Genomic DNA, 137,288 nt, shown 5'->3' with positions numbered 1-137,288 from the left:
CAACACGAACATTACGCACAAATCCAGTACTCAACATACATCACATCTGCCTCTTGGTATACCAAGGTATTGCATTTCACCATATCTTATGATTTTTTCCCGTTTATTTTTACAACTTCACTGTGTTTTCAGCTTGCCCCCGTGTCAGTCTAGCATCACGAAACGCCTAGTCTTAAAAATAGTTTAAGTGCTCCCCCTTCAGTTGCACTCTGGGATGACGACGTTTTACACAACAAACAGGCTCTGCATTTAACATGCTGAATTTAGTAGATGTCGAGAAAATTTTTAGATATATATGCATAAGTAGAATTTTAAGATATATATGCATACGTAGAAATGAAACAGAATTGAGGAAATATATGCAAAACAAAAAAAAAAAGTGAAAAGACCCTCTACTGTTTGGATGCCTATAAGTATTTTAACATAGACTCCACTGAAATTAAACTAGGCAAAACTTACATGGTAAGTACAAGAACTCTTTGATCTAAGTGAGCCCATGTTCAGCTTGACAGCTGTGGACCAGATGCAAAAAAACCCAAGCAGTGCATACCACTGCAAGGTATGTTTTTAAGTAGAGATGAGACAGAAGCCAGCAAGATGGAGCAACGTGAGTCATGTGCAGAAAGTTCAGCCTAATTTTTATATAGTTACATGAGAAATATCCAGCTTAATACTTCTGAAGCCAAGATGGACCCTGCTTCTTTTCTAAAAGGATTAGATTTTTGGTAGCTGGGGAAGAAAAACAGAATTATAGAACAGTTTGGGTTGGAAGGGAGCCTCAAAACTCATCTCGTTCAAAGCCCCTGCAATGAGCAGGGACATCTTCAACTAGATTAGGTTGCCCAGAACCACATCCAGCCTGGCCTTGAACATCTCCAGGGACAGCATAAACACCACCAATCTGGGAAACCTGTGCTGGTATTTTATCACAATCATTGTGAAAGAATTCTTCCTCACATCCAGCCTAATTCTCCCTCTTTTAGTTTAAAACCATTACCCCTCGTCTTGCTGCAACAAGCCCTGCAAAAAAATCTCCACCTTATAGGCCCCTTTTTATGAACTGGAAGGCTGCTCTAGGTTTGCCCCAGAGCCTTCTTTTTCTCAGTCTGAACAACCCCAACTCTCTCAGTCTTTCCTCATAGGAGAGGTTCTCGATATCTATCTAAATTCAACATGTTCAGGAAGGCATGAATATAAAGACAGAAGACACAGCACTGAGAGACTGTCTGCCCCTGGCACCCGGTGCCACTGCCCTTCCTGCCCAAGCAGCCGGTACACTGAACACCCGTGGGCAAACCACATACCGGCAGGCAACACGGGGGGGCGCTCATCTGCTACCACCCCTTCTATGTCTGCCTTTTACCGATGAAACGGAAACCCGCTCTAAAGGAAAACTATGGCCCCTCGGAGGTAAAGCAAACGCCGCCCCACCGCAGCCCTCGCCTCACGGCGGCCGCCCGTGCGCCGGCACAGAGAACGGAGGCGGAGAGAAGGCAGGCCCATAGCATTGACCAGTCGAGTCATGGGCCTCCTCTCCAGATCCCCGAGGAACCCAGCAGCACCAGGCAACGAGCACCCAACGCCAAACAACTCATGCCCCGTCCACGCCTGGTCTCCCGGCCCCCTCCGGTCCCTCTCTTGGCGGAAACGTTCTTTAACGCAACCCCCATACATTTGGCCCATTGAAGATGCCGTAGCCTCGCTTCCACTGTGCGGCGGTCCGGGCGGAAATGACGATCCTGGTAGCCGCGGGATTCAAACTCCCGGAAACGGAGCCAGGCAGGAGCGGCCGTCGCCGGGTGGAAGCCCCGTTCCCCGCCGGGACCCAGCTCGCCCACAGGCCCGTGTGTGCTTATAATCCGTGCCGGGTGTCACGTCCCGTCTACAGAAAGGGCTGCCATCCCGTAACGTTTGGTTTTTTTTATAGGTGCTCAAAGATGAACTCCAAGACCGCCAAGGATATAATAGTTGGGAAGTGGGGCTTGAAGTCGGGTAGCTCCAGAGGTGAGGGTGAGCTCGAGAAGTGCAAGCAGGAGAACGCTGTCCTAAGGAAATCGATGGAGGAAATCGTTAAAGGGAAAAGCAGAATAACTGATCCGGAAAGAAGCGTGCTCCTGGAGGTGAGGTGATGTTTGACTTGAAGTGGCTTTTGTGATGGTCTAATTGTGTATGGCTCACATCAGTCCGTGTGTCCCACTTTAAGCAAGATGCCGATCTTTCATCTAAAGTTTAGTTTACTTTGTTGTCAATGCTGGTTTAGCTTGATATTTTTCAATGATGACTGAACTAATAAAATTACAGTCATCTGACAAGTCTGTCAAATATGAAGGTTTGAGGCCAGAGTTCCATTAAGGCCTTTCCTTACCTGTCCAGCTGTTCAGAACAGCTGGTCTCAGAGAACCATTTTGAGCACTACCTACAAAGAGCATTATGTTTGCAAACAGTTGCCTAGGACACATGCCAAAAGGTGCAAAGTATTTGCTTGAACTATGTTCTTTGTCAGCTATAGGCAGATAAAACTGCAGTCAGTTCACCACATTCTTCTATTACAACTTAAAGGGCTGAAACTAAGACACAGAAGCTTAAATAGTGCCCCAAGGCATCTCAAATGCAGTGCTAATGCTGTGTAATAATTACCTGTGCTGGAGGTCAACAGAAAAGAGAGTGCCTGTTGAAAATGTCTTCTAAAGCACATTTTGAAACTGAAAGGCCAGATAACTTGGAAAACAGAATCCTTCTGCTGAATGCTTCAACTTCAAATGCTGAACACTTTTGTAACTTCACTTGCTGTCATGTAGTTTGCAAGAAGGTCTGCTGCTTCTCAAAGCTAATAATAAGCCAAGCAGTGCTAAGAAACATCACCAACCACTTAATTGGATGTGTTTTACAGGTCTTGTACTGCTTGTTTTTCCAGGTTCATATACTTTAGTGATCTGTGTTCATATGCAAAACTCGGTACCTAACAAGCCTGTGGAATTTGGTTCTTTGCATTCTTTCCTTGTTTCATCTACCTCAGACTGCTTTTCCTGTCACTTGAAATATTTCAGATGACCACTGTAGTGTCATCTGTTTTGAGTAAGAAGTAATATTCTCAGCTAATTAAAGGTTAGGAGAGAACCTTTCAAAGTGAGTATCTTCTCAAACTGTTGTAAACTTGCTAATGCATTTGTTGCATAGACTAACACTCATTTGTGTCACTTAATTCTGTTTCATTAGAAAATACTTTCCCTTGAAAAAGAAAAAGAAAAACACAACCATCTTCTTGGAGAGAAGGACAAAGAAATCCAAAACCTGAAAGACAGGCTTAAGTCCAGAAACAAGAATAGTGAAGTCTCCTTATTACAAAGTCAACTAGAGGAAAAAACAAAGGAAGCAGAAAGGCAAGATCAGTTAATTTGTTCTCTATCAGAAGAAATGAAGCGGTTAACATGTAATTTAGCCACTGCTACTGCAAAATGTTCTGATCTTGAAAACGGAACTGGTACTTCTCAAGCATCTCAGGTAAGCATTGAAGAAACATTGGAATTTGTGCCCACTAAGCTCCAATATAAGATTTTGGTTATAAAATTTTGGACGGCTTTTTAATCGAGCTGTGTTGCATGCTGAAATATTCTTGACGATAGCTGCTATCCAGACTGAATGATAAATGAAGGTCAGGGAGCATGACTTCAGACAGTGCAGCTGGAGAGGGAATTCTCTAATGCTGTACTGTAGTGTCCCTTTTCAAGCTCACATGCAAATGGTATGACTGGTGGTACCACATGTAATGATCTGCTGTTGCTTAAGCAGGTATTGTGCTCAGACTTGTATGCTCAGTAATTAAACACACTGAGAAGGCAGCAGTAACAGGAACATGGGGCATTAACAAGAACAAACTGATTTCCTCACCTATTCAGCTTCAGTCATGAGAATATCTTTTTCTTTGTTCTTATGAATCCTCATTTGCTCCTTAGTTGTTAAAACTAGTTGTCTGTACCCTACATGACATCATACATAGTAAATCAATGTGACAGAAGATGACTAATGAGTTGCTTCTCTCATTTAAAGTGGTTAATAAGCATGGTGCCAGGCACTTGGCAGCTTTTACAAGTGCTTTTACTTTTCTACAGCTGTCTTTTCCACTCCTACTTGTCCTAATGTTCCAGAGAAAAAGTACTGGTATCTCATCAAGGGGCACAGGGAACTCAGTACCTAAAAACAGGTGCATGTAAGTCTTTTCCAGCAGATGGTGCTGGTTCTCTGTGCTTTGCATGGAAATCAGGTAATTTCTAGAAAATCAGCATTAGCCAAATATATAGCAAAATATCTTAAACTACTAATTTTCAATGATAATACCTATCTGCGTCACTTCTAATAATAAAGTATCTCAGAAAATACCACTTTAATGCAGTGTGGTTATTTTCAATATCAAAAGTTGAGCTTTGGTAGAGGATTTAAAATGTATGTTAATTTTCAAGAGATTTCCACGATAGTTTTGTCAATGAACTACCAGAGTATCTTTTAGTTTAAAGCCAGAATTTTCGTTTAACTTTTTTAATTGATTTATCAACAGAGGACAGCAAAATGTTACTGATGTTTTGACTGGATGACTTGGAATACTGGAAAGTCTAGCAATGACGCTTGAAACTGCTAGGTGGCACCTGAGCAGCAGGGATACTTGGAAATGACAGTTGCATGACACAATTTTGAGAGTTTTCACTGAGGCAGAATTTTACTTTTCATGGAAATAGGAAGCTAAATAATTGTAGTGTCTCTCAATCCTATTTTGATTAGGAAGTGCTGACATTTAATGGGTGCATTCAAACTTCTGTATTTTTTTCAGTTAGAAACCTTGTAAATTATATTAAAAGAAATCACAGGAGAATTTTGAGAAAATGTAGCTTGGATTAGGGAAGTAATCTACTTCTTTTTTTTTTTTTTCTCTCCTTAAAGTCACCTTATTTCTACACAATTTCAGAAAAGCTTTCTAGCATGCAGTGAATAAAACATGTCAGACTATGAAAGCAGTATAACTGTTTAACTGCTCTCTAGCTTTAGATGGGTCTAAAGAACTCCACCTCGTACGTTAATCACTCTGCTATGGATCAGTCTCAGAAAATCAGTCAGTATGTCCTTGTGGTTTCAGACAGGCTTGCTTGCTTTCCCAGAGCTTTATAATCTTACTGTTATCCCAATGAAGTTGTCCCAGTCTCCAGGTTTCCCCAACAATCCTATGGGTCTGGCTTATTGTCAAACTGGTAACCGGTATGAGGATATGAAAAATAACAAATGCCTTTTATGTGTATTTAAATAATACCCTAAATATCTTCATTTTTCAGCTATCCTGCACGCTTTGGGTCTTCCAAGATACCAGTTCAGAAAAAACACACATGACAGGCTTCTTAGTTTTATTGTAACTATGAGTTGCAGAGTTATGGAATAAATTAAATGTAAATGTTTATATCCTGTACCTAGCAGGAAACTTTATTTTAAATATATGAAATTATTTTCTTCATAACTTAGATCCTCTTTAGAAAAAAAACCCACAAAAAACGACTATGAAGATCCTTAAATTTCTCCTATTTGTGTGAGATTAATAGTTATTGACCTCATAGCAGCCTTCCAGTATCTGAAGGGGGCCTACAAGGATGCTGGAGAGGGACTTCATTAGGTACTGTAGCAACAGAACAAGGGGTAAAGGGTTAAAACTTGAACAGGGGAAGTTTAGATTGGATGTAAGAAAGAAGTTCTTTACTGTGAGGGTGGTGAGGCACTGGAACAGGTTGCCCAAAGAAGTGGTAAATGTTCTATCCCTGGCAGTGCTCAAGGCAAGGCTAGACACAGTCTTGGGTGACATGGTCTAGTGTGAGGTGTCCCTGCCCATGGCAGGGGGTTGGAACTAGATGATCTTAAGGTCCAGGACTAGCTTTACTGTTTCAGCCATCCATTTTAAAGAACACTAATGGGTTGCTCTTTGACTGCAGGAAGCTGTAACAAACAGCACTGGATCACCAACTAATCTTCATGAAGTTGAAAAACAACTGAAAGATGTAAGTTTCCTGTACAACACTGCAAGAACAAATCTGCATCAAGATGCATAAGAATGCCATATATGGTTTTAGGTAGTATGGGAACTCAGAGTAGTCCCTTCCAAATGGAACAAATCTGTGATTTAATCAGATGTAAAATTTGTGTCCTTGTTATTACAAACTTATGGTTGCAATGATACTCTTTTATTTTATTCCACTTTCAAGATATGTTATTTTGTATGTATTTTATATTTGAGGAACCAATCCTTCATAATCTGGGCATAACTCATGAAATCTTCATTTTTAAGTCATTTCCCCCTTCCAAGTAAGCCAGTCATTATTTAATATTGCTGCAATTTTAACTTATGCTCAGAAACCTGACTTATCTTTCCAAATGAAGATGAGCTGTAATTGTTGCACAGAGATTACTACATTTTGCAGCAGAATTAACTAGCTTATCTTTTTTAACTGTATAATATGTAACTTTAATATTAAGAAATAAGACTAATACTTTTGAAATCTGATAAATTACCAGAGGCTTTCTCATTGTTCTTCTGTTCCTTTTCATGAAGGCACTTGAGAAAAACCAACAGTGGCTACTGTATGACCAACAGCGTGAAGCATATGTCAGGGGCCTGCTTGGAAGGATCTTTGAACTTGAACAGAAGTCAGAAGTGGGTAGCCAACAACAATCTAAAGAATTCAGTTCTGAAGGTATTGACTTTACTTTTTTTCCCAGAAGTGACCCAAACCATAGTTACCTATAGAGTAAGTTTTCTGAAAACAAATTATAACACAATAAAACAAAATCAAGACTTTATTCTCAACATTTTTGTTTAATGGTAAAAGTTGGCTAAGTAACATTTCTTTGCTTCCTGTTATCTAGCTCTGTTACTTGATCAACAGTATTTCATGCTCTTATCTACTTCAGAGATGGTTTTTAACAGCCTTGACACTCTATTAGCAACCTTTCTGTTTGTGGAAAGTGTCGAGGCAAATATGTATGTGTCTCCCATCCTTCAAAGTACACTTTCAACCTACATAATGGATGCATTAAGGATTTATTAGCTAGGTGTGGATCAGGTTTTTTTAAATTTACTTGTTTCAAGATAAATATTATAAAAATGACTCAAGACTGCTGCGTTCTTCACTCATCCGAACAGTTGTTACAGAGCATGAAAACCTGTCATAGGTTTTGGCAGCTATCCAGAGGAGTGTTTTGCAATATAAATCTGGCCATCTCCACTTCCATGCTATGCAGCTCCTCAATAACGAGCACCCTCTCAGTACCACACATTCAGATTGACTTTGTGCTTGATCAGCATGTGGAATAATATTAAAATCTGGTTGAACAAAAGAACCAGAAGGATTTGGCTTGCTTTTCTTATTACCTAATTCTTAATTTTGTATGTGCTGCAACTGACCTGCAAGGTAAATTCACTAGAATTAGCATCATCTGGAGCAAGAATATGCCCACAGGTACTTGCCACTTAGTAATTCAAGTGCAGTGGCTTGCTTTCTGTATTACTACTTGAATCTTTATGGAAAGCAGTAAAATACCATAATCTTTTTTTGGTGCTGTTTAGAAATCCATGAACAGTATTTTAGAGGGAGGCAGACTGCAGTAGCTCAGAATTATTGCAGTCAGTTTTGTCATCAGAACAGCCAGGAGACTAGGAGTAAAGAAAGTTCCTCTCTTCAATCAGCTAGACAGTAGCAAAAATCCAGGTTCCTAAGAACTTAACTGTACAAATTGAAAGTAGATATGGCAAATTTTTCCTTGGAAAAAACTCCATGTGTACCTGAAAATCTTGCCACTCTATAAAGCACTATTGCTAATAAGAAGGTAAGGCCTAGTTTGCAGTCAAGGGGAGGAAGAATAGTCAAGCAAGGAACTCTTCCTTGTAAATTACACTTTGAAGAATGAGGTGAAGCCTTCAATAGGAAAATTAACAAAGTCAAGAAATTTGCAGTGCCAAAAATCAGCAAAGCCTGTGAAATTCTGTATTCCCTGTTCTGCTTCTAGGTATATTTTGTATTACCACTGAATTTCTACAGATTGCCTCTTTCTTTGCTTTTTTTTTTTTTTTTCCCCCCTATTTGCTAAACTTCTTTTGGGCCAATAGGCAGAATTTTTTTCAAACTCTGGTTGAAGTAACGGGCACTAGCCATGAAGCTGGCTTTTTAAAATAAAAGAATCCTAGTCCTTTCTATTTGCAATTTAGAAGTAAATAATGGCATACAATTTGAAGAAGATAGTCTGCAAAAGGTAATGGATTGTCTGGCTTTGGTCAACAGTGGTGAAATACAGCTCCCAGGGGTATCTGGGGAGGGAGTAATGCCAGAACCTTGGTTAAGGAGATTTAGGTCTGGAAGTGAGAATCTGATGTCTTTGCGCTTTGATTCCCATGCATCTGTGTTACACATGAGGCCGTATAAGAACTATGTGTAGTACATGGAACCTGTATAGTCACGGCAAAGGCTGTATTGTTGCTATAAGGGTTAGTGAAGGAAGCTGTAGCACAGAATACTATACACAAGCCAAGTTGCAGTTTACAAGTAACTATATTGGGAAGGAGGCTTTACTGAAAGTTGTTTTAGCTAATGTTTGGTACTAATCTGAGCTGTGTAATAGTCTAGAATGTCAATTTCTATCATTATGTCTTAAAAATACTGTCAAAGATTTGGTGTTCTGATATTTAAGGTGTGTTTTATTTTGGGTTTCCCCCCCCCCCCACATTACTATCTCAATTATTTTTGACTCTTTAAGGTCATCTACAAGAGGAAAAGCAAAAACATTATAACCAGCTGCTACTAACTGCTGAGACTGATCTCGAGACTGAAAGATGCACTGTAACCCAGCTCAGATCTGAACTTAACAAATTCAAGAAGAAGTATGAAGAAACACAACGAGAAATAATGAGTTTAAATGCCTTATTGCAGTCACAACAGGCTGCTGCAACCAAGACTCTAGAAAATGAAAATAAAATGAAAGAAGAGAAAGTGCAGAGATTAAAAGAAGAAAATGAAGCTATTAAATGGCAGCTCAGAGAAGAAAAGAAAAAGTCTGAAGATCTTTTATGTCAGGTAGGTGGATGCATTTGCAAAGAATCAAGACAGCTGAAAAGTCATACTGAATCAGAATGGACCATTCCCACCCTATCGACTGTTCTTTATGTATTGCTAGACTTAGGTCCTTCTCTTAAAACTGAATTCTGTAATATATTGGTTTGCATCAAAATCAAACTCTTGTTTGTTGTTTAAACAAGGAAACTTCACTTACTTGTTCACTTATTTCCCTGGTCTTGTGGGACACAAGAGGGAGAAGCAAGAGAATAATTTGTTCTAATCTAGTTCACCTTCAGGGTAAAGAAAAAGGAAAGGTAAAAATTCAAGTCCGTGCAGGCTACTTTATCATGCAGTCCTAACTGTGGAATATCACTGACATGTGCTGTCTCCTAGCTGCTGCAATGCACATGTGGCCTTGTAGTTTTACTTCCTGGATGAGCAGCTATGCCCCTGGATAGTGCCTCCAGCCAACGACCATGGCTGTGCAGCTGGGGGCTTTGGTTTGTTTGTGTTTCCATTCAGATGAGTTCCTGCATTTTATTCTCTATATAATGCCATGCATAATAACTATGCAGGCAAACCTGAGTACTAGAAAGCAAGGGCCAGATAAGCAAAGGAAGTGATGGACCGTAAGTTGTTTCTGTCTTGAAAACAGCTATGGTAGAAACCACTGAGCAGAGTTCTTTAGTTATAAATCTAAGGAGTGCCCCTCAGGCTGCTCAATACCTGCGGTTTATGCTGTTGCCAGATTTATTCTGCGGCTTTTGCATCAGATTCTAATTGTTCCGGAGACTATTGTGATGACTTCTGTTAAAACAAAATTCTTCTTGATTCTTCCTTCGTTCCTTCTCTTTTTGAGCTCAATGAATTTGACATCTCTGGCTGATAAGAAGTGGGAGAAGACATATATGACAGTATCACAGTATGTTAGAGATTGGAAGGGACCTCAAAAGATCATCTAGTCCAATCCCCCTGCCGGAGCAGGAACACCTAGATAAGGTTACACAGGAACGTGTCCAGGCGGGTTTTGAATGTCTCCAGAGAAGGAGACTCCACAACCTCCCTGGGCAGCCTGTTCCAGTGTTCCGTCACCCTCACTGAGAAGAAGTTTCTTCTCAAGTTTAAGTGGAACCTCTTGTGTTCCAGTTTGTACCCATTGCCCCTTGTCCTATCATTGTTTGCCACTGAGAAGAGCCTGGCTCCATCCTCGTGACACTCCCCCTTTATATATTTATATACACTAATAAGGTCACCCCTCAGTCTCCTTTTCTCCAAACTATAGAGACCCAGCTCCCTCAGTCTTTCCTCATAAGGGAGATGCTCCACTCCCTTAATCATCTTAGTTGCCCTGCGCTGGACTCTCTCCAGCAGGTCCCTGTCCTTCTTAAACTGAGGGGCCCAGAACTGGACACAATATTCCAGATGAGGTCTCACCAGGGCTGAGTAGAGGGGAAGGAGGACCTCTCTCGACCTACTAACCACCCCCCTTCTAATACACCCCAGGATGCCACTGGCCTTCTTGGCCACAAGGGCACAGTGTCGGCTCACGGTCACCCTGTCGTCCACCAGGACCCCCAGGTCCCTCTCCCCTACACTGCTCTCTAACAGGTCGTTCCCCAACCTATACTGGAACCTGGGGTTGTTCCTGCCCAGATGCAGGACTCTACACTTTCCCTTGTTATATTTCATCAAGTTATTCCCCGCCCAACTCTCCAGCCTGTCCAGGTCTCTCTGGATGGCAGCACAGCCTTCTGGCGTGTCGGCCACCCCTCCCAGCTTAGTGTCATCAGCAAACTTGCTGATAGTACACTCAATTCCCTCATCTAAATCATTGATGAATATATTAAATAATACTGGTCCCAGTACCGACCCTTGAGGCACTCCACTAGATACAGGCCTCCAACTAGACTCCGCCCCATAGACTACAACTCTCTGGCTTCTCTCCTTCAGCCAGTTCACAGTCCACCTCACTACCTGATCATCCAGACCACACTTCCTCAATTTAGCTGCAAGGATGCTGTGGGAGACTGTGTCAAACGCTTTGCTGAAGTCAAGGTAGACCACATCCACCGCTCTGCCATCATCCATCCACCGTGTTATTTCCTCATAAAAGGCTACGAGATTGGTCAAGCATGACTTCCCTTTGGTGAAGCCATGTTGACTGCTCCTCATAACCCTCTTATCCTTGATATGCCTTAAGATGGAACCAAGGATAAGGTGTTCCATTACTTTCCCAGGAATGGAGGTGAGGCTGACCGGTCTATAGTTACCCGGGTCCTCCTTCTTGCCCTTTTTGAAGACAGGAGTGACATTTGCTTTCCTCCAGTTCTCAGACACCTCTCCCGTTTCCCAAGACTTGGTAAAGATGATGGAGAGCGGTCTAGCAATGACCTCCGCCAGTTCCCTCAGTACCCTGAGGTACTGAGGTATATATACATATATGTATATATACATATATGTGCTGTATATTTGTATTTAAAAATATTCAGTACTTCCCTTCTTTTGTTTGGAATATGAGGACTTTGCTGCTTCCCCTGCATGGAGAGTTACAGTGTTACAGTGGTGTCTGCTGTGGTACAGTGGTACAGTGGTGTCCGAATATTCCTGTAAGCATGGTGTTACTAACAAAAAATCAAAACAAAATAAATCTGTTGTTTCTTCTTTCAAACACAAAATCATGACCACACATCTGCTGAAGAGAAACTGGAAAGTCCTCCTTGAAGGACTGTCCTCAGGGCATCCAAATAAGATAGACTTGCTGCTTGGAGAACTTTTGGGGTCAGTAACAAAGCAGTACAGAGCTGAGAATAAATATAAGAATGAAATTCTCATAGCCTACTTTGGTGCCTGGAGCAACAGTTTAGCTCTCAAAACGCAGGCTGCTTCTCTCTGGTTAATAATTATTAAAAGGGGGCTGTTTTGGGGGTTTGGTGGTTTTTGTTGGCTTGTGCTTTTTGTTGTTCTTTTTTTAGCTGAACCACAGCATTCGCTATAAAAGTTGCTACCTGCTGTTAATGGAGAATATTTTATTGTATACATTGACATAATCCATTATAGTATAGCACTTCCTGAGTCTTGAAATTGTTCTATGAAAAAAAAAAAGAAAAAAGCATTGCTTGTTTTTTATTAAGATCATGGCATGTTAGCACAAATACAGTTCTGTGTGCACATTTTTGTCTGTGTTAGGCAATTGCCTAAGAAAGTTAAGATTTTTGTTTCCTCAATGCAATAACTGTTTCCCTGGGAAAAACCCCAGGGAAGTACAGACATTTGAATTTGGTTTGTCTGTTGCATACCAGGCATACATTTTCTGTTGGTGTTGGAATGTAAAAATTTACTTCCACACCATTTTAGAGTCATTATTTGTTAAGCTTATTAACTGTTGTATATGGAATTTTGTTAAAAATGTTTCTCTTCCTTGTAGGTGGAACTTCTTCGTAAATTATTGCTCAAACAGCAGGAGGAGCACAGTAGGATAGCTTTGTTGGAACAACAGGTACCCCATTACATGCTGAGATGCTGATACTTAATTTGTATTATACACAAGGGCTTTCTAGACTAATTTCAAATTTAAGAGTGATTAATATATTAAATAAAGTAATACAGTTGAATATTCATGCCTAGTAATCTCTTGATGCTTCCAAAAATTGACATGTATCAAGACGAAGATCTATAACCTTTTACAGGACGAAGAGTTGGGTGACATGGTTTAGTATGAGGTGTCCCTGCCCATGGCAGGGGGTTGGAACTAGATGATACTAAGCTCTTTTCCAACCCCAATTATTCTATGAATCTGTTTTCTCCACAATCACTTGTCAACTGTACAGCCTCAGATTAGGTATGGGAAGCATGCTAAAACCAATCATCTCATTGAATTTTTGTAATATACAAATAATTGCATTGCTGTATTTTTCATATTGTCTATTTTTTTCCAAGTACATTCTTACCTCTAACTGATGTTATTTGGGGGGGGTGGGAGGAGTTTCATTTATTTTCTAGGCTTGGGTGTACAGTATTACCCATAGTTCCTGTCCAAATTACCTTGATACAAGAAAGATCCTGGAGTAGAAACTGTCATTTTTAATGAGAACTTACACATATGATTTTCTGTACAATGCTCAGCTTAAAATTGCAAGATAGCTTGAAGTGCGTTCCAACCAAAATAACTTCAAATTCCACCTCTGCTAGGGGAGATTTTCGTAAGTGGGCATGTATGAATTTCACTGTAGTGAAAGCAACAAGGGACTTATTTACTTTTTTTTTCTAGAATTACATTATAAGATATGATTGCAGAATAAAACTTAAGTATATAGAAGGGGACACCCCCTCCCCCAGTTCTTAATAATTGTGACCTTAATTCTTTACTTTTCACTCTGGGGGGGGTTGCCTGATCCAGATATGCACCACAGACTTTGAGAATAAACATCTTGATCAGCAGAACTTGCAGCATCAGTTAAACGAAGTCCTTAAGGAACTGCGCGAGGCTAGGGAGCAAATAGCCCGTCTGGAATCTCTGGTATGTATTGAATAACTTGCAGGTGAATTTAGTCCGGGATTTTGCACAAATATGCATCTTTTCACATCTTATTTAAAGTGTAGTGAGTCTTCTGTTCATGTCATCAAATATGCCCTGTAGGTCCTTACATCCTTTAGGTGTGTGTCCACAAGATGCAGAGCCCTAAGTCAGCTAGCTAGGCATCATGTTTCTTTACAGCATGTGTGCAGACCTAGTACAGCAGATCCAGAACAGTTAGGTTTCGGAGCAGGAAAAGTAACTGTGTTTTGTATCACAGTGTGTTATCTAGTTTTGCCTGTTGTACAATGGCAAAGCTCCATTATGCTTCTGTTCAGTCTTGCTGCTGGTGAATAGGATGGAATCCAGAAACATAGAAGTTGAATTCCTCCCCTCCCCCCCACCATCTGATGCAGGATGGGTAGGCCATTAACACCTGGGGCTTTTGTGTCCAAAAAGACAAGCTCCCTACTACAATGAATAAAGGTATTTGTATTGTGAGGACTCTGGTTTGTTTGCTTCTTATTATATAAGCCTAAGAAAGCGACCTAGACTTGAACCCTAAACTTAATTGAGAAATTTATAGGGAAAGATTAAGTATTAAGCAAGCCATCGATCTGTTTTGCTCTGCTGTATCCAGGATTGCGTAACCTTGTAAGATTAGGTGACAGTTGAATAAGATTGTCAAAACTTCAGTTCTAGATTTAAATGAGCTTCAAAATGGAACCCGTGACCCTCATTAGATCAGGTCTGGGGCCACTGTGATTTTTACAAAGAAGATAAAGGCAAAAGTTCCTAACATGTTGCATATGAGGATTTTTTCTGCAACACTGCCAGACTGCTTTCCCTTTTAGTTGTAGGCAACTTAGAAGTATTTTCTCAAAAGAGGAAGGGAATTGAATGAATCCAGAGATTCTGATGTTCTTCACTCACTTCACAACACTTCAACATGTGTTAGCCCTGGGAGAGCCCCACTTACTAAGATGGCATTCGCTGCTGCAGCTGCCTGGGGAGACCACTGGAAAACTTGTCTGTTGGGAGCAGAGCAAAAGTTTGGGCAGAGCAGGGAAGTTACATCTTTGAGTTTGTCTGTGCTAAGAAGGTGGAGGAGCAGCTGTGAAATGGATAATTAGGTGCCTTTTGCAGTTAGGGACAGAGTTCATGACAAGAACTTCACACATGAGATCAGAAGGAGAACTGAAATTATAGTAGAGTTTTGGGGAAGGTAATTAGGCAGTATCCTACATAGAAGTGATCAAGGCATCATTTTATTAAGGGAACGGTATGTGAGCAGGTAGGAAGATGGCTGGGGAAGGATTCCCAGTCAGACATTGTGGGCAAACCTGTTTTAAATAGTCTGCAGAAAAGCTAGCTGCAATCTAATCTACGTATGTTAGAATTGTACAACAGGCCCTCTGTTTTTAGCACGAGTAGTGTCACTGCATTTAGCCATCTTTAAAATTCTACCCGTAGTGCTGTAATACGCACAAGGCTTATGTGCCATCAAGCCTTAATATCTGATCAGTGCATGCATGCCCCAACCTTACACTAAATCTTCTTTTCCAGAAACTCCAGGAATCTGGACATACGCAACTGCAAGAAGACTTGCAAGTTGCATTTGAAGAGAAGCTGACCGTGTATGACGGAAGTCCTTCTCCAAAACATTCCAGCCTCCTTGATGAAAGTTTTCTCGAGTGTCCCAGGTGTAAAATGCAATATCCAACAAGTCAGCATAGAGAATTACTAGCACATATTGACTTTTGTACAGCTTGAGCTCCAAATGGACTTACTATATTTGCTTTATACCCAGTCAATGTGCTGTTCCACAAAGGCAAAAGATCTTTTTAAAGCTTTTTTTTGTTTTTGTTTTTGTTTTTTTTGCCTAAGGTTATATAAAGGGCTACTAGTTTTATAACACGGTTCCACAAAAACATCATAGTAATTTATTTAGCCTCGTATGACTGTTTCTGCAAAAAAAATAGCTACTGCATACTTGGTTGCCAATGGAAATATTTTTAGAATGAGGAATATCTTCAAATAGCAAACTCTACTTACTTATGGTTTTTGCACTATTAAAAATGGGAGCAGTAAAAGCACACCTATTGTGTCAGACTTTATTTTATAATGTTTGGCATATCCAGTTCTTGGCTGGGGATTCCTGATGACTGTGCTTGTACCTTAACTGACAGTAATAGCTGCAGAAGATTTTTGGCCCTCATGGTGAAATATATATATATATTTATGTATATAAATATATATATTTATTTATATGTATATTTACGTATACAGGGGGTATATGCATGTGTGTATTGTATGTATTATGTATAATTATATATGTATCACACATGTGTAATGTATCACTATCTTGATACGTTAAAACTCAAGAGGGTCATGTTAGATCTTTGCTGCTTAAGATTCATGCTGAAAACATCAATCATAAGTTTATTTTCCTGAGCTACAGTCAAGGGTGACAGAGCTCATATAAAAATGCTGACCAAGGTGTAAGTTCTTCTCAAAAAATAAAATGCCATTGGGAAAACCAAATTCCTAGCAAATAAAACTTTCTTGGTACTGGAAAAAGTTTGTATTTCAAACAATGTCAGACACCACTCTTGAAGTTTAGGTGTAGAATTATACTGAAGTGAACTTGCTTGCACTTCTGCATTTTACAGGGTAAAGTTGGGAAATGTCAGTTATTCCATCTGTTACATTTCACAAATATCCTAGTTCAAAAGGGCAGTTTTTAATAGATTGCTCTGGTGGACTTGAACTGTCACTGTATTTTGTTATTAATACAGAAAACAAGTCAGCAATAAATTCTTGCAACAAATTAGGAACGGGCAAAAAAAAATCTTTTGTAGATTTGCAATCACAGTGTTATCTTCCTTTAGCACTTACTGTAAACCAGGATCTGTTGCAAGCATTTTACTCCTTGCGTCCGTAGTTAAGTCCAACAAGCAGTTCCTTCCACAAAAATTAAAGTGAGAAAATTTTACAAAGATACACTAGTTAAGAGAAATTTGCTTCTTTTGCACTCTTATGGTTTGCTGAGGACTGAAATTCCCCAGGTCTATCTCTGCCACACTGTGATTGCTAGGTAATACCAGCTTTTTTCCATCACATTTTGCTGCAAAGCTGTGTGCATTTACCCCATTATGTTCACCCTAATCTCTGATGGTTAAACATTATTCTTAAATGTGATGGTGTCTTCCAGGTTGTTTTCAGTAACTATTATAATATCAAGTGATGTTATTATCAATTAAATCTAGTACTGCTGAGAAAGAAAATGTTAAAAGCTATTAGTTTAATACCTGAAATGTGTTTGCTAAATCTATTGTATTAGCCACTATCTATCCACTTTTCAATTTCGCTGACCATGTCTCAGCCTAATGTTTGTGTTTGACAGTTTTGCTCAACTGTAGCTACAGCTTTTTAACCAAAAATATGACGAACTAATGAGTAAAAAATAAATTATGCTTCAGAATCTCAAGGTTTTTCTATAAAGAAAATTAGTTTAATTTCGTGTCTTTCTTTTTAAATATTTTTTAAATTCAGTATAATGACTGTGCTTTTTCTTGCAGCCTAATATTTTTAATCTCTAATTAAACTACTTCTGGAAGTTTAAGTTAGTTGTCTTTTAAGAATACACCAGTCTGCTGGCATTCTATTCCCAGTTGCATACTTGGCATAGTTTCTGCAAAAGGAAATTCTGATCTTTTATGTATTATAGATGAAATAAGTTTGCTTGCTACAGGCCAGCAGTCTTCAGTAGCTTAAACCACCTTTTCATTAGAAACAGGTACTGTAGAGTGAGAATCATGAAGTTGATAATGTGATAGCCTTTAAAAAGTTTTGTTCATTCCAGCACCTCTTCTGAACTTCAGTTCAGCCCAACCTGCTAAATATTAGACCTAAGCACAGAAAAACCTTGCTTGACATCAGGGTGGTACATGTTGAAATTACCAATATGACATTCTAGTGCATCAGAAGACCTGTTTTGCCGGCATTACCACAAATAATATTGTTGTCGCATGTAACTAAAACCAACTATAAAACTCCAGAAAGCATGCAGATTGTTTCACTGTTTTTTTTCTAGGACTGAAAATTGTTTTTTATCCTAAAAATAAATGAACAATAAAAAGGGCTAAAGGTCTGCTGCTCCTCTCTCTAGTCATATGTAGGACAGAGAGGTTTGTGCCTAATGAGCTCATCTTAATGCTAGGATTTAGCTGCAAATTTAGCTCTTTCTAAGGCAGGTGGTAATTTTTAAAATGGTGTTATTTCAAGCAGTTTGTGTTTATAATTTCAGGAGTCTTTTTCTGAGTTATGTCCATTTCAAGTAACTGAATCTCAACCTGACAGAAATTCTGTGAAATCTGCATCACTTGAAGATGTTCTGGGGAAGCTTCTGGATTAATGCACATATTCACTAGTACCAGCATATTTATAAACCCTGGCTTTCACGTACTGTGTTCTTTGTAAATAGCAAGCCAGTGTGAAATGGGTTTGATGCCACGGGTGTGTTTGTAAAGACAGTTCAACTTGCATAACAACTGACTTTTTACACAAGGAGAGCTGCTTGTGAAATAATAACTGAGTGATGGCTCTTATTTTTCTTACATCAAATGGGTCAACTTCCAATCATTTGCTTGCTTGTGCAGCTTTCTTTCTTGCTCTTGGTTTCGATAACCATTTTTCGCAGTTATTTACCATGTGCCAATAACTGTACTACAGATGTTAGGCAAACTAGACAATAAACCACTTATGTTTAACTGTGCAGATAACATGGCAGAGAGGTGTCATGCCGGTTATGCTGTAACAGAATCATGCTGAACAGCACAAATATTTAGAGACAATGGGATCTCACTGTTTATCTGGCAGAGAATGCTAATGTAAATGGTGCGGTGTCTTCAAGAAAACTAGGGGTAATATTGGTCTTGTGGGATCTCCAAAGCAGAGAGAGGGGAAGTTTACAAGCTATGAAAATGTATCAGTAGAGGAGGTCTGTCCATTTCCACTTTAATCTGGCAATCAACCTGTCCATTGTCCATACCTTAAAAATGATAAGCAATTATCTTTATCACACAAGAAAGATGCAGTATAGAGTGTAACACAAGCTGCATTATGTACAGTGGTACTATGCAACTCAGAATACTACTTACAGCATCTCTAAATCTTTTCCCTTCTATAAAATGCGACAGAATTATGCTCCCTGCAGTAAGGGAAGGTCCTGCTTAAAGTCTCTCTGGGTGTTAAAAAGATGGCCATGTTGTCAGTATGGGGGTGTGTTTGAGTTTTTTGTCAAGGCAGCCAGCTGCAGCAAGGCAGTTGCATATCTGCCAGGGAAGGAGAGTGCAAGATTGTGTTGGCACAGTGAGCAATTGTGTTGGAGAATTCTTCAGCATAGGTGGGATTTTGAAAGGTAGGTAAGGAAATAAAAGTTTTACAACATGATGAATAAACAGGCTCTTATATGTTTTACACGTAAACTTTCATTTTCTTTTCAATCCAGATGAGACAGCTGGAATACTGTATCCAATTTTGACTATTATATTTCAAGAGCAACTCAAACTAATGTGAATGTAGTAGAAGCCTTTCAGGTTTCTGGAAAATTCATGAAAGAATCAGGATTATGCAGTCTAGAAAAGACCATGAAGAAAAATGAGAAAATTTCATATAGGGGGAAGAAGTAGTCTTCCTGTGCTCACTGAAAAGAGTAACAGGCTCAAAATCACACCAGCAGAAATTCTGACATAAGGAAAATCTTTCTGGTAATTGGAGTAGAGCAGTGAAGCACATCACTTACAGAGGCTGCAAAATCTCTACCACTGGAGATTTACAGGGCACTTGTATAACTACCTAAACCATTTCTGGCAGGTGAGGTTGCTTCAGGTCAGGGACATCAGCCAGATGAGTACTCACAGTCTCCTGAAGCCCTATTTTTAATGACACATACAGACCCACAAAAAGCACACCAGATTTAAATCATAAAACAAAAAGCAGTTAACAGTGCTTACTCTGCACTGACTCTTCATGCTATTTCACTTCCATGCAAAATTAGTAGCTACTGCACCAGAAGTCAATATAAAAGTTTTACTGCACCTTGTTTCTCAACCAGAATATTGCTGGCATTTCTATGTATAAACTTCTAGTTTGAGCAGACAAAGCCATTTTAAATCAATGTTTTCACTCAAGCATCGCAACCCTGATGGAAAACAAGAGATATGACACAAGTGCAACATGATGTCACTTAATTCCCTAATATTGGGAAGTGCCTTGTTCCCACACTGTCTTAATGGACAGTGCCATGCTGTCCAGTTCTTTGGCATCTGGGGAGTTTTGGCTCCCCTCCATAGGATGCTCCAGGATCAGGTTATTGCGTAGGAGCTAGCCAAGCCAGCCAGTGAGAAACATGGCTCCTCAAGAAAGGCTAGGTGCACAAAAGGAGGTGCTGTTGAGGATTCACAGATGCAATTTCTCTTCTAGCATTGCCTGCTTACAGCAAACCAGTCCCTTCTTGCAAAAAAGGCGGACTCCAAAGAGGACACACATTCATGAAGTGAGACCCTTTACACGTAGTCCCCTTTCAGATGTGAAACAGAGCTCCCCACCAGCAGTCAGGGATTCATTGTGCTGTCTCCCTGACCAATCAAAAGTAAGTATTTCATGCTGAATTAATAGTTCCAAAAAGAGAGAGCAAGGTAAAGTGCCTCAGAATATCCTATAAGAAACAAGCCTGGGACCTTATCAGAGTGATATCCATCTGGCTTCTTGACAGAAGTGCAATCAGGTTTAATTTCCCTGATCAGCTAAAAACTGGTGAATGAGCATACTGCCTCAGCAAAAGCACAGGTTTTATCAATGTAAGAACAGTGATCGTGTCAGTGTTATCTCAACTAGACACAAAACTATACAGCCTAAGTTCGGCATCCACGCTTTCTGGACATGGTTTATGAGAAGCTCTAAGTCATTTCTCATCAATCATCTCAAACAGCCACTAATAATGACAAACATGAACAGTGTGGGAAATCACATCATTTAGCATATTACACTTGCTAGGTCAGGAGGGTTTACAGCAGTATTTAAAGCGCTATCTGTACTTTCTCTCACTGGTGTTACAAGAATAATCTGTTTCTCCAGCCCTTGGTTACTGCTAGCTACATACAAGCCTTGCCTTCCAGGATACACAGATTCTCTTGCAGCAGACAGGCACAATCTAGACCTTTTTTCAGAAATGCCCGACTTTTAAAAGTAAAGCTTTTATCCCAATTCTGACCTGAAGAACCCCTGTTGCTCCCAGCAAGTTACCCTTCTAAAAGGAAACAAGGGAAAGCAAGCAAGACGATTCTCCTTCAGCCTCATGAATAAGAGCATTCTCTAATCACGTGGTTCTTGAATATGAGGGAAAATGATGACATCTGTAATCCCTGCACTGAGCACAACCCAGCAGACCAATGGGTTCAGGGAATGTATGAGTACATCTTATGAGCAAGAGAGGCTGGTGACAAGTTTTGTTTGTAAATTCTTGAGGCACACCACAGAATTTGCTCTGATGGCTCTGCATCAAAGTTCAACAGCAGGAATCCATATGACTTTTTGCACATCTGGAAGTTAGTAAAGGTCCAATGGTACTTAAATATCAGACTATAATTCACCATGTAAATCTCACTCAGGGTCTCAGTTCCTTGGTGAGAGTGTTCTACCAGATCCTGTGCTGTCCAAATGAACCATTCTGATACCCTATATGCACTGATAAACTCCCTAAATCCATGGGCTAAATGTGTAAGTGTACTGCAGTATCTAAAACCGTTCAGGAACAACCCCACCTAGTTAGAACAATATAGCTGGAGCTGAGTCACCCTGGTGAGGCTTGGTTAGCGCGCAGCATAATGGAGATCATGCCCTTCCACAGGAATTCTCTGTTAGATGGATTATGTGCTTACATTTGCACTTGGTTCAGAAAGAAATCCCTCCCTTATTGCAAGTCATGAGGAAATTGCTCAGTGTTGCTGCTGGCAAAACCTCTGGTGGTCTTGACAATAAAAACCTGATCCAGCTATTATAAGGATCATCAACTGAGAGTATTATCAGCAGCTGTTTCTGACTGAGGCATTGGTCAGTAATGCTGCTGCTACAGCTTGAAACTACAGCACCCTGGCACATAAACCAGGAAGCATGCCAGCTTCTGATGGATACTGACCACAGGAAAATAAAACTCCTCAGAGGAAACAGAGATTAGTTCTCGATGTAATCACACAGATCCATAGAAGCATCTGGTATTTTCAGTGAACACTGGAGAGGGTGAGCTTGCCACTATATGAAGACAAACAGATGCATTTATATTTGTACTTCAAGTTTAAAATTGTCCCTCAGGCATTGGTGTACATGCTTCAGCTCACTGATATGAAAGTATACGGAGTGTGAGCAGTTAGAAAACTTCATAAAAAAGCAAAATAAAACAGATTTGCATTTGAACCAAACCTTAAAATAGCATAACTTATAAGCACAGAATTAACAGTGTCCAGAAGCAGAAGAGCTTCAATATGGTATGCAAAAACAAAAGTGAAAAGAGAAAGCTAACCCTGGTTGCCACTTATGCTAAAACCCTTATATAGACACAGCTTGAGTCACCTACAAGATTGGAACATCTTTTGTGAAGACAAAAAGTCAACATTTCTAATGCAATGAATTTAAATCACTTAGCAAACATTAAATATGCAATACATCTGTAACAGACTTCAGTACTATTTAATCATTGTGATACGGGTGCATGGAAATAGACCCAAAGACTTCAACACCAATCTACATGCAAGAGGATGCATAAATAAGGTAGAAACTTTCTTAGGTCATGTCCAAATGGAACCAGAATCCCCATCTCCCAGGATCACCTAGCCCAAGAGGCCCCTCTCTCTGAGAATATTTCTTATGCTCAAGAAATAAGTAAGCTGAACCATCCCCATCTGTCATGCCAGTTGATGTTTGTCAGGACACAGTCTGAAAAAGAGCTTGACTTACAGTACCTGGTAACACAGCTCTTACCTGCTGCAGAGAAGGCAAAGACTCAGGCTTTCAGTCAGGATGAAAACAAAAAATGAAACAGGATTTTTGCCTGCTAGACTAGATAATCAACTCCACAGAGGTACCTGCAACTTCCATTTAACCTGGAACAATGAAACTTGAGTTGACTCCGTGTTTTGACATTTCTGAGTGCAAAAGAGCACATAGTTTGAAAAAAATATATAGGTTAAGTAATCATAACTGGTTTCCAAGCATTCTGTTAATCACTTCCTTGTCTTAAGCACACATGGAGTATATACCACACACAGCATGTGCCTATTACAGTAATGCCAGTGTAGCTCTGTTGAAGTTACGGTTCCTCCCTTCCTCAGATTTCATGTTGTGATGGTTGCTATGATTGTAGTTACCCAACAGCAAATACAGATTTTGTACTTCACGGGAGGGAAAACAAAACTATTTTTTTATATAATGGATCCATTAGACCCACGAGTAATCAGACAGGTTTTCTTCCTGCAAGGAGCTCCCATTAATTTCATAAACCCCCTTGGAAACATGCATGTTTCTTCACACTTCTGCTGTCCCCAGGCACAGGATTTTGCACACAGGTCAACACGAAGCTTACTCAGCAATAGAAGACTAAAAGCAGTGTTTTGCTTTGGTTCTCCTCAGCAAACAATGGGCTTATGCTAAGTGAGATTCTCATCCACACCTAAGGACCAAAGCTAAAGGTGATCCTTTCTAAAGAAGATCAAGGGTCTATGCAGATACTTCCAGACATTGTCTCCTTTTTAAACATACTCCTCTATGGCACCTTCTTCCCTGATTGAAAATATCCTCATTGCTTCAATATTCTGCTTTGGTTGTTTCTCTCCCTGTTTTCCTTCCCCTGTTCTGTTCTAATTTCATTTTCCACTAATGCCAAAGGCTACAGAGGTTTCATTCACAGCAAAGCTTGCATTTATCTCTGGTACCATTTCCAACAGCCATCCACCCTGGCCCATCCTGTTAATGCCTTCCAAGTTTTCACACAGGTACAACTAGACTTCTGATGTGGCTCTTTCCCAGCCTCTGTTCAGAGCTGACCACATCACCACCACTGCCAGCTGTCTAGGACTTCAGGGATAGTTTGTCAGCTTGCATGAAGTCCCAGACACTTGAGGTTGTGACAATTGGAAGGTATTTGCTGTATTTCAAGATGCACTAATCATTTCACAGAATCAGTCCATAGCAAAGCCAACATAAATTGTGACTAGGTATGTCAAGCTTTGATCATAAGTATGGATAATCACCCTCAGTAGTTCTATTAAATTTCCTGAAACTTTTGCAATATGGGTGCAGATTTTTTTCTCCCAGCAAATGATGTAGAATAAAATCTGTGTTTTGAGACACTTGCCAGTCACTTGTGTTGCTGGCTGCCAAAAAAATCATCTTTGCAAGTTTTCATATTGTCTTCATTTAAGTTCATAGTTCATAGCAGCCACCCACTTAACAGCAGATCTGCCCACAATTCATATGGTCATCAATCAGCAAGAATTAGTAGGAGCATCTCATCCACCTGTTCATGCTGCCCTCCAAACTCCCTGTTTGATGAGACAGCACAGACAGTTAGAACCACTTATAGCTCGAGAGAAAACATGCTAATTAAAATCAGTTCTGCTCTGGCAAGGACATGGGAAGCAGTCCAGCAAAGATCTCACTCTTGTCATTCCTCATTAGGAGATTGTTCCGTAGAAGGACCGAGTTTCTGGAATCTCCCTAATCTGGAATCCCCACTAATGCCATTGCGTAAGTGGGTGATGGCAGGGTCACACCCAGAGTACATGGAAGCACCCCCTGGTCACCTGGTCCCATTGGCACACAGGTCTGGCATAACTCTCACCTAATCAAAAGGTGTAGCTCCATGTGGCCAAGCCTGTAACTGTATCTTTAAGCACCTGCTCTGGCACCAAGACAAATGAATACATCCAGAGCTGCCTGCAGTTGCACAGCTGTTTACATACTTCACGAAAACATGAGACATTATCTGCCAGTCTGTGACGATTTATGTGCTTTACTTCCAGACCATTTCCAAATCATGTGGAGTGAAGAGTGCAATCAGAAAGGCCTACTTTCATTCACAATTCGAGCAACTGCTTTCAGGAATTGCCCAGAGGCAAGATGGTTATTTTATAGGTATGTCTTCATTTACCAGGCTTCTTCAGCAAGAACCCATAACAACAGGCAGCTAACACTCTACATCAGCTTAGTAAACAGGCCCCCAAAATCAAGACAGTGGCACTTTTGACGCTTCCCCTCCACAGGACTGCTGTTTCAAAAGGCCACTGTCAAGACATGAGGCGATGGGTAAGTTCCTTTGTTTTTTACCTCAGAGCAGTGCTGGTTATCCCAGGCTCCCAAGAAGAGCTCTTGAAGCGGTCTGACAGCCATCCCTCTGTTTTAAGCCATGTAGAGACCCCAGCACAGGGAGCAGGCTGGCTGGGCCTGAGTCACTGGTGCCCCAGGGACGTGCCTGTACAGCAGAGCAGGGCTGGCTCTGGAGGAGGTGACCAGACCTGTGCCCCTCAGCATGGAGGTGCCAGAGACCCGCTCACCCCTTCCTGCCTCCCCACACACCGCGGCCTCGCCTTTGTGTGAGCCGCACCGTGTTTGCCCTCCCACTTCCTTGTTCCACACTGGCGCAAGGGCCATAAACCACCTGGCTGGGACAGCCGAGTCCTCAGCTGCACAGGCAGAAGGAAGAGGAGGGAGGGGGATGGCAGCCAGCCCCCTGCTCTTTGTTGGGAGGACACCTCGGGTGCCACCGTGGTGGCTGGGAGCTCAGCCCGTTCCCTAGGGCTGGCACCGCTGCCTGTGGTGGGTCCCTCATGCCTGCTGCACCCTCATGCTGGGGTCCAGGAGTGCACCAGGGGGGAACAGGTCCTACTTCCCCTTCTTCTCAGACTTCAGGGGCTACAATGTGACAGCCCTGCGAATTGGCGAGTCATCTGCCCTGGCCTTCATCTTCCTGCTGGCCTTGGCGGGAAACATCTGGGGCATTTACCTGCTGGTGCGACGGCAGCACCGGCTCTCTGCTGCCAACTGCCTCGTCCTCAACCTCTTCTGCGCCGACCTGCTCTTCATCACCGCCATCCCCTTCATCGCCGTCGTGCGCTGGACCGAGTCCTGGGTGCTGGGCGACGCCATCTGCCACATGCTTTTCTATGTGATGAGCCTCAGCGGCACCGTCGTCATCCTCTCGCTATCGGCCGTCAGCCTGGAGCGCGTCGTGAGCATCGCCCGGCTACGGCACGCCGCGCTCCGCCGCCGCAAGGCGCTGGCCGCAGCCCTCCTCCTCATCTGGGCCTTCGCCGCCTTCGCCACACTCCCGCTCTGCTGCTTCTTCTCTGTGGTGCGGCTGCCCGCCGCCGGCGAGGTGAGGGCTAGCGCAGGGCAGGGCCCACAGCAGCGGGGCGATGGGCGGCCGGGCCGGAGGAGAGTGGGCGACGGGAGGCGTCAGGAGTCGGGGCAGGGAGGGGGGCGCGTCCGCTCCTGTCACCGACGGGAAATGGTCTGAGGAGCGGGCAGCGCTCCGTGCTCCGGAAAGGAGACGAGGCCGTGCCCCCACCCGCCTCTGCCGCCCCCTTCTGTCCCGTCCAGCGGACCCTCCTGTTAGGTGGGAGTTGGGCATCGCCTGGGATGGTTTTGCATCCCCCAGTACGCAGGGAATCAGAGATGCTCTTTTCAGCACGTTTCCCCCTTACCGAGGACTCAGCACCCACGGAGAGCTGCCCAGAACATGCGGCAGCCCTGGAAAAAACTGCCATGCACAGATTTTTCTGCTACTGTTTTGAAATACATACAGATGTACACCCAACGCAACGCTCAAATACATGACCAAGTTTAAGGTGTAGAAGTTTCAATGTTAAAGTTGCTGTTAGCATTTGGTGTGAAATTTGTGGCAATATTTAGATGGTAGACAACATATCTATTTGGAATTGTATGGGCTTTAAAAGCCATGAAGTAATACATTAATTGCTTTAAGTAGAATCTTTTCACTAACTCGATCTGCAGCCCTTTTCTCTGTAGACACAGAGGGAGATAAGGAAAACTTTGTAGTAAAAATAATGAGTGGTACAATGTTAATTTTCTTCTCTACTCTTTGCAAACAGGACATTCAGATTTGCACCTTGGTTTGGCCCAGCAATGCAGGAGAAATAGTTTGGGATGTGACCTTTGCCACTGTTTTCTTTCTGGTACCAGGCTTGGTCATTGTCACCAGTTACTCCAAAATCCTACAGGTATGTTTTTCCTTTAAATTTTGTTGCAGAACAAAGGGAAGTACACTCACCAGGCATCATTATATGGTCACTGAATACATATACACCCAAAGATAATAGACATTTGCTTAGTGAATGGTAAGTACTGATACAAAATAAGGCACTTCAATCAGTAAGTAGCAGCCTATACCCTTCAACTAAGCAAATGCTTGAACAGCACATTACCAGAAGCCCAACACGAAGTTTGTGTTAATTTACATATAGTATTTAATACACTTCTCCATTTATGTGCTGTTCATATTTAGACTGTCAATCTGCTGAAAGCTAAAAGAGTCAGGCATTTGAAGTAATGAAAAACAAGCTTTTGCTTTCCTTGAGCCTGAACTCCAGAGTTACAAGGGATTTGTAAGAAAGCAAAAAAGAGGCAGGACTAGGAAAAAAAGCATCCCCTTTTATGTCTGCTGATCTTCTGCATGTATTTTTAGTACAGTCCTCATTAGAATACACTTATTCCTCCACAACTTCAAACTTTGCAAACAAAAAAACATAAACAATCTGCTTCCACTTTGTTTGTGTGCGGATGTTGTTTAACTGCTGAAATGTAGACGAAGACACCAAGCACCACAGAATTTTAATCTAACTAATAATAATTTTAATCTCATCTAGCAAGCATGATGTTAGTTATCTGAATTCCTTTTAAAACATCTGATTTCTTCTTCCTCTTCCAAAACCAGAGTGGGAAAGAGCTAGAAAACTTCAAACTAGGAGCTGCAATGCCTAATATTTAGCAATTATTTCCAAAAGATTCTTGATTCCTATATTAGACAATTAAACTTCACATACTATCTCTAAGGAAAATTACAGGTTTTGGAAAGGAACCACAAAATACACTGATTATTGAGCAGGGAATTAACTGATGAAATCCTGAGCACCAAGGGGCAGTGGGTACATGCACCAGAGCCGCAGTCCATGTTTCCATGAACATAGGACCGAGAATCTGGGCTCTGCATGTACTTGCCTGTTGATCAGGCTTTCACTTGTAGTCAAAATCATCAGCTTTTAGTTTCTGTGCATGCTGGAAACTCATTATAAGCTTGAGGTAAATGCATTAGGTAAAGCACCTGCCTTTTGCAACCTCATTATTTGCTGTAGTGAAAGAAGATACAAAACTCACTGGGGAGTCTGAGCCCATGAAAAGCACTGCAGAAAACTGCAGGCCCAGGAATGTCACAGTCCTTGGGCACCTCTTGTCCTTGCAGATGCCAGGTTACAATAAATAAATTTAGAAAACAAAATGGCATGTAGAGAACTAGAAGCCTGAAAAAGTGTTTGGAATACTGGATTACAAAACAGCTCCATGCTGCCATGCTCACATTTCTTCTCCAGCTTGGTAATGCAGATGATGAGGTAACATTTCTCCTGAACTGAGAAAAGAATGAGCCCATAGCAGGATCCCATCTGTTAGAACTGAATCTGCTCTCTCACACACTCTCCAGGAAGCAACCAGAACTCAGCTGGAGAATGTCTTAATCCCCACGTCATTCCCAAAAGCAGATTCACTCTCACCTCATGAGAACACTCTGTGATGCCAGTGAGCACATAGTACAATTCTCAGTGTTGCTGGAAGCAGTTCAGAGCATTCATGTATTCAATTAATACAGCATCTGTGATTATGATGATTCACTACAGATGTAAGACCTCAAATTTGTTAACAAATATACTCTACAAATGTATACTTTACACTTTAATCTGAAACTATTATTTTTATGTAACACTTCTTAGAGCACTGGCAAAAGTGGTAAGATTAGAAGCCACGATTTGTAGTTATTTAGTTTTGCACTGTTCCTCCTTGTAGGCAAGACTTACATAAGAGGCTAGAACTACTAAAGACATTTGTGCTCTGGAAGTTACCTGGTTTCTAAGCTCCTCTTTCTCAGAGTGTGTTCCAGATGCCCAGGATAGGTATCTACCTTACTTTATACTATGCAGACCAAAAAGGGATCCAAAAAATTTCCCTGCCAGCCCATGCCAGCTGAGCACTTCCGTACAATGCAGTTGCATCTTATTTACTGCAATCCTGATGATTCTTGCATTTTTAATTCTGGGCTGTACAACACCAGCAGGAAAGATGGAGGATGCTTTTATGGGACAGATACTGTGGCCATTTTGAACAGTGGAGGCTGAGCAGGGCACAGAATTTGCTTTTCCCACTTTTATATTAGAAGGAGATATTAGTCCTTTGTATTTTGTGAAACCTTCATTCTTACTAAGACAGGTTAGGTGAACTCTGAGACCAACTCTTGGATTGGATTGTTTGGAGGAGTTAGCCTATTTTCTGGGTTGCAAATGGGTATAGCAGAAGATCATCAGCCTAGAATAGTTTTACATCCTGAAAACACCAGAATTCTCTGCCCATTTTGAATCAGAGAAGCAGCTACTGAGACTGTTCCATTATCAGGCTCAGCAGCTGCTGAGAAGCCCATTTTTGGATCACAGGTCTTGATTTACACACCTGCATTCTCTTGAAATTTTTGGTAGATGTCTAGGTTCTTAATGATATTTATTCTAGGCCATTGCCCTCTGTGACCAATTCAGAAAACTGCAGAAAAAATGAAAATTGCTCTCTTTCTCTCTCTCTATATAAATAGATATAACCATTTTGATCTTTACCTGAACCAAGAAGCTACTAAGCATTACTAGTATTAGTGTTATCCTTCCATTAGTTACTGCTAAGGGGAAATGTCACACATACAAGCAGTAGGAAGAATCTTACGCCTTCTGGCTTTCCTACTTACTTTCGTTACACCAAATTGATCCAGGTTTTTGAAAATACCCCTTCATTCCCTATGCAGGGGATAAAATGGCATCTCAATTATTTAACAAAAATGTTTGTATGCTGTATATTTTGATTTCTTCTTATTTGCATCAGATAAGTGAATGTAACAGACTTACTTGTGCCATGCCAGCTTCAGTGAAGATGGGGAGGTAGCGCATGAGATTCAGTTTTCTGCAAGCTGTTGGGATTCATTATTCTACCTGGTGACAGATGTTTGACCCCCATGAATACTGGATTCCCAAACTACCCATAGTCTGGTTTGTTACATTGGACTGTACTTTTACAAGAGACACAGTTTCTTAGTGACAAATGGATCTGTAAATTTCCAGGTTAGTTCACAGAGAACAATTCTGATTACTGACTGAAATTTTACACAAAGCTTGAAGTAAAATTCCTTTCACATTTAAAACATATCATTATTTTGTTGCTGTAATAAATTCATGATCTAATACCTGCCTTATAATATCAGCATGGCTGTAAGAGAACTGGATTGCGTTCCTCCTTGTGCATCAATAGGATTGTTCATTATGTTCCAGTTTGCATTTGTGAAAAAAAATCAATGGGTTTATTTAGATAGAACAAATGAGGTCATAATTTAAAGTTAATGGGATTTCATGAGTAATTAAGGTTCTGTTTTATGCTGAAAAGTATGCTTGGAAGAAAGCCATAAGGAGATCAACCAGCCTGACTAATACTGACATGAGTTCACAGCTGAAAGGAAAAAAAAGCTAGTAAACTGAGAATGTTTGAAATGGAACCACTGACAAAAAGTAAAATGGAATTATGGAAGGCCTTTTTGTGGTCACTTTTCAAAACAGAAACATTATGTGCTACGATTTACTTTTGCACTTGTAAAAACATGTTAAAAATTCTTCTAGGTTTCAGTGAAAGTTACTTTCTTTTCTTTTACTGCAGATTACAAAAGCATCAAGAAGGAGTTTAAATGCTGGCTTAGCCTACTCAGAAAATCATCAGATTCGTGTTTCCCAGCAAGACTACAAACTATTCCGAACCCTCGTTGTTTTGGTGATCTCTTTCTTCATCATGTGGAGCCCAATTATAATAATTATTCTTTTAATCTTAGTTCAGAACTACAAACAAGATTTAATTATTTTTCCATCAGTTTTTTTCTGGATAGTGTTATTCACTTTTGCCAACTCTGCTGTCAATCCAATTTTGTATAATGTTGCCCATTTCAGACGTAAATGTCAGGAAATTTTTCTCTGTTGTACAGGGATCCCTGTAAGGCATGGGGCTGGTTCAGAAACCACTGTAAGAAGAAGTAACCATGAACAACCAAATCTGTCTTTCATTACCAGATAATTATTTAAAGCTTAAGCTGTGACACAATTTTGATGTTAATGTCTATGTTAACCCAAGTTGAATAGGTCACTATGTTATAGTACTATATACCAGAGAAGGAAAAACAAAAAAGCAAACTAGAATCTGTATTTTTGATTCCTGAAAGTAAAATTCTCGACTTCACTGCTTTGCCTTAGTAAGATTTGGACAATTTAATCCAATGGTTTTAATTTGCCACTTACACTGAAATAGATATGAATTTGGCAGTTAACTTGGTGTATTTAAATAGTTGAAATAAGTACATACCAGACAAATTAATTTCTCTGAGGGTACATTTTTAGTTGGCATAAATGTCATTAACTTTAATGAAGTTACAGTGAATCTATATCAGGGGCACTTGATCTATTTTTACTCTTTTACTTTCTACTGAGTAGGAGATTAACTTTCTAGTGAATATATACATCCTCAGAAAGTATCTCTCTTTTATTCAATCCCATTTAAAACAGGCACTTGATTATACACTTAGAAAACTGACTGCCTGAACACAGGTTTGAGCAGACTAACCAATTTCATGTAGGAAACAAGATGATAAGCATCATATTGGTAGTATCACCAAGTGAATAACCAATTATATTCCACCTCAAATTAAAAATATGGACATAATGCCTTCTAATTTATAAATAAGGAATAACGAAATGTTTACTTGTTGTGTGTAAAATAGTTCTTTTTAAAAGATGCATATTTTTTATGAATTCAGTAGGCATATAATAAAGTTGATCAATGATATATAGGGTCACTGAAATTTCTTCCTCTTTTCTAAAATGCTATTGGGAACAATTTCCAGTATTTCCTTGGAAAAAAGATGACATTGTATTGAAAATAAATTAAAATACATTTATTTTGTTTCTTTTTAATGGAAACCCTTCAGTCAGAAATTGAAACTGCTAAAAAAAAAAAAAAGAAAAAATAAATTCTTAATGATTATTTGTCACCAATTCAAAACAGTGCATTAAGAAAATGGTCTACTAATAAAACCAATGTCTCCATATGTACAGATCTGCATACAAACAATTTGAATCCCCTGTAATCCAAGTTTATTAAAATGTTTCATTAGTTTATTAACAAGATAAGCTACACAGCTCAGATAAATATACTCAAAATCTAAATTAAGCCATTTAAAAGGTTTTCAGGAGAACACCCAATCAAAGTGTGAACTTTACATCCATGGTGTTGTTATGTGGTTTCTTTCCATAGTTTTGGACCTCCTTAAGAGCAAAATCCTAAAAAAAAAAAAAATAATAAAAAATGTTGGTTCTCAGACACACCAGACAAAATTAAAATATACAAACTTTCACCAATTTTAAAATGCATACATATCTACTTTCTTTAAAATGTTCTTGAGTTCAGCAGGCTGTTACTTGTAATGCTAATGCCAATACCTTGGTCCTCAGTTTGTAATTCCAAAGAATTTCCAACTTGGAACAAAACAGGAATTCTCCCAATCTATTATACCTGTCCTGAGCATTTTAATACTTTGGCAAACAAGGGACTGGATAGACCAGTGATAAAAAAGTTATTTATTTACTTTAGCAAGCTTCAAAATATTTGCCTTTTAAAAATTATTAATTTAAGAGTGTCTTTCAACAAAGTGAGACTCTCCTGACCTGCAAAATGCCTAATGACAACAGTAAATTAGCTGAGGTAATATGCCATACTTTAATTCACAGTTTTTGCTTCTAGCAAATGCTAACAGCAAATTCAGCTTACAGCTCTACTGACATTACTTTGTATTGTGTTTACATGTAGTCCCACTGTGATGTCCACACTGGTATTTGTGTAACTCAGAGCAGCCTAAGTTTTTCTTCTGAGACACTAAGTGTATCAGAGCTGGATCCATATTTCAAAAGGAGCTGCCATCAGAAATGCAATGCAAGTTACAACCAAAACACTCATCATTTCCTAAGCTTCTGCCTTAGCCACTATACAAAGAATAAGTATTTTAGATTTTTTTCTCCCAGCAGGATAAGTTCTGTACATCTGCTTGACTTTTGGGGGAACTGAAGTTCTTTGAGTACAGCATTAATTTAAAAAGGTAATGAAAAATCTTGGGGGTGGGGGGAGAAATTAGTGTCAAGTCATTGAATATGCACAGTTAGAAACAGATACAAGCCTATTCTTGCAGCATCTATGAATTTTAGTCAGAATTTTACCACAGTAACAACTGAATGCAGGTCAGTACAGACAATTGAAATTGGCTTTTTCTGCTACTAATTCTGTAACTCTTAATAGCAGAATGGAAACTAAAGTACCAGGGCTTCCTAAGGAATTCAGGGATTTTATAAGAGTTTCTGATATAAACTTTCAATACATGTTTTTTTCAGTCTGGCTCACAATCATTCTCTCATTCCCAAATGTTCTTGCTTTGCAGAAACTTTGGGTTAATGATAGTGGATAATTCAGAATCAACCAACACTATGGTAATTACAGGTTCTGATTACAGTAAGGGAAAAATGCAAATTGCTGGCTTTAACTTTCATTTAATCTTTGGTGCTGGGCTCATAAAGATAAACTCAATAAAAAGCAGACAGCATTAAGGACCTGGGCTGCTATTTTTCATTGACAAACAGTAACACCTAACATTTGAATATAAATCAGGATAGCTGACAAAGAACACAGCACTCAGTGCAACTTGGCAGATTTGATTATTTCCATAACAAATTAGAGGCATCATGACCAACTTTTAAGGTTAGCAAGTCAAAGAACATTTAGGACTGAACTTTCAAAAGACATTCTGAACTTTCATTTTTAAATTACAGTATTGGTTTTATATTCCGTGGGGAAAAAAACACACCAAACATTCAATTATATAGAAATTCTGAGACATTTGAACAAGTTATATCACAAATTATGAATAAACCAGTATAGTGAGCATTTCTTCTCAGTTTATGCTTGCAAAGATTGACAATACATTTATTGTCTTGCAAGCCTTGTATAGTGCAGAAATAATAGATAAAACAGATTCCACCATGCTGAATTAGGCCAGTACCTGAACTAGCCCAATCTCCTGATTTTACGGGGGGATATTTTTTCCTGGGTTTGGCAGAAATGCAAAGAATCACCATAGCACACACCTCTCAAAATCACAGCACAACATCTGTATATTTACACTTCACCTTATATTTAATACAAAACCATCCCTAATTATGTCATTATTTTGTTTTCTCATCCTGAGAAATTTTTATTCTCACTGTAGTTTATTTGAAATGAGCAGTGAATATGGCATTCAAAACGAGAAAGTATCAATTTATATAATAACATAGTTTCTTTTCTATCCTACCCTTTACGCAATCATAGATATCATTCACAAAAGCCAATTTCATTTGCATTTTGTGTCTCTTAGTCTTGAGTGCCTTAAATGTCATCTGTCTTTTATACTGTCTCCAGATTCTCATTCAAGACAGAAGTTTTGTTTCCATTGTTGTCAAGCACTTTTTCCAGGTCACTAATCAGTATTCTAAATACCCATCTTAGCAGATCTTTCAGGCACCCTGTTATCAGCATACCTACTTTACAACATGGCAATATATTACTCTTTGTTTATAGAGCAGATGAACAGGTAATAGAGACACAAGAGCTGACTGTGCTCATCTGTTATGACTTTCTTTACAATACACAAAAGTTCCTTCAGTCAATCCCAGTTTATTCTAACATGTCATTTAGAAAAGCCTTTAATCTTGATTTACAGATTTCAGTGATGAAGAACATACAACAGCTCTTGGTAAACTGTTCCAAAGGTTAATGACCTTTGGACTTAAACAAATGGCTATTTATTTCTGCTCTGAATGTGTCCTTTTTAAAGTTCCATCTATTTTAATTTATTATCCCTATGTTTGCAAGTTCTTTGTTATCCAATTCCCACTGCTTGTGTGGGCAAGCACAGACTTTGCTCAGGTCAGCCTTTAACCTGTTTCTGATGAGAAAAGATCAAGATCTTTGAAGCCTTCACTAGAAGAAACATTTAACAAGTTTTCTCTGCTCTTTGAAGCTTCTAACTCAACCTCAGTATCCTTTCCAGGGGAAACATATATATATCCTGTGGTATAAAACACAACACTCTCATATGAGTTCACATTCAGCTGGTTCACCAGTCAAGTCTTCTGTAGATATTGTGTCTTCCAGAATGCTAGGGGTAGAGGTAGGGGTGGGTACACAACTATTTTATTTCTTCTAAATATTATGGCCTCTCCATTCTTCACTATTTCTCATTTTAGGTGTAATCTCTATCAGTAAGTATATTAAGTTTTCTTCTGGATCATCAATTAAAGTAGCATAAATTACTATTTGGCCTTTTCTAATATTTTTGAGCAGAAGTGAGCTAATCTGTATCCTTCCCTGTGTTGCAAGCTCAGCCTGACTATGTGATTCAAGATAGGCTCATATTACCAGTATGAAGGCTGTGTCTCTCTTCCACCACCCTTCGTGAAACAGTTGGCATGAGGATATGTGAGAAAGGGTCTGCTAAAAGGTATCCTTTCCAAGACATCTGATTTTACTTATAATCCTTTTATGAAGAATTTGTCAAAGAAGTTTTTGAAAATACATTCTATTCAACAACTATTTTGTTGAGAAAGACAAAGAGATCTGGTCAAAGAGATACAACTTCTTTTTACAGCAACTATGAAGTTTATCCTTACTATGTTTACTCATACTACATTGATATAATGTTTTACAACTTCCTCTAATTATTGTTTCAGGTGATGTGATGTGCCGCATAAAAAGCTATACACCTCAGCTCTCCTCCAGATATGGGAAGAAAAGTTTGGAAATAACTTACTACAAGTTCCAGTTTTCAAAAGACAATATTACAGCCACTAACTAAAAGACTTAATGTATTTGCTATTTAATGAACAATTGACTCCTAGTGCTTTAGTCACCAAACCCTGAAACAATATTCTTCAGAAAAAAATGTTCTTACCATTATGAACAATAACTCTGTATTTTCTGTCTAAGCAAAGGTCCTTCTGCCTTTGTCTGACAATTTTCTGTGCCTCTGGAGGCAATCCCTTGGGGTCGCGGGAGAACACAAAGGAATAGCTATCAGCACAAGTGCCATCTTCATTCAGCTGGCGGCAGGAGTAATGAAGAGCATAGGTATCATAATCTGTGTCCACTACCCAGTGATCATCATCTGGAAGGAATTGTAGCAAATAGCAAAGGTGAGACACAAGCAATATCTGGTGAAACTAGAGAGATTGCTGCCATAACTCTTAAAAAAAAAAAACAATGAAAATTGCTATAAATGATAACAGATTAGCTCTTAATTTATTCCTGTCTCCAGTATTTAATTCCATGGTTTTGGGGGAGTTTTCCATTTTATAAATAAGATAAGCATATTTATCAGAGACAGTGATGGAGAAAAGAGGAAATGGTTGGCACACTGCTGCTCCTCTAACGTAGATTCAGAACAAGAGCAGCATGAAGAATTGCTAATAAATGCCTTGTAAATCCATGCCTGAACATCATTAGAAAATGTAGCAGGAAAGAAAAAAAAGGAATCATGTGTTACAGTAGCTATCATTAAGTATAAAGAAAGTTTTCTTATTTTAAAGAAGAAAGGGGAACACTCAGACAAAAAGAAAAGTTAAAAAAGTAAATAGAGAAGCTAAATGTATTCTTGGTCATGCTAGTCATGCTTCAGATTACTCAAAACCATAACTATTTTCCTATCAGGGATGTTACTTAAGCTGGATTTTTAAGGAAAAAGATTATCGTGCAGTTTCCATGTGTGTTAGAAGTGCGTTTGCTGCAAACTCTATCATAAACCCTCTTCACAAAACACAGTGACAATTTCAGGAAATTCTTAACTATTTAGCTAGGCAATCTCATAAATACCCAGTCACAGAGCCACGCTGTGCTAACAGAAGTGAACTTGAGTTTTTTCAGTAGAAAGTGTCATTTCTACACTTCCCTTTCCTGGAGCAAAAATCCTCCCTGATGCTATGTCTATGCTGGTGAAGGAATACTGTATATTCTCTTCCCCATCTCTCCTGTGGGTGGGGACCACAGTTCTTAGAAAGGTAGAATCTGGGGGCAGCCAGCAATCTGAACTATCCATGAAAACATGATTCAGCAGCATGCTGTGAAGAGATTTGGCAACAATTCAAAAGCAGTTGGCATCCAAAGCATTCTTTGTAACTGTGTCTTTGGAGAGAATGGAGCTCAAATCACTTCCAAATTCCACCTGCTTCTCTTGGAAACAATCCGTGGAAATGTCTTGAGCTGCAAGTGTCTGGATCTCTACTTGGCTCAATAAACTGATTTTGCCTAGGGTGTGACAGATGACAGAAAAATATGAATGTATATATACTAGATCATATTTGTTTCTTAAAACAGATAAATCTCTACATTTGAAAATATGAAACCAAGCAAAATAACAGTTACAAAATCTTTTCTCCTGCTCATCCAAGTCTGACATTAGGCTCTTCAGAGAGAACAGAAGCATTGATAACTGGAGTTCTGAACTAAAGACTTAAAATACTTCATCTGCCTTTCGTTTCTTTCCAGTGACCTTCAATTATATTGTTGGATAGCAAACAAAAGAAATGCAAAGATATACAAAGGCCTGGTCTTGACTTGTTTAAAGAAAGCCAACCAGCTCACCCATGTGAAAAATAGTGCTTACCTTGTTCACACAAAGGCTTTGCTGTATGATAGTTATTACATGTTTTAAGTGTGTTTAAGAAGTCTGAGCCTGTATTTCCCTTCCCCAGGATGGACATACAACGTAACTAGTTGTTCTTCATCTTCTACAGCTAAGTACTCACTTCCTTTCTGCAGAAAAGAGGCAACACCCCAGTACTTCATCTTGAACTTGGCAGGATCGTCTGTGTCAGTGAAAGAGCCAATCATGTCAGCACAGACATCCCAGTTGCTGTGGCCAGAAAGAAAAGATACATCACATGCAGCCCTAACAGCACAGATTTGGTGTGACTGCATGACTACCACAGAGACAGCAGGTAGGATTAGAGCACCAGTAAGCAAAGGAGAATTTAAGTGAAATGGACTAAGAGGAAGATTGCAAACAGCTTACTTGAAGAGTCTGACTCTGCCCTTTGCAGTGGCAGTCATTTGTCCATTCTCATCTATGGTGAAGTCAGCTACCACATTGTCCTGCAGAAACAGCCCCTCGGGATCTTTTTTTGCCATGGCATACCAGACGCCACTGTACTGTAAGGAAATAAGAAAGGTTGTGGTTAGACCTAGAAGTATGGAAAACTACATACAGACATTAAAACTGGGGGGGGGGGGGGGTAACAGAGGGGAGGACATGCAGATATTTCACTGTCCCTAGAAGTTGTACCTAGGAAACAAATCCAGCTGTTGCAACAGCATAAACCCACCAACATGTCCTAGTGCAGCCAGGGGCGGAGAAATAATTGATTCTGTTTGTCTGTTATTTATATCTGCAGTTCTCCAGCATTTAAAATGCAAAATTTGGTGGGAAGAGAATAACTGGTAGATCTTGTCAGATCTGTGTATAGATGCTTTCTCCTTGCAATGACGTCTGAAAACACGAGTATTAATTTTTCATAGAAACAACCAAATCACTACTCTCATTTTATTACAGTTTGAGACGAGCCTGCTAAAGCTCAGTTTCTGCAGTATTCCTTACCAGATGCATCAGGATCCAGCATCTGTGGAGGTGTGGGCCACATCACACACTTCTGCTGTTTTGCAGTCTGTGACTTTGAGTGAAAATGTGAACACTGATGCTACTGAATGCCAGATTTTGTAGCCTGGGAAGAGGAGTTAGGCAAGATATCAAAGATCCATGAGAGAAAGATTTACCCTGTTCTTGTCGAAGTTCTCCTTGACTTTGAAGCTGCTTACTCGGCAGTCCCGCTGTGCTGTGCTGCTGCCCAGCAAGGCCAGTGCCAGCAGGAGCAGCCAGGACAGAGCTCTTTCTGTATGGGCCATCCTGTCCCTGCAGCAACAGCAAACAGAGAATAGCATCAGAAACAGGCTCTGTGACACAACTGAGGAAGGGAGGAAGGCTGCCCTGACAGATCCCCAGGCATTATGGAGCTTTCCCTGATGCATACACAGGCAAGGCACCCGGTTGTCCCCAGCCCACCACAGCAGGATCCCTTACAGACAGTGCTGGTCCCTGTAGCCTCTTGAGAGCCCAAGTGTTGATGGCAATGGTGGGGCTCCCAGACAGGGAATGCTTATGTAGTCCTGGGTCTTTCGCAACCCCCTGAGGTACAAAGCCATCATTGGATGGGGAGCAGGGAGGTGGGTTGCATGCAGGGCCTCTTCATAGCAACGTCTTGCATAACTCCCATGGGCTCAGGTGGTCTTTGACCCTGACCTGCAGTCAAGCAGGCACTAGGAACAAATGCCTCTCTGTGGTTTTCCTAAGCCAGAGGCAGAGCTCACACCTGGGAGAAGGGGTGTGCACATGTGCAGGGAGAACAAAGGAAGAGAGGCACTCCGTCTCTGCAGGGGGGAGAGTTAGTTGTGTTCACCTCCTATGTGATTTTATGCTGCAGTCCAAAGTCCTTCTTGCCCAATGTGCTCAACCCAGTTACAAGGTGCAGACCTGTTTCCTCCGCCTCCTCCCCAAATTCTTTGCCAGTTTTCCCCTGATAAACAGTGGCAAACATCATACATGCAAGTTTCTGCTAACATTTCTGAAAGCCTCGTCATGTCAGAACTTCTTCAGGTCCTTATGACTGGTTCCCTCTTCCTTCCCAAAAGATGGCTCAGGTGCCAATCTCATGGTCTGCTCTCAGGAACAGGAACTGGGGCCCTGCAAATCTCTGAGAAGGCAAAGAGCACTTTGTGTGGTACTGCGAAGGTGGTAGGACATATGTGCAGCCTGCAAATACCTGAGTGCAGATACATGCCACATCTGGCCCTTTTCACATCAGTCTTAAATCAGAGTTTCCAGAATTTCTATTGTGTTTTTGGCAAACAGTTTTCAGTTCCATAAACCATTATTTTCTCCTGTCCAGGCAAGTTTTGCTGCCTCTCAGTCAATATTTGTTCTATAGTTTCAACATCTTTAGGAAGCATTAGAGAAAACCTGTTAATTATTTTCTAGACATGTAACCAGAGCGCGATAGGAATGATTATTACCAAGAGAACTAGTTCACCTACTTTTTTTACCTCCCAATTTTGAAAGAATAGATATGGGGCCTGTTAGTTAAAGGGCTTTGTTCATTACTTTAATGCACATTAAAGTATGGCGATACCAATGTGGTATAAAAAATACTTCTTCAACAGTAGCTGATGTAAAGAATTAAAACAATTTATTGAGCATGGTCTTTCCTAGAAATTTATTTCAGCTTTCTATTTCTTTCATATATTCATAAAAATATTAAACTTTTTACTGTTTTTGCAATCTTTTTCATATGTAATGCAGACAGTAACACAGTCTGATTTATTTTCCTTTTCTGCTTTGTGTTGGTGCATTTTTACATAGATAGTAGATTTTTGTTCACTTTCTCAAGCATCAAATGCTCAGGGCTGTTCCAAATCTTCTCTGAAGCCCTTGATTCACAGGATAACATCAGACACTGAAAATTTTATTATGTTTAATATTAAGGCTACTATTTGGAATAAAGAAGGTATTTAACATAGGTAACCAGAAAGGATAAGGTATATTAATTGTCCTGCAACTTTAAGCAGTAATCTTTCAACAAACCAACCTTTCCATTTTAAAATGAGATTTTCAAGTTTGCTAACTCCCACAAAGACTTAAGAGAAACAACAATCTATATCCCTCTGTTGGCTTTCAGAACCTTGTTCTAGCCTCTGGCAATGCTGATGCCAGTTATATTGATGTTTTTTTACAAAACTTTTACAAAGCTATCACTATTTTTAATATATGAATTTATCATACTTACAAGAGTGTAATCAACATGGATTTTCTTTGTTCAGTGTCTCACGTGATGACGGTAAGAAGACAGACTATAGTTTAATTTACAAGCTTTAAATCTGTTACTTTCTTAATACCAAAGAAAACAATTATTTTCCACCAAATCATGAAATATTATTATTTCTCCTAAATTTGTCCTCTTTGGAATTCTGTATACTGCTTTATATTCCCAGACAGGTTCTTTCAGGATCAAAACTATTCCTACAAAATTTTGTCAATAACATAATGATCCATGAAAATTCTATTACAGAAGTTTTCAAAGGAGTCTACAGTCACTCATCCAAATGAAACAAAACGATGAGATTTGACCACCTCTGAAAATCTAGATCAGCAGCCCCATTATATTTACTGCATGTTGTCCTCAGCAGTTTTACAGACAGGAGACCAAATCATGTTTCACTGAAACAAAAAATATGCTTCTGTTAGTAATTTTTAATTAAGGGCAAGAGCCATTTCAGTGTCTTAAATTATTCTGAGCTCATCAACAAAAATAAATCAGAAGCGTGTAATTTTGTGTTAGCCATGGCACAGCATTTCTTTGTGTGCCTCTGCTGATCTCTGCCATGTTTGGCAATGCATATCTGGAGAATGGGAATGGCAGAGGCTTAGTAATTATAACTCCTAATTCATTCACCTCCTTAAGTCTGGGATATCTATGAACTCTAGGTAATACCTCAGAAAACTCTTCTTTTGAACTGCTATCATTGTGGATCTGTGGGAGTGCAGCTACAGTGAAGTCACACCAGTATTTCCCAGTCACATTTCAACAACTGCAGAAGACCTGGGCAAGTCAGTACCGTATGTAGGCAACATAACAGAAGTTTGGCTCTGTTCCTCTTCTGGTTTAGCTATACCTCCAACTGTGCCCACCTGAAACACAGTTTACATTAATGAAGTATTTTCACAGTCACAGCTAAAACACTTTGGCTCAATGAGACAAGCTTTTTAGGCAAAAAAGGCTCCTTGTTGTCAGTTACGTCTCGGTTAGGAGTGTACTGGGGCAGGGATGGAAGGTTGCTGGCAGACTACCATTTTTATGGCAATTCAAGGGTGAATTTTTTCTCAGTCCTAACAGATGTAGCTATGCCAGCACAACTATGTAAACTCATAAACAGGGTAAACTTTGCCTCAGTTAATCATCATTTGGATTGACTAGGGCTATGGGTTAGGTTGACAAATGATGCCAGCAAGTGATCCTCATCCAGATCTTTGGAACCTGGATACACCCCTTGGAAGTTTGTACTTCTCATGCAAACAGAACAGAATTTGGGCCAGGATTTCAACTGATTCTCAGAGCAATGTGCATAGATCAAGTCAATCACATTAAAAGATTGTTGGGTTCTGGGAAATCTCAGACAATTAAAATATTGATAATGCATAAACATGCAAATAACCTGTAATGTAAAGCATTCGTTTACAAAACTTATTGTATCGCCACAATTGATAAATTATCAAATTCCATTTGAATTTGGCAGCATATTTTTAATATTATAGAAAGTTTTTTAAAAGTGAGTATGGGTTTTTTTGGAACCGTAATTAATTGAAGGGTAGAAAAGTCTTCTACCTCTGAATTGTGGCAAAAGGCAAAAAAAAAAAAGGCCTTTCTGGCAACGTTTCTGTGATTGAAGTATTTTTTACATTAATAGCCTGTAAATTCTGCAGTATTTTCCACTAGGAATAGCAACAGAAAATACACAGAAAAGGTCAGATTTTCAAAGGAAATTGCTGAAAAAAGCTTTGACTGTAGGAGTTATTTTAGTTTCATTTATGACTTCATAATAGAAAAGAAGAAACAAGAGTCAAATTACTATTTAAAACATTTTGAACACTGCTACATTGAAACTTTAAGTATTTAAACAACTAGAATTTTATTTGTGGTCAGAAAAGTAACTCTAGCTCTTAGGAGAAAGCTGGCTCAAAGAACTGATAATAGGAGATATTGCATCCATTTCCAGCCAGACTGCACATAGATTGAAAGACTTTTTGCAGTCTTCTTACAGTTATTTATAGCGTGTCATTCACAAACATGGGTATCTATTAAACTCTTAGAGGCAGAGTTTGCAGGGAAATGAATGATTGTTGTGTGCACAGAGCAGCGAATCCAAGTGTAGCCATTGCCCTGTGGAACCAGACTCATAATAACAACTGACAACAAATGGCATGATCTGAGCCAAGGCGCTCTGTGTACTTTGTAAGGGACAACTGCGTACACTGTCACCATCACAACTGTTCCCCTTGGTGGCAGTCGGAATACAGAGGTCAAGGACAGAATGGGATTGAAAAGATTAGCCTTTGCACCATGTCAGCCTGTGTGCTACCTGTTTTTGTGATTTAATGACGTCACATGCTGCTTAAGGAGTAAATTTACGTTGAGCTCTTTATAAATGGTATTTAAACAAACATAGTTAAAAACAGTACCTTTATTCTCTTTAGCAAACCTTTCTGAGGATTGTGATTTTGAACTGAAATGTTTTTCTAGATGTTCTTACTAAAATGGAAACAACTTTAAACAAAGACATAAGTTTGGCAACAAGCTGGCCAGCCTGGTGAAGAGAGCTTTAAACAACAAATGATGAAAGCCATGGACATACTGGAGCAAGTCCAGCAAAAAGCCACAGAGATCATTAAGCAACAAGAGAATCTGACAAAATGAGTGCCTGAGAGAGCTGAGACTGTTCAGTCTGAAAATAATAGTATGGGAGATCTTATCAGGTTTATAAATATCTGGCAGGAGGGTATACAGAAGATAGATTCAGACCCTCCTCAGTGGTGCTGAATAGTATTCTCAGTAATAAAAAATGGTCAGGTAACCTAAGATCAGCAGGGAGTCAATGTGAGAGAGCATAAGGTTAAAAGGCTGCCATCCTTTGCTCAGTCTATATACTAAAATTCATGCCAAACTGCCAAGAAACCCATGCTCTTGGTTAAAGCTACAGTGCATTTGACAATGCAGGTTAACCCCTTCATGCTAGACTGGCCATTTATTTCAGGAAATCTCCCCTAGAATCTGAAATCTCTGCTGACTACTTATTTCATGAACCCCCAGAGCTGGTCATTGGTAGTTTTAAGAGACCATGAAAATTTGCACCTCTATGGAAAAACCAGTTAACTTACTATCCTCAGTGTCTATATTTTTAAGATTATGTTTTTAAGAAAAGGGATAGCAAATTATTTAAAAAAAACCCCATAAACGTTCAGGTTGTTTATAAAGGTCACCAAAACACACCAGATCAGTGATACCAAAATATTTCGGTGCCAAAAGAACGGCTGTTAGAGGCACACAGTACCTGTAGTACATACCTACAGAATCAACTCTCCCAAATTAGGAAATTTAGGAAAAAATAATAAAATTCTGACTATTAATTTCTTGGATTATACATATAAATCTCTGATGACCTGGCAGTGGCCACAGAATTATCCACATCAAAACCCACACAGTTGAAATAAATGCATTTGTTCTGTGTTTCTTCAGAAAACCTTAACTGAATGAACCACATTAGATGGACAGAAACTCTCAGATACAAACACTGAACTGTGTTGGGAAACCTTATAAATACCTTTGACATTTACATGCATCTTGAATCTATTTAAATAACCATGTCTGTCAGTTATCCTTCTTAGGAGTTTCCACGTTTCACAAGGGCTCAGGAATGGTCTGCTACTAAGAAGTACTCCATAAATAATTTGATTTCTATAGTAACTCTGAACATCAATGTGAACAATGTGAACATCATTGTGAACTACGAAAAAATGACATCGTAAGCATTAAAATTATAAAGCACACATTTATGATATTCTCAGAAATTAAAACAATTTGAAAAATATAGCACCTGCTCATCATATTTTTAAATCAAACTACCTCAGCATGGAAAAGAATCAAAGCCAAATGTATTTTCTTAATATGTGACCTTATTTAAAAATGGCAAGGAAAGATGATTGCAAAATTTGAAAAGTTTGCAATGCCAGAAATGTGAATTTCTTTTGTTATATATAGTTTCTTATAATAAACTTAAATACAAATATTAATTAGAATTACTAAAGATAAAATACTCAGTAGTGTGGAAAATATGAAGAGGAAAGGAATTAGGATAGAAAATAAATGTCTTATTCCAGCACAAAAGCTTTAAAATTCAGTACAAAGCTAGTACTCAAAAAAGTTTAAATGTTCCAATTTACAAAATTTATTAAAACACTAATATGAGAAAAACAAAAAAAAAATCAATACAAGTACATTGTATTTTCCTAACTCTAAAATGAGGACTTCATAAATATAAGGTACATTTATCGAATCATAAAATTACCTAGGTTGGAAAAGACCTTTAAGATCATCAAATCCAACTATTACCCCAGGATTGCCAGGACCACCACCAAACCATATTCCTAAGGACCTCATTTACATTTGTTTTGAATGCTTCCAAACTATATTATAATTTCTATCAAATCACTTCAGCTTCTTGTTTTGCCCTAATTGTGCATTGTTTAAATCACAACAAATAGTTACAGGTTGAGATACTGCAACCTCACACACCCACCAAGCGAGGGTCTTATGCTGTCCCCCAGGCTGCTAGAGGCAAGTAACCCAGCCAGAGAAAAGGAACCGGGCCAGATGTGTGATTTCCATGTGCATTTTTTAATCCTTATGGCAACTGCAGTCTGAAAAAATTGGTGTCTTACACAGCGTTTCATATCAGTCAGGAAAACTAATTTACTGAGTTATCTGCCATTACACATCAATCACTGACCTGTTCATTGTGCACCAGAGGCTCAGAGTCAGTTGCCCATGTTGATTCTTTTAGACCTTTTGATAAAAATGAATGTTGACACAGTCTGGTCTCTGGCAGAGAGATAAGGTTGTACTTTCAGATTATAATTTTCAAATTAAGAATTGCCAAAGAGTATGTATTATTTTATTCTTATACAAAGAATCTCTTTCTGCTTCTGATCAATGTGGATGGCACAAACACAAATAAGATTAACTGTACTGCAACCGTTCTACTGTGCTGAAATTCAGATTTGTTTCAATGAATACAGATCATTTGCTGTCATTGAGTTAAAGCTGGCACTCTAACTCGTCTTTCTCACATAGCCCTGGGGTGTTTCCTATTTTTCATCATACCTTTTCCATTCATGTGAGTGATGCTGAACTTCTGATGGTAGGAAACTTCAAACATGTTATAAAGCTAAAACCAGACTTAAGCTTCCCTCTTTGCTCACTTTCTGTCAGTTATTACCATTTTTCTGCTATTTAAAAGAGCAGACATCCCCCACTTTTTCTGAAGGAGGCACAGAAGAATGTACATTACTTGCAGTACTCTGTTTGGTTATTTATGCATATAGAGTAAAAATTGTACTGTCTCCTGAACTCAGCTTGAATTCAAGCCATTTTCTGGTTTTACTTTTTCCTTTAGGCTATCTATTTTTGTAAAAAATAAAATTATTTAAAAAACTTTGTAAGTAAGTCATAGCTGACTGTGCTGAGTCAAATTCTAATTCTTTTACTCCATCTTCAGATGGGTAAACCACTTGAGAAAGCTCACGCTTTTGTCAGGTCTTTAGGATTTCACCCATTTTATGCATGTATAGCTTCATAATTATTTGCTTTTAGTAATCCAGTTTCCATCATCTCCTGACTGTTTCAACAAAAACAAAATTGCAATTTAAATATTTTCTCTGTAACATTCTGTTTTCCTCCTCTTAAGCACCTCTCACAAATACACATGTGTACATCTGCGCACGTGTATAATGTGGGCTAAGTATCTAAGTGGAATTCCTCATATTAAATTTCAGTGGAAACTTTTGCGTGCAGGGCACAATATATATACTGTAAATGGAGGTAACATGCAGGTATACATGACTACACATCAGACAATTTTATAAGGTCTAAGAATTATTTTATTTGTTTAAAATGCTAAAATGATTCCCTTAGGATTTATGAGCTAAGAATGCTCAAGGTTTAGTGTCCTGACATCTCTTTATTTAGCAGTCTCCAAGATCTCACACTAAGAAGGTGCTAAGCCAGTGCCTTCTGTCATAGCTCAAGAGTTTCAGAAGGCTTGGAAGCCAGAGAGGAAGGTGAATGTACTATGTCTGTGAGCTGTAAAACATGTACACAGCACTGTTTTTTTACTAGTATCAAGTGAGGACTTCTTGCTACCACTCCTACTTCGATGGTAATGCGGTTCTAAAAGAAATCCTAAGAACAATCCAGCAAAAATGGGTGAGGTAAATAAAGATGACGTTGAAAAATACTTGGAGAACAACCCCCAGTTTGCCAAGGAGTATTTCGACCGAAAAATGAGGGCAGAAGTTCTGGGAAGTATCTTTAAAGTGAGCCCTGGAAATGTGAAGGAAGGAGTCAGCTTCAAAGACATGTCCCGTCTGGAGGAGTGTGACATACTTTTTGAGCTGCTAACAGAAATACAGGATGAAGGAGGCGATATGGAGAAGATAGTGCACAAGGCCTTACAGAGGCTAGCACAGCTGCTGGCAGCTGATCGGTGTAGTATGTTTCTTTGCCGTTCCCGAAATGGTATTCCAGAGGTGGCCACCAGGCTTCTCAATGTCACTCCAACTTCCAGCTTTGAGGAGAATTTGGTGAAACCGGACAATGAGACAGTTTTTCCTCTGGACATCGGGATAGCGGGATGGGTTGCTCATACCAAGAAGTTTTTTAACATACCTGATGTGAAAAAGGTAAGTGACTGCTCTTGGGGAATGGGTTTCCGTGCATCTGCTTACTCAGCTTCCTGCATGGTGCTTGTGGTATGGAGTCGTTCTTCAGAAACATCCCAGAGACAGAAATCCAGATCAAAAGCATGAGAAAAGCAGCAGTAGAACCACATCATGTAGCCTAGTGAGGTATTTCCAGTATCCTTGCACAGTAGTTGTAATGTAATTTATTATAATAAGGAAGGAGACTATTAGGTCAATAGAGACAATAGGTACTTGTATTTCTGTTGAACAAGGCAGACTCCTATTCTGTTTTCCAGTATGGGCTTGCAAGTGTGCTCCCTTATCATTAGGTGCTGCCATACATCCACCTCTGAATACAATCAATTTACAGCTTTTGTAATGAGGATGCTTTGTTGTAAGTAGGTGAATGAAGCCAGATGTCAACATATACTCTCAGTTTCAAGTCTGTCTTTGAATTTAAAATGGCTCCAAATCTTGAGGATGTCCAGATCCAAGGCTTTTGCTCAGAACCATCTATAGAAGATTAATGAGTCAGCTGGTCTGACATTTTCAGAGTTCATGTTCAATTTGCACAGAATCACCCTCTTTAGTTATGATGCTGACAAGGGTTATTACAAATGTTAATTAAAATGATGAGTGACCTAACAGAAATTAAACATGTATGATGAGAACCGCTTTCAGAAACTTCTCTGAAATACATGGGGAAACATAAATGTGCTGTGATTGCTGTAGATATCTTTAAAAATAGATAACCTAATATTATCAAATGGTGACTTCGTCATCTCCTTTTTGTGTTATATGGAAAAGCTCAACATAAACCAAATGGTACTAAGATAATTATACAAGATGGCAGTCTGTCCTCTCAGTATTTCCTATACAGTCAACTTAAAATACTGGGCCATTTTAGGGATGGAAATCACTTCAGTGTCTTAAGATCAATATAAATAAAAAAACCCTTTATACACTGCAATTGTCTATATTTTCCAGGAGATAAACTAAAAGGATTATATTTTATAATGGTACATAATTGCAGACATAAAAAACTTTAAAAGCTCAGAAACAAATGAAAATGTATATGTATGTGAAAATAACATTCCAATATATAGTAAACTACCTCAGATGCAAGTAGGAATGATAGCAACAAACAGAATGACTGATCTGAGAAAAAAGAAAACAGTTGATATTTAACCGACCACTAAGGTTCTTTCTCCAGTGTCTGCTGTCCTGACAAGAAGCACCCGACCTACTGCCTCTTACCACCACACTGGGAGATTGGAGGATAATCCTTCTAAATTCATAAAGCTTATTACATGAGAAAAGATCAGAAGGATCAAGAAAGATATGCTTTTTATCAGAAACTGCAGTGCTCCTTAATTTCATTGTGTGAGAGGTCCACAAAGGAGGGCTGCCCAAATATTTCTGTGTTTGCAATAGGATTTGTTCAAAATTTTGTGACTAATATAATTTGCATATGCTTAAATAAGAGAAGCTTTTTGGCCGTCTAATCCTGCTAGGTATACATTTTGCACTCATAAATTAATCCGTATCAGATGAATATCTGTCCAGCCGTTATTCAGCCATTCTAAGGTAATCTTTACTTAAGGCATCCTTTTACTCTCTTAGGATTACTGAGGTCTATGCCATTAGGCCCACACATAAAATGCAGTTAAACCAAGGTGCCATTAATCCATATTTGGTAAATGAATGTAATTAAAATATTGACATTTCATAGGTTAATTGCAAAACTCCCAGCTTTTTCTCTGGGACCAAGATTTGTTACTTAAAAACAACCCTGAAGGTCTCAAAATAGTCACCATTTCCATTCTATTTGTACAAAAATTCAGGTGGCCAAACCCACACTCCTCACACAGACCAAGTTCCCAGTAACGTCACCAAAATCTCTCCATTTTGGAGAGAGCTGCTGAACCAGAACTGCAGGTTTAGTCAAAACGTTTAAGGAATATATTTAATCCATGGCAGCAGAAATAGGCAGCTGCTGAAGCCTTTATCACGTTTTTGAAAGGATAATGATTTTTCAGATCATTTTATATGCACTTCAGTCAACTAGATTGCTGCCCAAAATGAGCAAAAAATTACAACCAGACTTAAGAGAGAGAGGAATTTTAACACGGTTGCCTTGTCAGAATACAAAATGCACAATGAATAATTCTAGATGCTATAGTACTTTAAATGTCATGTCTAACCACTTTCTATTGTTGACACAATCCATATCCAAACGACATAGTGTTTTTTAAGTCTTAAGTACATGACAACATTGACAAACCCACAGTGAGACATTTCCATGCTTCAGTCACCACCCCTTTATAACAGAAGTGAACGTAATGAAAAATCACAACAGCAATAAATCATTGCAAGAACTTAAGACTCCACTTTTGGTGCCTGGTAGCCAGTTCTTCAGGGATTATTTTCTTCTTCAACCTGGAAAAGTATCAAGAAACATGAGGAAGCTCCTGATCCTGACTAATGCTTCAGAAAAGAAAAGCAGAGGAAAAGATACAGACCTTTCATAATTAACTTAGTAGAAAGAACAGTCTCCCCCCCCAAGATTATGGACCTGTTGACTGCAAGAGCTAATAGTGTTTAATCCAGGATTTAACAGTAGTGAGAAACAGAAGGCCAGGCAGGACCATTGCCCTAGTAATTTGCTTCACATTATTCCCAGGGTCTGGCAGGGTATGTGACACAAATATTCCAAAGTAAAATTATAGACTACATAAAATTTGATACGTCCATTAGTATTCTTTAAATATTAACTGATAACATGGGCAATGTGATAGAGTACAACTGCCTTACACCTTTTGCTAAGTCAGTATTTTGAAATAAAGCTAAGAAATAGTTTGCTCTTCTGAGCAATCGAAATCTTACATTTTCAGCGTGTAAGAGCCAATAATAAATACTATATATATTTGCTTGACTACATATATTTAAATTATTGCAATATTTCCTTTAGCTCAGAGATATTTGAAGACAAAGATTTAACTGAGGATTGGAAAGTCCTGTTATAGTAGAATAAATTATATGAATGGTGAAATAATGATGAAAATAAAATTATATGAATGGTGAAAAACATGCTTCAAAAGAAGTGAAAGCTTTTGGATTAGATCCATATGGGACTGAAATGTTCTGCTGCAGAAGAACAAACTCTCATTTGTAGAGGTTCTGCACTGGAATCCACATCCCCCAGTGAAGAATCAGCTGAATGCAGAGAGATTCTGATGCTTCCAATTGAGATTAAGCAGCCAGAGCAGTGATAGTTGTGGCACCTAATTTAACAACTTCAATACATCTTCAAGTTGCAAGCACTTGTATCATCCCTTAGAAAATTGATACAGCTTCATTTTGTATGAATCTTTTTTTCTGTAGGAGCTCTACTTCTCTTTAATGCCAGGGCAGGAGAGACTTCAGATTCAGGCCTGTCCTAAATGACAGGAGTTTCAGATTCACAGGAATGTATCAGTACCCAGACTTCAGGCTGCCTGAACCTGGAACAAGGAAGAAGAGATACTCCGTCCCTTTTCTTGAACCTATATCAGATTGTAAAATAATTTGAAGAGGGGAGAGAAAAGAGAAAAGGGAAGCATGGTCTTGCAGCTCAGTGGTTCAAATTCCCATGTGGCAGAGAGGAGACCTGGACACTGAACTGTTGTCTAGCTGTGACGTGCAAACAGTTGCTCTGGTAACACACAGCAGTGGTCCTGTGACCAGGAGGTAGTCTTAGAATGCTTCTTAGGGCAAGAAGACGTTGCTGGAATCAGACACATCAATGTCAAAAATATGAAGCAATGAGAAAGTGCAGGAGACAGCAAGATAGTCAATAGCAATAACTGCTCTGAAAATGGAAAGAATGGAGTCACATTGTGGTAAAGCTGGTACAGGTCAGTCACTTGCTAATAAGCTGTCTTAGTTCTTAACTCATATTCCGCTAGTCCCCTCACAAAGTGATCTTGGAGAAGAAGCCCCAAATATCCAGCATATTGAGGAGGCAGAGTATGTTTAAAAAAGCTTGAAAGGCCAAAGGAAGATTGTTAGAGGGAAATTCTTGAGAAACAAACTCAGTGTTAAGACGAGAACAAATGAGAGCAAAGAGGCCAGGTTGGACGAGGCCTTGGGTGATATGGTTTAGAGCGAGGTGTCCCTGCCCATGGCAGGGGGGTTGGAACTTGATGATCTGAAGGTCCTTTCCAACCCTAACTATTCTATGATTCTATGACTTTATGATACACAACACTACAGATGCACTGCTTTGCTGAACTTCTGGAAAGTAATGAGAACTGAAACAACCCCAAGATAAACTCAAAATAAGGAAGAAAACTGAGAGGTAACCTTTTACGTGGGAAGAACTTGTGTTGTAAATGTTAATGTCTGCTACTCCATTTTATCTTATCATCTTGATAATAAAAAACAGACTGTCATGAAGTCACACTCAATACAGTAAAATATTAACTGCAAAAATGGAAACAGGAACAAATCTGTGGTAACTGCACCTTCCAGAAGAAAAACACGAACCTTTAGTTCTTTCCTTGAATTAATTTTTGTTAAAAGAGAAAAGCTTCCAAAATTAAGAAAAAAAAAAACATTAAAAAAAAAATTAAAAGCTCCTTTTCATCCTAATTTTCTTGTTTTCTGTTAAAAAATACTTAAATATAATAGATTCAATTTCAAAAATTTGCAAGATAGCCACTTCATACAGCAAATAACAAGCAGACATTTTAGTGACATGACTGAAAAGTTCAACCCCCAAATGCTGCTAAATATACATGAAGGGCTACTTGATTCAGTTTCAGAACTCTAGTGATCTTGAAGATACCAACCTCAATTTGTTTTCTAATGCTTGGAAGTTACATGTCAAAATGCAGCTGTTTTACATCCCTGACAATGCATGATTTTTTGAGTGTGGCCTAATGAACGGCCAAATCCATTAACTGGGTTTGGTTTTGAATTAGACTGATGACATTATTGTAGCTGATAGCAGCTGGTTTTTATTTACCATTCATACTCAATTATGTCGTTATGAAAAAAACCCTCACATTTGTGAGCTGAAAATAGGACAGGCAGAAGTAAGAGATGGAGCAGTGTAGCACACCAATACCACCTTGTCAGTGTTAGAATCTTTGACAAATCTGAGCCAGTGCAAGACAGCAGGAGAACAAAATATCAGTAAGAGGAGAAAATACTGAAGGAATACAGAAATGTGAAGAAGATGCAAAGAAATAATGCATGTGATACCAGCTCCTGATGTTAAAGGTTCCTGTGGTTCCTGTTCCAGCAGTGTTCCAGAACCTCTCCTGGTCATCTAAAGGAGGATGTGTTTTGACCAGTCTGAGCTAATGTATCCAACCCAGAACTGCCAGTGCAATATGAGCAAAGTAGCTGAAAGGGGTCCCAGAAAGCCGTTATTCCTCTGTGCTTTGTAAGAGGAAAGAGGTGGAGTAAAATAGGCATCTGCTTTCTTGGCACTACCACTTCAGCTACAGGATTAAGTCTTATGAATTCTTAACTGTGATATTTGAGGCACTGCGCCAAAATAAAAACACAAAGGTAGGCTGCACAACAGATACTGACAGGTCACTCAGGGTCAACACATGGAAGGAACAGGAAGAGGTTTTTGAATGGGCCTAATAGCGATTGTCATATGAAAACCAAGGTGTAAATGTCACCTGGTGGATACAAAGAAACCAACATCATGATGCTTGCTAACAAGGCCCCCAGTTACTTAAGCAAAGTCTTATGGGAAATCCTCATTTCCTGAAATTTCAAACCACATGTGTAATGAAGATGCTGATGTTGTGCCAAATTAAAAGCAGTTGGGAATAAGCGAGTATACTGGAGATGGGAGAAGCCTTGGTACTAACACTTTTGAGCTGCTGTTCCTATTACCTCAAATCAACCAGAGTGGTTGAAACTTCACCCTGACTAGCTGAACAGGGGAGAGGGATCCTTGCTCCCTTATACTTTTGTGCTGCTTTTCATACTTTTCCATTTTTTTGTCTTTCCTGAATTTGTATAAATGATATACTTTTGCATGTGTAATTGAAACTAAATTAACAAGGGTTACACTATCTCATTACTTGAAAGTTTTACCTTTTCTGATCAAATTTACACTCAACAACTAATTTACACTGCAGACTTTGACCTGAATTTTCCCATACTGTCAAACTCATTTTCCTCAGGCTGCATTTTGTTGTTAATCTCATCAGAAATGCTCAAGGCTTAATTCGGTGTTCTGGTATAGCAAACCCTAAAATAGCATTATGCACTGCAAGGTGTACTTCCTTTATTAAATACTGTAGGATGGTTCCATGAGCATTAGAATGATGGCCTTCATCATTTTCTTAAGCTGGCATAGAAAACCTGTGAAAGGTTAGAAATACTTGCAGAGCTCCTCTTCACAGTCACTTAAAGAATTGTGGGATATCTAAAACCAGCCACTGAAGGAGAATTCTTCATGAGAGAAATAAGGTCTTTAAAAACTGGTGAAAGGAAATACAGAGGAACATATCATTGCCAAGAATGAAAATGAGATCGGCAGGAAAAGTCATGAAATAAGAGATGGAACACAAGATGATTCCTTCTTTTGGGCACCCCGCCAATAAGAACTTTCCAGAAACAATGAAGTAACATTGACTAAAAAAAAAAAACAAACAAAAACAAGCTACATAATCTTAAAGTATTATCTGCTTATGTAGTCTTTTAAAATTAACTTCTTGAAATGCGTACGGTTCCCAGGGGAGTGATTTTTTTTCTCATTTATATTTATTTTACCTCAGAATCAGATATGGAACAGTTCCAGTAAGGAAGTTTATCTGTAGCTGCTATATGAGGAAAATAAGTCATTTTTAGAAAGACAGGCCTTACTTTTCCCTTTCACAGAGGCGTAATCACGCTGCTTACACAACAGTGACTTCTGATTTAGTGAATTCCACTGGTAGCTGTGAGGTGGAAATATGCTTACAAACCTTAAAGAAAATGAAAGGTTGAGGCCAAATTATCTAGAAGTAGAAATTTATATTGATATTTCATTGGTAAGAGGTTTATATTAGTAATGGCTAGTAGTGCTGGTGAGTTACAGTGAGATAAAAATGGTGTCATGGTTTAGAGAATCAGGAAACATGAATTAACTACTAATTTGCAAGTGTATAGGCTAGATCCATTGTATCTTGCCAAACTCATCTTCAGTCACCTTCCATCACCTACAACAGAAATATGAATACAGAGGTGCCCTGATTTTCCACTCCAGTATGCTGGTGCTAGCTTAGTGCAAATCCAGGCCATGCTGAACGTTTTAGGACAGATCTACAGATCTGATCATTGTACAGTAAATAGCTAGGTATCTCAGCTTTAAGAGTAGCTAGTAGAAAATGCTTACAAATGTACTACATTATCACAGATCACCTTTTCTTCCTTTTTTAAAAAAGCCTATTTGACAATTTAACTGAGAGCTAAAAGTTCACATCACTTTTCTGGTCGTCTGCCTCTGGTACTGCAGAACACATTTCTGCTTATCTATGAACATAGTTTTCCAGACATAGCAAAAAGCTATTTTCTTTGAAAAAAAGGAGCTTATATTCTCAAAAGGAAATATTTTAAAACCTTGAAATAAAGGCTTCAGAACTCGTAGCAACTATGTGCAAAATATTAAATAATGAAAAGCCTAAAACTTTTTTTTTGCTTATATATGCAAATCATGTGCAATACGAGTCTTTGTACACGCTGTGGGAACGTTGGCAATGTGCTATGAGGTGCTTGTATCTTTCTGCATTGCACTGTCTAGGCACAACTCAAGATGGTTTGTGGTCACTGAACTTTCTTTTTAACACAGACTTGCTTTCAAACTTTCCTATCCTCTGAAAAAATTGTATGACCAAAGTGCTTCTTCTGAACAGTTCTGAACACCACTGCTTGTACCTTCAGTCTGGAGTTAGCAGCTGTGTCCTGCTGATTCAGCTCATGTGGTGTGTACAGGTCCCTTTTAAGTATTTGGAAATCCAGGAGTGTCTGAAAGTTTCATTTATCCTTTCATAGCAGCATACAGCACTCTCACACCAGGAACCTGGGCCTTGCCATTATGGTAGATGGTCTTAGGGAGGCCGAGGGACTGCAAAAGAGGGTCAGATTATCTATCATCTGACTTACTTCATTTTGAATGGCTAAAACAGAGATTCAGAAATTACTACTGAAGCCCAAAGCCACACTCAGACCCAGACTGGTTGTGTCAGTAGACAATATGTCTCAGAGGAAATAAAGTATTTCCACATAATAACATACTTGCTTAGCAGACTGCAGGACATGATCTGAGTTTTACACAGAAGGGACAGATTGACTGTCATTTTCCCTGGGTGTCTGTTGCGATACCTCTACACCTTTCTCCAAGAAAAGAAGAAAATAACTCATGGAAAGTTTGACTGAAATAGAAAAAAACCCTTCTTCACCTGGATAGTATATGCAAAACTGGCTACAGTTTCCAGGGACTCAAATATATCCTGATACATTGAACTATAGAGAAAACATGCTGGTTACATTTGTTCATCTCAATGTGATTTATGGAGATGTCCTTAGGAGAATCAGTTCTCTGTAAGGGAGCCCAGCCAGTAAATATAGAAGAGATTTCAGAGTTACTTCCACACATTTAATTCCTTCCAGAGTAATGCACTCATTGAAGGAAATCTAAAATGCAATTACAAAAGCTGGGCTATCTAAGGAGTATGAAGAATTGAAGTGTGTATGTGGGGAAACCCCTAATATTCTGAACATGTAATAAAATCCAGTCTACCTTCTCAGGGTTGTATATGCTATAAATTCAACATATACGAGAAACAATTCCTAGAGTGAAGAGATGAAAAAATAAATTAAGAAGGAAGATACAAATAGTAGACGAACAGTTTTAGTTCTGGCATTTCCTAGTCTTTTCTTGCTGGATTTCACAACAGAAAATGTTTAAGTAGTTTTATGTATAATTTCTGAAAGAAGAAATTCCATTGTGAAGCATCCTGCAACATTCTCCAGCCCATCAGCAAGGATAACGCCTTGAGATGCATCATGCAGATCTTGGCTGCCTAGGCTAACACAGTAATTAATAGCAGTAATATCCATCAGCTCTGCGGGTAGACATGCAGTTAACATGTCAGTAACTTTGTAAGTGGGTTCACAAATACTTGCTAACAGCAGGGGATTGGTAAGGTTTCGGAATATTGGTTGTTGTTGGATGTCTTTAAAACAGGACTCCTTTGGCCCCTCCCTGGCTGGCTGCCATTCCTATCCACGGTGTTATAATGTAGTCTGGCTATCTGACTACTAGGCCTCTCGCCATGTCCTGACATTCTCTTTCAGCACTAACCGCTCATCACCTGGAGAAATGAGATGCAGACCTGTTAAAGGAAGTTCAGGGAGAATCTGCCATTGACTGTAGAGGAAGACTTGAGTGCTCATGTCTGAAGAAGTCTGAGCACTGACTTGTCAGTAGCGGCAGATGCAAGTGGATGGAAAAGGCTCAGTGAAGTCAGTCTGGCTATTTTAGCTGCTTAGTAGAACCATTTAAGTTCTCAGTATGCATGTACTGATAGATTCTAATCACCCAACTCATAACTCAGCTCATTTAGATATATTATCATAAGAACATTACAAAACACAACAACCTTTTACAGATTTCCCTGAAAAATTTCAAATCCCATTTTTTTAAATGACGAAAACACTAAAGCATTTCAAAGAAAGCACCAAGAATGTTTTAGAAATAAAACAGATTTCCATGAAATATAAACAACCTCCCCGGTATTTTTTACATTAAAAAAATAGCTTTTACTAAACCCTTCTCAGCATTTGGTCTCAGGGAGGACAGCTGGGGTAGTTAGCTGTGGCTCATTCATTAGCCGTGGCTCATTCGTTAGCCACGTGGTCTCATTCCCACAGGATCATCCACCTAACAAAAACAGCTCTGTGTGCTGATCCCCCTAGTCCTACAACTCCCCATTCATGAGAAGAGTATGTTGGGCTGGAAGCAGCATGAATGGGAGTCTGTCAGATAGGAAATAAGAAAGAGCTCCACCAGATGAATAACTGCTGGGATGCCTCTCTGCCAGAGGCATTTTTAGCCATATACATTCAGGACAGATGGTAGTTTCAGTTGTTGTGTGATGGGCCAGTATAATGAATTTTATCTACAGAAATAAAACAAAATATTAACATAGCTATGAAATAATTGTCTTACATACAAACCATATATGTATTAGACTTAGAGGTAGCCTCAAAGTCAAATTACTCTTTCCTTTATTATAGATTTTGCCATATCTTTAATTTATTCATTCTAATAAAAATCTACACAGAAGTTGACTTCAGCAGCTACATTCATTATTAATTGCTATGTTAAGCTTGTACATACAACTGCAAGGTTTAGTTACATAATGATAATGGGGTTTTGTGAGTATAAACCTACTGCACTGTGAAACTGTGCTCATAGCAAACAGTAATTATCAACCAAAATGATCGTTTGCCCTTGGAGTGGTAACTGACTGTTATGTATTTCATTTGTTTTGGTTTTCTTTTTATCTTTCAGAACAACCATTTTTCTGACTTTCTGGACAAAAAAACTGGTTACACAACAATCAATATGCTGGCAACCCCAATTGTGCAGGGTAAAGAGGTGCTTGCTGTTGTGATGGCACTCAACAAATTAAATGCCACTGAGTTCTCAAAAGAGGATGAAGAGGTAATAACCTCAAATGTCACACAACAATGCAATTGTTAGTTCAACAAGTAGTTTGAGTGAATCTACCTCTTGATTTGATATTTTATCTCATTTTTGTTTTTTCTCATTTTTAGGTTTTTAAAAAATATCTCAATTTTATATCTTTGGTCCTAAGAAATCACCATATAACATATCTCTACAATATTGAATCCCGAAGAAGTCAGGTAGAGAAAATTTTATTAATTGTAATACTTCATTTTTTTGTCAAAATGCTATTATTTCCACTATTCTGTGTTCTTGCAAGCTTATTGAAGTAAGGATAGCATCTATTTTTTTTTTTTTAACAGTTATGTGTCTTATTCTGGAATACTTAGGAATCATATGCTCATGTTTACTTACCGCTGTGAACATTTACTCTCTTCCTCTTTTGTTGTAAATAGATGCTTTTGTGGTCTGCCAACAAAGTATTTGAAGAGCTAACAGACATTGAACGGCAGTTTCACAAAGCACTGTATACTATTAGAATGTACTTGAACTGTGAAAGATACTCTGTTGGTCTGCTGGACATGACTAAAGAGAAGGTAACAAACATTTTGCCTACTCCAAACTCTGAGTTACAAAATCCATCCTTCTAATTCATTTGGTCCGCATATTTCTAGTGCATGTCTCTCTGAGGCAGAAAGCTACCATGCTTTCTAACCTTTTGGGGTAATTTCTATAAAATCTAATGTCACAAAAAATTACATGCAAAACATAAGCATGGCAAGGATAAAACCACGATAAACAAAAAGGCTAATTCTGAAATTATTTTAATAATTCCATGTGAGAAAGGGCAGAAGAGAGAAATGCATGTCTGATTATTGCTTTATAAAATATTTGCCTTTTAAAACAACAATTAACCTGCACAACCATCCAGAGATAGGCTTCAGATTAGCCTGCAATTTACTGCCAAACATATCTTGCCTGGAATATATGTCACAATGTTTTCTTAATATTGTCTTAAATGTGGCCATAGCACAGCTATGGAGAAAGAAAAATAAAATTGCTACCTGCAGATGTCATGTTATCTATGAACACCCTGTGTCTAATTTTCTCAGGAGTTCTATGACGAGTGGCCAATCCGGCTGGGGGAGGCAGAGCCTTACAAAGGCCCCAAGACACCTGATGGACGAGTGAGGATATTAATTTTTCTTTTTATGAATCTGAATTTCAAAAATTGAGGTTGTACAGGTCACTTACATGTTTTCCTCTTTTAATTTAGGAAGTCAACTTTTATAAGATTATTGACTATATTTTGCATGGAAAAGAAGAAATCAAAGTCATTCCGTGAGTATTCCTTAGCAGCCTGTGAATGTGTGGTAACTAGATATATTGCTGGGATAGAATAGTAATGTCTGTATTGCAGAAATCGTTTAATCTCATTCTCTCTCTAAAGGTCACCTCCAGCAGATCACTGGAGTCTTGTCAGTGGACTGCCAACATATGTTGCTGAAAATGGATTTGTAAGTTCATAGTAAAAGTAAAAACTAAAAGTTTTCATTCATGCAGTTCTTCTGATTGAACAAAAACCTCCTAAACCTCCCCACAACCAAAAACATCTACAAAAATACCATGCTACTTCCTGTGTCATTGGTTCCCAAGTGAAATCAGTAGTCTGGATGGAGACAAGGCCTTGGCATAAACAGACAGAACATCAGGAAAATTTCCCTCTGTGGTGACATCAGAGGAATAATATGTGCACCTGATATCACTTTCCATGTGTGCCAAGTCTCACAAAAAATGTCAAAATAAGAAAATCATCATATACACAGTTCTAAAATTTCCTTGAGTAGACAATATACATGATTCAAAGTTGTGATGTATGACAGTTATTAGTAATCCTATGGCTTTTATAATAGCGATAAGGATAGAGCCCTTAGTACTGAGTTATTTCTTTCTATAAATCCCCGTGCCATTTTAATCCTGAAGTGATTTTATTGAAACAATTATGCCTATGTTTATGCACTATATGACATCACACATGAGGGACTTTTCTGCAAGCACTCTGGGATGATGTCTGTTAGAATATCCACATGTAATTTAATAGGAACAGCTTTAATGTCTATAGCTAGCTAGTGTGCTCATTATTGTTAGCTTAGAGAATAAATAGACCTTTTTAAAATACCAGGCCAAGTGTTGGTGCACCTTATATTCTATTTAAACAATGCCTCCTTTTCTTCATGCTGCAGATTTGTAACATGATGAATGCCCCAGCAGATGAGTATTTCACATTTCAGGTAATTCCAGTAATGTTAAAAATAATATATTGTAGAAAAATATGGTAATGCTTTCCACCAATTAGTTATGCAGTTGATTACATAAATAATTACCCCTTTAGTTGTGATGAATGGGTCTCAGAGTTACATTGCCTATATCAATAGCTGTATTACTACTTTGAAAGAAATATACATATCTAGTTCTTTGGCTTTCCCACAGAAAGGACCAGTGGATGAGACTGGATGGGTTATCAAAAATGTCCTGTCATTGCCCATTGTCAACAAAAAAGAAGAAATTGTTGGAGTTGCAACATTTTACAATAGGAAAGATGGAAAACCTTTTGACGAGTATGATGAACAGATCATTGAAGTAAGCTTAATGGGATTAAAGGCTGTAAGGAGCCATGTGATGTTAATAAAAATATTATTGTAAAAAGTAATTTTAAAATGTCTAAAAATTTTCCAATAGGCTGTATTACCATCTAACCAAATATCTGTCTGCTTCACTATACAGTTTCTTAAGGATCAGAAATTTTCCCTTTATAAACCCAGAAATTTATGAGAGATTGTTTAAGTTCTACTAAAGACCAAAAGTCAGATATAGTTTTAATAATCTGACTTTTTATTGATGGTCAGCATCTCCTAATTAGCAGTGGGTAGTCAGGTATGCCGTGTTGCTTGCCAATGGATATCGTGTCTGTGATCATGGGAGTTTCCACAGAGCTCTGGATTGCATGTACTTGGACAAGATGCTATGCAGCGTATTCAAGTCCACTCAGCTAACTTGAGCTTCAGCAGCCTCAAAGTCCTGTGGGAATATGAGTCCTTAATTACTAGGTTGAGACAAACAGTGCTATTAAAAGCTGTCATGTGTTAACAGGACCTGTTCATGGAAGATGAAGGCCTCTAACAAGTAGAGTTATGCTTTTCAAAGAGCACTACCAGAAATCGGAGTTTAAGAAAAGTATATTCAAACTTCACTGTTACAGTGTCGTCTCCACTTTTCTTGCCTCTGTTTCAGACTCTCACACAGTTTCTGGGGTGGTCTGTTTTAAATACTGACACTTACGACAAAATGAACAAGCTTGAAAACAGGAAAGACATTGCTCAGGAAATGCTTATGTACCAGACAAAGGCCACCCCTTCTGAAGTTGAATCTATACTGGTAAGTTTCTATCCACACTCACAAAATTAAAGTAGGAAATTTGCTATGTAAAAAATTAATTTCTTACTCACTTTTATTTGTAGAAATACAAGGAGAAATTAAATGTAAATAGTATAGAAGAGTGTGACCCAAAGGATCTTATCAGGATTTTGGTAAGTCATTAAACTGACAATTCTAGTGGTGTGTTTAAATCAGATAGTAATATGTCCTCATTTTAGAACAAGCTGCGTATAGCCAAATGCTGACTACTAGAACTGATTTTAGCTGTCAGTTCCACAAGCTAGATGAAATTGATTTAGTAACACCTCCTCAACCTCTTTGGTTCTTCTACGTGCAGACCTCACCGTTACCTAAGGGAAACACTCAGCACCAAATATGTGTCAAATGACTTGGACAGTCAGAGTATATAGAAACAGTTATATATGAATTAACATTTAAAATGCTTAACTTCTTTAAATATCCATGGGGACAGTGCTACACCTATAACTGAATTTATTTAATTTTGAAGGTAAAAGAATGGATCTTGATTTATGTTCACTTTCATTCTGAATAAGAGAGAACATGTAGGAGTGTCCAGTGTAGGAGTGTCCAGATCTATTTTCCTGCATTTCCTTCTGATAGGGAAGTCCAAAGACTTCATCACAGTGACTTCACATTGGTAAAACAGATATGACCTAATCAGCTAAAACTCTGCTTCTAGTAAACAAAAAAAGAATCACTTTCTTTCCCAGACTGCACAGTCCTCTGGCTGTCTTAGTATTTCAGTCTAGAAAGGGAGTGTCTTTTTGGAGGAAAATTCCTGTTTGTGCCCAGTTAGTTCACTTTTTTCTTGTGGAGCAGTCCTCAAGCAAATGCACTGGCTTAGTTTATCTGAAATAAAACTCAAAGATGTGCTCCAGGAAAACACTGAATGAACTTCCACTTTTAATGGATCAAAACAGAGCTAGGCTGTAGAAAGAAGGTCAAATATACATCTGCTGACTTCCAGTACCAAGCACTTTACGTATTTTCTCCTATTATACCGCACTTTTTAATGCAGACATAGGCATAGAGAAAAGATCTCACCAAACTATTTTTAGTTATGTGTATGTGCATGCTGTAACTCAGTGGTGTTCAGGCTTTACTGGCTCCCACTAAACAGACGCTCAAACAGCTTAACAAGTGGTGAAACCAAAAATTCAGAAGGTGTGTAGCTTCACATACCTTTTACAGTAAATTTCATTTAGCTGCATGAAGAATTATAAAAATTATTAGTTAAATGTTATAAAATATCTCTACTGGTAGAGCAACAACTGATTATCATGGTAGAGGCTCCAAATGTAAAAACATAATGCTGGTATGAATTTTCAAATCTCCCAAAGCAATTAAAATGAGTTCCTTCAACATTACGGAGTTACAAATTCAAAGGTCTAATATCTTCTGCACTGCCAGGCCTACATGCAAATGCTTTATCCTATTATAAGACCTGGAATCCCAGATAGCTAATGGGATAAAGCAGGTGTTTCTAGATCTGATGATTCACAAAGTAATGGGTCTTAAAACACCACTGCTCCAGGCTTCTTTGTCCTTGACCTCAGATCAGAGCAGATATAAAAGAAAATCCTAGGGAGAAGGAAATACTTCTGGATGTTCAGCACTACTGGTTGAAATACATGCATGCATTCAGTCATCTTTTTTCTACAAAATGGAGCTCATTTATAGACTACTATGAAGAAAGGGAGTCACTGTGATCACACAATCTATTTTTAGCATTTTGTAAGACTTCCCTGAATTAATTCTTGCTTGGATTGGGGTGCATTCTTTAAAATATCTTTCCCTAGGCTTTGGAATATACAGATGAAAAGTGTTATAGAACAATTCACTAATATCGCTATTAGCAGTTAATCAATGTGAATCTACATTACGTATAGAAAATAGGGAATTTAATACAGACTTATTAACCTTTGTATCCTCTGCATTTTAGGACATAGTGTATGCTTTATGGAGGTTCTTTAGTACAAGGAATAGCTGATTTAAGTTCTGTATCTGCTCTTCAGGAGAGAAAAATCTCTGCTTGGCATCCAGACAGCTTCTGGTGAAGTTTAGTACATGGGAAAAGATTATGCACTTAACACAGTCCACTACTTCTGGCATGATCTCTCATCAGTGGTCAGGATTCTTCAGAACAGACTGTTGTAAGCTAAGAAAGGGAATTACTAGGACAGAATTGCCACCAGCCACCACACTAGAAAGTAAATGACATGTTTTGTTCCAGACAGGTTAGTTTTGATCACTATATTCATCACTATTCATAAGATCCAATAGGGAAGAACACATAATAACTTTGTGAAAAACATGAACTGCAGCCTTAAGACCAGGCTAAAAGAGAGAGAATCACAGATTTTTGTAACAGGAAGGAAAAATTGCAAGGCCTGAGATTTCTGAACTAAGGAAATGTTGAGATAGTCACAACAGATTTTGTTGGAATTCAGAGTAGGAAAATAATACCATCTGGTCAAGATTTTTACTTATCATCTTTGAGCAGAAAGCCAGCAGTATCGAGACTGTGTTTCGTAACTTACTATACATTAGTGTGTACCAAAACCTGAGGCCTTTGAAGATACAGTAAGCATACTGTTGTTAGGCAACATTTCTACTGAAGTCAGAAAAGAAAATCAAAAGGTTTTTTCTGTTTTCTTGCAAGAAAAAAACATTGTGTTTTTGACTTTTCAGAAGGAAGAATTACCTGATCCAAAAGATTTAGAACTGTATGAATTTCGCTTCAGTGACTTCCCTGTTACAGAGCATGGCCTGATAACTTGTGGAATACGACTGTTTTTTGAGATAAATGTTGTTGAAAAGTTCAAAGTCCCAGCTGAGGTCTGATTTATTTTGTCTTGTTAATATTTATTTTAAGATAGAAGGAAAAAAATAGCTGATTATAGATGCTTTAAGATAAAAGTAGCCAGTACTAGAATATTACTGCTATGGATATCAATCTTCCCTTCTTAATTAAACATTTGCATATTTTCATAAAGACTTAAAACTAATCCTAAAAATGTGTGAGCCATAGAAGGAATTAAATCAAGAGGCATTTACTTGAGAAAAAATTCCTGTTTCCATGTTGAATTCAATAAAAAGCCATTATTTTAATAGAATTTTCTTATTATTACAGTAATTCTATAATATATTACAATAATTTTATAGCCATCCCATCACTTAGTTTCAACTGACAGCAAAGTCTTCATCATTATTGCTCATAACAGGTCCTTACAAGATGGATGTACACAGTCAGGAAGGGTTATCGAGATATCACTTACCATAACTGGCGACATGGATTCAATGTGGGACAAACCATGTTTACTCTGCTAATGGTAATATTGCCAGTATCAACCTTTCATTCATCATTTTGTTTTCCTTTCAGTTCCAGCTGGAAAATTCAAGAGCGTACACACTCCAAATTGTCTGTTTTTCTTTTACAGACAGGCAAAATAAAGAAATACTATACTGATCTAGAAGCCTTTGCCATGGTTGCTGCTGCTTTCTGCCATGATATTGATCACAGAGGGACCAATAACTTGTATCAAATGAAGTAAGTGCAAATATTCAAACATACAGAAATGTAGTAGTTTTAATGGCAAATGAAAAATAAAACAAAAAAAACCCCAACTAAACTATTTCAGAACTTGCAAAAATCTAGGATATACATTCCATACTCATCTGGCATGATTAAACATTTATCCTACTGAAGATTTCTGCCTCAGAGCATTTGCCATGACAGCTGTAATACAAAGACAAAATGCAAAACCAGAATTTTAGAAGAGTCTTCTGGATCTGCAATTCATTTTTAAGAGAAGCCAAGGTCTAGCAATGCTTGGATTCTAGCAGAGCCTCATGCACATCAGGCTACAAAGAAATAAGAAAAGTAAATTAAAATCCCTAACTGGATTATTTTTTTGTCAAGACAGGGCATAAGCAGTTTTCTGAAGAGGGAATCAGGATGCGGCATAAACAAGGGCCAGTTTAAAGTGAGACAGGATTTAAGATGCATTCTTTTTCTCTGCTTTTTCTATGGTCTGATTTGACTAGCTCAGTTGTCCATGTCATTCCCCTCACAGTTTACTTACTGATGTATGTCCTTTCTTGAGGTGTAAGCTCCTTGTGTTGTACAGGATTCTCAGCTAAAGAGCTTGTGCTTTGTCACTGGGTCCACATGCCGTTAAGTTATGCATCATGAGGTTAAGCTTAGCTATTCATGCTCCTTTTTGTTCTGAGTAAATATGCTAAAGGATTTCTTTGCAATTCCCCCCCCCCCCCCCCTTGTTTCTGATGAAATATTGATGCTTGTTATAAAACAGTACTAATTAATTTTGGTTTAAACTTACCTCTTTATTACAACTTTACATCATGGTGAGACCCACTCTTCTCCTGAAATGAACAATCTACCTTTTATCCTTTTACATGTTCTGTTAGGGCTTGTTTCTATGTGCTAGCTGGAGAACAGAGTTTTCGCTGAATGTCACATGTACCAGAACATTATAACCGTAATTTTCTGAGTACAGTCTCCATTAACTGTATCTCCAGAATGATTCATCTTCCCCCTCTGACCCTGCATACACTCCTCCCAGCAGAGGCATTTCAGCCTGCATGCTAGAGCAGTAACACGAGGGGATTTTCTGATTATTCTCAGGGATTCTCCAGCTGACGTAGGAGACAGAGAATGAGACACTGATTCTTATTCAGCAGACTGCCTCTCATCCAAACAAGTTTAACGGGGGTTTAAAATCTTCCTACTGTGGTCTTCCCTAGCTGAAAGCCCTCTACACGAGGTCATACGCAGTAAGGCTATTTATAAAAGTTATCAGGCTTTACCACGACAGTCCTAATCACAAGTCAGAAAATACAGGTAGCATGTAGCAATCTGCCTTGGGTTATCTGAGGAACAGAGTTATTAGCCAAGGGAAGAACACAGCAAAATACACTTCTAAACATGCAGAAAGCCCTGGAGCCTATGTAGATAGGATACTTATACTAGCCTCCCACTACCATAATCTGACACAGAATTTTCTCTTAGCCCAAAGTCAGAGTGATGCTTTCAGATCTGTGATGTCTGAACACACCTGAGCTGTCAGGATTTGTGCCATCCATAAAACGGTGATTTTGGGGGAAGGGAGGAGACCAAGGGCATTAGAGGAATTAAACTCCATTATACTGTTACTTCAGATTTAATTTACAGTTAGATTCACAAATTAGAATCACAGTGGATTTGGCCACATACATTACAGAGTTCAAAAGCTATGCCAAAGAATAAATACTAAAAGATGGAAAAGGCTACCTTTAAAGTATACAGAAGGTGTGTAGGTTAAACAAACAGCAAAACTGAACATGCAAGATGAAACAGAGGCATGTGTTAAAAAATACAGGTTTTAAGGCATCTAACCATGCCTTTGACTTTAGCGGCCACTGAACTGGTCCTCTCCAATTTCCATCATTACTTAGTCACAGAGGGAAGAGGGAGAGAATGCAAGCAAGTGGAGGTTTTTTTGCTCTGCATCACACCAATGGTTAAGATATATAAACTACTGAACATGAAGCATTTTAAAATGAAATCTGAACAATCTGAATCCTGAATCAAAATTATTACCTCTAATATAGAACACTATTAAGATTTGCTTCTTTTTCAACAGGTCAGCTGCTCCACTGGCAAAACTTCACGGCTCTTCCATTTTAGAAAGACATCACCTAGAGTACAGTAAAACCCTACTGCAAGATGAGGTATGTCTGCGTGAACCTTCTGCTTACATCGATCAACACAAAAGATCCAATGAAGTTATGATACTCCAAATTTCACCATGACTTATTCATCCTTCTAGGCCCAGATTAAGAAATTATGTTAGAATTTGAAGTTTAAGTAAATTTCTTATGTATTGTCCACTCTTAGACAAACATCAGTAATTCCACTAGAAATAGACTTAAGACAGAAAAGTTTTTCCTCTGGGCCTCACTCCTCAGGTTCTTTCCACTTACAAAACAGTTGATGTTGAAACCAAAACAGAAAATACAATACCTACATGCTGTCATTAAACTGCTGCCCCTAGTTCATGAGGCCTGAGTTCGGCTGCTGGCCCCGGCATCTGAGGAACACAGGGGTACACATGTCTATGGAAGGTCCCCTTACCCCCAGGCCAGAACCCCACACAGACCTGACTTTGTTAAGGTGTCATGAGGCTTTGCTGCAGCTCCCATTACCAGTCTTCCCTGAATCAGGCAGGTACCCTCAGCTGTCCATCCCCAGCAATCACAGGGGTAAGATTCCCCACCACAGTCTCAACAAAATGGCGGCAGCGCAGCCTGCCAGGGTCTTCTGTTCCCAGAGCCAAGCTCCTGCAGTGGGGGTCAGCCATGCTTCCCCTCAGCAGCGCTTGGCTCTGTCCTGGCTACAAGGGACGAGACTACAACTTTTACTACGTATTTTGTGAGGAAATAGGAGGCTTAACAGACAAGACTTAAACACATGTGCCACTTCCATCCCACTTGTTCGCAGCAGCATGGCAAGCAGCCATTTCCACCCTCATTTTTCATTTTCTAATCCCTGTGCTGTTGCTACTTCCTGACCTCATGAGGCCACAGAATAAATCCTTACATTAACCAGCAGCACAATGATCATAAACCCCCACAAGATTTGTGATATAAACCACCTTTATCTTTATTGATGGCAATGTACGTTTTATGTTTTCAAATGTGATGCGAGGGACTAACGCCTGCTCTTTGCTGGAGCAGTTGTCAAGACCTCTGGAGGCTCTCAACAGAGGCATTGCTGGGCCCCATGCTCTCACATTTATTGTCCCCTTAGTTAATGGAAGGAAGTAAAACCAGAACCCTGAGAAAAATACTGTGTGATGCTCTAATTCCCTTTGCCTGAGGGAGAGGACACTGCACTTCCTGTTCTAGATCCCTAATACCACTGCAGGCAATTGTGCCAACACAGGCTAACAGGAGGAAAAGGTTTCTACTGTGAAGCTTTAAAAAGTCTAGGAAAAAAGTCTAGGTTTGTGGAATATGAACTGTCAAGAAATGGTGAAGAACTGCCACTTCTTTACTAATTACGTGGAAGACAGGTGGTTTCCTTGGTTTTAATTTGTATATGGCAATAGCAGGACTTACATCTGTATGAGACACTGTGGATTTATTTATTTGTGCAGCCTCTGCGGGCTGCATCATAGATTCACCCACTGATCATAGAGGTTATTTAGCCATTTATTAGCTGTGAATAGGGGCCGTATTTAACAATCGACTGATTTTTCATTTGTAGCATTATTTTCACTTAGGGAATGCAGTTGGCCAATTTTGTTACACCATTCCATGAGACAACTAGGACAAACGAAAGACAGTATTATATTATGAATTGAATTGGTAAACTTTCCATCTTGCAGAGCTTAAACATCTTCCAGAACCTGAATAAGCGCCAGTTCGAAACTGTTCTACACTTATTTGAAGTTGCGATAATAGCAACCGACTTGGCTTTGTATTTCAAGTAAGTACAAAATTCTGTGTAACTTCCTACTGAAAAAAAGTCCTATAGAATTTATAACTGTAGTTCTTAGTTATTTATACATAGAGTACAAAGCTATATTTAAAATTGTTAGCAAGTCTAATTCTTGTAAAAAACTAAGATATAGATTCATTATAAGCGTTAAAATATGAGAACGCATAAATGTATATAATACTTAGTATACATTTAGAAGGTTATTCCAATATGCTTTTAGTCACAGCACTGTATTTCACAAGTGTGGATTCTGTAGCTTAACTGTGCATGTGTGATATTTAGCGTACCATAATACTGCAGACATCAACTGATCCCAGTGCTAAAGATGCCAAAACCTCCAAATATCAAATCATCCATCCTAGTCCTAAATTACTGACTTAAAGTACTTTTGTAATGGGTATTTTCCTTAAAGGTATTTGAAGCATTTTGGTTTCGTCTAATTGTCCTATGACCGAGACAATTTAAACACAAGAGACAGGAAACAATTCAGTAAGTTATTCAGCAACAGTTATTAAATTTTAATGAAGATTAATTCCATTATTTAATTATTTAATTATTTACTAAATGCAAGTCAGAAGATCTATTAAGCAATAGCAAGACACATCTATATTTTTGAAAGTTCTTCTCAGTCAGGTCTTAGCACTTCTTTGGATTTTTGAGGTGAGGGAGTGGAAGAACATTAATATTTGCTTCTCTTTTCCCACTTCATTATGTTACAGGAAGTAACAAACATGTAATACTAAAAAAAAATACAAATGTCAGCTCAAATATTTTAATATGAAGAATTAGGAAATTAGTAATTTGTTTCTTCATAATGAGTTCTGACATAATACCTTACACGTCAGTGGTATATAGCAAAATCTAAATGTGGGAGGCTACCTGAAAAGTTTGAATTCAATCGCAAGAATGTGTCACTTTGATATCACTACTATAAGGATGCTACTTTGGAAAAGCATAAGTATCAGGAATATGGTTTTCTACTTCCATTTTTAATGCAGGAACTTTTGTTCTCTAATATATGGTTCACTGTTATGTTTTAATAGGAAAAGAACTATGTTTCAAAAGATTGTGGATGCAATTGAAAAAATGGAAACAGAAGAGGAAGCAATTAAATATATATCTATTGACCCAACCAAAAAAGAAGTCATCATGTACGTGGTTAATATTTTACTCTTCATTCAATTTGTTATCTAGACCTGATTTCAAAAGAATTCGGACATTTAAACATGTACATCAAGACCTGGTGTTATTGTCCAATGATGAGCATAGCAATGATTTTAAATTAGAAATAGATCTCAGAATGTGCAAAATGTGCATCCATTTGCATCTCAGGTATGTAAATTCCTTACAAAAAAATCTAGACCTTTCTTTTTTCCTATTCTCATCCTAACTACACTCCTATGTTTTCAAAGGGCTATGATGATGACTGGATGTGATCTGTCTGCAATAACCAAGCCTTGGGAAGTGCAAAGTAAGGTAGGTAGTTTTTTAATAACCAGGACTACATTTCCATCTATTTTATTGCCTATTTGGTGCACAACCATAAAAAAAATTATCAGCTGATATTTAATATATGTATTCAACTATGTTTCTAGAAAACAACCTCTATTTTTCTGTCACTGAGAGTGTAAGGATTCCATGATGTCTATCCCCAACCACTTTACAGTTGTTCCACTCTTCTCTACTTGTCCTTCAGCTAAAACTGGCATCCTTGATTCTGTTAGCTGTCTAGCTACCCTTAAATATCACTCAGCTATTTTTGTGCTATCCAACTTCCGCTATTTTCCAGATATTTTTAAGGTACAGATTTACCAACAGAACAATTTGAATTGTGTCTATTCTGTACGTCTTGGTGCCTTTGCAAAGCAGCGTAAACATGCTAAAATTAAATTCTGTAATACAGTGTGACACTGCTTTGTACATAAGTATTTCAAGTACTCCAGCACTGACCATCACACTCATCGCTCAGCCTTACAGGAATAGGTTTTAATAATGCATAATGAAAATACAACTCTAAGATGCTTCTGAGGCCTTCTAACTAATACACATTACAAGTACTAGAAGACTATTGTCAATATTGCCTTGTTCCTGTTGACAATGATCTATCATACATTCAGCATGCACCATAATATCAACAGAGATAATCTGCTGGAAAAAGCCTTAAGTACACCAGAGGGTATCTGTAATTCTTGAAAGAAATGCTTGACTATCTGTACAGGAATTAAACAGTGGAATCATATTGTGCTTGAGCAAAATTCCCTCTTTCTGGGGAACTTTTTAAACTACTCAGAGATAATGCAGCTAGCAGAAAATTGGTTCTCTCTTTGTGGAAGGGAAGCTGGTAGTAATACTTAAGTAGTAAAAAGTAATACACCAGTTCTGAGTCAACATTTTCACATTTTCTGAAAAGCTTGTCTCTTTTATTTATTAATTTATATGTCCTGCTTTCTGCTGATACTTCCACTGAATTGTGATTTTTCAGGTTGCCCTCATGGTTGCAAATGAATTCTGGGAGCAAGGTGACCTGGAACGAACTGTGCTGCAGCAACAACCAATCGTAAGGACTAAATAATTTAACTGTATTAAGCAACATTAACTGACATTAAAACATGCATTAGATAATAGGCCATGTTGCTTACTAGATCATTAAAACAAAAAGCATGATAACTATGTAACCTAAATTACGACTATTCCATTCTAGCCAATGATGGACAGAAACAAAGGAGATGAACTTCCTAAGCTCCAAGTTGGTTTCATAGATTTTGTGTGTACATTTGTGTACAAGGTAAGAATACATTTTTATTTTTTTTTGTTTGTTTTCCCACTGCAGCAGTTCTGATGGCACGGTTAGTGACAAACTGTTACAGTTGAAAAACTCTAGACAGGAGCAGGACTTTTGGTCACAGGGTAAACAACTATCACAACCACCACAATATTTCAGTCTTTTGTTACAAAGAAGAATTGCTCCCACAAATCAAATTCAAGAGATGTGAAGCAAATGCATAAAAAGTGAATATCTCAGTGAAACTTGAGGGCACTGAGGTTTTTTTACTACTTTGAAAGACTGAGTTAGAGAGCCCAGTCTGATTCTTCACAGTCCCATTTAATCTAACTATGCAACATATAGATGGTTACAGAAAGCTGTTAATGGCACAGCAAAGGGAATAGGAAAAACCTATAATATTGTGGAAATACAGATATTCTGTATCTTCTGTAAGGCACTGAAATGCCAACATTATTAATTCCTGACTAGCTTTTAGTATTATCCCAAAATGTCACACAGAAAAGTGACATGTTATACTTCAGCGTCTTCAGATACATCTTCACCTGCTTGGAATCTACTATAGGATACTAGACATTTTTTTATATCCTGATAATCATATGATAAAATATCATGCATCATAGTTATAGTTGCATCGTATGTTTCAGTCTATCAAATGTGGGATTAGGGAAGATACTAAAATGTGTAGTGTGTAATTCAGATCCTTCTATGTACACAACAGGGCATTATTCTCCCAACATGGTATTTCCAATAATAGGCCACCATGCGTGGGCAAGAACATACTTTCAAATGTGCACCAGCTGGTACTCACACTATTTCTTTCATAATTTTTTCTCTTCTACAAAACCACCACTACCAGAGATAGAACAGGTGCTTGGAAAAAAAGTTAAATCAAATAAAATCAGTTAATCTAGCATATATACTGAACTAGATTTAAGAAAGAAAACTAAATGTTCTTTCTGCAAAGCAGCAGTATTTTAAAAATCCAGACTTTACAAACTGTCAGTGTTACAGGTTTCTAATTTACTAATTTAAATTGTTTGTACAGGAATTCTCAAGGTTTCACAAGGAAATTACACCTATGTTTGATGGTCTTCAAAACAACAGGGTTGAATGGAAAACACGAGCTGATGAATATGAAGAGAAGATGAAGGTCATTGAGGAACAAAAGAAAAAGGAAGAAGAAGCAGCTGCAAAAAAAGGTTAAGTAGCTTCTAATGTTTTCATTTATATATATTTGTAAGGCATTCAACATATTCTCTTTCAAATTCACACATGTAGTGCACTTGTGCAATATTCTGTTAAACTTCATACTAATAGCATGCAAGTTCTGAATTAGACAATTAGCTTTACCTTTACTTGGAAGACTACACAAATCCAGTACACTGACCTCATTTTACAAACTGCAGGATTACAGAAAACAGGACCATAACAAGAGTGAAGGGAATGTAAAATTTCTTTTAAGACTTATAATTGAATGTAATTAAAAACTTATTTATGAATGCTGCAATCACCTGAAATACTAGAGATTTATAAATTCTGTGTGGCATCAGCCCCAAATATACTCAACCGCTTTTAAGTTGAAAATGAAAAGTGTAAGGAAAAGAGTTGGGAAAGGACAGTGTTCATTTGTAGCATTAAAAAATCAATGCAAACCCCAAGCTCTCTTCCAAATTTAAATAAAGTTTCCTACATGCAGTTTCTTGGCTGAAATACACTCTCTCATATTACAAATTTAACACTGATCTTCCTAAGATAGCTCAAGTCTTAAAATTTAAAATATGGCTCTGGGTAAGATAACCTAGAAAAGAAACTGATTTTATAGGAACCGAGAACGTATCGCTCAAGTGTAAGAGTGAAGTCAGTCAGTTATTTTTATTCTGTATTTCATGTGGAAGAGCAAGTCAACAGCTCTGCCAATCAGCTAAAATGACTGAAAATGTTCAGAGATTAAAACAAAACCTCATGGGTTTACTACAGAATAATTTATTGTCAGCCAGCTTGAAGAAGAAAAATTAGTTTAAGTGTGTGTTTCATATCTTTAAAACACGAGTACTGAGTAATTTGTTAATCAGTGTCTGTGTGCAATAGGTGAGTACTTTCCACATTTCATACATACTCAAGGCCACCCATCAATATAATGTCAGTGTGAAGTGGAACTAGAGACTTATTGGCTCCTAAAATAAATTACACTAGACTAAAAAAAAAAAAAAAAAAAAAGTCGTTGCAAAGTGGTTACAGTAATTTTTTAGTTATATAATTTAATCAAAGTAAATTTTCAAAGGAGAAGTTTAATAAAAAGAGTCAAATACTGCTATTGTAATAAATTTACAAGTAGTATTTTGGCCTGCTCGCACTGTGATACAACTTACACATGCTTTCACAGAAATTATGGCCACCCCATTGTCTCCCAAACTTATTTTTAAAGACTTTTTTTTTTTTGCAATTAACCATATAATCTTATTTATTTTAGTTTATTGCTGAGATCTAGCTGGTTGTGAATATGCACAAAGTACTCCTTTCTTACACTGGAATCTAAGCATCTGAATTTCACAGAAATACCAGCTAAACAAAACATAAAACACCTGAGTCCTACACATAAACCTCTTTATACATTTGCTTCTTGGCAAAAAGTATAAAGTCAAATCCTATAAGCTTCTTAAAATTAAATTCTACATTTAGGAGAGTCAGATATTTCTACTCTCACTCAAAGTTAGGACCATCTTACAACACGGGTATTCTGGAATGACTTAGTCATTGACTTAAGAAGTATTTTCCCACAAGGAACCTTAAGCAGCCAAGCACTGACAGACTGACTTGCAGAAGCTAAGGATCTGGCCTTTGCATATTATAACTGGTATCACAAAATGTAAGTGAATTATTTTGAATCTTTTTAAACATGCACTGGAGTGAGTGAGGCCATGCACATTTGTGAAGAACAGATCTGACACTGTCAAATCAAGGCCATGTAAATATATGAGTTTGTTAAGTCAGTTCATACAAACAGTAATTTGATACAGGCTGAACCACGGTGGTTTCTCTAGATCACACTGACCTGGCTATTCTTAGCCATTTAGCAGACAGAAAACAAAATAAACATATTTGCTGAACCACTACAGTGGAAAGTTCAGAAGAGAAACTAAGAATACAGTATTAAACTAAGAAAATAAAATATGTAGTTAGTAACATAGTGTTGATTATATCCACAAATTACAGAGGGTAGGACACTGATTATGTGACATGTTTCAATGCAGGTGGAAAGGGTCGAAAATGACCTAGTAACATGGTGATCCACAGCTTTCAAATGTAAGTTTTAATTCTAATATCAGTATCTTAACTTAAATGAACCTGGAAACAAAAGTTATTACATTGAAAGAATCTTAAATATGACCAAAGAACATCTGTGGAATCATTTGAGAGAGACAGTAAAAGAATCAGTATCTATAGATGACAAACATAAGAAATGTCTCTCTCAATTGGTAATTACAAAGGGATTCATACAGGGTTGGATAAAGGTTTATACAATTAGGTCAAATTAAAGTTTTTGTGTAATCGGCTTCAAAAGTAGATTTGGAGTTTATATTGATCATGAGTTTATTTCTTTTGCATGGTATACATACCTCAGTTTTGTATGTGTGGGACACTTACCTATATTTAACTACTGAAACTTTCCAGTAAGAGTGGTTCAGTGTGTGTTTGGTCCTTTAAGAAATGTTGGTATCAATTGCTACACTATATGCATATATGTATATATAGTATGTGTTATTGTTTCATCTTCTATTTTCCCAGACAAGTAGTGAAATCACACTCGATTTTCAGAAGGTCAAACACACATAATACGGATATTACAAAAGCAACATCTTTTCACAAGAAATTAGAGCAGCTAAAAATAACAGAAAATACTCACTTTACTTTCCTTCTCTGTTTTTTAGCTGAAAATGACGCTGGAGGTGGTGGCGGAAGTGCAGAGGATGGAAAATCCAAAACATGTATAATTTTGTAATTGTTTGTCTCAGACACTGTTCCGGCTACAGAAAAGGCATCTAGAAAGAACTTCAGTGAGCCCCAGTGGATTTCTGCTTTGAATAGTATAGCTCAATTTCTTAACAATCCTCTTAAATACTCACCATTTGTTGGAAATAATTTTAAATTGTAGTAAACAGTTACAATTAAAAACTGGAAAAGAAAAAATAATGGTGCAAAATGAGTTAACTGTGTGCTCTAGATATTTTTTCATGTTACTCAATTTAAAATATGTAACTTCTGCACACTGTCCTGAAAAAACATGAATAATACTGACAGATCTTATATGAAATTATTGATGGAAGTCTTAACATGTACAATTCAAAAAAAGAAAAAAAAGGCAATTTTTGCTAACTTGTATATTTAGATTTTTATATTACGTGTATTTCCTTAATCTGCAATGGTGTTCTTTTCCTTCATTCTCAGTACTAAAGGTCTAGGGTAAACCTTCACTTTAGGAACACTCAACACAGTTCCCTGGCTCATATCTACAAAAAGCAGACCCATGGTAAACAGTATTTTTTCAAAACCACCGAGAATAAAACTAAATTGTAGACACCACTCACAGAAAGCACTCTTTTGTCCATATGCAAGTGGCTCTGCCCACAATTCCTAAACTACCTTTCACTGTAAAAATCTCAAAAGGCAGACTGTAAACATCATGCTTTGCATACAAGTCAGAGTTTTCTAACGTACCTATAGCAGTGTATCTACAGCAGGATCTACTGTCAAAAACACTTTAAAAGACTCATGTAGTCCCAATGCACCTTTTTACAAATGCAGGAAATTATTCAAAAACCAATGAATTGGCACCAATTTAACCTTGGGAGGGAGAGGACAGCAGAAGTGGAGCACATCAAAATTCATATTACCTCCCTTCTTACAACCAAGATGACAGACTGCACACAAATTAGTTCTTTATAAACAACCATCTCCCTAACAAAACCTCTGTTCTTGAAGAATGACAGGAGTCAGCTCCATACCTTCTACTCAGGTGTCACAAAGCCTCCTGCAGATGAAGGAAAATGGCTAGTACATTACGCATGGATCCGAGCATTCACCAGAACCAGTTCCAAATCTAAGAGGAGACTGATGCCAAATGTACTTCCTGCAACAAACAATTCTGATGTACAGACTCAAACCTGCCACCTTTCTTCCCCCTTAAAGAAAAAAAAAAGCAGACTCATACCTTATGTTTTTCTTTGAGGGCCCTCAGCATCCACAGAGAAGGGAGAATGACTGAATAACTTGCCATATTATATACCTTACTAAGAATGCTCTATAGACATAAATACTGTGTGCAACTATCACCCAAAAGTAAAGAAACCCACCCCACACACATGCTTATTACATCCTTGTTTCTAATTGGGCCAAATAATCTATGCAAACTTAGTTACGACATAAAACTGGGTATCACGTATTATTTTCTGTACTAAATGCAAACACTGAAAAAAGCTATTTGAGGGTTGTTTGATCATGTAATTTTATTCAAACTGTATTAAATTATGTATTTAATATGTATAGTGTACCTTTTTATAACTGTATTTTAAAGATCCAAAGAGGAGTTTAGTTATCCAGAACACATAATTAGTATGCAGTACTTGAGGCCATAAATATAGCAACACATTGACAAAAGCCCTTTGGGGCAAGTTGCACACTTGTAAGCAGATTGCTGCAGATTGGATTTGACTCTCAACCAAGCTTGCAACATGACAGAGAATTAACCTTTAAATCCACCTTCTTACCTAAAGAAGTCTTCTTGCAAGGCTACGTTTATTTCTTACTCAAAGACGCCCTAAATATGTCCTTGTACTGTTATCTATTATGTAAGTACAAACTGTTTAAAATGTAATTATGTTAAGTAATACTTGTAAATAGACTTCTCAACTTATTCATGAGTGCATGTAAAATGTTCATAAATACACTGTAACCATCTCTGCTGTTATATTTTCCACACCAAACACTTATTATAAATACTTTCTATAAATATATCTACAGTGACAAGTACGTACCAAAAATATATTTTATACAACATTAACTTTCCTCAGTTTAACACGAACATTTAAGAAAGTTTGTCCTTTAGATCCAAAGTAATTTTCATCCAACAAAGAAAATAGCCACTGTAACTATTCATGTTCATTTCTTTGGAAACATAAAGAATGTTTAAAGTTGTGTTGCAACTTGAAGAGGAAGATGAATCCAGTAAGTTTCTCAATCAATATACATTTTTTACTTGTATATTTAGGATTACACTTTAAAGAAAGATTAATGTTCAATCAATGTTAAGGAGATTGGAAACCACAGATAACATAAAAGTCACATGTACATCTCGATGGAAAAACACATACTCTATTTTTTACATCAAAAATTTCACCAATCAACCAGATCTTTATATAACTAAAATTTAAAACAAGGTCACAATGAACTAATTTTTTTTAAGGAGTAGGGGGGACATTTCAGATATACTTCACTTAATTCAAGCAAAATACATATTTCATAAAAACTCGCCTCCAATCACATTTGAAAAAACTTACAAAGACTAATACCTGACCAATAACATCTACATGACCAAAAAATTTAAGGCTATTAACTCTTGTTTAATAAATTAGAAATATGAATATATTAAAGTGTATGATTTTAAACTAGTAACAGGATCTTCCAAAATGCACCTTTACAGAAGTCTGGCAATAACTGAAGTTTGGGACAAAATAAAAAGCAACCAACTTCTGTCATGTAACATCAATAAACTATACTCTCATTTGTTTACATCCTTTCTAAGTTTGGGTTTCATATATCTTTTGCATTAAGCTGAAAAAATTATTTCTCTTATTTCATGAGTATACAGCCTACCATACGGAAAACAAAGTTTTTAGACCTGAAGCCTTCTTTCAACAAAGACAATCTATCCAAATGGTCCATACAAGTGACTGTAAAAAAGGTGTGCTGGCAGAAAAAGGCGCCTGGCCCTTAATTATGATTGGATTTCCAGACTTTCGTCTTGACAACTCCTGAAGGAGATCAGCTCACATCCATCTCTAGCTTCAGAGAAACAAGTCTTGAAAATACTCATCAAACTCCTCTTCCCTGTTAAAACAAAAAAAAAAGATAGAAAAAAGAAAGAAACAACATTAAAAAGTTCTCCTTTGAATCTGCACCTACAAGGTAATATTTGTTTGAAAAAGCTTTAGCAGACTTCCAATTAACATTTGTTGCTGGTATAGATCAGTTGGACTTATCCACTACATTCCAACACGCTTTACATTTCCCTATCTGTGCAACAGCAGTGAGTTAACTGTTGGGATTAACTTCCAAGATAATTAAGAGTATAGTAAGGGGTAAGACAGCAGTTGTAGGGTAGTGGCTTGAGAGAGGTTCTCCCCCAGAGATGTCTCTCCTTTAAAAACACATTCTTAGGTTCACCACAAGAAGAGAGATTTGACATAATTTTAAATGTCAGTATATTTACTCACACAGAAAAGATCTCTGGTTCTGCATTTCTGAATGGACACTGTATGTTCTACTAGCTACAAGTTTACTAGATCAAACTCACCGTGATTTTTCATCTGTGTCTTTCAGAGGACCTTTCCAAAAGTCAGCATCTGAAGGACCGTCTTGTACATCACTCTTATCTGAATCTTTTAAAAAATTTAAAGTGGTTATGAAATGAATTTTTTAAGAATTTATCATTTTATTTCTATTTAGACTATATACTGCTAGGCACAAAGTTTAACTGTAACCATGAGAATAAAAAGAAAGCTTTGCTTTGCATAAAGTGAAAATGAAAACATTTTCAAATGTTATTCAATACAGATCAAAAAGACTCTTAGCTATTATGAGTTAATATTTTGGCCAAACAAAAGAACAATCGTGTCAAATCACTGATCTTTGACAAAAGAGCAGCACAGCACTTTGTTCCTAAAATTGCTTATAATCACAAACACAGAATTACATTCCAGTTTCAACTCATGATATTAAATGAATCGATTACTTCTGCTCGAATGACTTTTATCGTGATTTGTAAGTGAAATTGTAAAAAACCATGGATTACTGCATAACTGTTTAGTGTAAGTATACAGAAGGAATGACAACAAAAAAAACCCCAAATCTTGTCATCAGAAAGATGCCCTGACCTAAAAAAGACAATAATCTTCCAATAGTGCTTTCCTGATAAGACAGACTTTGGACATGGTCTAAGTGTAAGAAAACTGTGTCAGGTCTTCCTGTACCTAACTGGGTAAAGCTAGGTGCTGAGGACATTCCTAAAAATGTATAGCACAGCAAAACGACCAGTAGAAACAATCCCTTCTACATAGTCGGCAGCATGAACTGTCATGACCAGGAGGTGGAGCTTGTTTCATCACAAAAGAAACGATGGGAACTACTGAGATACAGAAGCAATCTAAAGTCACTGAGACTGAACGCATCCACAAGTCAATCTCTGAGGTACTACAGGTGGTAGCTGGAAAAGCATGAGTTAAAGCCTAGGGTTTATTCTAGTACAGTACATACTAGTGTGATTCCCTTAAGCGGAATGTAGCAGTTATTATATCAGAAAAGTACTTTCTTTACACAGCACACATTATACAGCACATATTTGCTGGAACCATGCAATTATTAACAATGTAGGTATTTTGTGCCCCCTACTCTTTTCAGATTTCTGTTCTATTATCTGCCCACATTTTTATCCCTTAAACTTGAAAGATTTCCTTCTTAAAATTCTTTGCAGTTTTTCTCCAAGACTTTGTAAGAAATTATTTTGACCTTTCATATGTCTTCTTGCTTTCACACAGCGTTCATATCTCACAAAAAGTTATCCTACAATTAAAACTAAGACCAGTGACAACTGACTATGAGATAATACAACTTACTACAAAACATAAAACGCAGAAGGATGCTCAAATACTTTACCTTTATCAGAATTATCTGAATCTTCTGAAGAAACCTCATCTGGTAAGAAACACCATTTAAAAAATAGTAAGTATATCTTAATTTATCTTTTATCCTAAATTGCATATAAGGATATTTCTATCACAATATATTACACATAAACATGTGTGCAAGCATGTACACAACATATATTCAAAGCAAGCAAAAAGTAGAAAGATTTTTTCTGCATGTGTTCACAGTTAATCAGTTTGAGCCCAAACATTTTATCCTGAGATCTGTGGTGTAAAAAGGTTATCTACCTAACATTTCTAAAAGGCTTTCAACCCCAAAGCCTCAAGGAATTAAATACTTCACAACCCCTTCTGGTATGTAACGTCCAATACCTGGCCAATTTTTCCTTGCAATGCATGTTTTTCTAAAGGCTCTCCCTCTCTGTAAATGTTAGAAAATTATCTTTTCTTTTTCTTCTCCAAATTCATCTTTTTTGTGCACCCACAAAATTTTACCTAAGAAATTCATCTTTTTGACCATCTGTGTTATAATCAAGGAAGTTACATATCTATATTCATGTAGCTATAGCAAAACTAAGATTCAACTAACATATTTGAATATTTTTAAAAATTAAACATTTAAAATTAAAATTTACCTTCACAGGTCTTTTTTTTGGACTTCTTTTTTGCTGAAGAAGATTTTTTCTTCTTACTTTTTGGCTCTTTAGATTTTGGTTCAGCTCTGCCTCTTTTCTTGCATGCTTTGACTTCTTTCCTCCTTTAAAAAAAATGAATGCACACCTTCAAAATACATAGTCTCAAACAATAATAAATCTTGACTATTTAATTCAGTCAAATATTTGTCATTTTTTCCTATACCCTATAAGTAAACTGAAAAAAAAAAATTAGTTAAAACGAGAAGTGCAATAGAAACACTAAAGTTCTATAGCTGAAGGCATAGGACAGGAATTACGAAGCTGCTAAAATGACACTGATGCAGGCAGAAAAAACAGTTCTTATTGGCATTTAAATATTAAAACCAGAAAATTATTTTATAATATGCCAAATACTCAGTTATACTAAAACCTTATTTTTTCTTTCAGAAAACTATTTTTATATATGTAATGAAAAAAACATAGTTAATACAGGTCTTAAAATTTGTTTTCATATTTGATAGCAATGAAATCTGAGGCAGAAGAATCTCAAATCTAAGAACCTGCTACAAACCAACAACCCGTGTATTTTATTGTCAGCCTTACTTATATAGGCTTATCACATGAACATAGCCTAACTTTTTCCTGCTTCTTTGCACAAAGTCAGTAAATTGTTTCAAAGTATTACTCTGCAATTGACAAAATGTTTGACCATACTTATTCTGAATTCAAGTGCTTTTACAATTTTACTTCCAAAAAGAAGACAAAAAAGTAATCTCATTTAGTTAATTCTTCTTAATATGTGCCTACAATGTGCTTTAATGAAACTGAATATGTATTAACTTTTAAAATTGATTCATTAACAGTCTTGATTCATTAACATACCTTTGATTTGTTACTTTAGAAAAGAAATCAGTTTCCTACTTGTAAGGTTTCCTTTTCCTTTTATGAATTTCAGGTAACTGTATGGCTTAAGTACTGAGCCATGCAACTAAGTTAATGCCACATCAAGATTAAAAAAAACATAAAACCTGAATATCAACAGTTGTGGAATTCACTAAGGTTACAGATAATATAAAAAAAATAAAATCAAATTTTAATGCATACATTTTACAGGTTCAAAATTTACAATTTTTCTCTCCTATTAATAACTGATTCTCAAATACTCAAATTCAAAATGTCAAAGCACAGTCACTTGACTCACACATAAACCCACTACTTTTAAGAATAGAAAAAGCATTCCAGCTCTTAAACACAGCAAGAGAGAAAATAAAAAAGACAGTCTTTTGCATAAACTTTCAGAAAAGAAGAATAATCAGTGTACTGAAACTAAGGAAACTTTTGTGGGGGTAGGGATGGGATTCTTCCACTTTGAGGGATTCTGTACTTTCATTAGCACACTAGTATCTAACTCTCAGCAGTGGCAAGCCAGTAGCATTATAAGAGCTAAGAGCTCCAGAACAGAATCTGAAATCAGCATAAAGTTCTTTATCATCTAGCTGAAGCTTTCTCCCTATTAGCTCTTCATCACAACTTTAATCTATTCAACCCACATGTTTTCAAAATATTTCATTACCGATGATGAAAGTTTAATTTGTGGGAACAGTCTGGACACAGTCCTGAAAAAGAGGGAATGAGAACATTACAGAGATTTATTTGATAAGCATGATTATTAAAACATTAATACGTACACAAAACTAGATAGAACTACTATCTTTCAATTTCAGTAGCTTTTCCTTCAAAACAAAGGTTACAATATAATTGCAGCCAGGGCTGAGAAATATACCATGATATACATCTTCAGTACAAACCCAGATTTTACTAAGCCTGGAGGAAGATCACAGGTTTAGAGCTGGCAACTCTTCATAACAAAGTTATCAGTGCTTATCTCTTACAGATAACCCATTTCATGGATCTCTGTGGATAGACCAAATTGTTCTACAGTTATACCAAAGATTCTCAAGTCTCTTAGAGCTTTGCCAGAGACCAAGTGCTGCCACATGGAGTTTCTTGTACACAAAAGAAAATAACACCATTAGCTTATCTTATGCAAAGTAACTGTGTAAACTGTGGTAAGTTTAATTACCTGATGAACATATCAACGTGTACACAGTACTGAATAAGAAAATTCCATTCAAGATGCAAGAATGGAAAAGAAAGTGACATAATTGAAGTTAGAATTTTTGGAAGAAAACGTTAAGTACTAAAATCAGTAGAACTGAAGGTGTGCAAGAAGTTGTCCGATCCAAATCCCTAAGGAATCCTAAGACACCTAATTGATTAAGCAAGTACAGTGATGAAACCGTCCTTACAAAATAGTACTGTTCATTAAAACTAGACATGCTTGTGTAAAAAATGTTCTATAATCAGTTACCTTAATTTATGGCACCACCAATTATACAACATGAATTGTTCAACCTGTAACAACTTTGTCATATATAATGATAACAGCCATTCTCTCTAAATCAAGACTATCATGCTACCTGTAATTAATAGAACAAGATTATCTCCTATTCAACATTTTCCATTTTGCATGAACTAATAATCATTACCACTGGATCTCACTCAACAGCTTTTAAAGGACAAGATACTTGTCTTATTTTAAATGTACATATCCTTGAAGGGCTGACTTACTCAATTTCACAAGCGCATTCTTCTTTTCACCATGTTCAACGTAACCAAAATTCACCTCCCAGCTCTTCAGGCCTTCTTTCTCATCACAGTGCTTATTTCCACAGGAAAACTGACCTTTAAAGAAGTCAAAACCAGCAAACCATGGTTCAGTAACGAACATGCACAGGTTTGGGCTTGTTATTTCCAGTCTTCCTCAGTTTTTCCTTTTTATTTTCCATTTCTTTCAAAGAGATAAAGCACAAATCTACAAGTAGCATCTAGATTAAGGAAACAATAGCAGATAATGCAAAGCATTCAATCATGATTGTCTAGTACTGCATATTAGCAAAGAAAAAACAGAACTTGAACTGTGTTTTACAATGTGTAGATGGAGGCATATGTTATAAAATAGTAAGCCTAATACTGAACTTTGACAAAAAGAATGTCACTAGGTTACATTTCATATCCTATATGATTACTTACTCAGCAGAGAGTGATGGATCAGGAGGTGTGATTCAGACATGCATCTTTAATGACATCAAACTATTCAAAGTATCATTTAGGTATAAAACTGAGATGCCCGTGTTCTTATTACCTTTTTAGTCCACTTGATATACTGGACATAAAATTTGCATTTTATTGACTTTCCATGAACACTTGTCTTTTAAGAAAAGGAAATGCAATTCTGTGAGAAATTATACATCAGCTTTAAAAGCTTCCTTGAGTTTATTATATAAAATATGACACTAATTTTAAACAATTTACACATAATATTGTTCACACCACTGGGTTCCCAACACTGCAGTAATAAAGAAACATATATCCCCTTTGCAGAAGACTGATATGTATGCAGAGCTGGCAACAAGGATGTGTATTAATAGGCTGACAAGCAGGACCACTGATGAACAATTAAGCTCAGACTATTCTGCTTAAGCTGCTAACTAATGGGTCCTCAAATACTTCAGTTCTGCAACATAAAACCACTTCCAATGCTAACACTTGAACACAAAAAACATATTGGTACATGGCTACGTGGTGCACTATCCACTCAAATACTTCAGTTCTGCAACATAAAACCACTTCCAATGCTAGCACTTGAACACAAAAAACATATTGGTACATGGCTACGTGGTGCACTATCCAGGTATTTTCCATTTTACCTTGCCTATTTTCTATGGAGAAAATTACTGAGAAAGAATAAACGGAAACAGGTTTGGAAAAACGTCTGTTTAAATAAGGTATATTATAAGTGCATTTATGCATGTATAAAATAGGCTAAGAGAGACACTACTATGCTAAAAGTGAAATGTTAGTTCAATGAAATAGTGAAAAAAATGGAAAGAAGATGAATTTACAGGTATTAAACCCTATTTCACCATATAATAATATGGCTGGTTTGAGTATTTCACTATGTAATTGAGAAATAGAAGTAAGTAGAGAATAGCATATATACCCACATGTTCAGCTTTACTCTTTCTGCATATTGTGAAAAAGTCCTATTCCATCTCTACCCAATGTTTCCTATTTTTCTAAAGAAAATAATTTAGGCCTTTTGCCTAAAATATCATTTACTATTAAATGTTATGCCATACCTTACTGTTCATGCTTTGAAAGTAGAGAAAAAGTACTTGGGAAGGCATGCCAAATATGATTTTTAAATAGCTTAAAAGCTTTTAATTTAATTAATCTTGTGCCTACTATTCACTGATTTATAAAACTTAAAGTAGGGCTTCTACCTTAAGATTTTAATTAAGAAAATACCCATTCTGAGGAACCATTTATTGAAACTGTCAGTGTATTATGTCATTAACCACCATTAAGATTACATTTTAAATTTCAGGAGATACAACAGCAATCTCCAATATGGCCTCCTATGCAAGGAGAAGAGAGGAGAAATATTTTGGCATTTACAATTAGTAATATGAGTAATACCACTCCTTTCACTCATCGTAACCCTTCTTCTCCTGCATGACCTTATGAAAACAGATATTGAAAACAAAGCAATCAAATGTGAATAACCCACTCTTATGTTCCCTTCTCAACATACCTCAATACACAGTGCAGTCCACCAGCAGTGGCTTGCATCACAACTATTATTGTGATTGCTACAATAAACATATGCTCTCCCTTTAAAAATATGAATTATCAGACAGGTAGGTATTAATGCTTTATTAGCTTTAATTAAAGCAATTTACATTAGTTATTTATAGTTAAAACAGCAAAAGAAAGGCATTAAAGAGTCACACCTATTTTAAATGATCATCTGAAACCGCACTTGAAAAGAGCATCTGATAACACGAAATAAGGTTGAATTCTTGCGCCCCTTAGTGGTAAAAGATAGTTTCTCAATTCTTGCTACTGTATGCTTTTCATCAGGTTTCCATTAAAAAGCTTAAAACACGTAATTCTGCATCTTCTCCCACATTCTTAGAGTATCAGATATAAAAAAGTAAAATGCAGCTTTAAATTCTTTTCCACCACAAAGACATAACTGTTCATAAATTATTCATTTCTCATTTAATTTTATTTTTAAAAGCAATCAATAAATCATGCAACTGTATCAAATGTAATTATCTGTTTATATAATCTGCAGTGCTGAATACAACATATGACTACAACTACCTTTAGAAGCTTTAATCTTTACAGGTTAAAAAGCCCAGCCATTAATGTCATACTTCTTTCTGTGAAGTGATACATTAAAAAAAAGTATATTTGTAACTTCTTGCAATAGATTATAATAAATAGAACTGTTTACAGAACTGTTCTGATCAACAGTATTACTGTATGCAATTTTCTTGTGTGTGCATACATGACTTCTGAAAACCGTACATGTGTATGAAGATCTACCCACAGGAACAGCAATAGAATCACGTGATTTTCTTCCTTGCTTGGCCAATTCAAAAATTCCATGTACCCAGGCCATCAAAGGGGGATCACTGTGCAAAGTCCCAATAACACATAAGAACTCACACATATAAGCATGCAGAATAAGCTACTGATTTAGAAACAGGATTGGGAGACTTGACAAGCATCCCCACTGAAGCTTTCAAAAACCAATTTACCCTAAACCAGACATCACACATGGAACTTTAATTAAAAAGTAAATACTTTGCAAAACAGCACTGCAGAAACAGTTAAGAAAACTATTTCCTGAGGAAAAGTATTGAGAGACTTCAATTAAAACCATCAAAGACTAAAGAGGTAACAGGACTACTGCAGAAAGGGAGCTAAAAAAAATATCCATGAAAAGCTACATTATCAAATGAATTATGTTGGTGTTCATTACAAATCTGACCCTGTGAAAATAAACCACGTTTTCTTAATTTTAATTAGTGTGCACACTAGAGCTATGTGACATATACCAGCAAAGTTAGAAGTTAGGTCGATTAATTATCCATTGTTACTCGATAAACTTACCAGTATTGTCAAATACTGTCAACAAAATTATACCAAAAAGCAGCAAGAAAAGCATTAAGGAAGAAAATAATATAAAACTAAAGACAGCATTACCTTTTCCTGAAATTACTTCTTTCTCGTGTCGCCATCTAAATCCAAACTGTTAAGATAAGAACCAGAATTGTGAACAGTTGATGCATTCAGTGTAAACTCTAATTTCTGTTGACTGATACCCTGCATTTCATTTCTTTCTCTGTTAATTAAAAATATCTCTCTCCCTCTGCTTGACAGAATTATTCCAATTTACACATGCAATTCAAACAGCAACTCGCTAAAAGGCTTCACAACATGCAGAAGAACAAATAGGAAATTAGGATAGACTGGCTTTACTAGCTACTTCCTTGCAGTTTTGTCCATGCTGAAAACAACACTGGAATACTGAAAAGTTGTATTAGCACATTATCAAAAGATCACTTCTCACACTCTAAGGCAAAAAAACTCAAACCCAACCAACTGGCAACTAAGTTGTATTTCTCTTTACATTGCCTAGAAACTTTACCTGTAGATAACCCATCTATTATTTTTGTTTTCCAACAGAATCTGCTTCAAACTCTCAATATGTCAAGTACCCCAGTGAAAAGACTGAAGATGGAAGGGAGTGCGAACAGCATGGAAAATACAATTCTATTTTCAATAAAAAGTAGGAAGAGGCATACAAGTTCTCTAAAAAAGGCTATCTTGTATTTTCATTTAAAATTCGTGAACAGAAGATGACAAGTAGATAAAATTGCTGCTCTGTGAGCAAAGCACAGAAAACTCTGAACTTCACATTAAAAGATGGGGAGGGAAGAGGGAAAAGAAGGATTACAAAATCCAAGAGATACAAAAATGGCTGCAAAGCCCACCTTTGGAACCTGGGTTCCAAAGCACCCTTTGGATATGAACCTTCTCCTGGTGCACTGATAGACTGAAACCACACAAATGTGCACTTTGTAAATGTGTAAGTTCTGCAATATCCTGTATTGATTTTCAATCTTTTAAATTTAGTTTTGAACACTCCACAGAAGCACAAGTACCTATTGCTGTGTGTGGTCTTGAACGTTGCTGATTTTTTAATAAACAATAATAATTCTTTATCTGAAGGGCAACACCATGGAGTTCTCATATGTGAAGTAGTATGTGGTTCAAAGAACATCAGTAAAAAACATTTAAAGTTTTGGCTTTTAAGAATGTGCCATACTTTCATATACATGCTTTGAAACTTAGTAACAAAGCTGAACAAACTTAACAGAAAGGTGTCAGCAGCCAAATATTTCGTCAGCATTGATTCTCTCCAAGTCAATATATTACATAGATATCTAAGAATACTAAAAATTTGTACACCAACAAAATACTTGCCACTTTAAATCAGTCCACTAATTTCTGAATTTGTGTTATAACACAAACAGTGTTTTCATACCCACTGGTTTCACCAGTGAAAAAAAATCACCAATCAGGTTCTGCTATCATACAGAATATGACAGTTTGCTAAGACTGGATCAGATTGTGCTTCACCTGCTCTACAAACCTGCAGCGTGCTCTGAAGTACCATTAGACCACTCAAGCTTGGGTCAAACAAAAAAAAGTCAGTTGTAAAAACCAAGAACTGTGTTGAATAGTTCAGTGAAAACAGAATGTAAAATACATCTGTGAGTGCAGAATTAATGACAGAACCAGCTCATCCAAAGAGTTATGGCAATTGGTTTTCCTCTTCAAAGAATATTTGATGGTCTACAAGGTTTTCTAATCCTGAAAAACTTGTGATGCAATTGAAAAATACAGCAAGTTTACTATTAAATGTCAACAATACTTTGGCACCAATTCTGAACATGTGTGCTGCTGTCAATAAAAAGTAAAGAACAATTTGACCTTATCTGCATATTTGCTTTTTCATAGTTCATCTGTTACTTCAGCAATCACCAAGTTATCCATGCACACTTTTGCTATTCGAGAAGACTTTTACACAAATTTTCCCTCATTGTCTGAAGCTGACTCAATACAATGTAAATGAGATTATATCCTTACAGAGTATTTCTGTAATGATATCAAGAAAACTAAGCAAAATAAAAGAGGTAGCCAGAACAACCTGTAAGTATATCTAGGACAAAAGTTGAACTCATTTGCATCCGTTTTTGCCAGTCATTCTTCCACCAACTAAAGGAAAATGACAGAAAGTGGCCAAGGCTAAGAAGAAACAATAAAATAAAAATTAAATATAACTGAATTCCTCTAACTAAGCTAAAATCTCAGGAACAAATTAAACTGTATAAGAAAAATAAAAATTAGGGTATGACGTTTAAGAGTTGGCCTGCAATATTAAGGAATGCAAAAGCATCATCAGTAGACAGCACAGGGCTTTGAGCAACCTGGTCTAGTGGGAGGTGTCCCTGCTCATGGCAAGGGGACTGGAACTGGATGATCTTTAAGGTCTCTTACAACCCAAATCATTCTATGATTCTATAATTCTGCCTCATCTTCTTTATTAAATAAGTTCATCAAGATCCTAAATGAGCTATTTCTACAAGGCACACCAAAACAGATGCTTTGCAAGAGTATCAAACGGCTAACTTAATAAAAAATGTGAAAGACCATTTAATATCCATAGGTATAAAATTCTCAAATTAAATATGGACTGCTTGCATAATATGCATTGGCTGCAGCAACAACTAATGTCCAGTGACCTCTTTCACAAAAAAAGAAATGTGTGAATTCAGACAACACTGCAGAAAAATACTATATTTTACTTTTTTTTTTTTTTTTTTGCAAGAAAGCCTCCATGCTGAAAAAGTGACAAAGCAAAAATATTGACATTACCAGTGGAAGACAAGCTTCCCTAGAAATCCGAAAATTATCTGGAAATCAAAACAAAGTATAAAATGTATTCTGTTTAATGACCAGGTGTCAAACAGATTTCATTTCTTAGCAAATAGGAGACATTTCCAATCTGTTAAGCTACAAAACAAAGCAGAGAGACAATAAATAAGAACGTTTCTAGGAAAATAAGACAACAAAGACAACATTTCTAGTCCAATGTGTATCAAAGTAAAACCTACATGCACAGCACTCTTCCTTACTGCACTGCAAAACTGACAATAGAACAGAACTATCTGACAATGAGATGGTCATTTATCAGCCTCAAAGCTTGCAGACAAGATAAACAGAAGGTTCAAAGACAACTTTGACCTAAAAATTCTGATTTAGGGAAAATACAAGAAATAACAGACCCATCACAAGTAAGAGCTGTCAGAGCACACTCTTCCAGTGTCTCTAAGTAACCTCATGCCCCAGGGTCACCTTGGCACTTCTCATTAAAAGAGAGGAAAAAGTTTATACATCCTAACTACACAAAGAAAAGTGGGACTGTAGATCACAGGGTCCCATTTGTCTGCAGCTAGCAAGGTGAGTGCTTGTGTGCAAATGAGTGTGTGAGCACCAGCAAAGACTGAGGCAGACTAGCCCTCAGTTAGGTGAAGTAGCCTGGGAGAAAGGAGGATGAATGGGTCACCACCAGCCACCTCTGAGTATGAGAGCACCTGTGTATCTCTAATGACAAGAGCACAGGGGGTATCTCCTATAGGACAAGGGGAGTCCCAGCCATCTCTGTGAGTGCGTATATGTATATGCATGCACATATGTGAGTGAAACAGTCTGAACTAGCAATTGAGGAGCAGCCGTGCCATTGGGGGTTCATATGTCTTGAGTCTTCTGTTTTGAGCTTTGGTCTTCGACAAGGTACTCTGCTTATTTTTCAAGAGAACTTGCATAGAACTGGTCCTTATCATTATCTAGTACTTAGGAAAACAAGTGTTTTTTTCTCAGAATAAAAGTTCTACATGAGATCTGAGCTACAATCTCTATACAGAGGTCTTTAAAAAAATTAGCTGCCCGGAAGATTTTGGCCAGTAGCAAAACAATTACCATTGTGAAAAGACATGAGTATGTACATACAAGTCTCAATCTATGCTATATATATATTAAAAACATCACAGAAAACTGGCCTCCAACTTTACTTTGACACCACTTAGCAGGATATAGAACCACAGAACAGTCCAGGAAAGGGACCTCAAAAGATGATGTGGTCTAAGCTTTTGTGAGAAAGGGAGCCTGGATGAGGTTACCTATCACCCTGTCCAACATCTTGAAAACCTCCAGTGACAGACTCTTCTTCACCACTGGGGAGGTTGTTGGTTGTTTCAGTGGATTAATATTCTCACTGTAAAAAATGTCTTCCTTGTATTAAGAGGAAGCATCATCATATAAAGCATCAATAACTGGCATACAAAAGACTGGACAGCCGAGATGCTTGTTACCCATCCTTCACCTCTCAAAGCACGGGAACTGCAAAATAGAAGGCACAGGGGGCTAAAGATATCCAATTTCCAGTTTCTGTCAATGCAGAAAAAGAATCAACGCAGAAAAAGTCTGAAAGCACAGACTGCATTCCACTGGTGCGAATGGGACCAGCAGACTATTTCTGACTTCCAAGAAAAAAACCTGCTTTGATATCCTTCTGTACCAAACATGGGCATGGATAGATCAGTAATGAGAAAAAAAAAAGAGATTTTTCTCATTTTTCTAAGAATTTCTAAGAAAGGACATGCTCAGAACATATTTGAGAATAGAAAACATAGCCTAATATAAGAGAACTACTTACATGATACAGCAGAGCTATGCTGACATGGCAACTCCAAAAATATAGTTAATGACTTACGAGCATACATAGGAATTCAGAGTGACCTCAGAGTTAGGACAGCCACATTTTAAGTCTGTCAGGGAAACACTGTTTGCACAACACGCACACACACACACAAAAAAATGGAAACTGGGGCAGAACTGTTTCCCACAAAAGACAGCAAACATATGGAAACTTGGCACGGTAGCTGAAGAAACAAAATCTGTAAGCATGCTGAGGGAAAATCAGCTGGAGGGTGGGTCGAAGATTGAGGGATATGAAACAGCTATAGGAAAATAAAATTAAATTTACTCCAAAAAAAAAAAAAAAAAGGAAGGAAGACTTCTTCAGAATTTTACTTTTTATTAATTTTCATTTCATTTTTGCATTTTTCTGTTACGATGGTCTTTAGAAGGCTGTCATCTTTTCTACCTAATATTAGAGTTTATGTCCAGTCCTTGCAAACATTTACCAGTGAACATAATTTTTAATACTATAAATAGTCTCAAAGAACTTTATATAGCCACTGTTTGCAGGGCTGGGTTGTTACTATGTGCTAACAACACTTAAGACGTCCGAGTTGAGCAATGCTCTTTGCAAAATCACAATAGAAATTTCATGTATTCTTTTTGACCAAGAGGTTAGTCAGTCAGAAACTTCAAAACGACAAAGGTTGTTCCAGTTAAGAAAAACTGGTGCTGGAATTGGGCTGTTTCTCTTAAATTCTATTTATTTACAAGGAACATACAAATCCTGTTTCCATAAACAGAAAAGAACAACCAGCAAAGGAAACTGCTTTAGAACAGATATTTCCAAAATTGTTTCTGCCAGCATCCCAGTACAAAACTCTCTCTTTTTAGACTATGTCTTTTTTTTTCTTTCCCCTTAATAGTAACATTCCCAGGGACTTTTTTTAGGCTTCACCCAGTGATTCTCTCCAGGCAAACTTCTATCGCCTTCTCTCCTTAACCGCTCTGCATTTTCTGCCTTTCTTATACACAATGTACCTCTTCATAAAACACCATCTGACTGAAGAGCTCCTCTTCCCACAGAAGCACATTTCTGGGGCAGCAACAATGCTTGGATTCAAACTGCTGCTTCTTATTAAATAACTTGACAAGTTCTCACAATTCTCTTTCTAGGGCAGGGGTAATAACATTCTGGTTTCACAACATATACAAAATCAAGGCAATTTTTTAAAAAGGGCATACTTTAAAACCAAAATGATTTACAATACTGAAATGTACCTTATTCTCTTTGTATCTGCTGATATCTGCTATACAGTATTCTTTGAACAACTTATCATAATACTTCTTTGCAAGCCTCTTTTCCCTGTAAGGAAAAGTATTATATTTATTAAACAAAACATGATAATGATTCATTTTGCATTGTAATCACATTGGCAAGATAAAGACATGTTGCTTAATCCAAAGAACAGAAGTTGCAAGGCTAAAAATTCAACAGAAATACACTCACTAAGCCAAGAGATAATTCCATAAAACTAGAAAAATACATCTAAAATACATCTATGGCACAAATTAAACTGTATTTTTTTCAAACTAGGCTTCCTTCTGAGTTTTCAGAACAGACATTTGGATCTCAGAGATCACACAAACATTTCTCAGTTCTTTCTGTCATCAATTAATTTTGCACTGACCTTTATAAGGTCTTTAATTTTTAAATGCATTAAGGATCAAAGAGTTATCACTAAGTATGCACAGTAATTCTTAATTAGTAGGGGACACCACAAATTTAATACAAGTGATCTAAAAAATAACATGTTCTATAACAGTTCCAGGTACCAATTCATGTCTGCTTCATCTTCTTCGTGCCACAGGAATCTATGGTTTTCTCTAATAACATCGAGATCCGTCTTGTCATTTGCTCTATAGAAGGACACATTTTTTTTAGTACAATGTAACATTAAAATGAAAAGTCAGTCAAATAACATTTTGGTAAACACCACTATTTCACAGTTGTGATCTCTGCCTCACTGCGAAAAGGAATATATTGCTATGGAATAAAACTAACAAAACATGTATTCCCTGTCGTATCTTTTCCCCAGTGAAAAATTCATAGTGGAAAATGGCCACTGAAATGGGATGACTTGATCCTGTCTGAAAATACTTTTTACACTTTTTATTGAAGACAGTAATGTTAGAAGGCAGCTACAGACAGCCCTAAAGAAGGTTATCATTATTCTGGACAATGGATAGCAATTCTGCACATTTCAGAAGTATTTCAGATTGTTATTTTGAAGTTACTGACAGACATTTCTCAATGTACCCTCAATACAAAATTAATGCTAATCTGTCATCTTTCCTTTTACATAATAAAAAAAGAATAATTCAGTTCATGGTAAATTCTTATATAAAAATATGGAAAAAAACCCCAACAACCATAAACCCCAAAACAAAAATTAAACCAGGCAATTCTGTGTCTTGGTTATTTACAATGAATGTAGTTACTATTTATGATCAAAAGAATTAGTAACTTGATGCACAGCCACAACCCCCCTCTCCCCACAAAGCTACAATATATGTTTAACGGCTTTACATAACAGGGGAGCTTTTGGGGCATGAGGGGAAAGATTGCCAATGGTTCTTACCCAGAACGTCGGAAATCTTCTATTTTGCCACCATAGTACAAAATGTAATCTTTCACAAGCTTCTTATGTCTTTCATACTGAATAAAGCAATTAAGGATGGCTGCAGAACTTATATTCTATTTTAACATAGCTTAAAAATAATAAAAAATAAAAATAAAAGCTTTTTTATATACTTAACAGAAATGAGGGTTGGGTTTTGGTTTTTTGTTTTTTCCAAATACAGGAATTCAAGGCAACTTCATCTTTCAACCTCATTCAGCTGCCAGACCTTTATAAATTTCTCTTCTATCAAAGATGCTCTGTATGCATATAGATAGAAACTGGGTCCATTTTCTCATCTGCGAGTTAAACAATAGCTTCTTAGAACTGCAGTTTAAGTTTCAACCAGACTTGTATTTTCATATTATGTAAATAGTCTGGATTCTAAAATTGAATAATTTATTACACTTTATCATCCACATTCAAATAAAAATTATCTATCTTCCTTGGTTGGGAGACAAAAGTATGTAATGCTTACCGTAGAACACTTTGGCCTCAGAGACATAATTTGAAACACATTTTGTACCATAATTTGACCAAAAATATGCAATTACTTACTCAGAAAATGTCTTCATAAATAAAAACATTATATACGGCTATTTAAAAATATTTTCAATTAACTTGTATGGTGTTTCTGAAGCAGCAAACTGAGAAACACAGTATCTTCTGGTACATATCCCGGCAAATACTGCATCAGTTTGAATAATTTTTATCAACCTGCTATTCAGACATGTATTAGAATTTCATTGAGAAAACATTTAATTTCCAAAGGCCTTCAAAAAGTTAATTTAACCTCAGTATGTATCTTTCTTTTCTCCTTCCACCACAAACAGGACAGAGAAGCAAGCCCAGAATATTTAACTGGCACAAATAAGCACTTTTAACAAAACATACTACCTTGTGCTGCTATTTGAGTTACTAGGTGTTAAAATTGCATAACAGTCAAGGTTTTACATATAAACTACTAAAAAACATTAGCAGAAACTCATAAAAGTCTCTACATAATGAGTTTTATAGTCATTCCAGCATATAAAGGCTTTTCTATGGCTAATGACAGTCCACAAAGTCAGTGGGACTGATTTAAGATATGTCCCCTTCACAGACATATAATAGTTTATGCAGTGCCTGGCCAAATCCCAAGCAGGTTAGGAGAAGTTACTGTCTGTTTACTGCAGTTTTCAGATTTAAGTAAGTCTTTCCACATATAATTAGTCTTTACTTTCCTATTTATTAACTGTTACTGCTGAAGAACAGCTATTTAAACAAACAGGGAACTGATAGTATTTCAGATACACTGAAGTCAAAATATGTAACGCCTGGCCCAGGTGAAAACTGAATGAAAGAAGAAAGGTTGTAACCTAAATAAGGTAGTAGTTATAAAAACAGTTTAAAATTATGCATGAAATATGATTAAGATAGCAAAAAAACCTTTCACATGATATTAAATAGCTTATATTAGAGTAGCTGTAGAAGATATTACTGGAGATCAGGCTGGTTTGAATAGACTTTTGAACTAACTAATGTTTTCTTAAATTTCCAGTAGAAATGTATTTGTCCATAGGTCATAGCAACCTTTTATGGAATTATGCTCTGTATAAGCTCAACTGAAACAGCAAAGTGTCTTCGTGCCAGTCTAAATAAAATTCACTATGTAACTTCATCCCAAACAGGACAAATGATTTTATAGGACAAATCTGACAATGCTTCTACTGACTAGAGTATTCTCAGTCATCTCAGCAACAAAAAGAAACTAATTTTAAGAACAACTCAGTATCTGGTGCTACACTGTCAACTGCTGTGATAACTGAGCAATCCCAGTATTTCAACATAAGGGATAACCTGTGCTCCATCTTCAAACTTAAATTAAAAAGAAACAGAAGGATACGGCATCCATTGCTATCAGGTGGCATCTTCGTTTTCTTGCTTCTTCCCTGTTAATAATGAATACATTTGAGTGACAGATGTCTTTACATTAAGTGAAAAATGTTTCACAAAAGCAACAGACAGAACATACCTATCCCATTCTTCAGCTGCAAATTGTCTGTGAACCAAGCTGCCTTGCTTTGTTTTCTGGAATGGCTTTATCAGAAGGCCATCTTCCTTTACACTAAAGGTAGGGAGGAGAAAGGCAGAAAAGTTAGTCAAGAACTTTACATAAGCAATAAAATTTGCATATGCTAAACTCTGCACTAGTTTGAGTGACAAAACCTGCTATATTGCTAGTTTCTACAGGGATAAAACCAAACTTCATAACCAACATCAGGTTAAACTTTACTTCATTTGTAGAACAAACTAATAAAGGCATTTGCTTACAGTTAGCATTTAAAAATAACCTGCTTAAAACAGCAATCTGTAGTATTTATTTTTAGCATTATCACTATAGAACTACAGTGAAAAAAACATGAATATTCCTCAGTTTCCCTCCATGTGCAAAGCTCCAGAAATCTCAGCTCAACAACCAAGCAGGAAGTAGGAAGGACAGTATGTTCACTAAATAAGAGTGACTGCTAGTAACCTTACCCCATCCTTTCATGCCAATGTCTCAACACCCCATTAAATAACTCTGCCTCTCAGTGTAATCAAAAGAATCACTCATTTAAAACTTTAGTACTGGATTGTGAAGCATAGTTGTCAGTGGGCAGCTAAAAATACGTTCAGAATTCAACAAAGTAATAAAAAATTTAACTATAAAGTGATGCACTTAGCTAGTAAAAGATATATTTAGCTAGTTCCATTCTTCACAGAAGTGAAGAAAAGATTTTTCCATAATTATCAGCTGGCAGAAATAAGAAACCTGTAGAAACCAAGCCAAGGAATTCATACTTCAAGCTATAGACTATAGGACTGTAGAAACTCAGGATTTTTTATTATTTGCTCCAAAGGATCTGTAGGCACAGAATTCCCACAAGGAGTCTCCATAAAACAGGAATATGGAGAAAACTTAAGACTACTAGTTTCCACCAAGTGAAAATAAATATCTTCATAGAGCAAGAAAAGGATATATACATATACAGTGAACCCACATTAGAGCCGAACTGGGAATCAGCAGTAGTGTGCCAGAACAAGGGTAATGATGATATTTTTGAAAGGCTCCTGTTAATATTCCACCTAGAATAGAAAGTGGAATGGTATAATGTGTAATGGCCTTTTAAAGAAACTGAACAAAACCAGTCACTGTTTTAATGGAGAACAGCTATATTTATAAAATAAATGGAACAGCACAATGCCTGCTATTATTCCAATGATTAAAACATAATTTTTTTCCCCAGGATGCACTCATACACTACAAAGCCCATTCTTTCAATTTTACTACAAGGGAAAATATGCAAGTGTCCTAGGAAAGTTTCCAGAAAGCCTTCTCAAATAAAGTCCAGTAGCAGAGCACGGGAGAGACAGAAAAAGGTAGGAAAAATATATGCACAGTATAGGCTAAATGCTCAGTACAGTGCAGAAAGTGTCAAAGGACTGTGGTACCACATATATAGATGAAAATATTAACAACAATGAGATCAGACTCCGAAAGTCAAGGTCACTAATTGTGTGAACCACTGAAAGAACTGGCAAAGGTGATCTCAAATAAGAGATGTGTAGTTACATTTCAAGGATTGAGCACAACATAACCACCAATTCCAGGTCTCTTCACAAATTAAATGATAAACAAATAGCATAAATCCTTCACTTCCTACAAGCAGGCATTTTATATCTACAAAGCCTGCTACCATTTGGCCTTTTTTCCTTTTCTCTCTTAGCCTTTCCATGCATTCTGACGGATCACAGTGAAATGAACAGTGCAGCCAAACCTCAGCAGTTGATACTAATGCTTGGAAAAATGAAATGCTCTGCTCCAAGACTGAGGGGCATGTAGGCACCAGATGGACATGGCAGAATGGACCTTGTTCAGCTGCCCCTGGGAGACAACGTTCTTTGGCAAGCTTGACATGAGGAGATGCAGGAATCAGAGACTGATTTTTCAAAAACCACTTCAAACCATTTCAACACCACACTTTACTTACAACAGCATGATCTTCTATATACAGTAATAGGCCATTTGCACACAACATACAATGCAAAGTGTTAATTGTGTACTACATTACCTTTTAGTCTTTTGCACAGACTTCTCTCCATTCTCCTCATCACTAAAATCAGAATCATAGCCTCCATGGCCACGTCCCTGAAAGAGACAAGAATCAACACACCTGCTAATGTAATATTGACACTGCATAAATAGAAATCAGTACTGTCCATCATGCATAAATGACAGAAAGATAGAGAGCAAGCAAGCAAGTGCAAATTCTCACGTCTACATGAAACCAAATCCAATAGACAATGCAGAGTATATTCCAAATAACAGAGGGCAAAGACAGACATCAGCCTATCACAAGATCGCTTTATAAATAATTTATACGAAGATGCCCCCATATTTAATCTTCACACAGATGCCAAAAATGTGATAAAGATCTTCGGTCTTTACTTTCAAACAATCTCTCTTATGCATGAAAAAGGTAAGTATTTTCCCCAGGAGCCATTCATTCAGTGGGCTTGAGGACATCAACTGATGTGCCCATATTATTATCAAAGATAAGAACAAAAGTTTCTTGGGCTGTGGCACAGAATTTTACATTAGATCTTACACTGACAGATGGAAAGCTGGTTGAAATGACATCTAAATACAAAATAACAATATGCCTACAAAAATGCATCATCTAATCATCAAAATATTTCTACCATGAAATGAAATCTTTCTCCCACATACTTGGGACGACAATGTTAAATTAATGAATATAAGAAACCCAAAATACCTTATACCTTAATGCCATCAAACAACTAAGCACTAACTGATGCTGAGATCTAAAACCTCCATTTTTCAGAGCATAGTTACATGTTTAATTCTTTCAACAGAAGTAAACGTCTTAAGCAGATCCCATCTTCTCTCCCTCACTCCTATTTTAGTACTTTTGTTCTATTTGCTCAGTTACAATTGTGAAACTACATATAAACCATAAAAATCAACTCAATCAAATTATAAAGTATCCTACCTAAAAAAACATTATTTTAACCCAGAGAAGCTTCCCGACAGTTCATCTAGAGCCCCATAACCAGCTACACCAGCCAGCTGTGGGGTAGCACAGGAAGAGAACAGCCAGAGCTGGCAACTGCATAAACTGGCACTGACACCAAAAAATGATTTACAAACTGGAACATTTACACAACTAAGCTAAAAACAAAAGGGATGGTTATTATACATCTGCATAGGGAAAGGTTCAACACATGCTTCCTAAGTATCATGGTAATTCAGTCTGTGGATAACATAAGGAACTGGGTTAGAAAACCAGTGTATTTGATTCAGCATTGCTGATTCTTACATTACCTATAATCATATTCCTCCTCAGACAAAAACCTGAGAAAAACAAAATCTGAAAAAAAGATGCTTCTCTTCTTGATGACTTGCCTTCCCTTGCTGCAAATGCCTGCTAGCAATGCCATGCTGGAGACACAGCTGTATCCTCTACTGACATCAAAAAGCTGTATCTTGTTGGTCTGTAATGTGCAGAGTATGTAAAATACTATCTTTTCACACTGATGGTGAAGGATTGATTTTTAATATTTTAATTAATTTATATGACCAATATTAATATGTGCCTTTTTTCCTTGCTTCAATACTGTAACATTCTTTCCACTCTTGAACTTTTCTGAAGACCTAGCTCTCATACACACATTAATTTGAACAAAAGCAAATCAGGATTTTCCCAGGAGACACAAAAATTATCAGTTGCCAAAAAAAGAGTCTGGCAGATGTCTGCAGTGTGTGGTGTAAGGTGGGCCTCACGCACTGGCAAAAGTGCAGCAGTGGTGCAAAGTCCTCTAGCACAGCCTCATGGTAATCCACAGTTCAGATGCAGGTCTCCTAGCTGAGGTGGTTCTCATGGCATACTTGTCACTACTTTCATTAATGAAGCTTACTTGGTCTTGAGAAAAGGCTGAACACATTACAAGTGTGCAGCAAATATATCTATATTTGGCCTCTAAATTTTAAAAATAACATGTCAATCCAGGAATGTTTTAATTGGCAAAATAATGCTTTCCAGATGAACACTGAGAGCTTCCTTCACACTCAAAAGGGGAGAAAAGTCCAAGCCAACACAATGTGCATGAAAGTCAACATGAGACAGATGAAGTATAAAAACAGGCAAGAAAGAAAAAGCTCAAATAAAAGGAGATTTTCCCACAGTGGGTTCCCTTTATGATGGGCCTCAGGAAAGATATAAACATACTTAATAATCAGCTCCCAAATAATTCCAGGAATCACTCAAAAGAAAAGAAAAGCTGCTCCAACAGAGTCATATTGTAGGGCTCTCAGAAGTCGCTGACTGCCCTTTGGAAAGCTGTGACCGTGAATGTAGACACAGGCATGGCCAAGGTCCTCAGAGGCTGCCCTTCCAACTGGAAACCTCTTCACAGAATGACACTAAGATGACCTGATTTTTAAGTAAAACATAAAAATGAACTCCACTAAAGAATCTCATCCATAAATTAATCTTTCCATTTTCGAATGGCAATGTAAACAGACACCTGCTTAATGTTGTGAAATTTCAAGACTGATTTCTCCCCTTCTCCACAAAAAAAAAGACAGGCAATAATCACCAACAACGAGAATGTATTTAGCTTGAGTAAAACAGAGGCAGATACCAAAGTTTTGTGCCTGAACTAGTGGATTTTAACAGGCATGTGTAGACATGGACATGCAAAATTGTCAGGAAAATCTAGAATAACTACTTTCACTATCTGAAAAACTCTTTAATTAATCTTCACTTTGATGGAATTTGTCAGAAACTCAGAATGCTTTAGTATATTAGCAAGGTAAATACCAAACATTTTATCAAAATATAAACCTAAATAAAAGCTACATCACTTAAATGGCACAATTTTTTTTTTCCTGTTTCACCAACTTTGAACTTCCTTTTTCCCAAACAAGAAAACAAACTGAAACCACAAAACCAGAACAAGTACCAATCACTGACATTTAAGTAATCCCAACATCCTGGATTAATTAACAGCAAAGCAATTGGAGACAGAACCAAGTCCACTAATTTGGGGCTCCTAAAAGCCTGCAATTTAAACCCAGTAAATGTACAAACACTGTATGCAACTGAGAGCAGAGATGTCAACTGCTGACGTCATTACAGGACACTGCATTTACAGGTGGTATTTGCATCCAGAAAAAGCATCTCTTTTAACCCTCTCCACTGGAACAAACACACACTAGTGACACGGACATGTCATAATTCACACTGGTGCCCTCTTGTTCACAACACAAAGCTGAACAGAAAGGAAGTTAAAAAACAAGGGGGAGGTGGGGCGCAAAACAATCCTACACACAAAATCCCAAATCATGCCCCTGACAGCCGTAATCTTGTTACTCCCCACGAAAGCGTCACTCCCATCCTTCCCCTTATCTGCCCAGCACACAGGTCTGCACTCATGTCTGCTCACAGCCCAGATGTGGCCTAAAACAGACCTGCCAGCTCATTTTGGTTCAAACAAACTACCCTGGGAGAGTCTGAAGGGAGATCAAGGCTTGGGGAGCTGTCCTGGCTGGATAAAGGGTGACACGCTGAGGGTCAACAGAGTTCACTGCAAAAACACTCTTCCTACCTTGAGGCTTTGCAATTTCCACTTGGGAGAAAAGATGTGAGAGTCAGTACAATTAGCTTCAAATCTACTCTTCCTTGTAAAACTAATTACGATAAATATTTGAATATACAACCCAGTGAACACCCCTACCAAAGAGAACACACAGGATACTGCCCCTTTATTAATAAAACTCTAAAGATACGGAAGGAGAAGCAGAAGTATAGGTAACAGCAGACCACGACGGTAAGGTTTAGGGCTTTGTGGGGCCCCAAGGTGAAAAATCACACCGAAAACCGGCCCGTATGGGTCCGACACGACTTCGCAGCTGTTCTTACTCCCCGAAAACCAGTCAGCCCTGCTCCACCAGAGCGGCCACCACGGCCACAACCTCCCGAGTGCCCTCCTGCCACACTGCCCCAACCCCGCACAAGGCATGGCCTGGCCCCTCAGCCGGCTCCACCCCCCCGCCATGGAGGCCGCGGCCTGTCCGCCGCCCGCCCCTCCCTCTCTCCAGGGCCCCACTCACGGCAGCGGATAGGAGCAGCTGGTTAGGCACCATGGCGGCGGTGCGGGCCGCCCAGCCGTAGGGGAGAGCTCGCTGGAAACGCGGGCGAAGACCACCTCCTCCTCCTCTTTCTCTGCCCGGCCCTACTCGCCGGCCGCTGCGCTTCTCCGCGGGCCGCTCTCGTAGGCCCCTTCCGGAAACTGGGCACAGAGGCGGAGCACGGCCGCTGCGCCGCCTGCCTCCCTCTGCCGCTGGCGGGCGGCGCGGCGCGGCGCAAGGCACCCGGGCGCGGGCAGCCGGCGGAGCGCGGCGGGGCGTCGGCGGGCGGGGGAGGGCGAGCTGCGACGGCAAGGGAGGGGAGGGGAAAGCCGCTCATCATGTTTAGGGGCGAGGGGAGTCTCCCTGCTCGGGAACCCGGTGCGCGGCGCCGGCTGCGGCGGTCTCCGCCTCTGGGAAGGTAGGACCCGCCCGTAGTGGCTCCCAGGGAGGCTTTAGCGAGCCCCTCTTCATCCCGTCCCACTTCGCCCTTTCACCACTCCCAGCGCTTTTGGGCTGGGGAGTCTCCCTAGAGGAGCTGAGCTGCGGGGGTGACAGCTGAGAGGTGGCGGCGGGCACCAGGGCGGCGGGGCCCCGCCACAAGGGTCCGTCGGGGGAGGGGTCGCGCAGGAGGGGTCGCTCTGGAGGAGGCCCCTCGGGGAGGAGAGGGCCCTGGGTGGGTGCTCCTCGGTGACAGAAGCTGCCAGACGACCCTCGGGGCAGCGCTTCGTGCAGTAGGTGTGTGCGCTGCCTTCAGCACGACACAGACCTCCTGCACGGCCGCAGTAACGCCCTGGCAGCCTCGGCAAGGTAATACATAACATTGGTTTCCACATGTTTTAGCGGTTTCTCCTCTTAATTGCATCTCGCAGTTAGAAGAGAGAAAGGCAGTTATCTGACCCAGTTTCTCTGTGAGGACCAACGGCAACGGCTGATAAGAGTTCGGGAGCTTGTGGGTTGCATCAGGGGAAGGAGCTTTATAAACTAAAACTGTTTTCTCATAAGCTAGCTGGGAAATGCCAGTCTTCAGCATTAACTCATCAAATACAGCAAGTACCTGTTAAGGAGCTGATACTGTTTCCCATCAAAGATCAGGGTGCACAACACCTGAACCAGCATTTTGACTGCTGAGGTCTGAAATGCTTTAGTCCATCACAGATACTTTCTTCTGGACTGTATCAGACTTTCCATCAAGTGTTATTGATTCCTGGAGTCTTAAACCACAGATACACTTAATACAGGGAAAATTTCAAAACTGAAATGCCACTAATGTAATACATAAGTTGTAAAATGTAGTGCAGTATTTTACAGTGCTACACAGTAAGGGAATCGCATGCAACAGTTGATAGCGTACCTCTTTACGTTGGCTACTGAATCTGTGTTAAAACCAAAGTAGTTTCTTTCTCCTGAGCTAGTATTTGTGTCACTTGTTATGTTATTATCACTCTGAAGGGATGTAAAGGTGATACTAGAGGTGTCCGATGGAAAGGAACTGAGTGGCAATATGCTTATCTGAGTGTATACGGTGTTCTGCTGAAGTCCTATGGAATGTGGCCCATTTCCTCTAAGGAGCAGAGACTGTTGAAAAAATGGAATTATACTAATTAATAATTTAAATACCTCAAAATAAATAATGTATACCCACGCAACTGTAATAGCAGGCATCTTTTTGTTCTCTTACGGAAACGACAGACTGCTTTAGTGTGAATGAATCCTGATATGATTCTGGAAACTGGGCCAACATATCATTGATTATGCACTTTGAAGAAAAGTGGGAAAGGTAGAGGAAGGATGTACAGTTCCTGAACCTCTTGGCATTGTGCTGTGGGCACAGAAGATTGCATATAGAAAAAATAAGTTTCTGGGCAAAGAAAAATTCTCCAGTATGTTCAACTATTGCAACTTGTAGATGCTGAAGTTATTTTATCAACAGCTCTTTTGAGAATAGCAACTAGATAACTTCATCTTACTATGTTATGCTTTTCTGATGTCTGACTGTTGCTTTCAGGCATCACCTGCTTTTTAGGTGTGAGTGACAGTAAGCTATAGCTAGGGAAGTGGATCAGAAATGAATCCTTAGTAAATTAGTAGTTGAAATTGAATCTGTCCTTAACCCTTAGTGTATGTATTATAGTTTGATTCTGTAGGAGTATCTTGGTAGGTTAAAGCTATCATATATATGCTTTGACACCAAGAAAGATAATTCTTCCATACAAATCCCACAGCACTGAAAGATATGGGGAAAAAGAAGAGTTGGGCATAACTCTGCAGGGTGGGATGTGCTATGGTTTTAAGTTGGATTTCAATGATTGTACAGCCAAACCTTAGGAGCACGGTTTTCTATAACAGCCATGGGTTGGCTGCCTTGGAAGAAAGAAAGCATTCCTTTTCTTGAGCTGACAGTGCTCATCTGACCACTTCTGCTGAACTGCAGTTTTTAATTTCTGTCATTCTAGCTCTTCTGACTGTCCTGCTGTGGTGTCTGATGTGCAACAATGGTGGTGCAAAAAACGGTTGTGGATAGAGGGATAGGACAGGAGGAAGGGGAAGATGAAAAACAAGGGCAGCCCTTTCAGCAGCAGCACTCTGTTAGATCAGCTTATCAGTAGTATGAAACTATACTCTTAAATTACAGTAGCCTGAACTTCGTGGCCTACAAAGGAGGCATCACTTTATTCCTGCCCTAAATCTAGAAACGGGCTGAGTTTGAGACTTGGTGTATTCAGAATGCTTAAGTCAGACATAATACTTTTATCAACATGTATGTACCAAAAGAAGGTATTAAACTGTGGAGATGCAGAATTCAAAGAATCATATCTGATGTACTTAATGAGCCATTCCTAGAATCTGCTAGCATAGGAGATTGCACAGCATAAATAGCCTAATCTATTAACCTCTTAAGTATACAGGGTGTTTTTTTCCTAATATGTAAGATAAATCTCCTTTGTTGCTACTGGAGATAATTTCTTAATGCCCTACATTAATTGGTACAGAAAGAAAGAATTTATCCTCATTTGAATAAGAAATTTTTAAATACTGGAAGACATATATGCCCACAGTCTTAGCTTTTTGAAGCTAAGGAATGAAAGTACTTCAACCTATCCACATAGGTTACATTTCTGAGAACTTTTATGTTTTATTGCTCTCCTTCGTGCTCAGAGTTCTCTGTGTATTTCTAATAAACACTAAGCATAGCTGTTTAGTCCTTATAAGTATTTAGCTAGGAAGAAATACCTCCGCCTTAGACGAGGTCAGAAAAGACCTTTTAGATCATCAAGTCCAACCTTTCTGCAGGAGATTATTGCCTTCTAAGGTCTGGTAAAATTGCTTAAACTCAACAGCCTCTGATTGTTTGGTCAAAATTAGTTTGGTTAACCGATTAAAAAATTGCTCCAATTTTTAGTGAAGCACATCAGGCAGCTTTGCCAACAGGCCAGAAGAAGCAGCTACCACTGGTGTGGAGAGTGAGGGCAAGGTGGTCACTGACAACCTTATCTATTATAAGACCTGTTTGCAGGGCAGATATATTTTTGTCATATACATTTGAGTTTGATTATGAGACAGTAATGTGGAACCATCAAGAATGCTAGTAAAATTGAGGTTTATCTTTCCTCTTTCTCCATTAAGCCAGTTACTTTGTTGAAAAATGAGGAATTTAGACTAACATTATTTGATGTTGGCACCTTCCTATCTTCTACATGTCTATGAAGTAGGTTGCCAAAACTTTTATTTTCATGTCTTCATAGTACAAAGTCTCACAGCATCTGTCATGTTCCTGATTTTCATCTCCCTCTCTCTGAAGCCCCCTAGTAATTTGTAAAAAATCAAGTAGAACTAAAAATGGACATGCACATATGCCAGTAGCATCATGTTCAATAATTGTAGTTCTTCTTTTAGAGGTACCAGGGTAAAAACTATGGGATGCACTATGCCTCCCAACAAGCATCCAGAGCAACATTTACACTTCTGTCAGGCAGCTGACTCCCAAGCCTAAGACTTGCTGACAGTCAGGAAAAACCAGTGGGGCTGTGCTGAGGGGCAGTGGCTCATGCTCACCAGTTCTCTTCACTGGGGCTGGTCACACCCGACTGGTCATTAAAGACTACCATCATTCTGCAGTCATCTAGAAGCTATGTAAAGAGAGCAGGCTGTTGCAATGCATGTATTTTGTCAAATTCAGTAGACTGTATTTTCCATGTTTTTTTGTCATACAAAGGATATCAAATGTGGAGTTTAACTAGCCACTAGATGTCAATGTTGCTGTGATAAAATTCAAATACAGTTTTATTTGTTTGGCTGACAAAGTAATTTATTCAATAAAAGCACTTCTGGATTTAAAATCTTTTCCAGTATAGAGTCAGTTACAGATAATATCATAGACAGGCCTGTGCTATATCCATTATTTTGAGAGCAGCTGTGGTGGTTTATGCTGTTTTGAAGTTGCAATTACCATTTCAGTGTGTACTCATTGTTAGAAAAGTGCCTTTGAAAAAATAGCATCTGATTGTTCATCAGTGTCCTCCCTTGTTCCAAAATCCCAGACCTTTGTATAAGTAACCACAATCATTGTATTGCATTGTATTTGGTAATAAGATAAAATAGGGATAATAATATGATCTCTAATCCTATTATAAGAGTATAGAATTCCCTAAATTCCAGTTACCAGTGGAAATTTTCTTCTTAATTACTCCTGTTTAACACCATTGAAGATCAATGTCAGACACACTGTGTGGGGACAGAATTTCTAAAATACTTAAGGCTTCCAATATGATAAACAACTTAGAAAACTTGGTTATTTTGAAAATGTGTCCCAAATTCTCTGTAACTAAAGACAGAACCAACAGATTATGGAATTTTAGAAAGCTGTGTGAAGTCGAATTTGACCCATGGACCTTTCTTATTCCAGGCTCCTGTATTTCTAGGGCGAAGAAATCACTGCAGACAACTACTTATTGCTTAATGCACTGTCAGACTCCCTGAAAGAAGTGGTTTTGTTGGCCGTCTACAGAGCACTTACTTGGAGACCAAAGTTTGAGAATTAGTTTTATAAACGCTGAGGCGAAGCACAAAAGAACAGTGCACATCTCAAATTCCAAATTAAGCTTGTTCTGCTGATAGGATTTAAAAAAGAAAACAAACTATTTTACTAGAAATGGAGTTGAAATTATCAGTTCATATGAAAATCTCCCAAGGAGTAAAATATGGGGAAATTGCACCCTTATTCTTAGCTGGTCTATTTGGAAAACAGAACCACCATTTAGGCCACAGATTTAGAAAATACACCCTAACCTGATTTATTCCATTAGCCCCACCTCCTGTGATGCAGATAAGGCCTCTCGACTTTAAGCTCATTTCACAAAATAATGATTTTGTTACTGTTTGCAGAGGGGCACCTTAATCTTCATTATCGTGGTGTGAAGTTGTTTAAGTCATGCTCAACACTTTATTTGATGGTAGCATCACTCACACTCTTAACACGCTAATGAATCACAGATACATGAATAGTTATAACTTAATTTTTAACATCTATTTTAGTTTTCTTGACTCTGACTACAGAGTTATGTAAGAATCTTATCATAATATCTTGAAAACCAGATTGTTTCATTCATTCATTCTGTTGTACTTCAGGGAACATTCATAGCAACAACCTTGATCCTCATATGTCTGTTAACTTCAAAAAGTATCATTATAATAAGCTAGTCCACAAGCCCTTGTTAAGATGTGCACTGTAAATAGTGCCAGTATGACCTTAGAAAGAGTGATTCAGTTATGGAAATAACAAAGCAGATTTTAATTAAAAAATAAAATCTTGGAAGCAGCCTCCCATGTTATCTCCAAGGTTTGGTGTTTGGGTTTAAAGTAAGGATTTAAATCCCCTGGAGATACATTATGTAGACTCCTGTCTAGTATCCTTTAATTATCACTGCTAGTGCCATATTTGTTGCATGGCAGGTAATCTTCATCTTCAGAGTTTACAGTTTGGCAGCTCTTTTGAGAACAAAGCACACTAAAAGATTACTTACGCATGTAGGCACACATAAACAAGTCTATCAATAATTTAATTAAAAAGTAATTATCAATATGCACAAAATTCTACTTCTTAGTTTCATCAACCTGCATTCAAAGAAGTGGAATACAGAAACTAACTCCTCCAACATTTGCCAGTTTTCATTGGAGGAGATTTTAGAGGGGTAGTATGCTTAAATTCCCCCAAGTATGAACATTTTCCTAAGAGAGCAAAGAATGCCTAATCCTCCTTTCATGTCTAGATCTGCTATGGTGGAAAGCAACTGATGGCATTCAAATATGCAAATCCAAGAAAAAGGGAAATCTGTTTTTTCCCCAGTTTGATATCAGATGAAAAAAAAATGAAAGAAAATAAGTTAAGAAAATGAAAATATAAAAAAGCAAAAATAGAAAAAGCAACCAACTGAAAACAAGCAATTTATTTGTTTTGGTTTGTTGATTTGGGGTTTTTTTGAGGGGTTGTTACTTTTTTTTAATTATATATATATATATACACTGGATTTATTTTGTGAAAATAAAAATAATATGTGAGCAAAATTACAGTTCATTGCACTTTTAAACCATAGTGGAAAAGATATGCATTCCCTTGTTTCCTGATAGACATTTTTTGTGCATAATGTGTGTATATTCAGAGTGTTCAGTTAAGGGGAGAATTGAGGGAAGGTACAAATCATTTCCAATTGAACATATGTAATCTAAAGTCTTCTATATAAAAAGGTGAGTGACGAGTCACTCTCTTCTGAGTCACAGAAGCAGTGTTCATGTACCTAGCATTCTAGAAAACCTGGAGAAGAACAGTGCCTCAGAGTCTTAGTCTAAGATATAATGTAATAGAGAAATAAGGTCTCATTCCTCCATACGTGTTCCAGAAAATTCAGATGTGTTGCATCTTAACCAAAATTTGAGATCTTCATTCAGGAATCTGTCTTGCAAACTGTAGTATGTAGCTGGTCAGGCATCACAGTGTTTTCCACTGGTTGTCCTAAAGCTAAGAAAATATTTCATAGCAGAGTTTATTTGCAGTATACAGTGGTGTAATCAAGCATTTGAAATATCACAGAAAGATTTAAAAAGATAAGGTATAAGTCCATAATAGGTTGTAATAATGTAATCATATGATTTCAGTGGGATTACTTATGTAGTAAAGTAGTATAGTAACTGCAAGTAGAAGCTGAAAGTGTCTGGGTTAATGTGATCTATAGCTGATCATTCAATGGAAATGGAAGGATACAAGCTGCTGTGAGCAGTGAAGTAGGATGATTCAGTAAAAAATCCTATTTTTTTTTTTTTAATGAACCTGCTTATAGAGTACTACAAGACCTCATTTAATTAATAATACCATCAGCCATTCTGCTAGAACTGACCACTTATTAGTAAAAGTATACTACTGATTGCTAGATTTTGGAAATAATAGGGGTTATATTTCAAATTAAATAGAATTTTGTGTTACTTAATCACCAATATCATTCAGACATAAAGTACTGAAATACTATCTACCTTTCTATTGAAAATATTGCCAGGATACTATTCATTCCATGTCACCTAAGTGGAACGGGAAGGATAACTATCCTAAATGGGAACAATTAGTCTTAGTTTAAAATATCAACTTATGTTTTCTTATAGCCAGCAACAGTGAGCCCCGCAATATTCACAACTCTAGAAGTAAAAATGTCAGAGTCAAAAAATTGCTGAGGAAAGTATAGCAAGTAAAAATAAATACTCCAGCTTGTACCTTGGGAGATTGTGCTACTTGCTCTAACCACATTCAATTTGCAGGCAATACACTAAACTGTTAACAGCTATGTATCTAGATGACCGCCTTTTTTGAATGGAAATAAACATAACCACATGAAAGATAAGGGTCAGGACATGAAATGAGATTTGAGTGAAAAACCTTTAGCATAGAGGAATCGTCTCTTAAGTTTGCATTGCACTGTCCTCAAATATGCAGTTGTTAAAAGATTGTATTATTTAAAGTTATATTAGGATCTGTTTTAATATACATGAATAATCTGGGTTTAGTCAATACATGCCACGCTTTCCCTGTACAGCTAACTTTACTTGAACCTCAACCTTTACAGAGTCAGTATTCGGCAAGTTTCTATAATCTGATTTAACAAAACAAAAATATTCTTCTGACTTCCTCATGCTAATGTATATGGTAGAATAAAACTCCTACGTTTCTAGGTAGGAGTTACTTTAATGACCGATGTTTTGCCATCCATTCTTTCTTGCCTTCAAAATCAAGATCAGATTGATACCACTTGGAAAGATTTTACTACATTATCAAAGAAAAGTAAGTCTTACTCAGGCACTTGCTTATCTCCATTAATCTAATTATCATCATCCTGAAAGGATGCAACCAGCAATATCCTCCTAATGCAGAAAAGTGACTTCTAAAACCTGGAAAATATTTTAAGATGCTTTCAATTACAGAGCATAGAGATAACTGTGTTCTAGAGAGAGTCCTCAAACTTCTGCATGTTCAATCTTGACAAAAGAAAATCTTTCTTATGATTCCAGAGTTTTTGTCAGATAGATTTTGAAAGCCTAGGTTTCGGAACCTTAACAATCAAATGCACGAATCTATAGCACGCTTCACTGTTTTATGCAGTAAATGAGTTGGAAAGTCATATATAAGCAGTTTTTCACTCGCGCTATCCATTAAATTGTAGACAGGAAGATAACTTCCAAAATTAACATTAGCTTTGTCATCACTGTCAGAGGACACACTGCCAGAAGTTCAAAACAGCTGTGCGTAGTACAATTTTTAATGTGGTTTCACTGCTGTCTTGAAAGTAATCAAATAGATGATGAATTGTCATCCTTTCAACTCTGTAGTAAGAACAACTACCAAAGAATTTTTGTATTTTCTTTCTTGGAGACATCAGTGCCTGCAGAGAAATATGCCCATGTAACAGGATATTAAATTGTTTTCCCAGTTAAAAAGAAGCTAATGTACTATTAATACATGAAGGTACTGTTGTACTGTGCTCTAACACTACACTAGGAAAAGCAAAGCCTTAAAGTTGTAGTGACATCCATGATTTGTATTGATTTGCAGTTCAGTGTGGTCTTAGCAGAACACAGATACCCCAGCCTTGGAGCCTGAGAGTCTTTATGAAAGGACACCACAGCCCAGGTCCCAGACAATAATACAGCTGCCTGTCAGCTGCATCCACACAGATCTTTCATGTCCTTGGCAAGAGGGATTTAGCTGTCTTCCTAACATCACCCATTCTGAATCTATAGCAACCCTCCTCTAATATGTGAAGCTATTTTTAGTATCAGGGCAGCCTTGAAAACAGCAGGTAAAGCATGAAAAGAATGAATAAGTGGTTGTGGTGCTCGCCTGTGAATAGAAGCTATATATAGCTCAAGAGAGAGCTCTTAATATATTTAATGTGTATATGGAGATCTGCCTCCCTGAGGGGAGACAGAGGTGTCAGAAACATAGAGTAGCACATTATTGCTACTTCTGACCTGAGCAATTACCTAAAAAGTCATTATTTCTGATTGTTCTGTAAAACAATAGAAAATACAAAATAGAAAACAGATTGTTAATGGAACTGGGTATGTTTGATTCAGTCTTTATTTGTAAAGAATGTATAGCATTCATTTCCCTGAGTGAAGAGCAAATCAAACAGTAGGAGATTATTTGCAGCTCTGAGCTCTTTTCAGCCAATACTTGCTCCAAGAACATCTCCCAGGTCCCCCTTTCAAGTGCCTGGGGTCCAACGTCTTGGTTTCTGTGATGCTCTCTGAGTTCCCACTCCTGTTTGTTGTTTTTTTTTTTTTTGTCCTTCTCTTTTTTCTCTTATATATTCATCTCTTAGGTTAAAAAAAAAATTGTTTAGGAAAAAAAGCCACGTGTGCCTTTGTTTAATCAGTAGTGTGTGCCATTTATTTAGCTGGAGGGTTATATTGCTTCATGAAGGAGCTTATTACTTCTTACTCATGTATTATATTGAGACTGGGAATTAGGCCCTCCAGTCTTAATGACTCTGCTTAAATCACAGGGGCAGCAGCAGTGGAAACTTGTAGATGCCTAAAAGTCTAAGACAGCTGGAATTTGGATTGTTGTCTTAGAAAAGTGAAATACAGGAAGCATTGTAACCTCAAATGGCAATGTTATCATACTCAAGGTAGGGAAAATTCTGTAGCTTCTGAGCAGTCATAACTGAAATATGTATCTCCCTGTTGCTATAAAAATTACATTTAAGACTACAGCCAGTTCTTAGATAACAATGTTGTGTTGGTTTTGCTCTCCCACTGCAGAGTGAGAGAGCCAGCAGCTAAAAGAGCAAGTAATTTCTTAAAGCTGTACTGAATAAATAGCATGTTGCATATGAGCAAGCAGATGTGGCAGACTTCTTCAGCCCTCCAAAGTCTCATCTGCGGAGGAATGTGGTTCTCAAGGAAAAGGGACTGAGGAGTTCAGCTTCGTACAGTATCTTATTTGATGGAGAATCTGTGCTGGGCTTGTGCAGTGGCAGTGTGATCACCGTAGGGTAGGGTAGGGTGGGATGTCAGGCAAATCTAGTATTTCTTTGAGATAAAAGAGATTAAGTATTACCAAAATAAGGTATTTTTTCCAAATTTCTTGAATTGTTAAGAACAGTAAAAACATCAGTATAATACACTTCTGGAGCTATCACCAACAACCCCTTAAAATGTTTCACCACTGATCCAAATTCCTGCTTTGTAAGGCATTTTGATTAGCACTGATGAAACAATAATGTGTTTGATGAGGCACATCCTTCTCATTGTGCAATTCATTATGTCAGTGGCACTCCAGAGAGACTTGTACTTGAACCATTTCAGTGACTTTGTGGTGCTAAGATTTATTTCATTGTGAATTATTCAGGATATAGAAACCTGTTTTTAACAAGTAAGGATTCTCTCCTCAAAAGCCTGACATGTAACAAATAAGTTTCCTGGGTACATTTAAATAAATAACTTTTTTTTTTTTCTGTCCACAGAAAAATAAATACAAGTTAGGAAGATTAGAATAATTCTGCAGGGAGCCAATGCCATGAAAAAAGTACAGAAGGGCAATATAAGAGAGCACAGGTCAAGGAAAGGATTTTATAACATGCCGTCTGTTTTTAATTAGCATCTTGGCAAACTGGAAGAGCTCAAACATTTTTCCATGAAGAAATGTATTATAGACTTTTCTAGCTGCCAATTAAATGGCATTTAGCTACAGTGACAGTGGTATGTTGTTTTGGGTCTGTAGAAAGCACTTGCTCATGCTAGAAAATCTGGGACATTTTGTTTTGGATACAGGGTTCTTACTGGATTGGATTTTCTATCCCTCTTAATTTTACTGTAGGCATGAAGGGTACTTGCTATGAACAATTACTAGATTAATAAATAGTGTGAGGAGCTGGCAGAGTGGAGATGATAATTACCAAGTGGCACTTCGTATACACCTGTGGAGGGTCTGTCCTCCAGATAGTTGATAACTTTTAAACAATTCTAGCTAAATGCTAGGGCATTTTATGAGATTCATATTTTGTCCTATTGCTCTAGCAATTCTTGTTTTGTTTTGGAAGGATTTGGGCTTGTTTAGGGTTTGGTTTGGTTTTTGTTGTTTTACCAGATCAATTATTTAATCCAGTTTAGAGAATAGCATTAAGGCCAGAAGCACAGTTAGAGAGCTGTGGAAAAGAGCAGAACCAAGAGCCCGTGGAAGAGTGGCGAAGTGAGAAACCGGCCCATTAATGAAAGCATTGCACAGAAATACCTTCTCAATATCACCACATCAGTTTCTTCAGAAGTCATCAGACCATTTCCAATTATAAATTCAGCATATATTCTCTCAGTAGTATCGTGCTTTTAATGTCTGATCAGGCTATGTAGGGGGGAAGAAAAGGGCAAAAAAAGTAATTTGCATGTTTGAACATGACTTTTCCTCCCTGAGAGGTTCATACAGAGGGCACTACTTGGGTAGGATGCATGGTGGGTCTGATGTCAGCGCCACTGAAGTGGAGAGGCATGTTTTCTGGCTGAAAAGTGTCCTTATTTCCAGCCTTGCACACGTGAGATGTTATTTCGTTTCTTAATACTTCCCTTTATATTAGGTGTGGTCTCAGTTCCTGCTGTGAACCTTGAAGTAGCACAGCTTCACAATCTTTGAGTTGGGCTCTTGTTTGCTCTTGAGCTTGTATGCTTCCTGTTCCTCCCCAAATACCCATTGTTAGCATTTTCAAGGCAAAACACAGATAACAAACAAAACAGGAACTATGTGTTTAGGACTAGAAAAAAGTGGCTAGTATTCAGGAGAGCAGTTAACTCCACGCTACTGGATTGTGTGCTGCAAAGCACACTGCTTTGTAACAGAGCCTATGAGCCTTCTAAAAACCTGAGAAAGAAATTGGTCCCACTCTGCTGAAAAACAGAATGCAGGAGCTGGGGAAGAGCTGAGGATTTCTGGCTCTGGGATTTATGGAGGCACCAAATCTCATTTGGAAAAACCAGAACAGACAACCTGAAAGGGAACTGGGGGTCACTATGTAACAAGATTGATAGGATTTGTGGGTCAAAGGGCCAGTCCAATAACTGAGGTCATGTCTATGTCTGACCTGGGGGACAGTTAATGGATTTTTCTGTTTGATAGTTTGTTCTGTTTTTTTTCTTTACTTACACAAAATAAAGCTACTGAGTTGTGGCACTTACCTGCCTTGGAAGATAGTCAGACCAGCACGAATAAGCATCCCACAGAACATGCAAACACAATATTAGCAGTATTGTCAATATCAGCTGTTCAAAGATGAGAGATTAGGTCCTTAGTATTTTGTGATAGTGATTTAAAATTAATGTGATATCAAAATATAGTACATTTTGGCTACTTGTTATCTAGCTTAGCCTTTATCACTCTCAGTTACCCAGGAAGTTGGATGAGGTGTCCTTCCCGGCCTGAGAGAGCCTTTTGAACATCACAAGGGGTAGAAATCCTATCACTTTAAAGTGTCTTTGAGGTAATATTTAATATTCTCTACTATTAAAAACCTGCAATAAAAAAAATCAAAAATCATAAAGATGTTGGAAGTCCTTGCTTGTAAAAAAATAAAACCTAAACAGATTAATTTTGCCTAGCTTCTTGTTGGATGAAATGCAATGTCCATCTGTTTTTCTCAGAGAATGCTAACAGTACAGATAACAGTACATCTGTCCTGACATACCTCTTGTCATTGGTCAAATTCTAGTCTACCTAGGCCAACAAGCAGCCCTAGCGCTACCTGCACACTCACCAGGATGTGCTCAGAGGAGTAGGTGCTCTGCATCACCATGCAATTTTGTCTATGAGAACTGTGAACTGGCTACTTTGTGCAAGGCAAAGGAGACCACCCTCCAAGTTTTTCTTTCCTCTGAAGTTGGCAGCAATTAAGTAGCCATTTCCTCAGCTTTTTGACCCAGGGTCTGGCCTGGTTGGTCTGCTTTAAATGAAACTCTTGTTGTGTAATAAAGAAGAATACCGGTAATACAGACCTGTATAACAGGACAGGGTAAAGTCAGAAGAACTTTCCAAATAAGACATTCTGGGCAGCCCTGTGATCATTCCAAAGCTGGTCTGTGCTGTGAGCTGTTGTAAAGGCATCTTGAATTTTATTATGCCTAACCTGCAGAAGGCCTCTTCCGGGCAATGGCTGTTGGTGCCAGATCTACCAGGAAACCTAGTCTTTTCAGAACTGTTTAGAATTCACAAGACTAAGTTCTGTGTATTGAAAGTACAGCCTCGGTCTCAGCTGCTTCAAATTTGCCATTTGCTGCAGTATTTGTTAAAAGGGTGGCACTGAGAGAGCAAAAACTCAGACTCATAAAATGTAGGAGTCTTTGATCTCAAAATCCTTCTGCTCCAAGCACAGTGGTAACACAGCAATGACAATGTTTTGTTCTTTAGGAGGCTCATGAATATCAGGGTGTGATTTAGACTATTGTGCATCTGTGTGGGGTGAAATTATGGGCTTAACACCAAGCACAGTGAAGTTCAGTAACGTCTCACCTTCATCATCAGTGGCTTTTGGATTAGGCCACAACGTGCAGGCAGCTCATCCCAAGCACAGAAAAGGTAACACAATTTTCTGAAAGCAGGGTGAAATAAAGGATAACTGTAACAGTATATGTAACTGCAAAGGGAAATGTAGTGAGCATGAAACCATGGGAAGCTTATTAAAATTTTTTCATATGCTCGTAATGAAAACATATGGGCTAAGGCAAATATACAGATATAGTCAGTGGAGAAGACTTTATCCCTCAAAAAAGGTATTTTTAATATATTTAAATGGCTCTATGTCCTCACCATTTTTGTTTGCTTTCCTCAAATATTTTAGCAAACAGGTTTACTCATTGAAGTATTCACATTTTAACCATATATTTGAGAATACTTGCTAAAAATGTATTTTTAGTAAATATTAATAATAAGAAATGCCTATGTTTGCTGTAGAAACCAAGCCACAAAAGTTGTGCTAAGTCTGACCAAGAAACATGAGTAATGGTAGGTGATGAGTACCACTAATGACAGCTAGCAAAAGTATCTTTATTTTTGACTGCCAGATACCTGCACTGAGCTTGTCATTAGATTATTATCATCAAAGATTGTTACCAAACAGTTTGGAGACATTGGAAGAAATAAGCTATTTGGTTCTTACCGTCCAGAGCGACTGTGTGGGAGATAATCAGTCACTAAGGCTTAGTTAGCTCTCGTCAGAATTAAAGAGGTGTATCACAGCATAGTAATAAAGCACAGGAAATACTGGAATCTGCCGTGCCCAGGTCAGCGGTGTGTGACTCCCGTTGTCACCAGGGAGGCACAAATCCTAGCAGGGCAGGCACCGGGGGAGCGTGGGGAAGGCGCAGGGGAAGCCAGGGCAGGGCGCACACCGCCCGCCCTCCACGCCTTCTCCTCGGGGGCTTCTCTTCGGACCTGCTCCGGCTAAAACGAGGCGGCGCGGCGAGGGAGCGGGGCTGCGGCGGGCAGGTTGCCGGGATACCGAGCGGGTAAGGGCAGCGCCGGCCGGATCCCTCAGCCCTGCCCGGCCTCTTGAGTCCCAGACCGGCCCTCTCAGCCACGGCCCCCTCAGCCCCGGCCGGTCCCCTCAGCCCCGGCCCCCTCATAGCGCCCGGGGCTGTGGTGGGGGGTCCTGCTTAGGTCCGTGTCTGGACCTGCTGCCCGGCACCGAAATCGAGCCAGCAGCGCGATGTACCTCTGGCCATGCTGAAACATGTCTGCCAGCGAGCACCTCCGGCGAGGTGAAGATTGTTCCGCTAAAGCAGACCTAGTAATGCAAGCCACAACTGCCTTCCACCCCCTTCCCCTGCTGAAACCTTGCTGAGAGAAATAAATGTTTGAATCACATTGTGCCTAACTGATACCAAAAACACCACCAAAAACAAGCTAGAGGAGACCCTACGTACCTAGGGGTGTGAGCACAGGAGGCCACTGCCTGTTCCCTTAGCCAGGGACCAACAGTGATGGCCTAGGCAAAGAGTGAGTCAAACCTTGCAATGCCTGGAGAGAGCTAAGCCACCAAAATTCCATGAACCCATTTCTTTTTAAACTGCTACATGGCAAGAAATGAGATGCTGAGACTGGCGCAGAAGGACTCTGGAAAATGCGATTTATGCCTTTCCTTTGACAGAACTGTTATAAATATTCATAATATTTGCAATTTTGGAAAAAAGTGGTTGTTTTGGCATGCAGTTTGGAAGAGGAGACTAACTTCCAGGCAGTTCTCTGGACAAAACTGGAGCTGTGTTACTGCTCTGTTGCAGAATGTGTTTCCGTTACCCCAAGCCCACTCCACTGCAAAGTTTTCAGCAGATTCACAGTGTGGCTGGAGTATTAATTAAAAAGAAATGCCTAAGTAATTGATGGCGGGTTTCAGTGAATGAGCTGAAGGAAATGAAACACGGGGTGTCACCATCAATGGCAAAATATTGCCATGGCAATGGGTAGCTTTGCCAGGAATAAACAAACAACAACAGGCCTCTTCTCTTGCCGAAAAAAAAATGTTAGAGAATTTTCTGTTCTCACCTCACCAAAGTCTGTGCCCTGGGACATCTCAGATGGAGGAAATGGTGTACCCTACTTACACAAGCCCCACAAGTCCAGCTTCTTTCCCAGTCGTCCAATTAGATCATTTCCAGAGCAAGAAGTAACCTTTATACCCAGGGGAAGGCACTGACATTTGCTTTACAATGATTTCAGTGCTTTGGTTACTGTAATTCTGTACCATATTCTTACAGAAGGTGGAAGGACTCAGAAGTAACACAGCATTGTGTCATTCCTAGTTGAAGTCAATCCTGCTTCAGGAGAGACTGCTGACAGGGAAGATTTTCTCAAGAGTGGAAACATGGGCCTCCACTTAAATTAATAAAGAGCTTTACAAAAACACAGCACAGAGAGTGAGGGAGCTGGGAAAGCATGAGCTGCCCTTTCTTCTGCAGGCATGGGCGCCTTTTGAGGAGCATGCACATGCACAGGCACTAGAGTCCTCTCCCAGCAGGCCTCTGGAGGTGGCCTTCTGCCTCTGAAAGCTTTCTCAATGTTTCTGGCCATCCCCTATCCCTCAGAGGATGCAGTCCCACCACATAGCATGAGCTCTGTGGGTCTCATCTCATAAGGGGGAGGCAGACCTAGGCCACTGCCCAGGCAAGGATTCAGCAATGCTGGCATCCTGCATAGTATCTATGAGCTGAGTTTCTTGCAGTTTTTTTATCCTGTTGTTCCCCCTTGCCATCTTTGACCCATAGCGTATGAAATTCCTGCTAGACAGCCATAGCTGGGTATGCACTAGGGCCTTGCTGGCACTCTTCCTGAGGCAGACAGACATAGCCCAGTGTTGGTCTTGAGAGCTGGTGGCCTGTAGAGCAGAAGCAATGGGCCAGAGCCAGGTGGCCTTGTGGAATCAAAGGAGGAGTGACCAGAATCAGAGGATCATAGAATGGTTCCAGTTGGAAGGGACTTTAAAAATCATTCAGTTCCAACCCTCCTGCCACAGGTAGGGACACCTTCCACTAGAGCATGTTGCTGTAAGCCACATCCAGCCTGGCCTTGAACGCTGCCAGGGATGAGGCATCCATAACTTCTCTGAGCAACCTGTTCCAATGCCTCACAACCATCATAGTAAATAATTTCTTCCTAATATCTGCCTTCCTAAATCTACCGTCAAGAGGGATCTGCTCATCAGGAGATCAAGTATCTTCTGGTGAGGAGATGGCACCTACATGAAGGAGCCTATAGTGAGCACTACTGTATTAAACTCCTGCACCACAGAGTCGACCCTAGGAGGCTTTGTGATTTCTGTAACATAAACAGTGCTGCTGCCACTGTGGGGAAGTGTCAAGATCTGTTAAAGTTTGCAAAACTCCTCTAATAGCAATCCTATATTAGAAAAAAAAAAAATCCCATATGGCTTTCCAGCTCTTTGGCATTCATTAGTTTTGTCTTACCATTCTTTATGTAATAACACTTAGGTGCTGCTTCAGTTCCATATAAAATATTAAATGTAGTTTACTGTAAAGTCATCAGGCTGAGGAATGTATCTTACAGTGTTCATGCAGCACCTAGCACGGATTTCAACTGCAGCCTACAGGCAGTATTATGAAGGTTCATTATACCATCAAAATCTGTCCCTACCCTGTCACTTTTCAAGGAAGGTCCATTCTTAACTACAGGTTTGGTGTTTAAATAACAAGTTGTTATTTTTTTCCTTCCTTCCATCTAAAATGATCAAACTAGTCCCAAGCAAATGCATTTTTTAACTTGAACTTTTAATTGATGTCCATTTTGATTTAACCAGCTCAGAAAACATGTAACACATAAAAATGGTTCTTTTTCTAAAATAAATAAATTAATTAATTTTAAAAAAGGAAAATTAAAAAAAGGCAGTTGGGGTCTATTTTGCATGAGAAAATATTTTGTTTAGGAATGAGAGTTGTAGGCATTCTTTCATACATTGTAATATTTTCCATGTGTGGCAGCTTGTTTTTCAGTAGTGCAAATATGTGCAATAAGGGCTAAGGATAAGAATTAATCTAACAGCTTTTGCAGCAAGGCTTTTGATGGTTTCACTCGATTTCATTTTCCTGTGGATACTGCCGTCAGTTCTGCTGCTTGCAATATGTGAAGCATAATTCTCAGAGGTTCACGAGGTTGTAGGGATCCAGTAGGAGATGACTGATTTCTCCCCCCACACACATACACTCCACCCCACACCCCCTCACCCACCCACCAGCAAAACATAATGCTGTACTATTTTTGGCAGCAGGGAAAGGGCCTCCTTGTGAAAACAGAAAGCAGTGTATTTCTCAGTTACATCACTTTGCAATCTAATGCCGTGTTGTGCTCAGTGTTTTTGTGGTGATGCAAGTCTTTTTTTTTTTTTTTTCCTTTTTTTTTTTTTTTTTTCTCCCTTCAGCCGGTTGGATTTTCCCCATCTTACAGCACCTCGCAGGTCTCTTCTCTGAGCAGTACGTTGCCTGAGTGAGTGGAAACATACAGATCAGCTGCAGGTTTCTGACTACAAAAACAGAGTGAAAGAAAAGGGTTGGGAAAGCTGAAACAAATATTGACCTGGACTTATAGAAAGACATCCAATGGCTGAATAAAGAACCCCTGTTCATGTTTTGGGATATTCTTTCAACTGACTGGAACGAGAGCGGATCAAAAGAATGGGAAATGCCAGCAGACCCTTTAGAAGAATTGCTTATTTCTTATGCCTTTTATCTGTGCTTTTGCTGACTGAAGGGAAGAAACCAGTGAAGCCAAAATGTCCTGCCTGGTGTACTTGTACCAAAGATAATGCTTTATGTGAAAATGCCAGATCTATTCCTCGCAGCGTTCCGCCTGATGTTATCTCACTGTAAGGGCTGTAAGCATTTGGTTATTTAATTTATGATTTAAAATGAACTGGGATGTGTGGTGTTTTCAGTGCATACGGAAGGATGCTTGCTGCAGGGAGTACCTCCAGCGTTCAGAATCATCAGCTAATGTGTTAAAATTGTGCTTCATCCTTGAATCCTGATTTTTACATCTCTTTCATCTGTCTGTCTGTCTGTGTATGTGCACACATCCCATTTTATACCTTCTTCTATACTACATGAAACCTGTAACATTCATATCTTTTTGGTTGTTTTTTCTTTTTTTTTTAATTACATAAATAAATTTCTCTGTGATGACCAGATCATTATTATAACCATGGATATATGAGACTACATTAATATAAGGTTGTTTTTTTTTCTTTCCAGATCCTTTGTGAGATCTGCTTTTACTAAAATCCCAGAAGGGAGTTTTTTGCTCACACCATCTCTGCAGCTTCTGTGAGAAATATTTATATGATACAATTTTTGTTATGAAATGTATATGTATCCATAAATATTTTAGAAAGGGTTTCAGTGTTAATTTTATAAGAGTCTCAGTGTTGATTTTATAAGAAACAGCAAGAGAAGATTCATTAGATGTCAAAATACAAGACTTCTTAGCAATTGAAGGATAGTGCATGTTTAATTTTTTCAAAGTGTATCTACTTTGTATTTTGCAAGGCTATCTGTTGTCAGTGCTACTTTGAATGATTACATGCTGAAGCTTTTGGTGACAGAACGTATGCTATCCTCATTATACTTTAATTGACATTACAGTAGGGACTTCAGCATTGCAACAACTATTCATGTTCCTTTTCTGCAGTCCGGGGGCCTGATCCCAATATAAAGCTGCCCATTTGCAACTCCCACCAACTGTGAGTTCTGAAACCCTCCGATCAGACCCTTCGCTGCAGTGGGACAGGTCCTGAAGTCCTTTTCCATGTAAAATTACCATTGACTTCTGTGGAAGTTTAGTTACTTCAGTGGGAGTTTTGCCTTCATAGTGCTTGGATTTGACCCTTTTTGTTATTTCATGTTCTTTGAAAAAAGAAAAAAGAAAGTAATGGAAATTTTCTTCCAATTAGAAAAGAAATAAATTAAGCAGTTATTTCAAAATCAAATACTGCAATGAGGTATGCACAGAGAGAGAATATTTTGGGATGTTTAGCTACTAGATGCATTTCTATATAGGATTTTTACAGGCTCACAGGCTTTCCTGGAAATTTGGGCATAGGATTATATAATTGTGAGCTATAGAGAAGTAGAGGGGGTGTAACCTGAACTGTTTATAGTGGATGTGCTGCCAGCCTGACACACACCCAGATTTGTCTCAGAAATCCGGCAGGACAGACTCCCTGATGTGATGAAAACCAAAATCGGATGTCTGGCCCGGACTGACTTCCCATGCACTCTGTATGTGGTCAGAGGTGTAATGTTGATGTATTAGAGCCCTATGGCTGTTGGATTAAACTGCTGGCGCACCGATAGCTGAAGCCCTGACCCTAGCTGTACTCTGCTACCTCAAGTGGAGCTGATAAGGAGGTGCAGACGTACTGTACAATTTTGGATACAGGGTAAATAGGTAAATGCAGTTACTATGGAAACCTAAATGCTTTTCTACAGTGCTTTATTCTGGAGAAGCTTTTCCCAGGTGGTCACAGATCACAAAAGGGACACATTTCACATAATTCCTGCAATAGGCCTTTCAAAGAAAGGAAAACTGAAATAGCAGCATTGGTGGAGATTGTATCAGAAGAGAGTGAGTAGGACATCATCTCTCTTGGCTACGATACACCACCTACACTTAACGATCTCGCTGCCAGGGAGGCACAATTGGGTAGGGTGGAGTAGGACAGACACAGTCATCTTATTTTGAGTTATTATAGTGCCTGGCATAGCGGGCTCTGGTAACGGCTTATGGCATTTTGGTAATGGCAGTAATTTGCATGGTCTGCCATACACTGAAATGCATGTCCTAAGCTGATGTTAATAAATGCTGCAACAAAAGCTCTGACCTCAGAAGAGCTGGTTTTGTTCCATTATGGTCTTCGACGAGTGATCTGTTTTCCAGATATATTTCTAACATGGTAGCTGAGCTTCTTGCCATCTTTGAGAAGTCAGACTGCTGATCTGAGGCAAACTCCTTAAACACAGACCACAGAAGGCAGGACTGTGTCTGTGGGGTCAATACTCCGGTTTGTACATAGGAAAGGAAAATTTCCACCTTTGGCAGAAGACAGTAAGGGAAATAAGAATATGGAAAATTCAGGTTAATTAGAAATTACAGTAAGTTTTAGCTTTGCATGATTATAGCTGTATCAGTAGGTTTAATTTAGCCAATATCAAGATTGAGCAGCATTTCTATGTAATAGTCTCCAGCATTACATTTTTGCAGCTCAAATGTGAGCTGGTATCTCCAGTATGACAGTCACACATTTCTGAGTGTGAAATATATCTGCTGCTATTATTATTTACTACTATTTTTACTGTAGTAGTGGCAATGGTCTCTGGAAAAATCATGGTCTCGTGCTAAACACTACGCATAAGTCCCAGGCCAGGAGAGCTTCTTGAATAGTATGGATGGTATGCTCTGTGCTCTTCATGTGACAACAAAAATACAAAGGACCTACAAGTGCCAGCAGGAGTGTTCCCTAAATGTAGAGAAAATATCTCTGCTCTCATCTCCAGCACTCGTAACTGTGTATCAGCAATGTGCTGAGGTTGCTTTTATAAACTGATGACACGAAAGCCCACAGAAAGAAAGGAGGTAGTCATGGCACCTGCTAGCAGCGGACAGTTCCTGCTAAGTATGATAGTCCCCAGGTACAGTGCAGTATCTTCAGCCTCTATCCCAGAAATAGCTAGCTGGTGGGTCATGCAAATCTAGTGTCTGAGGTCAGTGACTCGGGGAAAAGCCACTTTGTGCATCACCTATGTGTGATACAGACACTGGGGAGAGGTATGAGATGGGAGGCAAATGAGATCACGAAGTGCAAGACCTATTCTATAAACCTGGCAATCTCTAAAATAGCTATACTATTTAAAGAGATACCACCATGTTCTTTATGAAGGTAGAGTGCAGAAAAGGAAAAATTATCCAGTGAAATCACATCAGAAAAGTAAAATTAATTGCAGGCAGCAGATTTACTAAATTGGTCTTCTGATTCAGAGATTTTACAAAAATACTTATTTTCTTGAAGGAAGACAAATACTTATTGTTTCTAACAAAAAGGAAGATTCTCCTGCTTATATTTTTCACACATATAAAATTACATACTTAAAGTGGAAAAAGCACAGTCTGCAATAGCTGAGAAAACAAATCAACTGCAATTTATTCTTAATGCAAATTTCAAAATAAGAGATGAACTGTCTTATTAATTGTATTCATTCATACTTGCAAATCTTGCATTCCTCAATGCCTAAAGATGTCACAGGGTAAATTTATTTATCCATCAGGTCTAACTGAATAATGTACATCTAGTATTCCACTGGGCAAAGTTCATTGTACTTGACAATGCTCAACATATTGAGGGTGTGGCAGTCCAGAGCTGAATTAAAATGGGCAAATGCAAACATGGGTGATAAGCATAAATAAAGCTGTAAAAAAACAATGTTGGTCCACTTTTAATGCTTACAAAATTACATAAAATTAAATGTGTTGCTGCTATTTTTATAGCTAGATGGATGAAAAATACATGCACACACTAAGAACTATCTCCAGCTGGTATAATGTGGTCTTAAAAATAGTTCTGATTTGAACACTGATTAAATTAAGAGATTTTCCATTTGTTTCTCAGTAACTTTTTAGTACCCTCAGGTCAAATATGCTCACAAGTTTAACTCAGAAGTTAAGGGATTTTCCTGCCTGTCAGTGATGCTAATTCAACCTGATGTCTGGCTAACCAGTTGGATATGTTCCCTATGTTGTCATCAAAAATAAGTGTTCTTCAAGACAATTTAGACCTCTGTAGTACTTGAACATTTCATTGTCAACCAAGTATGTCTCCAGTGCACTTGTATGATCCCGTTGTTTTACTGGCATCATAAACCCACGTTTACATCCCACAGAAGTCAATGGAATTTTATCAGATTGCTCCAGCAGGCAAAGCAACAAGTTGCTAGGCCCTTCCCTTTGACCCAGACTATGGGGCAAAATATCAGCCATACAGTCCTGTAGTGCTTGCACAGACAAAACCATGAAACCAGGCAGTGGAAATCTGGCCTACCATGGCTTGCTGAACTCTAAAGATGCTAATAACCTAATGGTCTTTTGTTTTGCATCTTTTTATGCAGGTTGTTTACATCCAACACTTTTGATGTTATTAGTGATGATGCTTTCATGGGCCTTCCTCATCTAGAATATTTGTGAGTGGACAAAAGTATATTTCCTGGTATTATTGAATAGAGGGGGTGGGCTTCCAAGTTCCAGGCATTGCTTTGACCAGAATGACTTTACGACCCATTACAGGTTCATAGAGAACAACAGCATTAAGTCAATTTCAAGAAATACTTTCAGAGGACTGAAATCTTTAATTCACCTGTAAGTAAAGTGGTTGAATATATTACTTGATATTTTTAATATAGTAACTGAACCACTGTGTTGCTGAATTTCACATTTGGATATATAGCTATTTACATTTGTTTAAGCAGTATTAATAGTCATTTAATTAGAATGTTAATCTTTGTGTTTCCACCAAAGACTCCCAAACTTGTGGTATCTGTAGAAGGTCAGGACCCAAAGAGCTTCCAAGGAGTACATTTGGCAGTAGCTCCCTGACTTTCTCTGCTCAGAGCACTGGGGATTTCTACCTGAGTATGTAGGAACAGGTAGAAAGCAGAATGTGTCAGGGCTTGGCACTGGTGAAGGGAGTCCCAGTTTGGAACTTGGAGAGCAGGAAGGTGGGAGCTGTGGTCAGCACTGAGGTGCCATGGTGGTGAGATGCTGAAGGATGGACATGTGCCTCTTCCCAGGTACCCAAGTCTGGTATGAATCCAAGAGAATATGACAGTCATTCCTGGGGACAGGCCATCAATGTCTGTACCCATGTCCACTTCAGCCACTAAGTGTATCCAGCAGAATTTGACCAAATAAAATTTGAAATTTCCCATCCTTTTAAACAGAAGGGTTGCAGTAAGATGCATTTATTACAACTGGTACATTTTTTCCACTTAGCTGTGTGGTATAGCAGCTTTTAGACTCCAGCAGGATTGGCTTCAAAGGCCTGCTGTGCACCCTGTCCTCTCCTGCACATGAGCAAGAGCATCTCATGGTCAGGATCTGTCACACACTGACACAAGGAACTTCTTAAAATTCTTCATGTTGCTGCTCATCCCTTCAGCTGTCCTAGAAACATGCCTAACCCTTGCCCTCTGATATGCTGCAGCCCCCTTGCTGCATTAGCCAAGAGGGGAAATTAGTCAAAGGCACTCTGGATGCTAATGTGGCTGTTCAGAGCAATGCTTCCCAGGCTCACACATGCTGTGCTCAGCAGGTGAAACTGCACACTGTCAACAAATACCTGTAACATTCCACTGCAAACACAGGAGTAGCATCCTCATGCTCTGAGATAGCAAGACATTTTTTAGACAGGCTTCTGTCTCTTATTTCACATTCAGTTTATCTTTTAGCAATAATTTTATTTTAGCAAGCAATACATTTATTGAAAATACAATATGTACTGTAAGAAAACATAAAAAATTACAAGAATACTGGAAGAAAAAGGAGGCTGAAACCTCTGGGGTGTGGCTGACATGGGTTTGTACCCAGCTCTGAGCATTTGCATTCTGAAGCATATATCTTGGGATGTGTGTCAGAGGCAGGGGAGTGAATTCTGACCTTTTGGCCTTAACCCAGTAACCTCCAAGAGCATTTTGAAACAGGGTCATTTAACTTTTTCTTTCACATATTTTGACACAAGAGAGAAAGCAAAGGTTCCATTTTAAATAGTAAATGCATAAATATAATAGTTGAATTGTAGTTCACCATGTCCTTCCCTACATAGTAAATGTACCATAAAACACTTTACTCTTCCCCTTTTAGTCAGAACAGACAAGACTCAGAGCTGTGAGCCAAAGCCCAAGCCTACTATAACTACTTGTGTAGATAAAGTTACTTATAGAATGAAGAAGAGAAAAGAGAGAGGAGAGGGAAAAAGGTACATAAACAGGCTGGGCACATCCTGTAAAAATCTGTTAGAGGTATAGGCATACTTACAGTACTATTAAAAAAGGAAGATAATTGGATAAAGCTGGTAACTGGGACCCTATCTTCAAAATATTTATGCACATGAATAGCTTTATATTCACAAATGGGTCCGGTACATTATTTATCATATTCATTTATTTATTTAGTAGCTGTTTCTGCCAGGGAGCAAATTGCTTTCCTAACACAGAGGAAGGCAGTTTCTTCTATACAGAGCCTACATTCCAAGAGTAACATCTTGTCTTGCCTGTTATATTGGATGCTGGGGATGCTTCAGCAGTTTCATAAGAGAAAACATATGCAAAAGCTAGAACCATAAGTGAGGAGCCACTGGGGTTTGCATGTGGTTGCATGCACATTTTTGGGACATAGATTTGTGCATCATACTGCTATTGCACTTGGAGTGCTATTCATGAAGACAATGAGAAATTTGCAGAAAATAACTGCAAAGGCAGGTCCATTAACCACAGAATGTGACTAGTTTAATCTGCTTGCAGAACCACTCCCCACCCTTTGGGGGAAATTGCACATACACATTAAGAATAATCATTTGGCACCCTGAGGCATTTCTCATTTGAGAAACAGGAGAGTGCTTGTGTACATAAAATATATCAAAAAGAACCACAGTAAATAAGCATACAAATGAGTTCCATGAAGTTAGAGGAGATGAACTTTGTTCTGTTTATTCTGTTGACTTCCTTTTTGCAACATAACTTTTGCAATGCAATAAGCTATCCAAACATTTGTATTTTAATAATGCAATTAATTTTGATAATTATAGCATCCCCTTACTGTAAAACAGAACCATCTAGTATTTTATTCTGCAACACAATTCAGTTTCTGCTCAGAGTATATTAAAGAACAGAAAAAATAAAGAAAAAGCTGATTTCTTTTACTAATTTACTAATTTAATGTCAAATTCTTAGCATTGGACAGTAATTTCTATGCACAATATGTAATTTTGATTGCACTTCTTTCAGAACTGCAGCCATAAGTTTAACTGCATGCTTGATTCAACCTTTACTCTCTTATTGTAAGCCAAATACCACATATAGCACCATCTACACAAGCCAGTGTTTTGTAATATATAAGTATGCTTTTTAACAGTGGAATATAAAATTAATAATTTTCATCCAAAACTCAGCAAATGCACAAACCTTGTGTAAATTTTTCTGTCAGTCACATTCCCATGGCAGTGGTGAACTGCTACTACTTCCAAGTCTATCATCTCTTTCAGTTTGCTGTGTGATAATTAATATATAAATAATATATAGTGTTATTAAACCTGCCTCAGCTTGCACATCTGCTTGGCTTTTTCCATATGAGTTACCTGACTTTTAAAGAATTGCTCCTGAGTGTAAAATTAAGCATAAGTGAAGCACATGATACATACACCAAACAGTATTACAATCAGATGTACTTTGGAAGTAGTGAAGTCAGAATGGACTAATGGCATCATCCCATATTTACCATTCCTGATATGACAATTTTAAATGAGGCAGCAGACCTAGTATATGTGGGCCTGTTCTAGAAATTAGTATATGCCTAAGTGGCTTTGCGCGGTGAGAGAAATTGTAGTTAATAAATAACTTTTATGTTTACAAGTGACAACAGAAGAAGTTCTTAAGTCTTAGTAGCTGCAGATTCTAACTGGGATCTTAAACTAGAATGATTTCTATTTTCATTTCTTTTTGTAAGTAATAAATAATACTGTTAATCAAAAGAGGCCTCAGCTATAAGCTACGTTACTCTTTTCCTGTCATGCCCCCAGTGACATCTTGGAGAACTCAGACCTTTAGTGGGCTCACAGAGACATGTCTGGGTGAAGTGTAATATATTGCTTGTTCAAAGCCTGTTCACATTTTCTCATCGCTTTTAGTAGCTAGAATACTCACTGAATTCAGGCAAGGTTTCCCAACATTAAAAACTGCGAATTAACAGCAAGTTTTTGCTGGTCTTATACACACATACTCACACACACACAAGCACATTCCAGGAAAGAAATGAATGCTGATCAGCAATTTCTTGTCTATTAATGCATATTTCCAAAAACTATGAGCTGAACTTAAGTCCACTGAAAGAAACCTAGTATTAAGATTTCCCTTCCAGAAGATATACAAGAAAGTGGGGAAATTGCAGTAATATGAACATCATATATTGGTATCTCATAAGGAAAACATCAGTAGATCTAATCATGACTAATTGTTTTAAAACAATGGTGTTGGCAAAACACCAGAGGTGATTGCACCTTTTACCCTGCTAAGTGAAGTTATTGTAAATGCTGCAAGGCTGCTGAAGAGTGAGAACACAGGAGTCATGGCATTTTAGTGGAAGAAAAAGTCACAAAGTAAATGAGCTGATCTTAAAAGCAGTCTTTTAGAACTAAGTGCTACAGAATACCAGGGTTCTTTACCTTAAGAAAGAAACCCCATTACACCTTGCAAAAATGTGTAATTTAATGAATTAGCACTGATACTGAAATATCTTTTTTTTTACAGGAGTCTCGCAAATAATAACCTCCAGTCGCTTCCAAAAGACATATTCAAAGGCTTGGATTCTTTAACAAATGTGTAAGAAAGCAATTAATCTATTAATTATACTAAAAATATAATGAGATTCTTTTAGAGGACATTCTGAGTAACCATTCAAACTGACAGCCAGTAATGGGATCCAGTGGGTAGACTTCCCAGTATGGGTAGGCTTGGGTTTTGTCTACTGTTGTTGGTAATTTGCTTTAGTTTTGAGCATTCCACCAGTTATGAAAATAAGTAATATTGTTAGTAGTTGTGTAAGAGAGCTGCATGATTATTTAGACTTAGTGATAAGAAGGAAGTATCCTTAGGGATGCATGAGAGAGCATGGCATGAGGGGAAGGTGGAAGGTATTTAATGGAGTAACATTTCTATGTGCAAGCAATTTCTGGGAAGTCAATCTTTTATCATAAATGCATGTGTCTTAGTAAGTACCATCCCATACTAAATTGAATTGCAATCAAACCAAAACGTGAACTTTTAAAAATATATAACTTACATACAAGCAAAAAACCAAAATATGAGCAGATAAATCCGTAGCTGCTTTCACTGAAATATGGCCTGTTCACAACACACCAATTCTGGTTCACCTGATGCGGGATAATGAGCACAGAACGTCCTTTGCCTGCTCCCTGTGTTATCAAGGTAGGCTGAATTCACAGTGTAGACCTGCAGTAGTAAGATGTGGAGATGGTCAGTGTTATCTGGCAGCATTACTTGGCAAGGCTGACCGTGGCCAGGTGGTTGCACAGTCTGGTCCTGGCACTTGCTTGTTCCTGTACGTACAATCTGAAATATGACTGAAGACAGCTGTAAGTCTTGAACAGAACACCTTTGTTTGTGTCTCCTGAAGCCCTAAATGAGTATATCTAAAGGATATACCAAATACTGACTGGCTGACTGTCAGGTTATATTAATTCCAACTTTGTTATCCAGAATGATCTTACTGAGAAAGGGTAATCCGAAAGAAACAACCTCCCAAAATATGCAGCCAACAATTAGGTAAGCTTTTGTGTACCTGTAAACTTGGAGAAATCAACAAAAATTTCCCACTGATCAAGTTAAGTTCTTCATGATAACCTTAATATAATTAAGTCTGCATGGATTCTGGCATGTAGATTTAACTATGGGTCTGGACAAATTGAGTCAGGAAGGCAACAACTGAGAATAAGCAAGAGGGCACATATTTAACAAGAGCTTAGTTTGTTGGTGTCCTACAAGGAGGAATACATCAGCTAAGTACTTATTTTCAATGCATGATTTATTTATTGTAGAGATCTTAGAGGCAATGCATTTAATTGTGACTGCAAACTGAAATGGTTAGTGGAATGGCTGGGCAGCACCAATGCAACAGTTGAAGACATTTACTGTGAAAGTCCACCAGAATATAAGAAGCGCAAAATCAATAGCCTCTCTCCAAAAGAATTTGATTGCATTATTACAGGTAATGTGCTTCAGATTATTTAATCTTGTTAAATTAAAGTCAAAGCTATATATTTTTTTATACTAAGGTCCATTTTTGCAAGAAGTCTGCATAATGGATGGAACTTCCACTAAAATCAATATGAATTCCGTGAAGGTATAATTCTGACTTCCAAATCACTTGGGAGTGGGGTCTTATATTGCAGGTTCTACTCAGACTTTAATATGCTATATAAAGATTTGGAGAACTGGGACATAAAGCAGCACCTCTTTGAGAAATATCTGAAAACAAATTGCAGTGCTCCCTTATCAACAGGAAAATCAAGCTAGTGACGAAATACTCTAATTTGTAATAAAATGGTATCTGCTAAGCAGATGTTTCTTCAGCACAGTATGGAAAGGATGTGTAATGATATGTTGTGTGCACTTTTGCAGAATTTGAAGTTTACCAGTCCCTGCCATACCAGTCTCTGTCAGTAGATACTTTCTCATACATGAACGATGAACACGTGGTTATTGCTCAGCCTTTTACTGGAAAATGCATCTTTCTTGAGTGGGACCATGTAGAAGTGATGTTCAGGAATTACGACAACATTACAGGTATGAACACTGCTCAACAAATAACATTACAACAGCTGATCAAAGAAGTTGTGCTAACCCTGTCTTTTACTTTTCTTTTTACAGGTACTTCAACTGTTGTGTGTAAACCTATAGTTATTGAGAGTCAGCTGTATGTCATTGTTGCACAGCTGTTTGGAGGCTCCCACATATATAAAAGAGATATTTTTGCTAATAAGTTCATAAAAATTCAAGATATTGAAATCCTTAAAATCCGAAAACCCAATGACATTGAAACTTTCAGGATTGCTGAAGACTGGTATTTTGTTGTTGCAGACAGTTCAAAGGCTGGTTTCACCACGGTTTACAAATGGAATGGGAATGGATTTTATTCCCATCAGTCTCTGCACGCCTGGTACAGAGATACTGATGTAGAGTATCTTGAAATATCTGGCAAACCACATTTAATTCTGTCAAGTAGTTCTCAAAGACCTGTAATATATCAGTGGAACAAAGGAACAAATGAATTTGTTAAGCGTTTTGATATCCAAGATATGGAAGATGCATATGCAGTGAAACATTTCAAAGTGAAAGAGGATGTATACATTTGCTTAACAAGATTTATTGGGGACTCTAAAGTAATGAAATGGGGTGGTTCAGCATTTCTGGATTTACAAAGGATGCCATCCCGAGGGTCAATGGTATTCCAACCACTTCAGATAAGTAATTATCAATATGCCATTCTTGGAAGTGATTATTCTTTCACTCAAGTCTATTACTGGGATGCTGAAAAAGCAAAATTTGTGAAGTTTCAAGAATTAAACGTACAGGCACCGAGATCTTTCATACATGTCTCCATCGATAAACGAGATTTTCTCTTTGCTTCAAGTTTTAAGGGAACTACATTGATTTATAAACATGTCATAGTTGACTTAAGCGCATGACACTCATAATTCTGAGATTACATCAGACTTTCTACCATAAGTGGACAAAATGAACTAAGTGCATGATGACTCTCTTATCTTACTTCCAAATGAATGCCTTTAAAAGTTGCGATTGCTAGAACCAAGTATTACTAGTATCTTCATCTCTAATTGTCTAGTGGTGTTGGAAGTTGCATTTTTTAACAAAAAGAAATTAAATTAACTGTTCTTTGCATCCACAATGTGTAAATATGTGTGCAACTGCATCTGTTGCTATAAAAAAATATTAAGATGTACTTTTCCATTTATTTATTCACCTGTTTGAAACAACTGCCAAATAAAATGTTTACATTTTGTGTCTTTCACATTCCAAATATTATTTACAGGTGATACCTTTTATTTGTGTATATAATATACACATATAAAATAAACCCAAGAAGGCATATTGCCCAACGCAGCATTGTATTGAATGGAAGACGCACAATATTGAAGATCAGGTGGGTGTTACATATACCAAGAAGCTCTTGATAAAAATGCAATATTGAACCCCAATGTTGTAAATTATCACCTGGACATATCTTTGCATTTATCTGAAGCTTCACTCATTTAAACACGACTCCACCCAGAAATAAGTGTTCATTGATATAGATCTGGTTGTAGGAAGGAGGGTTCAGTTATACAGATCCAATTGTAGGATGGGGCTTTGTACTGTCTATAGCTGGAAGTACCTGTTCTTCTAAAAATATACAAAGAAAGCAACAGGATAAAAGAAGATGTAAAAATCTGTCTTTTTCTACCTTATGATGAAGTGGCACAAATCAAATCTCTGGTATAACACTGGGGCTGTTACTGTGCTGAGCTAGAAGCACAGCTTATTTTTAGGCTAGCATCATTTCTGTATCTGAACTGTCACACATCACTTGCATGAATTCTGTGTGTTACTGTCAAGTCTTTCCACTGTAATTGCAATTACTTAATCTTCAATGAATTTATTCATTATTCTGAATGAAGCTAGTGAATGTGAAGTAACTTTTTTCCACTACCCTGCAATGAAGTTTAGCAACAGATACATCTGAAATTCAGGGAACTTTGAACATGGCAGGACAAATTCAGTTGGTGTAGCATATGCAACTCCAGGAAAGCTATCTATACCTGCTAAATTAGGCCAAGTCTGAATTTGGCATGAAAATCTATTACAAACTCAAAATAGACTTTTGTTTACATACATCTAGTACATCACTTGTGAGAAACATACACTGCTGCTGAAGATTGTTTGGTGCAGCTCAGGAAAAGAGCTCAATTTGTTTTTAGACACCTTTGCACTTCGCTTGAAGTTAGGAAGCCTTGTGATCCAGTGCCATCTTTCAAATATGCACATGAACGCTGGGTGTGTTTATACCCATTTCTAACATTTCTAATGTCCACAGACATTCATTGACAAATAAGACTTAGCATTCTGTGCATGTCAGCTAACCACACAAGCTGATTCTGCAAGCTGGCTGCTCTCTGTACCCACAGAGACCCTTGTCAGAACATTATGGTGCTACTGAGAGCACCTGCAGCAAATAGACCTGCATCAAATAAAAAGACATATTATGTATTTTTTAAGAAGCCACTCCTAAACAGTATGTTTTTGTAATAAAGAATAGAGTTCTTTTATATTAAATGTTACTTGAAAAGAAAAAAGTCCCATGTGAACAATACTACTTTAATGGGTTTATTTTTATGATACCATTTTATCCATAGCTGCTTATGCTCTGGTCAGCATGTGGCTTAATAATTACCTATTCCATAAGTAGGAATCAAACATAGAATTGTAAGTAGTCACAGTGTGACTAGACAGATTTTCAGAGTTGAAACTTCCACATTTTTTCTTAATAAATACATTTCCCAAAATCATCTTGATAAAACATCTCTTGCTAGACAGGTTTCCTTTATAATTTTTTAGCTTTTATAAGAGCATGATTTCAAATACCAGATGAACCCAAATATTCTTTTTTATTATTTCTCAATGTTGCCTGCACATCTGTGATTGCCAATTCAGTTTGTCCATTTCATCTTCAGTCCACCTTGCATGGCAAAGGAATAAAACAGAAAGTCATGAACCAACCTCCAATGTACCAGCAAATCATGAAGTGTTTTCTACTTCATCTTGTCTTTTTCTTTGGTCTTTTACTTAAGGTCCTATTGAATTATGTGAGCTGATTTTGATCTGATTTCTCTCATTATACTTGCCTACATGCACTCTCTATCAAATTATGTAGATAATGGCTATGTATCACTCTCATTAGAGATATATTATAGACATCTGGCTGAATTTAAGTGGAATTGGATAACCTTGCTAATCTGCTGCCAATATTTATTTACAAACGCTATACCCCAATGTATTTCCTCACAATTGTACCTTGAGAAGGTTACGTTTCATGGAATTATATTTCAGAGCCAGCCGGCTACACGCCCTTTGCTATAATACTGCTATGATTGTTTGCCTGAGTTAACTTATTCTGAAATAATACAGAGGATTCATGGGAACTCACTCCTGGGTTTAAAGGAAGAGTTTAAAAGCCTGCAAGGGTGTGAGTCACTAGAATTTTATATTCATTATACCTATAAAACAAGCCATGGTACAGTGGAGGCTGGTAAGAGATAAATCTGCTGGGTTAATCTGCTGAAGTACACAACTGTGTTACAGTTTGAGTATTCCTTCAGGAAATTTTACCTGTAGCTAAGGACTAATGATTTGGTAAGTTCTTAATGCCTATGTCATTTTTGGAAAGTCAGCTAATCACTATAAAATGCTCAATCTAAATCTGTTCCCTTCTGAAAATCCTCTTCTCTATCCAGTTCATGTCAGGTGGAGACTCACAGGGAGTAGGGCCGGTTTGTTCTTGTGCAAGCATAGCATTTAATTGCACCACGTAAGGAATTGGGGTATTTTTAGAACAGAACTCGTAATCCTTAATGTGGAAGACTGTAAAGGCTCATTAGGTGGCTCCCTGTGCTGTTTCTTCCTTATTTCAGAGACTGGGCATTTTAACAGCTCCTCTGAGCATAATGCCATATTGTGCCCTGGTTCTCTGCTCCCTATTCCTTCTGGTATCAGTGGAAGTCCCAGACAAAAACTAAAAGAGAACCTTTTCTCATATATACATTGATACTTTTCTTACACATTGTTTAAAAAAAATCCATTTCTTTCAGCAAGTCTCTGTTACTTGTGGCTGACTGGTTGTCTTCTGTGGCTGTGGATTTTCTAAACTCCCTAATTGTTTTGGTTTTGACTGACAGCTCATGTACTGAAAGTATTATAGAAGACAGTATTGCAGGTCGTTAATGGATGCTGCTGATCCCTGATGCTGATTAGTCATGTTAATGTCTAAGCAGAAAAAGCTGTTAATGGAATTATATTGTATTCTTACAACTACTTCATTATATTTTTAATGGACCACAAATACAAAAGAACATACACTTCTCTACTCCAGAAAGGATACATAAAATACATTCAGAATACCTGATATTACACCTTGTGTAACTTTTTTTTTTCTTTGTTGTAATGTCTAGGACTTGCAGGTTTTTTGTTTCTACTTATTTTCCATTGAAAAAA

General features: G+C 38.0%; 6 protein-coding genes across 12 annotated transcripts; 4 read left to right on the top strand and 2 right to left on the bottom strand.

Annotated features, from left to right (window-relative positions):
• The first annotated feature begins 1,709 nt into the window (after positions 1-1,709).
• CEP55 (centrosomal protein 55) lies at positions 1,710-15,686 on the top strand. Its single transcript, XM_061348963.1, has 8 exons — positions 1,710-2,120; positions 3,217-3,501; positions 5,964-6,029; positions 6,581-6,722; positions 8,779-9,095; positions 12,502-12,573; positions 13,474-13,593; positions 15,157-15,686. The coding sequence occupies exons 1-8, from the start codon at positions 1,731-1,733 to the stop codon at positions 15,361-15,363; spliced, it is 1,599 nt and encodes a 532-aa protein (XP_061204947.1). The 5' UTR covers positions 1,710-1,730; the 3' UTR covers positions 15,364-15,686.
• A 9,533-nt stretch (positions 15,687-25,219) lies between these two features.
• FFAR4 (free fatty acid receptor 4) lies at positions 25,220-31,412 on the top strand. Its single transcript, XM_061348976.1, has 3 exons — positions 25,220-26,020; positions 26,757-26,885; positions 30,616-31,412. Exons 1-3 carry the CDS (start codon positions 25,490-25,492, stop codon positions 31,021-31,023), a joined length of 1,068 nt encoding a protein of 355 aa, XP_061204960.1. The 5' UTR covers positions 25,220-25,489; the 3' UTR covers positions 31,024-31,412.
• A 470-nt stretch (positions 31,413-31,882) lies between these two features.
• On the bottom strand, positions 31,883-39,293 carry RBP4 (retinol binding protein 4). Its single transcript, XM_061348979.1, is given in 7 exon segments — positions 31,883-32,282; positions 35,978-36,190; positions 37,827-37,933; positions 38,093-38,229; positions 38,851-38,986; positions 39,105-39,234; positions 39,237-39,293. Coding segments are annotated over 7 exon segments (780 nt in total). The 5' UTR covers positions 39,280-39,293; the 3' UTR covers positions 31,883-32,268.
• Positions 39,294-46,920: 7,627 nt separating this feature from the next.
• PDE6C (phosphodiesterase 6C) lies at positions 46,921-76,313 on the top strand. Its single transcript, XM_061348980.1, has 22 exons — positions 46,921-47,638; positions 58,206-58,358; positions 58,472-58,561; positions 58,778-58,918; positions 59,435-59,509; positions 59,599-59,663; positions 59,773-59,839; positions 60,566-60,613; positions 60,813-60,962; positions 61,614-61,757; positions 61,841-61,909; positions 64,470-64,616; positions 65,003-65,110; positions 65,219-65,328; positions 67,424-67,511; positions 69,170-69,270; positions 70,326-70,433; positions 70,695-70,758; positions 71,765-71,839; positions 71,984-72,067; positions 73,113-73,266; positions 75,997-76,313. Exons 1-22 carry the CDS (start codon positions 47,159-47,161, stop codon positions 76,065-76,067), a joined length of 2,592 nt encoding a protein of 863 aa, XP_061204964.1. The 5' UTR covers positions 46,921-47,158; the 3' UTR covers positions 76,068-76,313.
• A 1,267-nt stretch (positions 76,314-77,580) lies between these two features.
• On the bottom strand, positions 77,581-103,370 carry LOC133209978 (protein FRA10AC1). Its single transcript, XM_061348977.1, has 14 exons — positions 103,143-103,370; positions 99,079-99,155; positions 96,999-97,091; positions 96,870-96,915; positions 94,946-95,022; positions 94,140-94,223; positions 93,585-93,669; positions 87,741-87,786; positions 84,252-84,365; positions 83,194-83,236; positions 81,621-81,742; positions 80,996-81,034; positions 79,638-79,722; positions 77,581-79,171 (listed from the first exon to the last, which is right to left on the bottom strand). Exons 1-14 carry the CDS (start codon positions 103,173-103,175, stop codon positions 79,129-79,131), a joined length of 987 nt encoding a protein of 328 aa, XP_061204961.1. The 5' UTR covers positions 103,176-103,370; the 3' UTR covers positions 77,581-79,128.
• An 80-nt stretch (positions 103,371-103,450) lies between these two features.
• On the top strand, positions 103,451-134,052 carry LGI1 (leucine rich glioma inactivated 1). Of its 7 annotated transcripts, none has more exons than XM_061348969.1 (9): positions 103,451-103,578; positions 121,610-122,053; positions 122,439-122,510; positions 126,345-126,416; positions 126,520-126,591; positions 130,752-130,823; positions 132,059-132,228; positions 132,642-132,806; positions 132,891-134,052. In XM_061348969.1, exons 2-9 carry the CDS (start codon positions 121,863-121,865, stop codon positions 133,706-133,708), a joined length of 1,632 nt encoding a protein of 543 aa, XP_061204953.1. In that variant the 5' UTR covers positions 103,451-103,578; positions 121,610-121,862; the 3' UTR covers positions 133,709-134,052. The 7 variants fall into 7 exon arrangements, with proteins under 7 accessions (XP_061204953.1, XP_061204955.1, XP_061204956.1 ...); XM_061348970.1 differs by lacking the exon at positions 103,451-103,578 and adding an exon at positions 103,802-103,967; XM_061348971.1 differs by lacking the exon at positions 122,439-122,510.
• Positions 134,053-137,288: the final 3,236 nt, after the last annotated feature.

The sequence above is a fragment of the Neopsephotus bourkii genome, unplaced genomic scaffold, assembly GCF_033783945.1.
Source record: "Neopsephotus bourkii isolate Nb327-2 ecotype Australia unplaced genomic scaffold, CSIRO-AGI_Nbou_v1 NB_379, whole genome shotgun sequence".
In the NCBI taxonomy this organism is placed as follows: Eukaryota; Metazoa; Chordata; class Aves; order Psittaciformes; family Psittacidae; genus Neopsephotus; species Neopsephotus bourkii.
The sequence above is the reverse complement of the archived record's forward strand: the minus strand, read 5'-3'. Positions and strand labels throughout refer to the sequence as shown.

Coding starts and splice junctions, on each gene's coding strand:
- LOC133209978 (XM_061348977.1), bottom strand. CDS start 103,175: ATGGTGCCTAACCAGCTGCTCCTATCCGCTGCC. Junction 99,156..103,142: donor AGCTGCTCCTATCCGCTGCC/GTGAGTGGGGCC, acceptor TGTCTCTTTCAG/GGACGTGGCCATGGAGGCTA. Junction 93,670..94,139: donor GATGAAGCAGACATGAATTG/GTACCTGGAACT, acceptor TTTTCCTTACAG/GGAAAAGAGGCTTGCAAAGA.
- PDE6C (XM_061348980.1), top strand. CDS start 47,159: ATGGGTGAGGTAAATAAAGATGACGTTGAAAAATACTTGGAGAACAAC. Junction 59,510..59,598: donor CCAAGACACCTGATGGACGA/GTGAGGATATTA, acceptor CTTTTAATTTAG/GAAGTCAACTTTTATAAGAT. Junction 60,963..61,613: donor ATGATGAACAGATCATTGAA/GTAAGCTTAATG, acceptor CCTCTGTTTCAG/ACTCTCACACAGTTTCTGGG.
- FFAR4 (XM_061348976.1), top strand. CDS start 25,490: ATGCTGGGGTCCAGGAGTGCACCAGGGGGGAACAGGTCCTACTTCCCC. Junction 26,021..26,756: donor GGCTGCCCGCCGCCGGCGAG/GTGAGGGCTAGC, acceptor CTTTGCAAACAG/GACATTCAGATTTGCACCTT. Junction 26,886..30,615: donor GTTACTCCAAAATCCTACAG/GTATGTTTTTCC, acceptor CTTTTACTGCAG/ATTACAAAAGCATCAAGAAG.
- CEP55 (XM_061348963.1), top strand. CDS start 1,731: ATGACGATCCTGGTAGCCGCGGGATTCAAACTCCCGGAAACGGAGCCA. Junction 9,096..12,501: donor CTGAAGATCTTTTATGTCAG/GTAGGTGGATGC, acceptor TCTTCCTTGTAG/GTGGAACTTCTTCGTAAATT. Junction 13,594..15,156: donor TAGCCCGTCTGGAATCTCTG/GTATGTATTGAA, acceptor CTTCTTTTCCAG/AAACTCCAGGAATCTGGACA.
- LGI1 (XM_061348969.1), top strand. CDS start 121,863: ATGGGAAATGCCAGCAGACCCTTTAGAAGAATTGCTTATTTCTTATGC. Junction 130,824..132,058: donor TTGGATTCTTTAACAAATGT/GTAAGAAAGCAA, acceptor TATTTATTGTAG/AGATCTTAGAGGCAATGCAT. Junction 132,807..132,890: donor GAATTACGACAACATTACAG/GTATGAACACTG, acceptor TTCTTTTTACAG/GTACTTCAACTGTTGTGTGT.